Source organism: Strix uralensis, chromosome 3 (genome assembly GCF_047716275.1).
Source record: "Strix uralensis isolate ZFMK-TIS-50842 chromosome 3, bStrUra1, whole genome shotgun sequence".
Lineage (NCBI taxonomy): Eukaryota > Metazoa > Chordata > Aves > Strigiformes > Strigidae > Strix > Strix uralensis.
In genome coordinates this window covers 29,751,222-29,895,400 of record NC_133974.1, presented here as the reverse complement: position 1 = coordinate 29,895,400, position 144,179 = coordinate 29,751,222, and the positions used below count along the sequence as shown (strand labels likewise).

Here is a 144,179-nt window from a genome sequence, read left to right as displayed (position 1 = left end):
AAAATTCCTTTTTGATATACTTGAGGACTAGGTAAACTTGTACTCTCATCTAATTACAGAACAAAATCAATGATGTTGCTGTCTGGTAATTGCAAGTAAATTATACAAATTTACAAATATTGATATTCACAGAGAACTGGGTTTATTCCAATACATATTAAAGAAATATTTTTAGTTGTTAATATTGCTAACATTTAATGAATAGGGGAAAAGACTAGATTAATTAGCTAACTTTCTTATTGAGATTTTTTTAATTACTGTGGTTGTACTAAAAGAAACAGCTATCTATGTGTGTAAAAATGCCTTGTTGGCACTAACCATCTTTCTTCTTTGGTAAAGGGAAATCTGGTCTATTATTTAACATCCTGAAACTACAAACAGAGAAAGTATTCTAACAGCTCAGCAATATTTTCATGTATTTATGCTGTTTACATGCTTATATGCTAATGTAGGTCAGTGATCTGTAGCAAAGACCTCCTAAACCTTTGTTAGTTGCTGGAAAAGCCTAGAATCCAAATATACCTGCTCTTTGGACCCGGTGTCCATAATCAAGTGCAAGTCTTCCTACCAGCCTTTAGGGGCACTGAAGTGAAGTACTGACAGCTTAATGAACTCATTACCCAAGTTAGCTTAAAGTTAGCTTTCACGTATCAGTGCTTGTACATGTGTTGTATTCCTTTTCCTTACTACTATATAAGGTCTTCATGTCTCTGGATAAGACCAAGGAAGAACCATTTGTATGCTGAGGGAAAAAAATTGCCATATTTTAAGACCAGTATAATTTTAAATTGTTGAGTAACTGAAGGAGTAGACTATGCATGCTAGGCCCCTGAGTTAATTTTGAAGAATCAAAGGAGACTTTGTGCAGATAATCCAGTGAAGATTTTCTCTTGAGGTCCGAGTTTCATGAGATAAGACCTTAGAATTTCAGTCAGTAAGATGTAGACAGACAATGATTATAAAAAAAAAAAAGAGAAGAATGGTGTAGGAATATCTTAGGGAATCTGTTTCAGAACTTTGTAGTTTAGAAGCACATCCTACAAGTATACATTACCCCATGAGCTGAGTTGGTCCAGTGCTCTTTACAATCATTCTCACTTATGTACTTTGCTGTTAGTTCTGTACTATGTTTAGATACCTTAGCGTTAATCAAAGTCATAAGATATGTGCGTTGTTACTAAAACTCTTGCTTTTCTATGTTGTTGCTGTCTTCTGATCTCATTGGCTAAATCAATAATTTATGATCGAAAAATAAATGCTACCCTGCTCAATGATCATACCTCGGATTTTCAAAGGGTTCAAAAGGAGCCCACTCCTTCAATTTTTTCAGTCATCTTTGAATATATATTTTTTTTTATAACTGAATCACTGTTTTTAAGAAGTCAAATCCTACCAGATTTAAACCTTATAGTAATCTCTAGTTTGCTATTGACTTGATCCATATCTCTTGATAATTTATTAATTTTAATCATGTGTTTTGAAAATGGCAGGATTTAAGGATAATTTTGATACAGAACAACTTATGTAGATAAATGGATATGTATACAAACTCAAATGATCTTTTACATAAACAAAAACCTAAATTAAATATACAGTATTCTTAGTGAAGGATTAGTGAGAGCATGAATACTCCTTCTTTTCCATTTTTCAAGTCCAAGTCACTCTTTGTGAGAGGAAAATTGTGTCAGTGCTTCAAAAGTCTTAGTCCAAAGACTTTCATATATGCAGACAGAATAAATAAATACTAATACATATATATATGCGTACATAACTGGCACTAGTTCCTTTAGTACCAATCAGTTTGAATAATCTCAGTGAAACTCATCATCAATTTATAAACAGTTTCGTATTGTCATTATGTAAATCAGGAGAAGTTAGGAAAGCATGTGGCAAATTCCATTCTCACCATCCTTTGAAAATTGCAGAGGTGATGCAGAAGTTCTCTAAAACTTGCGTTTAGAGCTTGACCTTTCAGAATTCTTTATGCCCATCCTGTCTACTTAGCTTTTTTGGTATTTTGCAAAACTTACGGCAGCTGTTTGGAGTTGCAAATATTATTACAATTACTCGAAGGAATCACAATCATTATCTGATTCAGATATTGAATATAAAAAGGAGTAACAGTTTTTGGATAATACTGTGACAAAATGAAACGGTTTGGATCTGTGGAGGAAGGTTTGGAAAAGTACAGGCAGATTAGAAATAGGATCAAGTCAGGCTTTCAACAGCACATCTAGCATTTACATATAGAGAACAATGCTGACTGCATGGTCCTGCTATCTTTCAATGTATTTTAAAAGCTCCTGTAATTTTTATCATTTGGGAATTCTGATGAAGCATTTAGAATGAGACAAGGTAAAACATTTTTCTTATGGTGCTTGAACTGTTAGATGCAAACTCTCTTCTGACTGTAATGTAAATTGATCTCTATGTATTTTGTAGGAAAGCTTAAAACATATTGCCATTATTGATATAATGGGAACCACAATGCAGTGCACAATTAACTGAATTTTAACTTTGATTGAGTCTAGGCTGTAAAGTTCAAAAGCTGCTCTTTTATGCAATGTTGTATTTGGTCCCTAGCAGCTTGCTATGTCTAATTAATGCCTATACATGTATTTGAATGCTCCCAACACTCATAATTTGTAGGACCTTTGCTATGGATAAACTTGCAGCAGTGCAACAAATCTATTAAAAAAACCCCATTATTTTTATCTTGTGAAAGCTCTAGTGAATAAAACAAGTTAATTCTGTATCTTGCTCATACTCCATTGCTTAGAATGGTGATCATGATTTCATGGTTTTTGTACACAGGATTCTGTTTCTGACTGAGGTTTTGGGATGTTTCTAACATACATATTGTATTTGGTACACCAAATTATCATGATCTCAGGATTCATCAAAAGTTTTATGTTCTCTTTACATTTGTGATTTTTAAACTTACTAAAATATGGGTGGTATTCCAGACTTAACTTTGATATATTATGGCAAAGGTTGATGTTATGCTTTTGTATGATTTTCTCCCATATGCTTTTAGTTTGTCTCTAGTTTATCACTGAGATAAAGGACTTTTACTTTGTAAAATTGATTTGCTATGGTGAATTTTTCCTGCTGCTATTTTAATCTTTGTTGATCTGGATTTATAGTGACCGCTCTTAGAGAAATTGTTCTGTATAACCTGTTTTTTTCCCTTAGGATTTAAATGATTGTTTCAGCTAGATCCATGAGGTTTTTGTTTAGTTTTCATATTCAGGTTTATTTCTGTTTTACATTGGTTGGTTTGCTGTTTTCTTGGTGACCTACTTGGCTGTCACAATGTCCAAACTCAGTCTTTTTGACTATGCTCTTTTTTAAAAGGCTGTTTCTAGAAATCTGCTTGTTTGAACAGCATACAAATAAAACAATAGTTCAAGTCTTCTTCCTGACCACGTGCAAAATTTGCCACAGCATCTGTTACCTTTGGTGGTTTTCCATGTTATTGGAGTGAATGTATAGGCATGTTGTCTTTTCTATCACATCTAAGCTATTGGATACTACAACTTCCACTTTATTCAAATTCTAGTTAAAATGTCAAGCTGTGACTTTCCTTGGACAGTATTTACGTAAGTATGGCACTTTCTTACCAAGTAAATATTTTCCTTTATTAATTGAGAGCCACACCTGAAAAACTAAGCCAGTGACAAAGCAAAGTAGAAAATATATTCCTGCTAACCCCCTTCACATCTCTAGATTTAACATTAAGGACTTATCTATATGGCTAATTTTAGCTGGCAACAGTTAAAAACGTTATTAAGTGTATTGACATGTAGCATAGACTGAAATTTCTAACATTCCTCAAAATCAAGTGATGCTAAAACAAACTGGCCAGTAAAAATGTCCCTTAAAGGTGAAACAGGGCAAGAAGTGGTAAACTGTTATCTGTTCTGTTGTTCATTTATCTGATTTCATAGCCTGTAGGCAAAAATCGGGGAGTGAATCCTTTCTCTGTTAGTGTATTGGTAATTTATTTTTCATTATGGTCAGCAACTGAAAGATTAAAGTGTTTAAAGAGAGCTCTGTGCTCAGGTAGCACAACTACACAGCAGTGAGCGTGTTGCAAAGCAATGGGGAACAGTGTCTTTGAAGTGACTCTTCAGTTCTCATGAGTTGCAAACATGCAAGGCAGGACATACAGTGAGAAAACACTGTAAAAGCAAAATACAGTCAGTAATAATTAATAACAATTACAAGGAGAAATAATCATGACAGTCATAAATAAGTCCTTTTCTGTTCAGAAGCTGTAGAATTTGCCATTACCTCCAGATTTAAAGTGCTGCTGCAGCAAAATTCACTGTTTTAAAGACTATATGCATATACACAAATCTAAAAATGTGAGTAAGGTTGAGAAACCAAGCACTAAAAAGTTTGTAAGTGCCAGAATGAAAAATGCCTCTGCAATCTTAATTTGGCATCCAAGTGTCTATGTATTATGATATAGAAGCACATATTTAAAATATTGCCTAATTCATTACAGCTGCCAGTGCACACTATTTAAATCCTTCTCTGAATCATTACCTTTCTCATAGATTTTTCTATTAAATGTATCACTTGCATCTGAAATCACCACAAAAATTCATTAATTTGTTGTCTTAATGCCCTTGTGAAATAATGGAATATTTTATCCCTATTTGATTTGTAGGAAGCTGAAGTATGGAGAGGTTAAGGTCAAAGGGTTCCATTAATTTCTTGTGTCTAACTGAGAAGGCTGAGGCCTCATTTTTCAAATAAGGTAGTATTTTTAGCAATTCATACGTCTAGAGCAGAGGTCCCTCTGACAACTGTTACAGTCTGAGTGCTTAATACTTAAAAAATCAGACTATGTGGTTGCAGTTTTCACTTCTTGTACAGAAGCAGCAGAGCATACAGAGCAGCTGGGGACAGCCAAGAAAGGGAAAATTTCCAAAACTCCATGTATGAGCTCAGTCATTCACTTTATGGAGATTGTGTAGGAATAAGCTACTCATCACTACAAGCCTTGTAAAGCTTTAATGTGTTCAATGAGTACAGAATTTCTAAAGATTTTGACTAAAGATTTTTAGGTCTCTATGGGTATGTGTGAGTGGCACTTTAAAGCTTTATAATGTGGCCATTTAAGATGGTATTTCACAGGGACAGTGACAGGTCCATCCTTGAAATGTCCATATCTTGCTCAAGTTCAAAACTGTGGCCCAAAAAATGAAGGAGGGGGAGACAGGGGGAGAGTGAGATGGGGCTAAAATATTGGCAAGAAAGATCTCAGGTTTTTTTAATATGTAGAAAACAATGTGGTTTTTCTTACTCTCTTCTCACAAATACGTTTTCTAAAAGCTTCTAGGCTCAGCTTAGTATCGAAAATGTCAGCTTAAACAACTATTGTTGGGCAAGTTTAAAATAACTCATCCAACTTCTTCTACTGGAAAGTATTGGCTATGGTTATCTCAGCCACCTGCCCTTCCAGTAACTCTAAGGGCCTCATTCTGTTCTAAATTGCACTAGTACAAGCCCCAAATAATTTAATTTTTGTAAAAGAAATAACATCAGTGCAACAGTGATATCAAATAATCAAAATAATGTCAAATAAAAAAAATATTTTAAATAATTGGTTAAGATACACACAGTGCCTAATATAAATGTAAAGAATATTGAACAGCTAAAAATGAGATAATGAAGTATGGGATTTTTGCCTTATTAAGTATTTATCAAGTATTTCTAGGTCCAGTTGCTTTTCCAGACACACTCTGGCAGTTTTTCTAGGAGAAAGCGTAGTTTGTTTTCCAACTTGCCTTCAGTTATCTGCATCCTGACAATCAGAAATCCTAGATAAACAATTTAATTTACATCAAATTTTTTTATTTTCTAAAACCAGATCAATCCCTCAGCTAAAGCATGCGAAGAAGTGAATATACATAATTTAGAATGAAATCCACTGATGTTCATAAAAGAACAATCCCATGCCAAAAGATCACAGATCTCTTGCATGTTTATTGTGTAAATCAGGAGTTATTTCAGTGCCATAGAAGAAAATACATGACTTGAAAACCGGGGCAAATGAGAGAAGTGAACTAATTTTAGTGAAGTTACATGGAATTAACACTGTTAGGACAGTTTCTATTCTATTTTCAACTGTAAGTCAGATAAGAAGATAATACTTAAACTTATGTCAAGAAAGAGGAGGACAGAACAGTCATGAGTTTGAACTGAAAAAATGTACAAATTATGATAAATTAAGCATATTTTCCCTCTTTTTTGCAAACTAAAGTAAGAAGTTAAATATCTATTAGTGTCTTGTCTCTCTAGGGAAGTTCTGTTGTCCAGACAATCAATTTTGCAGAAGAATTATTGTCAGGACTGTGTCTTTTGCCTTACTTCTGCTGTAGCAAACACAACAGTATCTTAGCAAGACTAGGATGACTCTTATCCTGTTTATGTTGCCTTTATTTTCTTCCTAATCTGGAAATTGAAAGTATCAGCTATCATGTTGGACTTTGTATGTATCTGAAGCTAAGTCAAATCTTTCATGCGCATGCATTACAGAGGCTTTTTGTCGTACCAGCAGCTGTCTTACTTTCCCTATATCCTTTCTTTGAATTGTGACATTAGTTTCTCACAGAAAAATCCAGTCTCTCTTTGCTGATAATCTTATTAGTCCACTTCAAGTCTCATGCAAACACTAATTTATTTTAAAATCACATTAATAATAGGAAAAGTGCACAGAAAATATATTACATTCCTGTGAAATCAGTCATTTCAGGAACTAATAAAAATATTAGACATATTGTGAAATCTTGGCATGATAAGCATTACAGGCTTCTATCTTCTATGAACTTTAAGGAGAGTTGTGTGGAGCTAACTTCTTTTTCTGAAGGAACATACAAGGATAAGAAGCCTTAACTCCCTTACTGCTTCACCCATATTCTTCTGAAAACAGTTAATTCTTTGAAATAACATAGTCATTTCAGGAAATAATATTGGTATTGAGAAGTGATATATGTTACTGTATAGCTTTAAAAATAAATATGTAAAACCGCACAATTTTATAATAACAGATAATAATAATAGCAACAATTTTATATAACAGATTAACCTTCTTTTGAAGGTATCAATGCCAAATAATCAGGAATTATGTACTACAGATAATGCTTACCTACTACTTACAATCATTTATTGCAGTTGTTGAAAATTTTGTTTGTTTTGCCAAATGTGAGTTTGTATGACCATAACGTGTTTAAATACCTGAAATATTTCCTCACACTTGTACAAGTTCACAGAATTCACAGAATCATGGAATCACAGAATCATCTAGGTTGGAAAAGACCTTGAAGATCATCCAGTCCAACCATTAACCTAGCACTGACCGTTCTCAACTACACCATATCACTAAGCGCTATGTCGACCTTACTCTTAAACACCTCCAGGGATGGGGACTCCACCACTGCCCTGGGCAGCCCATTCCAACACCTAACAACCCGTTCTGTAAAGAAATACTTCCTAATATCTAGTCTAAACCTTCCCTGGTGCAACTTGAGGCCATTACCTCTTGTCCTATTGCTTGTTACTTCATTAAAGAGACTCATCCCCAGCTCTATGCCACCTCCTTTCAGGTAGTTGTAGAGGGCGATGAGGTCTCCCCTCAGCCTCCTCTTCTCCAGACTAAACAACCCCAGTTCCCTCAGCCGCTCCTCATACGACATGTGCTCCAGACCCTTCACCAGCTTCGTTGCCCTTCTCTGGAGGCGCTTGAGTAATTCAATGTCCTTTTTGTAGTGAGGGGCCCAAAACTGAACACAGTAATCAAGGTGCGGCCTCACCAGTGCCGAGTACAGGGGCAGGATCACTTCCCTGTCCCTGCTGGCCACGCTATTTCTGATACAAGCCAGGATGCCATTGACCTTCTTGGCCACCTGGGCACACTGCTGGCTCATGTTCAGCCGGCTGTCAATCAACACACCCAGGTCCCTCTCTGACTGGCAGCTCTCCAACCACTCCTCCCCAAGCCTGTAGCGCTGCTGGGGGTTGTTGTGGCCCAAGTGCAGCACCCGGCCTTTGGCCTTATTGAAGCTCATACAGTTGGCCTTAGCCCATCGCTCCAGCCTGTCCAGATCTCTCTGCAGAGCCTCTCTACCCTGGAGCAGAGCAACACTCCCACCCAACTTGGTGTCGTCTGCAAACTTACTGAGGGTGCACTTGATCCCCTCATCCAGATCATCAATAAAGATGTTAAACAGGAGTGGCCCCAAAACCGAGCCCTGGGGGACACCACTCGTGACCGGCCACCAACCAGATTTAACTCCATTCACCACAACTCTTTGGGCTCGGCCATCCAGACAGTTTTTTTACCCAGCAAAGCGTGTGCCCATCCAAGCCCATCCGCCAGTTTCACCAGGAGAATGCTGTGGGAAACGGTGTCAAAGGTCTTACTAAAGTCAAGTTAGACAACATCCACAGCCTTTCCCTCATCCAATAAGCAGGTCGCCCTGTCGTAGAAGGAGATCAGGTTTATCAAGCAGGACCTGCCTTTCATAAACCCATGCTGACTGGGCCTGATCATCTGGTTGTCCCGCGTGTGTTGTGTGATGGTACTCAGGATAAGCTGCTCCATCAGCTTCCCGGGCACCGAAGTCAAACTGACAGGCCTGTAATTTCCTGGATCATCCTTCCGACCCTTCTTATAGATGGGCGTCACATTGGCCAATTTCTGATCTGTCGGGACCTTCCCGGTCAGCCAGGAGTGCTGGTAAATGATGGAAAGTGGCTTGGCGAGCACCCCAGCCAGCTCCTTCAGCACCCTCAGGTGTATCCCATCCGGTCCCATAGACTTGTGTGTGTTTATGTGAGGCAGTAGGTCACTGAGTATCTCCTGGATTGCTGGGGGTTCTTTCTCTGTCTTCTGGCTGAGGAGGCTGGATTCCCTCAAGACAACTAGTCTTGCTATTAAAGACTGAGGCAAAGAAGGCATTAAGCACCTCATCCTTTTCCTCATCACTTGTTACCATGTTTCCTCCTGCATCTAGCAGGGGATTGAGGCTCTCCCTGGTCTTTCTTTTGCTACTGACATGCTTATAGAAACATTTCTTGTTGTCCTTGATTGCTCAAGCCAGATTAATTTCCAGCTGGGCTTTAGACCTCCTGATTTCTGCCCTGCATAGCCTCACAGCATCTTTGTAATCACTGTGAGTGGCTAGCCCCTTCTTCCAAAGGCCGTAAACTCTCCTCTTCTCCCTGAGTTGCAGCCAAAGCTCCCTGTTTAGCCAGGGTGGTCTTCTCTGGCACAGCTTCTCTTATAGCACCTGGGGACCACCTGCTCCTGAGTCATTAAGACTTTCTTCTTAAAGAGCACCCAGCCTTCCTGGACCCCTATACCCTTTAGGATCGTCTCCCAAGGGATTCTGTCAAGCAGATGCCTAAACCAGTCAAAGTCAGCCCTTTGGAAGTCCAGGATGTCAGGTCTGCTGCCCCCTCTCCTGGCCTCTCTAAGAATAGAGAACTCTTTTATTTCATGATCGCTGTGCCCTAGTCGGCCTCCAACCACCACATCATCCACCAGTCTTTCTCTGTTCACAAAGAGGAGATCCAGCAGGGCACCTTGTCTGGTCAGTTCACTCACCAGCTGTGTCAGAAAGTTATCTCCCACACATTCCAGGAATCTCTGGATTCTGTGAAGTTATTCACATATGATTTATTGTGATACATTTTGAAGAAAATAATAACCTTAATTTCAAGGAAGCATTATCTGAATAGAAATACAGAAAGTTTTTCATAGAAAAACTGTCTTCCCTCCCACTGATTTCAAGACGTTCTTGCCAGACTCTAGTCAAAGACGTCTTAATTTCTTATATATAATCTTAATAATGATCTTCTAAAATAATAAAAGATTTTTGTACTATTATTTTTCAACACACATCTAAATGGAAAAAAACAAAATGCTTTAGAACTTTTTATTTTTTTCAAGAAAGAAACATAAATACCTAAACAACATTTATAACACAATTCAAATAGATAATTTGTTTATAGCTACTGTAGAAAAATATTTGCAAATATTAAAATTATTTTTAAATGTACTTTCGGTATTAGTTCTAAGTGATGTATATTGTCTCTGCTAGCCATCAATTCAATCTCTGGGAATGACCTAAACATGTTGTCTTTTGCTAAATTCTTCACCCCTACCATCAGACCTTATATCCTTGTGTTTAAGGGTTAGAAATGTGTTGCAGAAGAGTCAATACAAAGTGACCATGTCTCCTGAGTTGACCTCAAGTGTCCCAGAATGCAGGCACATCCTGACAAAAAGTAAAAAAAGCAAAATTTTCTTTAATTTCCTTTCTGAAGCTGGTGAACTGGATCAAGCAAATAACTGGGTTAAAGTAGTGATCTTTTTTTTCCTGGGTTTATTTTTAACATGTGTCAGCTTCTCAATCTGGTTCATCCATGGCCACACAAATAAATGAACCAACAGAACAATGGGGGCAGCACACAAGCAGAAATGAATAGCTGGGATGGAGAGAAATGGGTTATTTAAATTCAAACTATCATGGGAAGAAATGGTTGTGAAACTATCTTTAAATGGGTTACATATGCCATCCAGGGAGTGTTTCTCTTTTCCTATCGAGTAAAGAATGACACCTTGACTTGAGTGGTCAGCCTGGTTAGCCTTAGAAAGTGTTCCTGGTATAGTTTTAGCAGTAAACTGGTAGAATAGCTCCATCCATGCTAAGGTTTCTTTCACTAGAGATATATCTCAAACAAATTCTCTTTGCCTAATATACAGGCAAAACTGTTAGTGCTCTTTTATTTCCCACTTCTGTGAGGTTTTCTTTACTTACCTATATTTTGGGACTTTCTACAGAACAATATTGCAGTTCACCTTCCTAATTTGATCCAATAGTAAGTTTAAAAAGTGTATATTTCTATTGACTTCAGTCAGTGTTGGGTTGGGTTCTTGGTGAATGGTCCTTAAAAGAGGAGAAACATTTAGAAGTGCATTAGTTCACATGTTCTATTTCTACCAGCTGTAACATCATTTAACCTAATATCTTCTTTCTAGAAATGGGAGTAGCCATTTCTATCTTTGCAAAGAGAGTGATAAAAGAAATAAAAGAATTACATTTTAAATGAAGCTCTATTTGAAAGCATAAATATAAATAATTCTCAAAAAGATGAAAGCCAGAAGAGAATCCAGTCTATCAGGGAATCCAGCACACTTGACTGGCAGAAGTCAAATATTTCTCATGGGTAAGAAGTATAATTGCCCCAGATTATGAAACTTAATTAATTCAAAATAACTAAATCTCTTGGAACCAGCTGGCCAGTGGCTACTTTATGCAAATTTTAATCAACAACACTTTATATTAAATATTCTGTTTTTAAAAAAACTAACCAACATGAGAACATCAAGTCAAGATTATGCAGCAACAGAAAACCTCCTAGAAAGTGTGATTAATTTGGAGTTCCTCCTGATGTAGAAGAATGAAAGTTGCCTTGCCTTCCACAGCATGGCTGCATGAACTCTGGTTTTGCTTTTCGTGCTGCATTTAGTAAAATAAAGAGGGGCAGTGGTGGGGAGAAGAAAAGAGTGAGACCTAACTGCTTCCTACCGGACACTGGCAGCATTAGATTATGTACTTCTCAGTGTGATCATGTTTAGCCAGAGTGGTCATGTCCTTCCTTTCCCTGTTTTATCCCAACAAATTAAAATATATTCTACTGGATAATTTTTAAAACGCTAATTTATTTAATCCTATTGGCAGTCTCATATATCAAGGTTGCTTCTTCAGAGTAGTTTTAAGAGCACAAAAGGAGAAACTATGCCTTTTGAAACTTACCCCTCATTGAAGTAAATATGCATTTTGAATACAAGAGATCTAAATTAAACTGTGAAGAATGATTATCACAAAATACCTCTGTTTTCCATTGCATTTGTTTCCTATCCATTTTAACCAATTTCCTTTAGAAGGGGCAAAATAAGACTCATGTTACTAAGTTGGTTGCACTGTTGTAAGAGAAGAGTGGTAGCATTCATGTTAGTTTTCTACACAATTATATGAACTACTTCACTAAAATGGAAAGATGTTGAAATATCCAGATTTGTGATGTCTGGAATATTTCTTAGATGTGTACATTTTCATGGAGTTTCAGCAGAATTTAATATTATGATGGAACTCTGGCAGGGTTGTCTGATTACTTCTAGTGATCACACAACTTGAGTTCTTGAAATGTAACGAGTTGTTTCAACAGAATTTCATTTGTGAAAAAACTCTTTTTTTCTTTTCACTCCACATCAAAATTAAAGTAATCTCAAAAGCTATTGGCAAATTGAATTGTTTTCCATATAATCTGGTTAACTTTCATTCCAGTAGAGTTAATAGGTATGGTAGCTACATCAGTTCATCTTTATTAATGGAGACATGGCTGGCAAATCCACTTCTGGTACACTTCTGAGATATAGTTTAATAACCAGTGTATGTCAGATGTCAGCTCTGCTGTTCCTCCTGGGATTCCTCCATTAGGAGAACACATATTCTGTCTGTGCTATACAGGCATTTTCTAAAACCATCCTCCAACTTGCTTGCCGAAGACCCACAGAGGACTCAGAAAAACAAGTAATTTTTTCTAACAACTGCATGAGTAGTTTTAAATATACAATGCTTTCATCATCATAAGTCATTGAAAGACGAAAATGCCATTTCAACCAACTGTTCCATTAGAGTATCTTACTGCCCAGAAAAAGGAGTACTGCTGTTGTGTGGCAATCATGAATGAGGAAAGCTTGGTGCAGATGAGTCACTTTCTTCTCTAGGTTTCCAAACTCAGCGGTATTCTGAGTTACACATTGTTGATTGTTCATCCTCCTTTAAAGAACTTTTTGACACATAGTTATTCTAAACATGCTGACAAGGGCTTTAAAATAGACAACATAACATTTAGAAAATTTAGTTATTTCCACACAACGATATGATTACCTGTCTCCAAATATACTTTGGGAATTAATTTCAAGGCTCATATGTTCATAATGGATGCTTTTGCATAATAAATTAAATGTCCTTCAAATATGCTATAATTTAAGAAATGTCATGGGTTTCATTAGATGGCTTTATGTATGACTGGAATATACTCTGTCTGTCATGATGAGACACTGGAAACACTGGGACTGAATCCACAGCTCTCCAGGAGAACTTCTATTGAGAATACATGAAATTTACCCTCAGCAACTGCAAAGCTGATCCAAATTTAGTAAAATATTGACATCTTCTTCATATTCATAACTTTATCTTCTTTTCAAAAGGAAAGAATATACTGACATATGACCTGCACAGAAGAAAAAGCCTTAAAGGCATTCATTTATGGGTAGAAATGAATAACCACTCTGTTTTATTTCAGTAGATGCAGGAATTAATCATAAACCAGCTGCTTTTTTGAAAGTAAAAATTCAGACATTTGGGGGCTTTATGTGTTTCTGTGACAGATTTCCAGTTTATATTTCTAATCTTGTTTTTGAAATGATGGTATATATCCACACACATGCATACACCTGCCCATCCTTCCACACATATGTTATATGTACAGTATATGTATAACCAAATTTTTATATGTATTCTGAAGTGCATAACATTGTTTTGTGAACTACAAAAACTAAGATAGTGAAATATTGTATCATTCTTTGTCATCAATTTCTAAAAATGTGTGACTATTCAACTAGAAGAGTCATTCCTTGTACCATCAGAGTGCTTTATTTCTTAAATATAAATTAAAACTGAAGAAATAGTGTAAGTTAATCTGATCTTATAGAAGTAAAAAAGAGATAAGGTTGGGAAGACATCATTGGTGAAAGACGATGGGAAGAGGAAAAGAAGAGAAATGAGAAATTTTAATCTTATAAGGTGTCAATTTAAAAAAAAAATCTGAGCTGGGCTATAAAAAGAAAAAATTAGAGGAGGTTGAAATCATCTGTCCTGAACTGATTCTGTCAGTCAGAGATAGGAAATACCACCTTCAGAAATCTGAATACAGTTGATCCATTGACATGTCAAACACAGGAGGATTTCAGTACACTGATTCCAAAGCCTGATTTAAAGCACTGTAGGAGTTAGTGAGTGAGAAATAGGGAAATAGTAGGCTTGATTGGGAATACAATTTCTGAAGGAGGTTAAATGAGATAAAAATATGGAATGAGCAAAATGGAAAATATAAACTAAAGAAAGGGAAAGAAGAGGAAAAAGGAAGAGAAAGAGAATCTGTAATGTCTTTTGCTTGTTTTCACACAGACTATTATTGCTATTTTTCTGGGACAAATTTTTGTCCAAATTAATCAGCTGATGCCCATGTGTAACAAGTGCTTGATGCTCTAATGCTTCCTTAGGTAATGAAGAGCGATTGTGATACCTGGGAGTCTGGCTCTATGAGCAGCTATCATGTGTGAATATTTCACAGTATGACTTGCTTGACCCACCTTACTCCTGGTTTGGAGCATTATAGTGAGCAACAGATGACCATTTTTAAGCTTGAATGCTCACTTAAGTCCTAAAACTAGAATTAAACCTGAAATAAATAACCAGGGGCAGTCTGTGTTGGTGGAGCCAACACTTCTGAGCAGCTTCTTTCAGACAAGATGCTTCTTCCACCATGTGCACAGCTTCTGAGGATTTATACTTGAAAATGTTGGCTTCATTCCTCAGAATATTTCTGTGCCATCTGTAAATTTTCCACCTCACTATTTCACATTGTCCATCTGTTTAGACTAAGCATTTTCTCATAGGTTCTGAACACAGTGTGTTATCCTAGAAAGCTATGTGAAAAACTATTTATCTGTTGGTCTCAGAGCCTTGCAATTTTTAAGCCATTTATTTCCCCACAATACCAACAAAGTGGGGAGATAACAGTTCTCTCCATTATCTGAGGCAGAGGTCTTATACCAAATGATGCTTAATGCAAAAGTCTTTCACTCAGGTAGTGCCAACTTCCTCGATTTATAATCCTGCCTTCCTCGACACATAATCCTGCAATTCATGTACTGTGTGAATTTCTGCCACTGAGGTACTTCTGCCACCTTACACTGGATGTCACTGCATTGCTTGGGGACCTACACTGAAAATCTCCTGACAGGATTGCCAAACCAGACATCTTCCCAGCTACCCTCTCTTAGGGGATCAATTTAGAGGATGCTCTCATGCTATTTCCGATGAGTGATGAAGAGGTTTGCAGTCTGTGTGGTAGTGGATATACACATTCCCTCCAAAATGTAATAGCCAGTAAAAAACATATATTCAGTTTTTCATTTTAATATATCAGGATCTGGAAGAGTCTTCACCTTTTATGTGAGAACACTTTAATCAACAGAATATAGGGGAGTGAAAAAAACCACACTGAAACAGTTTCATTTTTATGATGTAATTATTCATTGGTACAGAGAGAAAGGACAACAGAGTAGTTTTAAACTGACATATAGGAGAGTCAGGCTTAGATTTCTGTTTCAGTACATTTTATATTTTGCAGCAATTTTGAAAAGTAAGACTTTCAGTTGTAGTGTTGGGCAAAATGGAACAAGCCACTAAACTTGATTTATATAAGTAGAGGATAAAATCTACAAATTTTTAAAAAATCACATATTTCAAAAATCACAGTAGGCGGATATTAAACATTAACAGATACTAATGTATAAAACCAGAAAAAGAATCACTTCAGCCTTTAGGCTGATGACAACCTATCTTGAGGAGAAATTACATAGTGACTTTTGGCATTTTTGGCAGAATTAAAAGGCAACAGGATATCCCCAATCTGTTGCTGCAAGCAAGAAAGAAAAGAGTTTCATGTTCTGCCACCCATCTTACATTTTCCATAGCTATTTTTTACATCATATGACTCCTGACAGACATGAAAAATTAATGATGGGACTATAAAATTTATCTGTGTACTACACCACAGCCAGGATATATGTGGGCTAGTGAAAGGCTATTCATATCACTGCTAGAGCTCATTTCCCTTGCACTTTTGGATGTAAACTGAAAGAAATAAGACACTGCTAAGAACATGCAGGAGTATCCAAGACTATAGTGCTACTATCAGCAAAGAAGGCATAGAATCATAGAAGAGTTTGGGTTGGAAGGGGCCTTTAAAGTTCATCTAATTCAACCCCCCTGCAAGGAGCAGGAACATCTTCAACTAGATTTGGTTGTTCATGGCCCTGTTCGTGTTCAGCTCTGTCAAAGGTGTGTGGGTGGAAGGATGCTAAGCCCTCTGTAAAACTCCTCAGGTTACAGATCCAGTGAAGGGGATGGAGAAGGGGTGCCCTTCTGGGAGGAGGTCATCCCATGGGGCTGCTTCTCCTGAACTGCCTGTCCAGCTTCTTTCCTCAGCTTCACTCTGTAACCACTGGGAAGGAGTAAAGCAAATGTTTCTTCCTGGAGCTCTTTAAAGTGACCCAAATGAGGGCAAACATAAACACAATCAAAATGAAGTTTTGAAGGGTGTTTGTGTGTAACAGCAGGAAGAATAATCGTTCAAAAATCAACACCTTAGTGACGTTTAAGATGAGTAAACTAGATTTGAAAAGCAACATTGTGACAACTACAATACTTGTTAAGGTTTGTTTTCATGCTGAATTATGTGAGATTCTGGACTATGCCATGAGCACCATACACAAATTAAAATAGAAATAAAAGTTAAGGGACTGCACAGGTCTGAACAATAAGCAAAGAACTGCTAATAAAACCCCAAAGTCTTGCTTTCTACTTGTACTCTAACACAGGACAGTCATAGAGAGCTTACAAGCAAGAAGAGCATGAAAAAAGGGCAGATTTAATCTCAGTCTTTGGAAACTCGGAGTATTTTATTCAGCACTGAAACTATTGGCAGCCAAATGTGGGGGAAATTTACTTTATCGTTAGACATGAATGTTGCTATGTGACTAAGCAAGAGATTTCAGATATCATTGTTGTCAGGACTTCCAAGAACAAGAGTTTACTCTCACTATAAAAAGAAAAATGCAATCTGATCTGTTACAATAGCAATATCTGAACATTCTTCTATGGCAGGTTATCTGTGAATAATGGAAAACTTATGGGAGCTAAACTATAAGTAATTGCTCCAGATATACTGAATTTCATGTCACATAGTCTCTCCATTGTTAAATTTTCAGGAAACATTAACCTAGAGTATGGTACCCTGTTACACTAAGCATAGCTACCACCAAACAACTAGAGCAGTTACAAATATGTAAATTTTTAACTGTGTGAAACAGTTGTACTACACAAAATGAAACTTTAATTCAAGAAATATTGAATTTAAGCATGAATTACCCATATTTAGTGCTGTTATTTGAACAAAGTGAAAAAAATTACAAATTAGTCATAGTAAAAATGTCAATCATGAAAAGGAGGGACATTCATAAACTGTTGCAGAAATGTGATCTAGAGGCACATACAAAGAAAGACTAATGGCATCTAGAGCAAGACTTATGCATGATTGATACTTGGCTAGACATTAAGACCCTTAAATTTAGATTTTCATATTTAGATGCATACAGACGTGCCTATGGCCCCATTATAGCCAATGTAAATCTAATCAACACAGTTGGAGTCTAAAGAGCAGTTCAGTTCACCTTAGAGCAGACATTAAGGCTATAACCTTACTAGCAAATAGAACAGTTCCACAGCTGACATAGCTATAACACTTAAATTTAGGTGTCTTAATCTCATACGCAGTGCAGTCATACATCAAAAACCTTCACGTGGTGGCTGTAAGTGCTTCATTTCAGCAAGTCATCCTGACTGTTTCCTTGATGCTCAGAGTTATTGTTTCTGCACTGTCCCAGTTTAAGCATCTCAGTGCTTGGCTTCCACCTTTGCCATAGTAGGATCCAAAAACTACCCAAAACAGCTGTTAAGACTTCAGAGGAATCCAATCTGAAAATCTTGCTCCAAATATGCCTAACTACACATAAAGATTTGAGATCCTTCAAATTCAATCAGAGCTCTAGCTCTACTTTCTAAAACATAGCTAATAGAAGAGATAATAATGATCATTCTCTTATCAAGAAATAATTTAGTCAGCACTACAACTCTATTACCTCATGGTCAAGGCCCTGTGATCTTGACAAAATCACATTCCTCAGCTTTTGCCAGTTTGATTGCTGTCAGTTTTGTACTTTGCCATCAACACAGGCTCTTCTTTTAGCTCTTACTCTATTGTTTCTTCTAGAATCATAGAATCATAGAATAGTTTGTGTTGGAAAGGACCTTTAAAGGTCATCTAGTCTAACCCCTCTGTCATGGGCAGAGACATCTTCAACTAGATCAGGTTGCTCAGGGCCCCATCCAGTCTGACCTTGAATGTTTCTAGTCATGGGACATCTACCACCTCTCTGGGCAACCTGTTCCATGGTTACATCACCCTCATGGTAAAAAATTTCTTCCTTACATTTAGTTTGAATCTACCCTCTTTTGGTTTAAAATCATTACCCCTTGTCCTATCACAACAGGCCCTGCTAAAAAGTTTTTCCCTATCTTTCTTATAAGCCTCCTTGAAGTACTGAAAGGCTGCAATCGGGTCTCCTCAGAGCCTTCTCTTCTCCAGGCTGAACAACCCCAACTCTCTCACCCTGTTTTCATAAGGGAGGTGGTCCAGCTCCCTGATCATTCTCGTGTCCTCCTCTGGACCTGCTTGAGCAGGTCCATGTCCTTCTTATGCTGGGGGACCCCCAGAGCTGAACACAGTACTCCAGGCGGACTGTCATGAGAGTGGAGTAAAGAGGGAGAATCATCTCCCTAGACCTGCTGGCCACACTTCTCTTGATGCAGCCCAGGATATGGTTGGCTTTCTGGGCTACAAGTGCACATTGTTGGCTCATGTCCAGCTTTTCATCCACTAGTACCCCTTCTTGTGGTGTTTTTGCACACAAACTTTTCTGTATGTAATTCAGCCCATGCCAATCTTAATATTTCTGTTACAACTCTCTACTGTTGGAGCAATCATGAAGATAAAGAAAATTAAGCTTTCTTTCACTTCACATATATAGTCAAGCAATTTTAATTGCAGAATAAGTTGATTTATTAACTTGTCAGTCTCTTACCACCAGCTTAGCCTCACTTAGCTGAAAGGGACTTTGGGATAGCATTTACAGTTAGTAGAAAGGATCTAGTAAACACAAGTCTGAAAAATCTGAAAAATTGTAGTAAATGCATTTCTCATTAGATAAATGAGAGTCTTTCTGACTTTTTCTTTCTACTGGGATTTAGGCTGGTAGAATTCTATGTCATTGTAACCAATACCATCCAAGTCCTTTTTTTATTCAATGCTATTGGTTTTGATAAGAAATGTTGTTCAGTGTCTCAAATCGTCAAATTGGGCAAAAACCAAGGTACTGAACTTTGTTATAACAAAGCATAAACAAAAGGAAAAAAAATTGTACTCTGTCTTGAAGATTTTTAAATTTAATGTTTTAATTCCAACCTTAGCACTGAAACAATTTTATTCTTTTTTAATGGGGACCAAGGCATATCCATCACTGAAAGCTTTTAATTATGGAACAGACAAACTTCATCAACTGTGACAAAGCTGATCCTGCACTCCAGCAGACAGAAAAACTAAATGACCTCCCAAGATCCTTTCCAGGCCTGTTTCCTATTGTTTTGTTAGTATTGTGTATAAGTCACGATTATAGGATGCTGAAATTCCCAAAACATCAGGAGGTTACCATATATACATACATATATAGAGAGAGTAGTGTGTGCATGTATAATTCTATCTATATGTACACACAGTTTGTTAGTCAATGAAAAAGCTCTCAAGTTGGTGTTTTAAAGATACAAAAGCAAAAGCAAGCTCTTTGTCATGTTATACTTTTCCATAAGTCTTAACAAAAATGAATCTAGAGTGTTGTATTAAAAAAAAGACGGTCTTTAGTTTGTATCTGGTAGAATTTTAATATGAATTTATAAAACCTGCAGGTTTGAGAACATAAGGTGTATCTGATTTTAGACGTAGTTGTGAAGTCTAATGATAAAAGCAGTTATACTATATCTGCGCAGAGCCAAATTATCTGGTAGAGCAGAGTAGGGCCAATTCAACATGTACATGCAAGGTCAGGTCATGAATGGTCACTACCTGCATTGGAAAAATCATATATTATGCTTTTGTGTCAGTTTTCCTTGTGTATTTTATGTGATCTTTTGGGTTGTCTTGTGTCTAACTTTCCCTTTACTTTCCACAAATCTGCCATATCCAGGCTTTTTCTATCTGCTTTTTGCTTCAGAGCTCAGCTCCTGCCCCAGGAGGCAGCTGCACTGGAAGCTGACTCTTCCAGATGTAGCCACTGCTTCTATCTAACTTCTCACCTGGGCTGGAGTGAGAGCATAAACACTGCACTGGAAGGACTTTTGCAGGTGATGATATTTCTGTTTCAGGCATGTGAGTACTGACGTGTCCCCAGCCACTGAATCACTGCTGAGCTCAGTGAGACACTTACAGCACTTACAGAAATTGTGCAGTCCAGACTGACTGGCTGGCTGGGACCTGCTAACTTCATCACCACCTCTGTTAGGCCCGTCCTCATTCCACTCAATTTCCGAGTTTCTAAAGAGAAAAATTAATGCTAGCAGATAGTTGTGCTGTAAGGATTGTGAATGGATGCAGAAGTTTCAAATGGAGACAGTGACATTCCCATGTATCACATACTAAGGAAGACTGAGTGGCTGTTAGCAATTCTTTACTTGAGCCTGTGTTAGGTCTTGGAGAATTGATTTCATTTCCTGCCGTGCTCTGCTGTGAGCTCAGGAGTGTCTTTCTCCTTGATATTCTGGAACACCTAAGACCATAACGGTCAACCATAGCACAGCAAGGTGGACAATTAGTGTTTCAGGCAAGAATATGAAAATGCCTATTTGCTCAAGCCAAGAGAAGACTGGATGCATATGTCTAGTAATGTTTCAGAACGTGGTACTGCGAGGAAAGACAAGCACCCAGGCAAGAAATACTATCATCCATGAGTCACTGGAAAAGCAAAGTTTTGGAAAGTGTGCATATCATAAGATGACTGGCAATTTATTTTTTTTTTGTCTGCTAGATATCCTTCTCCAAGGAGGGGGTTATTGTTCCTTCCCTGGAGATTAACTGATTTTGCTGGGGGAGAAAAACTTCCAGAAGTGATAGGATAGGTCAAGTGGAAGAGAGTGAAGAGTTGTAGTAAAAAGCTTGGTGCCTGCATGTGAAGGAAAGACTGTGTTCAGTTTGTGAAATCAGTGGCCGTAATGTGACAGGGATGTTGATAGATGTGGACTTTGCACAGACAGGCCACAGCTCCAGAGATTAAATGAAGCCTGGGGGAGGATTCTGTGCTGGACTTCATAGCTATAACTTCATAACTGTATCTCTAGAAGGAGAATGGGTGTAAGTCCAACCTGCAAGATGTTCCTGTTTGCAGAATACCCAGAGCCTGGTTGTGTGCCCATAAAATGGAAAACAGAAGCCAAAGCATTGAGACACACATACATGCTCATAAAAGAGGACCAACAGTACTGGTCACCTGGGCTAGCTGTAGATCTCCCTATGGACACTGAAGCTAATTTTCCTTGTTTTCCGCTGTAGCAAATAGCCTTACATTAGGAGATGCTTGTGTGCTATTCAGAAAAGCCATTAACCGATCCAGAAACAAGGTCTTCATCCCCAGGAAGGATAAAGCCATCTTCTCATAATTTGGAAGATCTGATAGGGTTTCCCACAGACCTTTTAAATATCCTTCCTTTCTTGAGGTCCCTCAGGTGTCCATGGTGGTCCTTCAGAGAAGTAGTGAGGCAAGCAGCTAAAGTCAGTAACAGCTTCAAACATTAATTTAATCCTCCTCTGCACTCAGGGCATAAGACTTGAGAGCACTGGATGACTATTCTGAATATGGCTTTAATATCTCACAGGGGGCACAGAAAACAGGCATCAGCAGAAGTATTCCATTGGACCAGCCCTATATCTCAGAATCTGTGCTATTCAGCGTATGATACTTTCAGGGAACTGTGTGGTTTGTCTGATCCAGTTGTGCCTAGGCAAAGAACTAGTTTAGAAATAAGGTGTTCTGGATGAGGTATCAACATCTGAAAGACATCAACATGCAGCTATATTTTACTGTATTTACCAGCTACTCAGAATATATGGTTACATTTATCAAAATGCACTCATTAGCAGTTTATCAAAATGTACAGTGTAGACCTGTCTTGGCAGTGAGGTATTTCATTTTTCATAAATTCTAACAAGATGTGTTGCCACAGATTGTGATTGCAAACACCTCAGTGCTAATAACCTAACAGATTAAAAATGGCAGGAAAGGTGGTTGCATTACCCTTTTGCTTTAGGGCTGGAAAAGAAACATGGTTTCGAAGAGTTTGAATAAGAAAGTATCACACACAAAGATAATAAAACGTAGCAAAAGAACAAGTAGAGACACTTCCATGGTATTTAAAGGATTAAAAGGTTTATTTGTGTGCCTCTGAAGGTATAGAAGGCACAGCAGGATTGTAATATTAGACTGACAAACTGTTTTATCTCAGAACCATGGGGAAGGTTTAAGGTAGGAGCATGATAAAAAGTGATGTGTTCGTACCCTTAGAAAGAGAATGAGAAATAGGATATAAACAAATTATTTCCTATTTCATAGCTGTATGAGCCTCCCAAAAATTTGCAGAGCAAAACTGATCCTTTTTGCAGATACACTTTGGTTCTAAGTCACAAGTATGACCAAAACCAGAAAAAGAAGTGAATTAAGCAAATATGATCAAAATGTTTAGAGGTATGCTGGTTTTGCCACTTAGTGCTAAGTTAGCAGTTATTTCATGAGAGGGCAGAAATAGACAGCTGGAGTGAAAACCTTTTACAAGATTCCAGCTAAATCAGTCCTTTTCACTATGGGTGCAGTATTGTTAGGTGGCATTTGAGTGAATCCAGATCTCAGCAATCCATCAATGTGTAAACACTGCAAATGATGAACTTAGCTTTGAAAGAGCAAATTAAAACATTATTTTGTCTCATTTATTTGTTTGCTTTTGTAGTGAGAAAGCTGTAATTTAAAAGTAATTAATTTATGGTCTGTCTGATTGTGTAGCAGGTGTATTGAATTTAAATATCATTAGGTTAGAATTTGCCCCGCTGAACTGGTAAATACAGTAATTTACAGACAATTAGCTGCTTGCTGATGGCTTTCAGATGCTGATCACCGAGAAACATAACCCCAGTGCCATATCTGCACAAGCAGTTTGTGCCATCCTCCCACTGCTGCCTATTCATCTGGACCTGAGATCTCATAGGCTCATTTCAGCAGTAAGTAAAAAATTGACATTGTTGGCAAATTTACAGCTATGACTCTGTGCGGTAATGTGACTAAAGCAAACTGGCAGGAAGCATGTAGTCATGTCTTAGATCGTCTAGAATTTTGCAGCTATCAAGAGATTGTCTATTCCCACCACATTTAGCAACTAAACCCTATTAAACTATTAGAAAACAGCCTTGTTTGTTCTGTTCTCATGGAACCTCATAGTTATGGATTTATCAGTGTTGTAACCATTTGAACTTGATTTACATCTTTCCTTGTCAGGGATCTAAAATCTGTTGCTTGTCTGTATCTGGTTTATCATCTGTGCTATCTGAACTGCTAGTGATTGTTTTTACAGAGCACAATATGCCTCAGAGCCCACATGTCCAGTAATCCGCCTGGCTTCTGAGCAACATTATTTAATAGTACTGATGGAAAACAAGTATATTCCACAAAATAATGATTACAGTATTTCAATTCCTCACAGTAGTCAAGGAGGAAGTACACTCATGCAAAACATGCAGAAAAATGAAAAAGAGATACACAGCTTAAAAAAATTAACAGTTTATTATCAGCATGAAACCTCAGTAGTGTTGTCTTTTCTGAACTAATTATTATTTTTCAATGGTTTCTAAATCCTCCACTATGTCCAGGGGGCATCGTACAAACCAAAGCATTAGTAATACAAATGTGAAAGGATCTCTGCTTCTGTTTTTTTTCTTTTTCTGACTACCCCATCACCTTCCCTGGACTAGTCAACAGCACAGTGCCTCCTTATCTGTTAAGAAAACACATATTAAATGAATAGGCAAAACTCCAGTTCAGTCTCATCTCTGAAAGTAATGAAGTCCAATAACACGGGCTCTATTGATACTCTCTACATTAACCCCTGTCTTGTCACTTGCTATTGTCTAGATTGAAGCTCTTCCATGGACTCTGAAAGGAGAAATTATCTGAAATTTTAAATCCCTAACCACTTAAAATTAGACAAGAACCCCAGTCCTGAAAACTGGTAGGTGCAGGGAATAAGCCTGGATAGTGTCAATAATTTTCAGAAAATTACTCTCCAATTACATTACTGAGGGTTTACAGAAGCACATCCTAAGACCTTGCACACAACAAATGATTGTCAGTGAAAGTGTTGTGATGTACCCCAGTCAATGTGCCTTTGCTAATGAAGAGGGCTGCAGTATATTGAACCAAGGTCCTTTTGATTTGGAGTTTTAGTTGTGAATATGGCTTTAGGATGCAATCATCTCATCTCTGGGAATCAGACTGACCACATCAATTCTACCATCAAATGACAAGAGCTTCCACTCATTGCCAGAGTTGGGACAGCATCAAACAAGTAATTTCATCACTAATTTGCAACCATTATCCAATCACTGATAAACAGTCCAACCATGACTTTTGTTTTATAATATGCTCACTTGAGAATAGGAGTGAAGTTCACCAGGAGTGGATCCTTCTCAAAAAAAATGCTAGAGCACATAGAAAATAAGGAGGTGATTGGTGACAGCCAACATGGCTTCACTAAGGGCAAATCACAGCTGACAAATTTGGTGGACATCTACGTCAGGGTTGCAGCATTGGTGGATAAGGGAAGAGCAACTGACATCATCTACCTGTACATGTGCAAAGCATCTGACACTGTCCCGCATGACATCCTTATCTCTAAATTGGAGAGACATGGTCCTGACGGATGGGCCACTTGGTGCATCAAGTGCATCTATACCAATGCACACAGTATGAGCGACAAACAGGGGGAGCTTGAAGCCATGATGCAGCACGAGAACTATGACATAGTAGCTATAACAGAAACGTGGTGGGATGCCTCACATGACTGGAGTGCTGCAATCGATGGCTAAAAGCTCTTCAGGAGGGATAGACAGGGAAGGAGAGGTGGTGGAGTGGCCCTGTATGTTAGAGAATGCTATGAGAGCTCAGAAATCAAGTATAGTGATAACGGGGTGAGAGTGTTTGGATTAGGTTAAGGGCCAACAAAGCAGATCTTGCTGTGGGAGTCTGCTATAGACCTCCCAACCAAAGCAGTGAGGTGGATGAAGCTTTCTATAGACAGTTGAGAGAAATCTCACAGTCACTTGCTGTTGTTCTTGTGGGGGACTTTAACCTCCCGAGTATCTGCTGGGATCACAACACAGCAGAGAGGGAACAATCTAGGAGGTTCCTGGAATGTGTGGAGGATAACTTCCTCACACAGCTGGTGAGTGAGCCGACCAGGGAAGGTGCCCTCCTGGACCTGCTTCTTGTGAACAGGGAAGAGCTGGTGGGGGAAGTAAAGGTTGGAGGCTGTCTAGGGTGCAGTGATCATGAGATGATTGAATTTTCGATCCTTGGAGAAACAAAGAGAGGGGTTAGTAAAACTGCCACCTTAGACTTCTGGAGGGCAAACTTTGACCTGTTCAAAAGACTGATTAACAAAATCCCTTGGGAGGCTGCCTTGAAGGATATGGGAGTCCAGGAAGGCTGGACATACTTCAAGAGAGGAGTCTTCAATGCACAGGAGCAGGCTGTTCCTGTGTGCCGAAAAACAAGCAGGCAGGGAAGGAGACCGGTCTGGCTAAGACCTTTGGCTGGATCTCAAGAACAAAAGGAGAATCTATTGCCTTTGGAAGAGAGGCCAGGTCTCTCACGAAGACTATAAAGATGTAGTGAAGTTATGCAGGGAGAACGTTAGGAGAGCCAAAGTGCAGCTAGAGCTCAACTTGGCTACAGCTGTTAAGGATGATAAAAAATGTTTCTATAAATTTGTTAACAGCAGGAGGAGGATTAGGGAAAATCTCCCTCCTTTATTGGATGCAGAGGGAAACATGGTAACTAAGGATGACGAAAAGACTGAGGTGCTCAACGCCTACTTTGCCTCAGTCTTTAGCAGTGGAACTGGCTGTTCCCTGGACACCCAGCCTCATGAGCTGGGAGATGGGGAGGGGAGGCAGAATAAGGTCAGCACAATTAAAGAGGAAGTGGTCAGAGACCTGCTTCACCACTTGGATGCACACAAATCTGTGGGACTGGATGGGTTACACCCAAGGGTGCTGAAAGAGTTGACAGATGTGCTCACCAAGCTGCTTTCCATGATTTACCTGAAATCGTGGCTAACTGAGGAGGTCCCATTGGACTGGAGGGTGGCACATGTGACACCCATCTACAAGAGAGGCAGAAAGGACAATCAAGGAAACTATAGACCTGTCAGTCTGACCTCGATGCCAGAGAGGTCATGGAGCAGGTCATCTCGAGTGTCATTAAAAGTCATATAATGGACAACCAGGGGATCAGGCCTAGTCAGCATGGGTTTAGGAAAGGCAGGTCCTGCCTGACAAACCTCATCTCCTTCTATGACAAGATGACCCAACTGTTGGACAAGGGAAAAGCTGTGGATATTATCTACCTGGATTTTCAAAAAGCATTCGGCACAGTTCCCCATAGGATTCTCACAGAAAAACTGGCTGCCCATGGCCTGGATGAGCAAACAGTCTGCTGGGTCAAGCACTGGCCAGATGGACGGTCCCAGAGAGTGGTGGTCAATGGAACTAAATCCAGCTGGCGGAGGGTCACAAGTGGTGTTCCTCAGGGCTCGGTGTTGGGACCATTTCTGTTCAACATCTTTATTGATGATCTTGATAAGGACATAGAGTGTATCATCAGTAAATTTGCAGATGACACCAAGTTAAGCAGGAGTGTCGATCTGCATGAAGATAGGGAGGCACTACAGAGGGACTTGGATCGATTGGATCAGTGGGCCACCATTAACGGGATGAGCTTCAACAAGGCCAAGTGCCAGGTCCTGCACTTGGGCCACAACAACCCCATGCATCACTACAGGCTTGGGGAGGTGTGGCTGGAGAGCTGTGTGGAAGAGAAGGATCTGGAGGTTCTAATTGACAAGCAGCTGAACATGAGCCGGCAGTGTGCCCAGGTGGCCAAGAAAGCCAACGGCATCCTGGCTTGTATTAGAAATAGTGTGACCAGCAGAAGTAGGGAGGTGATAGTCCCCCTGTACTCGGCACTGGTGAGGCCACACCAGTTTTGGGCACCTCAATACGAGAGAGATATCGAGGTGCTGGAGTGAGTGCAGAGGAGGGCAACGAAGCTGGTGAAGGGCCTGGAGAACAAATCCTATGAGGAGCGACTGAAGGAGCTGGGACTGTTCAGTTTGAGGAAGAGAAGGCTGAGGGGAGACCTCATCACTCTCTACAGCTACCTGAAAGGACATTGTAGAGAGGTTGGTGCTGGTCTCTTCTCACAGGTGATTAGTGACAGAACAAGAGGGAATGGCTTTAAACTGCAACAGGGGAGTTTTAGACTGGACATTAGGAAAAAATTTTTCACAGAAAGAGTGGTCAGACAGTGGAATAGGCTGCCCAGGGAGGTGGTGGAGTCACCATCCCTGGATGTGTTTAAGGGTCATTTAGATGAGATGCTGGGGGATATGGTGTAGGGGAGAACTTTGTAGAGTAGGGCTGATGTTTGGACTCGATGATCCCAACGGTCTTTTCCAACCTGAATGATTCTATGATTCTATGATTCGGAATTGGCTGGATGGTTGGAAAGAGTTGCAGTCAATGGCTCAATGTCCAAGGGAAAAGAGGTGAAGAGTGGTATTCCTCAGGGATCAGTACTGGTACCAGTGCTGTTTAACATCTTTGTCAGTGACATGGACAGTGGGATTGAGTGCACCCTCAGTGACTTTGCTGATGACACCAAGCTGTGTGGTGCAGTCGACACGCTGGAGGGAAGGGGTGTCATCCAGAGGGACCTTGACAGGCTTGAGAGGTGGGTCTGTGCAAACCTCATGAAGTTCAACAAGGCCAAGTGCCAAGTCCTGCACGTGGGTTGAGGCAATCCCAAGCACAAATACAGGCTGGGTGATGAGTGGATTGAGAGCAGCCCTGCGGAGAAGGACTTGAGGGTAGTAGTGGATGGAAAACTGACTATGAGCCAGCAATGTGCGTCGCAGCCCAGAAAGCTGTGGTGGTGCAATACTGGATCCAAATACTTTGTGTGTTTGTATGTTTTGTATTTGTGAATACACATGTATATATGTAGATGTAAGGTACCATGTAGTAAGTTAGTATGAATCTTGTCATCTTCGAATCTGTAGACAAGTTGCTATTTTAACCGAATTATTTTGTAAATCTTAAATTGGTTAATGATTAAGTGTTTCTAGTCATTAATAAATCTTGATTTGCTGCTAAATCATTACCATGTTAATACTTTCATCCATGACAAACGCCAACCTTATCCTGGGCTGCATCAAGAGAAGTGTGGCCAGCAGGTCGAGGGAGGTGATTCTCTGCCTCTACTCTGCTCTCGTGAGACCCCACCTGTAGTACTGTGTCCAGCTCTGGGGCCCCCAACATATGAAGGACATGGACCTGCTTGAGCAGGTCCAGAGGAGCCACAAAGATGATGAGCACCTCCCCTGTGAGGACAGGCTGAGAGAGTTGGGGTTGTTCAACCTAGAGAAGAGAAGGCTCCGGGGAGACCTTATAGGGGCCTTCCAGTACTTAAAGGGGGCCTACAGGAAAGATAGGGAGTGACTTTTTATCAGGGAATGTAGCAACAGGATGAGGGGTAACAGTTTTAAACTGAAAGAGGGTAGATTTACATTAGCTATAAGGACGTAATTCTTTACTGTGAGACACTGGAACAGGTTTCCCAGAGAAGTTGTGGATGCCCCCTCCCTGGAAGTGTTCAAGGCCAGGTTGGACGGGGCTTTGAGCAACCTGGTCTAGTGGAAGGTGTCCCTGCCCATGGCAGGGGGGTTGGAAGTAGATGATCTTTAAGGTCTCTTACAACCCAAACCATTCTATGATTCTATTATTCATACTTCCAATGAAAAAAAAGTTGAATTCTTGTGTCAAATTACAAGAACAACTTTGTTAGATCAGGACAAACATCTGTCTAGCTCACTGATCTGTCTCTGTCAATGGTTACTAGTAGATACTTTGGGAAAGACAATAAATGAGGACAAGCACAGAATGATTTTTCCTGTGGTTATACCCTTATAAATTTCAGCAATCTGAGACTTGGGGATTTTCAGAATGGAGGTTTTCCATTCACTCTTCCATTAATTTTGTCTAATTGCTTTTTGAGCCCTTTTATACTTTTGGCATTGACAACATCCTGTGGCAATGAGTGCTTCAGTTTAATTATATGTCACATGAAAAATACTTCCTTTTATTTGTTCTAAACCAGTTGCCTGGTAAATTCATTTTGTTCCACCTTGTCTTTGTGTTATGGGAAACAGTGAATAGTTATTCCCTGTTCAACCTCTCTATGCCTTTCACAGTTTCTACATACTTCTCTTCAATTTTCCCATATTTATTTATTTTCCATACTGAAGAATCTTAATTTGTTTAATCTCCCCCCATGTGAAAATATTCTAAATCCCCAATTATATTTATTTTCCAATTTTACTGTGTTCTTTTGGAGTAGAATCACAGTACCTTATTTCCATTTGATTCTTTACTGTTTTCAGAATGGTTCTTGCTATTCTATTTTCTGTTTTGATAATTTCTGAACATTGAAAAGATATTTTCAAAGAATTTTCCATAAGATCTACTTTCAGGATCACTTTTGAAATCCAGTATTATGCTTGTCAACTTACAGTTTGTTTCCCTTCACGATGATAGGCATGAATTTGCATTCATGAAGAATGAATTTTGTTTGCCCCTCTCTCATTCAGATATTCTGTACCGTAAGACCATTCTACAGTTTCTTCTTGTCAGTTCCAGTGCTGACTCTTGTAATTCATTTTCACAGAATCACACAATCACAGAATCATCTAGGTTGGAAAAGACCTTGAAGATCATCCAGTCCAACCATTAACCTAACATTGACAGTTTCCAACTACACCATATTCCTGAGCGCTATGTCAACCCGACTCTTAAATACCTCCAGGGATGGGGACGCCACCACTGCCCTGGGCAGCCCATTCCAATGCCTACACAACCTGTTCTGTAAAGAAATACTTCCTAATATCTAGTCTAAACCTTTCCTGGTACGACTTGAGGCCATTACCTCTTGTCCTATTGCTTGTTACTTCATTAAAGAGACTCATCCCCAGCTCTCTGCAACCTCCTTTCAGGTAGTTGTAGAGGGCGATGAGGTCTCCCCTCAGCCTCCTCTTCTCCAGACTAAACAACCCCAGTTCCCTCAGCCGCTCCTCGTATGACATGTGCTCCAGACCCTTCACCAGCTTCGTTGCCCTTCTCTGGACACGCTCAAGTAATTCAATGTCCTTTTTGTAGTGAGGGGCCCAAAACTGAACACAGTAATCGAGGTGCGGCCTCACCAGTGCTGAGTACAGGGGCAGGATCACTTCCCTGTCCCTGCTGGCCACGCTATTTCTGATACAAGCCAGGATGCCATTGACCTTCTTGGCCACCTGGGCCCACTGCTGGCTCATGTTCAGCCGGCTGTCATCAACACCCCCAGGTCCCTCTCTGACTGGCAGCTCTCCAGCCACTCCTCCCCAAGCCTGTTGCGCTGCTGGGGGTTGTTGTGGCCCAAGTGCAGCACCCGGCCTTTGGCCTTATTGAAACTCATACAGCTGGCCTTAGCCCATCACTCCAGCCTGTCCAGATCTCTCTGCAGAGCCTCCCTACCCTCGAGTAGATCAACACTCCCACCCAACTTGGTGTCGTCTGCAAACTTACTGAGGGTGCACTTGATCCCCTCATCTAGATCATCAGTACCGATGTTAAACAGGAGTGACCCCAAAACCAAGCCCTGGGGGACACCACTCGTGACCGGCCACCAACCAGATTTAACTCCATTCACCACAACTCTTTGGGCCCGGCCATCCAGACAGTTTTTTACCTAGCGCAGCGTGTGCCCATCCAAGCCCATCCGCCAGTTTCACCAGGAGAATGCTGTGAGAAATGGTGTCAAAGGCCTTACTAAAGTCAAGTTAGACAACATCCACAGCCTTTCCCTCATCCAATAAGCAGGTTGCCCTGTCGTAGAAGAAGATCAGGTTTATCAAGCAGGACCTGCCTTTCATAAACCCATGCTGACTGGGCCTGATCATCTGGTTGTCCCGCATGTGTTGTGTGATGGTACTCAGGATGAACTGCTCCATCAGCTTCCCGGGCACCAAAGTCAAGTTGACAGGCCTGTAATTTCCTGGATCATCCTTCCGACCCTTCTTATATATGGGCATCACATTGGCCAATTTTGTGCCATTTGGAGATTTCTTGCCTCATTCTTTAACTCTTAACCAGATTGTTTAAGAATAATATTAATACCACTGTACCAGGTCTGGCTGAGCCAGAAGTGGTTTTCCCCTGTAGCAGCCCTCATGGTGCTGTTTTATGTTGGGAGCTGGCAGGGTGTTGATAGCACACTGGTGTTGTGGCTACTGCTGAGTAGTGCTTACACAGCACCAAGACTCTTTCCGACAATTTTCCCCGCCCACAGTGGGACGGGGTGGACAAGATCTTGGGAGGGGACACAACCAGGACAGCTGACCCGAACTGACCAAAGGAATATTCCATACCATATGACGTCTGCTCAGTATAAAGCTGGGAGAAAGGAGGAAGGGGGTGGGGTCACCCTTGGTCCTCCGAGGCAACCACTACACATATTGGAGCCCTGCTTTCTGAGAAGGCCCGACATCGCCTGTTAATGGGAAGTAGAGAATAAATCTGTTTTCTTTTTTTTGCTTCCGTGCGCGGACCTTTGCTTCGCTTTGCTTATATTAAAACTGCTTTTGTTTTACCCACAAGGGTTGGTTATTTTCTTTCCCCTCTTTGCCCTGTTGAGAGAAAAGGAGAAGGGAGAGGAAGTGATAGAGTGACTTGGTGGGTACCTGGCATTTAGCCAAGGTCAAACTACCACAACCACATGTCTAAACACAGATACATAAGGGATTCTGCTGGTACCTTCCTTCTCTGGGAAAAATCTACTGCAGGGGTTCTCAGCCTTTCCTTCATCATGGACACCTTTAAATACCTTTTGTGGCCATGGGCCACCAAGACTTAATTCAAGATTTATAGCATTAGACTGCATCAAGTATTTATTTCAATTTTCTCATGAAGGGTCTTCAGATTTGGAGAGAAGGGGAAATAAATTAATCTGTTAATGGGAAAAGGCGGCGCAGTGCTTGCTATGGGCCAGAACAAATATTTCCAGACTGGACATTCCCCACCCCTGCTTTAAGCCTTTGTGGACCCCCTGTGATAACATTGCAGCCCCCCCAGGATTCCACAGACCACAGGTTGAGAACCACTGTTCTACTGTATATTCCTAATCCTTATTGGTTGTTCTTTGACCAGTTACTAATCCATTAGAGGACTTTCCTTCTTCATCCCTTGACATTGAACTCTTGATAGAGCCTTTGTCAAAGAATATTTTCAAAAGCTTCTTGAAAATCTAAATTCATTGTAGAGCTTCGATATTAATTCCTTAAGATGATTATTGTTCATGATAATAAAAATAATTTATAGTTCTTAATCAGGGGTTAGGATTCAGCCATGTTTATGATGCTGAAAAGTCCAGACCTGACACCTGTCAGTGTCTAATCTGTCATGAAGAAAAGCTCAGGGAAGTAACAGGAAGTTGATATTTGAGTCTCTCCGGGCAATGTTTTCAGCTGACCACCTTTCTGTGGTTCCAGTGGTGGACAGTGGACTAAGCAATACATCACACTCCATTTTGGTGGTTGACATGGGAGGATGAAAGCTAGAAACTATACTTTTAAAAATCAGATTCAAGTAGCTAGTATCTAAGAGATCTACAGTAGCTACAAATTTAGAGGACCTGGATATCACTGTAACCAGAGATAAAAGTCAGTATGCATTTCACTGCAAATCTTCACTAACATGTCTTGATTGTGAAGACAGAAGTAGTTTCCTAAGGTTGAATATCTTCACGGAAAGGTACCTCATAAAAGGGCTCAGCAAACTTATGGAAAGCTAGGCAAGAATGAGATTTTGATGAATAACTTCCCATTTTCTTGGACACCAAGACTACAGCTTCCATATTTTATAGTCTCAGCTCTGCAAGATACTGTGTTTCTCCAACAGAGACATTTTTTCTCCTGTAGCCCTCTTTTGACATCTTTTTTGCTCCTTAACCTTGTAAGCTAGACATACTAGTTTATATTGATAACAGTTATACATTTGGGACTGTGAGATAACAGAGAAGCAGAGTTGTCATGAAATGTAAATGTATGTAGTCTTAACTGCAGGAAATAGGAACCAAAGTGTATCTCAGCTTCACTGTGTGAAACTTGACAAGTGAAGGAATACCTAAATTTAATCAAAGAGGCAAGATTGCATCTGCCTTCTAGTATTTTTCTTTGCAATTTTACTCTCTGATAGCCATTCTTAATTGGAAATAAAACAGAATTTAATCTCTGAGCAATAGACAAATTTTACTATGACCCATCTTTAGAGTTATTGTGGAGACTGAATTTTCTTTGTCTGGAAAAAGATGTCAGAATATTGGTGTATGTCAAATATCAGCTGGTTATGAGTAGAAATTTTTATGCTTGGGTAAAAATTACCAAGATCAGCGAAAGTTTAGATGGGTAATGGGAACTGGAGATTACTTCATAAGAGATGACATCTTAGAATAACAAAGCAGTTTTAAGTATCTGTAACTGGCATGTTCTTAAAGATGTAGTTTGCTAAAATACCCATGAATAAAAAATGATGGTTTCAAGGGGCTGAAATTTGATATGATTTGTAGAAGAAAAAACATCCAAATAGAAATATGTAGTAAATCTGCACTGCTTCTTAATCTACCATCCAACATAAAAGAAACATAAACAAGTCTAGGTATTTGTTCTTCATTAACTCTTTTGAACCTCTGGAGCCTCATTATGGTTGTGTTTTGCCTATTGGATTTCAGTTATGCACCTAAACTTGGACATATTTGTTATACACATATGATTCAAAGTCTTGTTATACAAGATAGAAATTCATTACAGGAACACAGTAGAATTGTTGACTTCAAGTCAACACTGAATATTGAGATTAGAATATTAAAATAAAAATTCCTGATGCACATTCATTATCTTTTTCCACAGATAAGGACTTGCTGACAGAGTAACATCCTTGTTAAATAAGCTCTCTGACAAATGTAGTCTGCTTCTGTTACCAGAGTAATCCTAATTTATCCAAACATATTTAATGTTCAGATATTTCAGAAATAATGGCAACAAATAATTTGTAAGCTAAAGTACTTTCTTTGATGAGGTATCCAGTATTTTTCTAGGTACTGTGTTTGGCAACCAGAAAATTAACATTTGGATTTCCTACCAGTTTGCTGTTCAACCAGCATTTGGGGCACTTCCCAATTCCGCCCATTCCTTATTCCCTAAACAGTCCTGGCCAATATGCACAGAATCTTCTTCTTCATATCAGTGTAGATGAGTGTGTAGGTGTTATAGTCATGAGGTATTGTTTCAGCTGCCTGGTTGGAAGACAAACTTATGAAGAGTACAGGGAAGGGAAGACTAAATTTTATGCATTCATTAAAACCTTAATTGAATCAAAATTCACACTAAAATATATTAAACCTCCAGAATTCAGACTTTTGATTTACCAACCTGTCATCCTTTGCATATGTGTGAAGAGCAATACAGACTCATGAAAAACTAAAGAATCACTGCATATACATATGGCTCTTCCTGAAATGAGAGTAAAGAAAGAAGGGGGAAAAAAGGAAGTAAGATGATAAAGAAACACTAGGAAGGAACATAATTTGCTGAAAGCTTTGTGGTATCTCAGATGCAGATTCCTGAGCTCGTATATAAAATACCATATTTAGAAAACCAGCTGAGTTTCCTATTAGAAGTAATTATCATATCTTGCAGCTACCCCTTGTATTATTATTTGCACGAAGATTATAAGGGTTATTTCTTTGTGAAAATCTAGACCAAAGTACAACAACTCAGTTTCATTTCTTGACTTTCAGTGTGGTTTCTGAAAGGGTTAGCTGATATAAAAGAACTCAGCCATGGTATGTTCTTCCCTTGAGACAACCTATGTTCATTTAAGAAAGGCTTAAGTCCCCAGCCATGCACGTGGAGTCTTGTTTGCCTCTCATTTAGCACAGGCTGCCAGGCTGCCTTGAACAGCCTTTGGAGAGGCAGAAAATAGGTATGTATACTGCATTCAGAAGCAAAACAGAAAAAAAAAAAAAATCTTGATTCATACCAGGGAACAATTTTGGAGATCTGTAAGTATTCACACATTTTTTCCCTCAGAAAAGCATACAGAATTCCCAAAGTTTATACAGAGGAATATTTTCTAACCCAATTACATGCTCAAACATCTCAGCAGTTCACTGTCTGCAGTAATTTGAATCTAAAACTGAATAACTTTTGCCCTTGTTCTGGTTACTGGTATTTTTGGAGGCTACAAGCTGACTTTAGGGATTCCTAGTCTCCTTAAAGTCATCTGACATCCATGATTGTGCTGGCCTGAACTCTGGAGCTAGTTCTTTGACCTGCCTGTATTTATTTGTGGGACCAATGTCCAGCCCCAAGTTTTAAACTGTACTTGATCCTTCTCCTGCAAAAAGTAACTATAATGGAGCCTAAGGTATTAAGGGTCCAAAAGCCTTGCTTTTGGCTGGGGTTTGCCTCCTGCTGTGAGGAGCAGTGCAGTAAATTCCCTACCCTTTAGTCAGGTACAGATGCTATGGGTAGATCACACCCACTTAGCATGTGGATGATGTGTGGCAATAAGGCCGACACATACAGGAACACAAGACCATAAAGTAAGTAGAGGTCACAATAAAAATAGTCAGAATTACTTTATTTCAGATTCTGGGGCATTTATTATTATTAATATTATCTTATAAGTTGTTACAGGGTTGATGCTGTTTAGATTATGTCGAAAAGATGTGCAAATCCCAGAAAAGGATAATTCCTATATATTCTGCTGCAGCCTGCCTTCAGACAAGTGTGGACAGTGCTGTGAGTGACGAGTCATTCTGCTCATGCTCTTTGTGGAAATAAAGTGTTTGGAGAAGGAAAGCAGACCATTTCCCTGGGCTGTGAAGACAGAGCACAGGAGATCTTGACCCTGTAGAGTAGTAATTAGGGCGTGCACTGGAAGGACAGTGACCTGGATTTTGAAATATTTTTGTGATGAATGTTGATGTTAGAGCATCATAGGTAGATATGTAAAACACTTCTGGATAAGGATTAGTGCTTAGAGCTCTGTTTACTCTCTTGTTCATCCAAAAGAGTGTTTTTGCCTACTTTGTCATGTCCTCTCCTGCATTTGTGCTGTGTGGCCAGATGACTTTTTTGTTGTTCTGTGTACAGTGACAGTACCAGCAAAAACGATGGCAAGTACCATTTTTATCCAGTTAGTCCCTTGTCTGGTGCTTAAGGTACAAACCAGTTATTTGGGCTTAAATTTCTGCAAGCAGGGGAGAGTGCTGAGGTTGCATATCCACCTCGTTAAAGCTGATGAGACATCAAACGGATTCATGCATAAAATTTAAAGGGCAGCTTTGTGTCCTCAGCCTTTGTTTTCATTTTAAATATAGTCCTCACTGTTGAATTCTTCAAAATGTGGCTTTAAAAATAAACCCTCTACAGATAAGTCTGAGTTTTTGATCTCTGGGTATAGGTAAACTTAACGGCAGTTTTAAGAGAGGCACTAAATCTCCAAACGAGATACCAGCCTCTTTTTTTTTTTTTTTTAAAGTGATTCTTTTTTGCTGACTTTAGAAAACTTCCTTTTAACGCGTACACTGGAGGGGATGATTCCAGTATCTATATTCCTACCTCTTTCTATAGGCTATTTACAAAATCAGGATATCTAACAGAAGGTTATGTGGTGACCAGATACTTAGGCTAACCATTTTTGTGTTTATTTTATTAAATAATTTCCATACATGTTAAAGCTTTGTGACAAATATACATTTCATGCCCAAAATTCACAGGTCTGTAGAATTTAAAGATACTATCTCAGAGATATCTGTGTTCTCAACTTGTCTCAGAAGAGCAGAATATCTGCTCTACATCTCACATTCCTTGGCTGCTTCTCTTCAGAAATAGTAGATACAGATTTCCCATTATTACAAGGCACTGCCTTAGCCAGTAAACAGAGGGGACATTGGGTAATGCTAGGTCAGATCCTAGGGCAATTAAGAAAAACATTTTTGTTTTAAATTCAGTGTCAGGAATCCTTATTACTAGAAAATGTTTGATGGGAAAGAAATAAAACAATAATTATGTGGATTGAATTTTACACTGAACTGAAGCAGTATTCCAGAAATATTGCTGGACATAAACAGCCAAAGGGGATTTCTGATAATTTGGTGTGATTTCCATCTGAAGAATTAAATGAAAAAGATGGAGATGCATTTTCCTGACATTTGTTAACACACGGCCTGACTTCTTGTGTCTTTTTTCCACTACTTATTTATTGTAGTGCCTTGAGCTAAGCTTACTATGGGCAGAAACTAACTTTTGCTGGGATAGAAACTGGTTTTCTAATTTATACTTGTACAGCACCCACAACATAAAACTTAACTGAAACACCTACAAGGGATAAATAATAATAGTTTAATACATGGCAAGATAAGAAATGATGTTGGAATATATCTAGTACTAAGACATATAGTAGTCTTTTAGAAGGCTTTCAAGATAGATAGAAGAAATGTAACATCAGATAAAACTTTCTACTGTCAGACTTGTAAAAAATGTTTTTGATACCACTGATACTGGTATAACCCTTGGACTGAACATTTTTTTCCTGTAGAGAAGTTGCAATAAAGAAGGACCTGTAATATGCATTACAGCTGATTCACGGTGAGACATATCAGGGCCCTGAGAACACCAGTTGAGCTTAATGGCCTTGACCAGCCTCACCTGGGACTCCCACCCTCTGCCCCAGGGCTCCTTGTCTTTCATTTCTGTCCTGAAGCTTCAGCTGTGGTGTAGGTATGCCTATATCCTGGATGGACCTCAGACTTATGCTTGTATGTGGCTAGTCTCTTGGATGGACCTCTCAGATGTAGGTTTGGGAATGTCTCTAGCCCCATCTCCCTTGCTCCTGACTGAGCTCCCTGGATGAACCCTGGATCTGATTCCTCTTTCGTTGTGTCTGTGGCTATTGAGGGGCCCTGTTACCAGCTCCTGTGGGACAGTGCCCTGCTGATGCGGTGCTACCTATACTGTGGTCACCCTTAGCTCCCGGTTCACCTTCACATGGTGGTTGCCTCTCACTGTGCCTGAGCATGGGTTTCATCTCTGTTTGTAGCTAGAACTGGTAATTTCAAGGGGAAATTTTTGCCAAAATTGCAAAATAAAGAAGCAAGCAACTTTGTAGAGAGATAGTAGTCTTCTGCTGGTTAGAAAAAAAGGAAAAAAGAGGGACTTAGCAAAAAAAAAAAAAAAAAGAGGCATTTCTTACTCACAGAATGCTTAAGTGCAACTTCTTATTAGCTAATTGTTTGCTTTGCATAACTTAATACTGTCGTGTTGAAATATTAGATAAAAAAAACTATGTTTCCAGCTGAAAGGATAATAGAAATAGTAATAAAATGAGCTAAGAGTACTCTGCTACAGTGGTCAGTATATGCTGTCCAAGGTGTGGCTATAACTGAAGCATTTATGAACAATTCAGTATTCAGGTCTGGATGATAAGGAAAGCTGCTCTAATGTAATTTCTTTGACCTCCAGAATCAGTGGTGTTTCTTTAGCATTGTTTTGCTTTTCGCTAATCAGTTTCTGCATCAATAACGCTGATTGCTTTGTTCTACTGGTTTGTTCTGGATGTGGGTATGTGTGTGTAGGTGACTTACTTAGAAAATGATACCTCAGCTTTGCACCAGTTTAATTCCTGGAAGGGAAGCTCCTTCTACCATGCCCTGTCACAGCCCATGAATATGATCGTGTGTGCTCCTATTTGCCTTAATAAAATAAGAAAAAAACTTTAGAAGGCTTACATCAAAGAGAGATGATTGTTTAGCAAAAAATATTTTCTTTACTGACCTCAGAAAGGTACTCAAAACACATTCCAATACAAATCTTTTGCCTGCAGAAAACTCAGGCTCTTTGGATGAGGAATGTAAATTAAATAAAAGGCATCAGTCAGGCTATGGCCAAACATTCCTTCTGAGTCTACCTGTCTCAGCTGAAGCTGTTAAGGGCCCCAAATGTACCACCTACTTGTTTATGACTTGGCTGCCAAAAGGTTTGTGCATTTGTTTTCTAATCTACTTTCAGGCAAGATCATTGAGATGGTGAAAGTAGTGATACAAGACTGCTTACCAGTCCAAACACCTTTACCCGAAGTAAATTGGGGATTGTTCACCAGATTCCTCCAACAGCAGGGTTGTGGGGTCAGCAACCTCCAACAGACAGGAACAACCAGCCTGGGACTGTCAATGTTTTCAGCCACATAAATGAAAGTTCAGTTGCCTAATTTGTTAGCTTTCTAATGCTACCTTTTCACTGTCGTGTACTTTGTGACCTGAGCTACATTATGTTTGTTGCAGATGTGGTGCAAATATAGTGGAATACAAATGTACTTGATTGTGGCATTAGCAAATTAGGTGGTGATGAGTAATCTGTGCTTTCAGGTTCTCACTGAGAACAGTTCTGAAACACTTAGAGCTTAACAGATGTGTCAAGCAGAAAATAAGCTATATCAAAGTGGAATATCCAACAATAATTATCTTGCAATTTGATTAAAATAAATTTCAACTGCCAATTTCTCCTCTTCCAGATTTCCCAATATCATCTCTGAGGTGAAATCTGTGAGCCTGTCTTCTAATTTAAGAGGGCTACATTGGGAGAACTGGCATTTTTTTACCTCCTTTTTCCTTATGTGTATCTGAATATTTGATATGTATATATACATATCAGATACACACTTTTGTATACAAAATGGACTATTTGCTTGTCTCTCTTGCTACTCATGTTTATAAAAAATGAAATATCAAGACAGATATCGAATCTTCCATACATTTCACTGAAATACCAATGAAAATTTAGTGTGATTTATCATCTCTTAAAAATTCTTCCTTCAGTTAATTTGCATTAACACTTTCTGTTCACAGAAGATATCATGCAGCAATTTAGTGTGTGATTCTACAGATGTCAAAGATGGCGTGTGCTGCCATGGATAGACAGTATTTGTGATGATGCAGTTGTATTATTTTTAGTGGCTTTAGAAGCTCCAAGAGAATTACACAGAGAAAAAGAATTTCAGAATGTTAGCTAAATGCAGTGAACTAGCAAAAATATCAAGTGTAAGGTTCTATCTTTGACTCAGTTATTGGTTTTGCTTGACATTTCACATAGAAAGAAAAGATCACATCGGAGCTAAGTAAGTCAGATGACACTCTTACAAGATGCCATACACATTCTTGCCAAGGTTAGCAGCCTACACAAATTAAGCCCCCCAAAACAAGCTACAAAAATCTAATCAATGTCAAATAAGCCTAACAAAGCAGACAAATTTTTTGTAAGGTTTTTTTTCTGTAGTCTAATTGAGGATTGATTTGTGTTAAAGAGTATTTTCCAATGGACAGAAAAAAATACTCTATTGATTTGTTACCACATCTTACTCTTTCTAAATATCTTAGATGGGTGGTTGTTACTTTGCCAATATAGAAGGCCTGTCACTGAGGAGACAATCTCTGGCAATTTTCCATTGTGTTATGTGAGCCAGAGTTGCTTTTGACCTCTGAAGAAAAGGTAGAGGTTTCCAAATATTTGGAAAAGTATTTTCAGCAAGGTGGACACTGGGCACATCCTGGTCACCAACTCTACACTTTGTTCAATGGCTGAAACTCTAGCATGGAGGGACTCACAGCAAAGTACCTCCCTTGGGGTTTCCCAGTCCTGAGTTCCCTTTGAAGGAATACCTACCTTTGCTCAGCAGCCTGGAAATCAGAAACCTCGCCAATGAAATGCGAGACCTTGGCCATCACCCTTGTTCTGGGAGATGTTGAAACCACACCTTCCTTGTCTCAGAGTCTGGGGAGGACCTGGCTGCTGGATAATTGACAGTGAGGATGAAGCTGTATCATTGTGCAGAAAAGACTGCAAAAAGATCATAGAGTCAGAAGGAGAAAAACTCATGGGGAATGGGGAAATCTCTATTCCAAATAATGTTTGCGCTTTTTATCCCATGTCTCTTAACTGGATATTACACAGGCAGAGCTCAGATCAGGAACCAGAATGAGACACACTGTCTCAGAAAGGCTGTAGACATATGTGCCCTCTTGTTTGCCCTCTCAGGCTAGTGCACACTGTAAGGCACCAAATGTGGACAAATTGGGTATAGACAAGGGCCTGAGGGTTCAGTTCCAGCACAGCAGCTGTAACAGTGGTTGCAGGTGAGGGAATCTCAGCAGCATGAGAAGTCACTTCTGGTCCAGGCACATTCAGCCCCAAAATCCAGACTGTAGGTAGGTGTGATGGATTTCGACCACAGTGACTCTAGTCCACTTGAATTAGTCCATGAACTGTCGTATTTCACAAACTATGTGTAATATTGTTGGACTTCATTGAAACCCCTGGGGAAAATGTTGTGAAAACAGATGTTAAAAATGCAGTTTATTACAGATATGGGCCTATTAAATTGAAGGACATTAAGTGGTGAAATGTACTTTAAAGAAAAATCAAAACTAACAGACAATTGCAGGCATTGTCTTGGGGAGAGATCTATTTTCTGCTCAGCCACAAGCTCAGTAATGGTGAGGTATGATCCATTTAATGCAGTCTGAAATGTAAAAGCACTTGTTCTAGATCATATTGTAGGAACTGTATGCTCTAACACTGCATTCAAAATTAAATATTCCAGTGTTGTACAAGAATCACATACACGAACTTTTCCCCTCTGGGAAAGTTCAGCACCCCTTTGTATAAAGAACCGATTTTATCACCTCAGAAAATTCTTCTAAAGCTAGTCACAGTTGTTAGGATTTTGCAAAAATACTTATGCTGTGTTTGTCCTCATTAGCAAGCTAAGAGGTGCTCCTCCTTAGCATTCAGAACCAACTCCAACACTTCAGTGAATAGATTAATAATGAAGAGAAAATGGGAGAAAGAAGCTTTCCGTCCTTTAAGAGACTGTTTAGATATGAAGAGCTTAATAGCAGTCACGGGGATCTGAACCAAGAATCTGTCTTCAAAAACTTCCCAGGTGATAATGGCACAAAAAAGTCAAAGACAAAGTTAAATAAAAATGTTGTAGAGTCCTATGGCAGTTACAGGTCCTAAGATCCAAGAACCCTCACATTTTAAATTGAGATCTGAATCTTTTACAGTGCAAACCCAGGCTAACATAGCAACCTCCAGTTTAATGCAGTCAAACCAATCTTGGAATCCAAGATTTAATTTTTTTTTTTTTTAGTTGGGTGTTTGTGGTTTTCTTTTTTTGTCAAACAGAAATGAGGTTTACACAATTGTATGTGCTGAGGTTACTCTGAATATATGGTGATTTTCTGAATCCTCCCTAATAAATGGAAAGTCCTGTCTGATTTCTATTACATTTGGCAAAATGGTAGAGATCTCAAAAATAATTAAGCTCCCAGTTTTATGCAAATAAATGAACAGTTAGAGGAGAAGAAGTCTGTTAATTAAAGCCTGCAGTAGAAATTTATATTCTGTTAGAATGTGCATGAAAAAGAAGCCTGGAGACTGGAATGAAAAACTTCATTTGGACAGCACAGTTTGTGAAAAGCAGTGCTTCAAGTGCTCACATCTGGCCAAAGTCAATCAAGTACAAGGCACAAATTTATAGGAAATCAGGCTTTATTGGAGATTTGTTTTACATAGTAAATAATTTATTTCTTCATTTTTTGCAATCTGATGTGCCTCTGCTTTTGGCTGGGTTTGGAAGCAGAAATGCAGTAACACTGTGATAAAGGCCAAGGCATTTCTGAGCCAGTCTAAAGCAGAAAGTCTGGGCAGTCATGTGAAAATAAATTTGTTATGAGATTTGCAGAGTCTAAATCAAACAGGTTTTGATAATAAGCATCCATTATAGTGTGTCTTGTTCCAGTATTTCTTTGGGTTGTTTCTAGATGGCTGTCCCCTTAGTATAAGATATATTAATTCTAATTATCTAGTCTAAGACTTTTCTCTTTCCATGATACATCATTTATAAAGAACCGCTCATTGTTAAGGCTTAAACCACTTTGTGCCTTCTTCACATCTCTGATTGAGAAAAAGCGTTTTCCTGATTGCTATACCAGAATCTCTGCTTACTGTGCAACTATGTGTGACAGTGTCTGCAAGGAAACCATACAGATGTGCATATACATTTAGGCTTCATGAAGCAAAACCTATGAAATTATGGAACTCTTTCCAAATGCTTATATCCAAAGAAGCCAACATCACTGAAGCCCCACCACAAGACTGATCAGAGTGTAGTTTATGACTGTGTCAGTATTGCAAATGCACAAGTGAGTCACAGAAATTTTTTTCTCCTTTCTCCTGTGTTTCTCTGCAATGCACAGTAAATCAACTTTAATGTTTCTAGCATGCAAATGGTACCCTTAGTAGCTACCGTTTAAGCTTAAGAATATTTGCAGTGGGATTTCCTAAAAGGCTTCGTAGAAAAAAAGGCTCATTGTTTGAAACCCAATTCATCTTTTGGTTAAGACTGATCAAAATAGTTTATACAGATTTTCATAAGCTTTTTGCTCACACTGTATTATTTGGCTTAGTGATCACAGCTGAAAAGCATGATTTTAATAAAGAAGTTGAATAAGTAGATTAAAGTAAATTGCAGGAGCTGCCTCATTCCCATGGTAAACAAAATAAACTAGTTTAGTCAAGGCAAGATAAGTTATATATAACGTGTATTATCATTACTTCATTTGCTTATTGCTTTACGTTTGTATTTAAAGTAGCCATCATATCACAGATTATAAGAAAGATTATTTCTAAATTACCAGCTGACCTCCTTGGTATGTTTTTATAATTTCTTCTGATGAAGTAAGGAGAGCTGTTGCTGTAAAATCTAATTCTAATTAGTATACGCCAAACACTCAAGAATCAATAATTTGTTTACAAGCCGCTATAAGGAATGACTGAGCTAATCACTTTGAGTATACCCTTTGTGCAAGGACAAATCCATGCCTATGCTAACTACAGATTGATTTTATTGACTCCAGCTATTTAACATCAGGTGAAAGAAGTGATAGGAAAGAGACTGGCAAAACTAGTATCTCAGGTGATGCGTGCAATGAGACATATAAGTGCAGGGCTGAAGGGGTTCCCAGGCCTGGAATTGGGAGGGAATTTTGCTCAGGGGTGTAGTGGCCACGGACTGCTGAGGATTTTGGAGGTTTTCTGGCTTTGTTAAAATCATGTGGGTGTATTCCACACAATCGCATTCCTGCAAGTGCTAGAGGGAAGGTGCTTGTGACCCTGGCTGCTCTCTGTCCCTGCTGCTGTGGCTTGATTCAGGCCTCCGGGATGCTGTGCTCCCTGAGCCGCCTTTGCTTTTTGGAAATCGCCAGCGCATAAGATGACAAGTGTGAGAGCATTAGTGTGGGCACATGATTATTTGCAACCTTGATTTTAATCAACAAACAATTATATGTACCAGCTGAACACCAATGCCATCTTTCTGGGGAAGGAACAGTCAATCTCACTGGGCAATTTATATGCAAAGGAACTCTACTGCTTTTCCTGTAACATTTAAAGCTTCTCCAGGGTATTTGTCTAATGAAGAGTGTAAAAGCATTTGACCCCTGGCCAAGGGTCTGGCTGTGTCACTAACTCTGCAGCCCACAGTGTTTGAAAACAAGCGACCTAGAGCTCTCTGAGTTTGAGGCAGAGCAAAAAGGTCCCAGTCAAGTAAGATCTATTTAATTGCATCTCATCATTATAACAATATTTATGCAGAGACAGTGTTGTATTGTGATACATAAGTTTTTATTTTTTTAAAAAGTGTTTTTCCAGATGAATGACTAATCTCGGAAATCCACCGGTCGCTTGGGATGCAGGTAACCATGGTTACTTTTGTTGCCAAGCGACACCTGCCTTATGCTGCTGAGCATGCTCCTGCTCATGCCACTTCTGCGCAGCACAGACTCATTCGGCTGCCACCACAGACCAGCTCCCTTGACATAGGACAAGTTGTTTTGGGTTTATCCTGCAGTTCAGGAGATTAGAATTGGAGTTGGTGTGTTTATCTGAAAAAAAGAAAGAAGGAAGGAGCCAAACTATATTGAGTTGCCAATATAGAAACATAAACCCAGTTGCAGTTTAAGACAGGATCTGACTCAGAGTGTTGATGTCAATCCTCTTGTGCTGTAAAACACAAGTTTGCATAAAAGTTCATTTGGGGCAGGATTTAAGGGTATTGATTAGTTTCTCAGCCCAAACACAAAACAAGTTTTAACAAACTAGAGTCTGTCTCCTTTACTGGGTGAAATGCAGCATTACTTCATTTAGAAACAAGTAATGCTCATTTATGTCATTTCAGAAACAGAAAATGCATTTGTTTTATAAATAAGATTTTAAAATACACTTGTAAACAAACTACAAGTCAGATTCAATTATATCACTTTAATCTGTGTTATTTGTTTATTAATTCTTAATAAAACAACTGTTCTTAATTAAGAACAATACATTTTACTTGACTTGGTTATGAAGGGCTTCTCAAAGACTGCTGGTTTATGCATGCCACGACTCACCAGCATCCAGTCTTAGTATGCAGAGGTCTGTGGTTGATGTCACAGCCTTGGGCTCTGTGTTTCAGAACATTTTCTCAGAACAATGACTTGCAACCACTTTCACCTGAGCACTCAGGAAGGTATCTGTGGTTTAGCTGGATTGCTTACACAAACAGGTGGACAAATTTCTTATGTAAATCAGGCACATTTGGTGCAATCTTGTCTGTCTGTATATAGGGATGCCCTTGTCTTCCTCTTCAGACTTCCCCTCTGCAGCACTCAGCAAACCCATTGCCTTGCAGTAGGAACAGAAAAAAGAAAAGTTTCTACACTTACAATCCTGAGTTTGCCCTTCCAAGCAGTGTTCTGCTGAACAACAGCTCTTTTAGGAGCTTCCTTTCTGGAGTATCGATCTGTTTTCTACCTGTGGTACATACAGACGTGCAGTCCAATTAATGTGCTTTTGCAGTAAGTTCTTGAAAGTACCATTGTTCTCCTTTGGTTAATTCTTGCTCACAACCTCCTTGAAGTTACTGCCACATGTGGTGTCTCTTACGCTAAATCTTCTGGAGAATTATACTCAGCCATCTGTAGTGCTAGATTATTAACCTGGTCACTGGTTCAGGCTGGATCAGCTCAGACTCCTCGCAGCAGTTCTTGGGCACTACGCAGGAGTTAGTACAGAACAGAGGCTATTCCCTCTAGGCCGCTTGAAAGCAGCTACTGTGCTTTGGAGAGAAAGCATGGTCAGTAGTGCAGACATAGGACATTCTGGTCTGGCCAGTTTCAGTGTCAGAGAGAAGTTCTGGGTGTGTTTAACCTTTTGGAAAGTATGGTAGTGTTTTAACTGCTTTATTCCATCAAGTCGCTTGCTACCTCTTGAGCAGGTTCAGCCTGATCACTTTTTGCAGAGATACAGACAGGTGTGGGACTCTCTTTCTGCTACGTTTCCTGAGATCTGTTCAGAAGATCAGAAACTTGCAAAAACTATGTCAGCAGTTACGGTGCAGATGTTAACAGTTAGGGTGCAGATGTTCTTCAACTGATGTCTCTTATAGTGAACAATAATGTTTCAGGGTGCTTTCCTGTTTCTATGGGGATACTAGACTAAAGGACCATCTTGATCCATTGAGTGATCTTCATCTGCATTTATCTGTTAATTCTTGTGTTGTAATTAGATTGTTAGCAGTAGGGGGCTTGTAAAGTGCATAGCAAATAGAGCTATGATTCAAGACTGCAAATAAGCTCTACAGTTCAGTAAGTAAAGAAATAGCAATGGCCTTAGCCAATCAAGGGGCCCGTGTTGCCCAGTGTGGTGCTGGTCTCCTTGAGAAAAGAAGGGACTTCTTGTTCACTTGGAATCTTGTCCAGAATCTTTGTAAGAAGTGCATTTCTCCTTTATTTCTGTGCCTTTTCTAGAGCCTATTGAAACTTTTCATTGTTTTTCCTTTTCTCCTTATTTTACACTTAATTGCATGTCAGGACTACTCTCAAATTACACCCTTACTCTGTCTGTATATCCTATGCTTAGCATTAGAATTATATTTTTTTATTTCTACATGCTGTTCCTTGTAAAAGGCTTCCTGGTTAAATATAATTTGTTTTTCTGTGTTAATTTAGGATAATAGTTCCTCTTGCCCCATTTGCAGCCCACATACTGATGCAACTTCCCCTTGTTTTGTTCCCAGATAAGTATTGCCACAGTACTTTAATAAAATGATGTAGGACTCTGTTTACAAAAGAGTGCTTCTGTAGTATCTTACTGCTTTCACAGGAAGCTTAACAGCTTGCAGAACAGTAAGTGGCAAATGTTTGGTGCAACATTATGCCAACTTGAGGACAAACTGTTCCTCCCAGGAATGTTTTCAGGCTTAAATGAGAGGAAAATCCCCCGTGCAGAATGTGAATTCTTGGAGGGGGCAGGGAGTGACTGCCACTTCTTTGCCTTGCCAGCAGCTCCAGTTCTCAAGCACCTTCCAAGGCTTTTTTAGATCAGCTGTAGCATAAGCTCAGCAGCTAGGAGTGATAAAGCTGTGACTGGCTTTTCCAGAGGGAGAATTCCTCTTGTGTGGATGAGGCAGTAAATCTTCCAGCCTTCCTCAGATCACAAACGCTGGCTTGTGCCCGCAGATGCTGGGAGGGTACTGGGGAGGGAGGCATGAGGCCATGGCAAAGCTATTAATGTGAGTAAGCAAAGACTAGCAGCATAGCTGAAAACAGTGTGAGATAGAACAGTTCAGAACTTAAACAGTGATGAGTCAGACTGAAATACGTGTCACTTCAGCCATGGGAGTCACCCATCAAGAAGATAAGTGGATATTAATGTATTAATGATTAGTTTGACTAAACAGTGAAAGGGGTTGAATTTAATACCATTATTTCTGTTAATCCTCCTAAGCAGTAAAAAATGTTTGGCAAGTGGGCTCTGCCCATTAACAGTATTCTTCGTCTCTGGACCTCAACCTCAGGTTAAAATATTCTACTGGCTCTCTGTGGCTGTTGGGTCCTGGATTCATTAAAGGGCAACTGCATGGCCGTTATCTGTAAGTGGATCCAGGACTTCCAGATGGGTGGCTGACCTATACAGTGTGCTGGAGCCTGGAAGGCACAAGAAAATGTGTTGTGTGCTTTCTATCTTATATCCAGTCTTTGGGGCAAGGCAGCACTCGGGTGTTCTAAAACTGACAGGATGCTCAGCTGAGGCTGTGAATTTACCATAGGAAAAGTACAGTGAGCTGCAACTCATGGCTCTCAAAGTCCCAACAGTGCCTGAAGACTTTGTAAAAAGTCTGGATGAGTTTCAGACCTGGATACCCCAGTCTTCCACCTCAGGAATATGGTCTAAAAAGAGGGGAGGAAGAGGAATAAAATGAAAAACTCATCAGATGGAACCTGTGATCTGACAAAGAAATACAATTCTTCATTCTAGTAAGGGATATCTCCAGTAAACCATGGGAAATCTGGTCTGGCCAGGAAGCGTCACAAAGGGTATAACAGCTTCTAGATTACAAGGCTCCTGAAGCCATAGTTAGAGTTCAGTATGTAGCAAAGAACACTTTCATGTTCATGATAAAGTGAATTGTCATGTTTTCATTAAAAAATAATTTTTCTGTGGAACATCCGGATTTTGCAGAAACTGTGTTTGCCATGGAAAGCCATTTTAACAAAATTGCTCCTTTATATGTAAGAATAGGCTTCAGCTACATCTGGTCAAGGGGCAGGAACTTTCCCTGGGAGTACCCACAGCCCAGTTTGGGACACTGCTGGTGTGCAGAGGGACCGTGTGCTGGCCCAGGCACCCAGGTTGCCTTCATGTGGAGGCTGGGGGAAGCTGAGGCATTCCCAGGTTTCAGCTGGGTAAGGATTTAGATAGGGCCAGCATGTGGTTTCAGACCTGCTTGCTGGAAAGTGTCCCACAGCTTAAACAGCCAGAAAGCACCACTTGGTGACTTGGCCATGAATTGCAAACTTGGTAGGCAAATCACCTTTGCAAACCAGCAACAGCAGAAGATTTTCTAGAGAAGGTACACTGGCCAGAAATAGGCCGAGAAGATTAATTTACATAACAACAAAAAGGTTCATTTCAATGCTCCATTTACCTTCATGTAAAACTAAATATGTTTTTCTTTTTCAGGGAAAAAGTACCATTTTTTCTGCATTTATATTATATGCTTCAAAACTGACAAGCAAAATTGTTAGGTAGATGAATTTCAGAGGACCAGTACATGAAGAAGTAGTAACTTTATACAGAAAGGATTTTAGTTTTTCAAGTACACAGAAGAATTTTGGGGAAGGAAGAACTAACTAGAAGATCCCCCTTGATACCTCTGGAACTTGACTGTGGACATGGAGTTTGGCAAGCTTTTGAGGGATTATTTGAAATGATCAAAAGACCCTTTAAACCATGTGGAAATCCTCTTCAAATGGAAATTCTGCCTTAGTAAAGAAAAAGAAAAGAGCATGGATGATGAAATGTTTGCTTTATATGTAAGAGGATGTACTAAGAAATATAACGAAAGCATTACATTATGACTTATGATCCATTTTTCATGTGGATTTCCAGCACCAATAACTCTTTAAAGGTTTGCATTTTGGGGTTTTTGGGTTCTTTTGGGGTTTTGTTTTTGTTTTTTTTTGTTTGGTTTTTGTTTGTTTGTTTGTTTTGTTTTGTTTTTTCCAGGTAATAAAATTATTCCTGTGTTGAGTGATAGGAAACTTCATAATGAGGACATATGATAGAGCCTGTATTTCCCCCTTACGTCCTTGGCAGCAGTTAATCTGTATTCATAAAAAGACTGGACTTGAAAACTGAAAACTGTGTGCAAGGCTTTCATTATGAGAAAGTGAAGATTAAAAGTACAGTAGCTTTGATTACAGTATTATGCTTCTGTAAATGAATGTTAAGTGTCTGAAGCTTCATTAGTCACAAAGATGGAGGCATTTTCACAGTGTTATTTTGCTCACTAAAAAAAGACAATATGTTTTATTCTCATAGAAAATTAATTTCTAATAATGCTTCTTTCTTTGTGGGTTTTGCAATGGTTGCACCAACTCATGGAACAAAATGAGAACAAGTATGCTAGTATAATAAAATATATCGGTTTGGGTTTTTTTCTTTAGTATCTTCTACAAGCAGTATCCATATTCCTGCATCCTAGATTCGCTTACACATGACATTAAGTCTCCAAAGCAGGACTGCAGGAAGCAACAGTAGCCTGAAAGCAGCAAAGGTCAGTAATTTTTTGTGCTGTGCTCTTTTTTCCTCATTTTTATTGGAAACAGTTGTGTGAAAATTCTATTCCTGGCGCTCATTTATCTCCCATGTAAAATTATCATAAACATGTGTATGAAAATAGTATTTTTCATGACAGTCTACTGCAATGTCACATATACCTTTATGATGTTCATGGAAAAAGCATTCATTTATGCTGTAGTATTATGGTAGATAGTAACTAGTTAGTAGTAACTAGTTGTTTTATTGCTCTTCAGAGATGAAAATCATTAAATGTATGCCAAAAAGTGGTGGCATTATGAATAATTCTCAAAGAATAAAAATCCTGTTTTCATGCAAATGTTTATTTGCATAATAATAAAAATGAGAGCTGTAACAAAAAGACACCCTTGTACCCCATAAAAAAAGTATGCTTTTCTCAAGAAATGTTTCCACAAAGCAACATAGGTTCTCTGAAAGAGCTATATTCAGCGCACAGAAGTGGATTTGATTCAGATAAGCAAAGACACCAGTTGTCATTTCTTGAAAAGTTTAGTTAGAGGTGCCTCTTCTGTTCAGTGGGTTCCCTGTTCCATAAATTAATACAGCAATGAGATTGTAGGCAATCTGCATCAAGCCACTTCTGATAGAACTGATTTTAGTGGGGTAAAGGCATTTCAGCTGCATGAAGGGTTTTTGGAAAGGAAGACTCCCATAGGAATCCACAGTATTGCCTTTTAAATTTTGATATTGCAGCTATTTATTAGCTTCAGGCACAGGATGTCTGGTGCAAGCCATAACAAAGTCTCAGGCCTGTACAGTGAAAAATCTGTTTTCCTAAATATTTATAAAAGAATGTAATACAAAAGCTCATGAGTCAGAAGTTTGTATCATAATATAACTTTGTAAGTCTCAAATATTTCTCGTGTTGCATGATAGCATCAAATCTCCTTGAATGATTAAATAGGCTCACAGGTTAACGAACTCTAAGAAAGCTTTGTTTTTCATCACGTTCCTGGAGTATTTGGCTTCTTTTATGTTCTCACTTTAGACTTAGTTATGAGTCTGAAAAAAAGAGCTGAAATGAAGAACATTTGCCTGAAGGCAGCCAAGCACAAACTGCGGGCAAACCCAGAAAACCAGGCTGAAGTTATGGACAGACCGGAATAGAAGTAGCCATGACAGATGAGTCACCTAGTTCAATAAAGAGCAAACCTGAGATCAAGGCCATATTAGCTATCCACAGATTAAACCAGAACAAATAAACCCCTTCAAAACAATGCAAAAAGCTTTTGGTCAGTGGCGTGTTGGAAAAGGTGCTTTTAAACAGGCATAAAACATAAACAGCAAATATCAAAGCTTCTTAAATTGCCAAAAAGAAGACATAATGGTGTGTTTTCAATCCTTGGAGCAATTGACTAGCAGGGACAGAAACACAGTGTTCTTCGAAGCGGTTCATCCTGCCCCTAGAACTTCATTATAACTATAAACAAAAGAGCTGAAACAGGCCAAGTAAACGAAACAGTTTCTTCTCTTAAAATCCAAATGCAAGTTAAAGGACATTGAGGAAAGAATTTTGTTTCATTTGTTCTCTGCAGTCCTGTCATTGCCTGGTAACATTTTCAAACAGTGCTGGCTACCACTTGGAATCAGAATTAGGAGGACTGACTTTCTCCCCTCAAATAAATTATTGGCTTTTTGGTGAAAAAAATGCTGAAGGTCTGAGCCTGACCTCATAAATTTTCAACCTCAAACTTTTATGCTTAAAACTATGGGGTTTTTTATGTGGAATACTACTTCCATGCCTTGTGGGAACCGCAGCTCAATTGTTCATATCCCATTTTCTTTCATGATTTTCAGTGAAAATGCAACATCTCACATGAAAAATGATCACATTTTAGCATTTAGTAGAAGCAGTTTTCTTCTGGAAACAAACCAAACAAACCCTGAAAACTTCTCACAAGGCAATGCATGTTGGAGTTCAAGTTTGTGAGGCATGAAAAGCAAAGACTGCCTCTGCTAGCCACTTGCAAAGCTGTGGTAAAGGACACTCAAAATTCACTTGGCTGTGTCAAAAATATGTTTTAAGATAAAGGGTCAAGCTGCACAGAAGCTAGGGATGACTACACATACAGTTGCCCCTGAAACCTTAATTTAGCTACCATTGGAATCCATTTTCAGCATTAAATGTAAGGGACAAAAAGGGGGAAGATGTGATTAAATAATTAAAGACTGTATTAAAGTCTATTTGCACAAGGGAACAGAGTAAAGGTTGCCAGGAAATAATGCATCTGATGTTTTCTAACTTCCAGTGTCAGACCTCAGTTCCTCAGCCTGCATTCCCTGCCAGATGGTCACACACACCAGCTGTGGTCCCACAGTTGTATGGCTGTGTTAAGGTAGTGTGGTGCCAAGCTAACATATTCAAGCACTCATCTGTGCTTTTTCAGTCAAGCAGACTAAAGCAACTAAAATGGCTGCTGGAGTGACTGCTAAAGCGACTCTCCAGCACCTGGATTGAAGCTGGCCAATATCTATGTTGCTAACAGTACAAGCAGAGTTTGCTTAGGAGCAGCAGCACCTAAAAATGTAAATGACAGCAAAAGAACTTGCAACCCAAGTAATATTCTTTTTATATATTAGTTTTGAAGTTAATTCCTTATCTGTTTGTTTAAAAAGATGGCTGAAAAAACTTCTGTTACATGACAGTGTAAGAATCTCCATCATCAGATTTGAACCCTCAGTTGTTTTCCACATCACTGATGTCAAAACTTGACAGATCTGACTTTTGGACAATAGGAATCTGTTATTCGTTGTGGGAATATAAATCCATGTGCTAGTGCTTAGATGCCTTCATGAAGGAGAAAGAGAAACACAGTGATTCTTCTGTGGAATTAATTTGTGCTCTATGTGGGACTTCTTGATTGAGGATAGGTAGCTGTGGCCTCCTTTCAAAGCATGGGTGAAGGGATTTTGCTCATTTTAGCGTTTGTTTTCCATTCCTACTACTCACTCAGGATTAGAGGTCCTTGAGCTTGCTGTGTGGTTGTGCTAGGAAGCGTGGGGTTGGTCGGGGGCTGAATGAAGGCTGTTCACTGGGTGGACTGTGTTCTGCTTCTCTTTCTTAGTCATGAAAAATGCCCAAGCCTGTAAGATGTGGCTCAGTTCCTTTTCAGCAGAATTCAGTGATGACTCCTACCTTACAATATTTGTGTGTTTAGTTATCTGAGTATTGCCAAATATAAAAAATTTGGTGGAAAATATGGTGTGATAAGAACTTTTCAGAGGAGGAGATGCAATACTGTTTTGTAAGACTTGTGGAGCCACAACAAGCCCCATGCAGCAGTATCTCATTGTTGAAACAATCACAGGAAGGTTACTACAATAACTTAAAAAGTTATAAAATAAAGGAGACCTTGAAAACTGTTGTTATTTCTCCTAAATTCTTTTAAAGATGCTCTAGTGCATCTGTGCAAAGGACTCCTCGGCTCTCCATATGGATGTTGAGTCATTCTGATGTCAAATGCGAAGCCTGCAGGAAACTGCAGGTTTGTTGTTGCTGAGTCATAGTGGCATGGACATCTTGTTAACTTCAGCTCACATACAGGAAGGACTGATATGCATTTTGCTCCTTGTCATGCCTCTTTGACTCTAACAGGTTGGGAGGACTGAGGCCTGCTTTGGAGATATCCTAGAGAATAATGCTGGAATACCCTCTGATGATGTTTATTTCCTGGCTGCTTCTCGAGCTCTTAATTAAAATGGAATGCTAGGTGGAGAATAAGTGAATATTACATAGAATGGGTCATTAATGACCTTTTAAACTATTCTGGCATTTCTATTAAAAGATCCTTTTCCCTTCTGCAATAATGGAAAGAGAAGAAATGGGTTCAGAGCTCTCTGTGTCTGTTACATATGGTGTGAGCAGCATCGCTTATTATGCACCACTGAAGGCACCAGTGAAGACAGCCTCCATTCCCATTTTGCAATACTGGTTTTAGTTGTTTATACCTTTTTGAAGCACTGAGTTTAAGCCAAAACTTTTCATACCCTGCCTGTGCCCCTGGATGAATTCCATAATATTTCAGCCAAATAATTCAGCTCCTTCAGTGAATGAGCCTAGGAACAAAGTGCCACTTTGCTCATGTTAATACTTCAAGGTCTTTTCTGTAAAATTCTCCAGCAACAACCTGCTTTGAAGCAGGGATTTTAGGTTTGGCAGAGGAATAGCTCTCATGTCAAAAATAAGCCTTCCATCACTCCTGTGAAAATACTCCCAAATTTTTTCAAAGTCGTAATAATTATGTCAATTGCAATTCATACAGGATCAGGAAAGTTGTGAGAAAGCTGTTACTTCAGGCTTTTAGATATCTTCTACAGAAACTAAAGATCATTGCAAATGTCATTGTTACTTTAAGCTGTTACTTTACCCTTAGCTGACCAGATGTGTTATGTGTACTTTCCCCACAGAGTAAATATGCTTCAATCAATGACTTTGGGGGAATTCAGAAAAACTTTTCATGTTTGGAGCTGCTTCTGACCCTATGCTGGCTTTCTGTACGTAGAAGGGGAAGTAACATAGAATAGTGCTCAGCTGCAAAAAGAAAGAATTGCAGAAAGAAGAGATTGGTGAGATGGGGTCTGTGGGGAAAAAAGAGAAGAATAATGCACAGCTGCATAACAGAGCCTAAAGATTTCCTGGAGACTGACTGTGGAAAGGGTGGGATCCTATGTTTTAGGGCCAGAAATGAGCCTGGGAGAACAGGGATGACTGGGTAAAGAGACTAGAACAAACATGCTGGGAATATAGGCTGGGACTAGGAGAACAAGGAAAGGACTGTAGTACCTTGAATTATGGAAGGAGAGACATATGATGGAAGTAAAAGCATGGAGTAAAATCAGAGGAATTCTTAAAGAAGAAATAGCAGAAAAGTTGTCAGACATATTTGTCTCTGGAGGTTGGAACTCAAGATGCTGAAGATTGTCCCTTCTCTGGGGACAAACAGATACCTGTGGAAACCTAAAGGGAAAAGTTGGGATGTTTATTGAATTAAGACATTGAATTAAGTCTACATAGAAAACTTTCATTCTGGTGTTATTTAACTTTATTTATTTATTTAAGGGATTTGGCACATCTTCTTGTTCATGTAAGCAGATAGGGAGTCTTTCCCCATACCCTCTCTAGGTCCTATTTGGAAAGACAGTAAGATACTTGCTGAAGATGCAAGCAGGTGTCTACAAAGAGTATTCATTCATTATTAAAAGTAGCAGAGGGAGCTATTTGTAAGTGGGAGTTTGAGCCTCTGGACTGAATATAGGAAAGAAGAGCTTGCCTATGATACAGTAACTAATCAGCTTGGACAAGGCAGAAGCATGGTAGGTGTGAACTGGCCTGATAAGACAGAGAGGAAGATCAGTCAGAAATTACATCTACACAATTCCTTTATTTACCAGTCTATGTCAATGTTATTCAGCTTATTAAAAAAAGTTTACAGAGGCTCAAGATTTGCTAAGTAATGACCTCTGGACTATGGCACAGGGGGCCGAGTCCCTCACCATCATTAGAGTTGCAGGAAACAATCTGGCAACTGAATTATTTCAAAGGCTCATGACACAGATCATAGGCATTTCATAGCCTAGAGTATGAAGAGTCATTTATAGTTGAACATTTTACAGTTTCCTATGTGCTATCGCATCTCCACCTCCTTTTCCCCCGTCAGCCTAAATGTAAACTAGTATACGAACATGATCAAGAGCATCTCATGGATCCTGAAGTTACCTGGAACTGCACGACTCATGCCCTTATGTCTAATCTCTTGTGCCTTTCAAAAATGGGTTTGGCATATCTAAGTCACTTATTAGGAATGGTCCCTGCCCTGTGCTAAACACTGAACTGTGACAAGACATTGCTCAGTGGAACGCCACCTGGCATGTACTAAACCCATGTCAGGCTCACTGGTGAAGACAAGTGTTGTAATAGGCCAATATTGGCAAGAAAGAGTGATGGGCCACATGTATGCTGTTAGAGGGCCTCCCAAACTGATTTCATTATATGCCTTGAGTCCATTTATCTGTTGTGTGCATGGATGTTTCCATACCATTGTCTGGAGGTCTATCAGGGTATGAATCATCCTCACAGGCCTGATTAAAAGAACAATAATGATAATATATAAATCTGTTTGTGTAGCCTTGACCCAGTGGTATTTCAGTGGATAGGGTAGAAAAGCAAAATACATGTATTATAAAGCATCAGAGACAGCACACTTAACTTCACTCTGTCCAGTTCCTTTGTTATTATAGATAATGAGTGTTTAATTCACTGTTTCAACCTCAGGGATGTTTGCTTCAAGTATGGCAAATGATAAATTACATTTGTGGAATCTCCTAATATTAGCCATCTCAAGTAAATGTGCAGAATTGCAGCACGATGATAAACATTCACTATGTTCTCTGCTGCAGTATGTGCTGCTGTACAGATCAAATACTTTTAAATCATATGGTTGTTTTTTATAGCCAAGCCTCTTTTTCGCAGTTGTAGGTGCGGTCCCAGTAACAGTACACTACAGAAAAAGCCTCTGATTCTTTCCTTCTCCTTCTAGGTACAGACAGTACTGTTACCTCAGTAAGTGTGTAAGATATGCACAGGTGTATGGGAGTAATTCTGTTTTCCAGGACTACTGTGGTTTGCTTTGTTGAAAGCTTATCCAGATTACTTGTAACTTTTATAAATGCTGTATAGTAGGCAGCTACATGTTTCCATTCTCCAACTGACCTATTAATTGCTGAAAAACCTGTTACATCTGCTCCGTAGAGACCCTTACAGAAGATAGGAAGGAAGTCAGAAAGGCACTTTAGAGTGTCCTGGTAACCCTCGATGTCTAAAAGTATTTTCAGCAAAGTTTAGCTGCAGTTCTTTGAAAGCTCTTTAATGTTGATACCAATGAAGTTTCCTTGAGAGCAATAGAAAAAGTATACTTGGTTCCTTTGACATATCTTCTAACTTTTGTTGCTGTTATTTGAGACAAGTTTTTTTAAATAAATAGATCAGTCTTCCTTGATTCGGCTCTGAAGTAGCAAAGAAAACAGAGTGAGTGTGTCTTGTAATCAGTCCAGTCTTACCTGGGACTGAAAACCTTTGACACATTTAATAATAATTGCATGACCATTGCATGATGACATCCCAAGACAAAATTAAGGCTAGGTATTTATGGTCTTCCATACCTTAACATGTTTTTTGCCAAAAGCACCTACCCTGAATCATAACTTCAAATTATCACAGCTTTTTTTTCTGGTTATAAACAGAGTGGAAGGACATTTAACATTACTGGATCAAATCTTAAAGCTTATGAAAAGCCCTTCCACTAGCAACAGTTGTAATAGGATTCAGAGGCTGGTTTTACCTGATATCTAAAATTGCATATTGGGTCCTCAGGAGATTTTAAAAAAAAACTTTGTTATTTAACTTCCATTTAAGTCACAGGCTGTTTGGGTCACCTGTCTCTGTGAGCATTGATAAATTACATGAACTTTCTCTGAAGTGAAATTTGATATCGGAAGATCATCAGCAATAAGAGCAATAAGATGTGTGAAAATTTCAAATAACATTTACTTGAGTTTATGAATTTGACGCTAACTCCTTAGGTCATGAAAGAGAAGTTACTTAAACTGATTGCATAAGCTCCTAGGGTATTAAACTAGAGATGGAGCAATGAACTAGAAAGTCATATCTCTTCTGATTTCCTGAAATACTTAGGCAGTTCCCATTCTGTTTCTATCTGTTTAGCTGTATTTATTTTTCAAATTTTGGCAAAACTAAACCCCGAGCTTTCAAGTACAGCTCTTCCAAGAGTTCTCCTTGAGGCCAGGAACACTGGTGTCATAAGTCTTGTAAGATTTTCTTTCTAATGAGATTTTCAACTCTGATGGCAGACTAATGGCATGGAAATAGGACTACAGCCAGCTGGAACACTGTTCCCAAAGTACTGAAGTACATCAGAGTGAAAACATTTTGCAGAAGTGTTTAAAAATATACAAAGTTTTCTTTTCTTCAGAGGCAGGGAACCTTCTTACATATAACCATTGGTTTTGGTGTTCCACCTGGAGATACTGGATGTCCATGCCTAAGTTCATGCCTTGTTAATGTGTAGGTGATTTAAGAAGAGGCTGATCTTAAATGTTACAAAATGGAATTGGCAACCTCAGCCAACTTTTTTGACATTCCTCCATTAATAACTGAAGAATATAAGGATCCTGGAAAATTATCATAACCCAGCTAAATCTGAATCATAAGTGGGTTTTAGATATTATTTTTCTGGGAACAGAACCTGTTTAGAGATAGAGAGTGCATTGTAGGTTTAATACTAAGCCTATTACAGAGCAAGGTTTACTAGTAAATCCCTTGGTATTTCTACTTTCCTCCTAGCTATTCCTTGTAGCTTTTCTTCAGTAATAGAGATATCTTTTATGCTGAAACCTATTACTCTTTCTTGTCTAAATAGTGTAAGATGTTCCTATTGGTTGCAAATTAAGTACCTACTGTATCAAGGTATTTCACACTCGATTTCAGAATGAATGTTTTACAGCTTTTTGACGTAAACCATAAATCTGTGAGGATGGTGCCACCTAATGTAGATAGAGAACATGACAACTATTTTCCATTTATTTGACTGTTACCAGCTGAGATTGAAAAGTTAGGAATTTGGTATTCTTTTATCACTTCTGCCTAATTACATGGAAGGCTATTCTGCCAGAGACTTCCATGGAATGACTGAAAAGGTCTAATTTCTACAAGGTTCATTTTTATTCTAGTCTTTTTTCATCAATATATTTTGAACTATTTCAAGTTTTTAAAACATACAAAATACAGAAAATGTTTGACAAATAATCTCTTAGGTTTAGCTGCATGCAGGTCTCCTGGCTTCAGTCGGATTCATCAATCACCTGATAACATTTTCAAACACTGCTGGAGGAGGAGGCAGTAGAATTTAGTAGATACTTTGCCTGCAGAGAAGAAACAAGGGAAAACCACACAGAAAAAGCCTAATAGAGTAGCAGCGCCCTTGTGTCCTCATTAACTATGCTTTTTCTATCTGCATTGCTGCAGACTTAGCCATGATCATGCCCAGTCAGTGGTGTACATACATGTTTGTGTGTGCTTAGTGCTGCCATCACTAAGGGGCCACAATGGAGTCGACTCAGATTTTGAGAGTCTGTATTGTGGTTTGGAGCAATTCACCTCTTCTGTATTGAGTCAGTGCTGGCTGAGCATGGTCAGAAATGTGTTTTAAAGAATCTTTTCTATAAGAGGAAAAGTGATTTTAAAGTTGTATAAAGGCAAGAAGAGTTTAGGTACCTACCTTGAAAAAAAGACATTATGGAGACCTACTTTCAGATGCTCTATTTCTTAGGCCATTTTTGGATAACCGGTATGGAAACTGTACCTGATATAGGATGAGCTGTTTGATACAGTGCTTTACAAGGCATAGTGCCCTTGTCATTTAACTTGTGTAAATGGGCTGTATAATTCTTCACCTTTTTACATGTAATCAAGCAAGCTCATTCAGTCATAGTGGTTTGGGTGAGGTTGAGTGTCTATATGACTTAGGGTGTTTTTTGGCACTTGTTTCTAAAATTACGGTAAGAACTCCTGATTGCAAAACATCCCAAGCATAGCTATTCATAAGAAAAGGATAAACATTGTGACTGTGGATGCACATTTTAATTAACTAGAAAGTCACATTTTCTTTTCACTAATCCTTTTCACCACTCTCACAAAAACTGTTTCCTCTGGTACTGGCTTGTTTTCAAGGCTTCCTTGAAAACAAGGCTTCCTTGAAAACATGAGATAGAAATATATTTTTAAATGAAAGCTCCAAGAAAATGCAAAATCTATTGTGACACTTGTCATAATATTCTTGAGTGCTGTTAATAATATCTCTTTACACTACTGCTTGTGGGAATTCAGAAAAACATGACATTTGTTTGATACCATTGATTTTCTATAAGCGAATCAGAATCATATTCTGCTTTCAGTGAGCCTTAGAAAAAACTAGATTTTTGAGGTTAATTTTGGTTAAACTAATGTAACTAGGCTTACAGCTGTGATCAGTTTTTCCCTGCATTCTTATGATTGGTTTCGTTTTCTTGTCCTAATTAGAAAAACATTTGAAGACTATACATGTCCAAGTATGACTAAACATAGAATGACTTTTTGCTTTGCCCTTGCTTCTCTCAGACTAAGCCTTATGGAAACTAGAAGAGAAAGGCCCTTGGTGCATGTTTTTCATACATTTAAAATACTGAACTGTTTGGTTTAGAGTGTAGTTACTAAAGTCATCCCAATCATTTCAGTGAAATCTTACAGATATCTCTGGTTTCCCGCTGGTGTGACAGATCAAACTGTAATCCCCTTGGATTGAAAGAATATCATCCAAAGGGAAGGGACCCCACACTATCTATTCTATCCTAATAGAGTTCAAAACCTGTCTGGCAGAAAAGCTAGATAGAAAACAGCTTCAACATAAAATACATAATTTTTACCAAGGCAGAGATTAAACTTGGTGCTTTCTCTGTCTAGAAGAGTGTCTCATTAGTGATATATAGAATTAATCTATATTTCTTCTTTATATCTGATCCAATAATTTTGTAATCAGTTTACCTCAAGTGGAACAATTTTAACAAAATTAAGCACCTTTGTCATGTATTCCTTTAGCAGAAGCAGCTGTTGGCCTGATTTAGACTAGCCTAGACTAGAATGAAATAGTTGGAAGAGGCCTACAATGATCATCTAGTCCAACTGCCTGACCACTTCAGGACTGACCAAAAGCTAAAGCATGTCATTAAGGGCATTGCCCAAATGTCTCTTAAACACTGACAGGCTTGGGGCATTGACTGCCTCTCTAGGAAGCCTCTTCCAGTGTTTGATCACCCTCTCAGTAAAGAAATGCTTCCTAATGTCCTGTCTAAACCTCCCCTGATGCAACTTTGAACCACTGGAACATGATTGTTAAGGGAATAGGTATGGAGGGTAGAATTGCATATTTAAATCCATTCAGGCACAAGTTGAATTGAAACCGTATCTACTGTATCCTAGATGAGTATACTTTATTGAACAAATGAAAAGTGCATGCTCCGTTCAGTCTGAACAGCACAAATAATCTACTAGGTAAAATGGAGTAAGTACATATGAATACAACAAGTAAAGCAGAGTGTTCTGTGCATGCACATAGTGTAAAAGAGAATTTATTTTTGTAGTGAACAGATTTACCGAGGAGATAAAAAATAAGTACTGGAGTTCTGGTGCAATGACACAAACACATCAAAAGATCTAGGTAATTAGGCTGATAAAGCTGGGGTCAAGTTTAAATCAGCAGAACCACAAAAGTTTAAATTAAGTATAATCACTCAATACAGAATTCCATTTATAGAATGCTAAAAATTGTTCCAGAATAAATCTTAAAGATAATTTCCCTTAGGTTTGTTTTAAGATTCCAGATGTTACCTGAGAAAGACCCTAAAGACAGCAGTTACAAGTACATAACGTAGGCAAATAAATAGGTTTTTTGTTTGATTTCTTTGACTTTTGTCATTTTATAAGTACAAATTAAAGTAGCAGACATAATTAATTTCTCCTTAATGATCATGTATATATGTACTTTTTGGACAGGCAATGAGAAAATTCAGAACTGGAGAATGACTTGCATGAATATTGTTAATAGTCTCAGATTACAAACTAAATTTCCTATTTTTCCAATGGTATACATCATTCAGTGATTTGCATAATTACATACTATGAAACTGCTGCTAGTTCCTCAGCAAAAATACTTCACAGGCTACCTACCAGGCAGGCTGAAATATTTGCACACCGCAAGGAGATTGGATCAGTCTGTTCTTGTTGTATTTGAAGGATGTTTCTTCTTTTATCACTGTATTGCCATGAGAACCTCTCATTGTAGTGTTAATGAATTTCAATGGCAGCTTGCAGTCTGCTATTTGGTTTACCAAGGACTTGGAAGCTGTGTTGGAGGCACATGTAAACTCCCTTCCTAAGTCTAAGTGGAAGGCCAAGGGTGTTAAGCATCATTTTAATCCTCTTTCTCCAGCAGGCAGGGGTAACCCCGGAAAAAATTAAATTATTGAAGCATCTTAGGCATCTTGCTGTGTTTACCTGGAGAACATGGAAGACGTGAACAAAGGCAAGGGCCAGAAAAGGTTGGAGGCCATAGAAGCCGTAAGAGGACAATGAGTTTTCCCATTCTTCTGCTAGACTGGGCTTGGTAGACAAAATGTGAAAAGGCTTTTGAAGACTGACTGGATATGGAAAAGAAAAAGCTGTGGAGGGTGGTGGCAAGTAACAAGAGGTAACAAGAATCAAATCATGATGCACTGGTCATGGTCCACGCTGACAACCAATAGTAACCATCTAACCTTCTTCTAGCATGGGTTCATGGCCTCCCAAATTAACATGGTTCTGGAATGAATTATCAAGACTTTATGCAGGCTGAAAAGATCTGTAGTTACAGCACATCAGCTTGTGACACTGCTGTGTTGATGTCTCAGGTAAGATCTGTTACATCTTCCAGGAATTTGTATGGTAAATTAATGTGGAAAATCCCAGATGTGGCAGAAGATGGTGTTGGTGTTTCTGTTGTGCATTTTCTGTTGTGCAGCTTCTGCCGGTTCACCTGAGACTGTGTCATAGCTAGACAGCTTTACAGGGATAGCTGTAAAACTGGAATACTTGTACTAATGCTCACATGATGTATTTTGCAGGATTAGCAATTCAAGCATTACTTGGATTTAATTTAATCCAGATTAATTGCTAATGATAGTCTGCAGGGCCAGGTGCAGCCATAAGGTTCACTGGGAGGAGTGTCTTGTGCCTTGCTTGCTGGTCTCCCTCCCTAGACGTCATCACAGGTTACGCCTCAACATGGGATAGCAGTGATGAGCTGCATGCAGGATCACGCTGTGAGGCAGCCTTCCCACTTGGTGCCATGCTGGAAGAAGCATAGGAAACCATGGACACAAATTTCTAGCGCTGCACACCCACTGCAGCATCGGCCTTGTGGCAGTGTGTGACTGCCAGGGGAGTGAGCGTTTATTGTCACCGTGGTGGCAAAGGAGGAGGAGGAGGACAGTGTTTTGGGCAGAGCTAGGGCACAGGAATTCTTGTTCTAGATATGGTCTTATTTTGGTTCCAATTTAATATTCTTCATTGCCTGTCTAAAACCCTTTACATTATTCTGTAACTTGTTTTTATAGAGTCTATTGCAGTGACAGCTGTATGCAGGAGCAAGGAAAGTAGCATATGCCTTGCAAGTAAAAGCTGGCCTATGAGGAAAGACTTTTGGCACAAGGCTCTATTTAATATATGAAGAGTAGACTATCTTCCAGACTGGAAGAGAAATTCTAGTTTTGGCAGAGAATGAAAGCAAAAAATAAAGCGATAGACAGAAGAAACAGAATAATTTCCAGTCACTTAATAAAACAGAGGAAGCAATGGAAAGGATGAAAAAATATTTGATTCCTCTTATTAGGAATGATACAAACCCACAAGGGCTTGGTTGTTTGTGTAGAAGTATCACTTTGACTCATAGAATGACAGACTCTTCATGATCTCCTAATCAGTGGTTCTTTATAATTTGAAAAGTAATTTTAAACTTCCAGTACAGAAAATGAATTAAATGTGTTGTCAAGAGTAAAATAAATGAAAGATCCCTGCATTTTGTTTGCACATTTGATATATAAAAGACTGGGAAAGATGTAATAATGTCTGTTATTTCATTTTAATTCTGAAATTATGAAGAGCATATGTTAAGGCTACGTCTGAAGCACAAATAGTGCTACAGTTTCCAATAATCAACCTTTCTGACAACTGTAGTTCTTATGTGTATAAAATAGTTGCTTATTTCCCATTGATAAGATTTCTTATACATGCCATTGATGTAAAAGTCAACTTCATTAACTTCTAATACATCTTAGGCCAATTTTTCAGTCCTATCCTTGTCTGTAAGTACCATTTTGCCTACCTTTTGGCACCTGCAAATAGAGGAGTGAGCAACACTTCGTTGTGGCATGACTAGCTACTTAACTGGAGTGTAAATCAAGAAAGAAGCATTGTGCAACAAAGGGGGGATACCAGGTAAATGCAGTCACGCATAGTGAAAGCACACTTACAAGAATGTGGGAAAATTGTGTGATGAAATTGTAGAAGATGAACTAGCAGAAACATAGCTACAATAATTGAGTAAGGATCAGTACAACTCCAAGCTCTAATAATTTTTCTATTTTTATATTTTCCTAGGTAGCAATATAAACTGAAATTTAACTAGATGAAGTCTCTTGCAAATCTTGATGCTGAATACTATTTTATGCCAGCTGTGAAGAAATGGCAAAGAAAAAGACACTTTGTGCAAGACAGTGTTGTTTAATAATGATGGTGAGGCGCAGGGTTAGAGGTAAAACCAGAAGTATATCCTGTTGGTAAAGGAACATATTAGGTTAGATTTTTCTGAAGGGATTTTGATCTTCAAATTTCTCCTTTGGCTTTGTAATGTCAGCCTTTAGGTACTAGTACAGAATTTTATAGATTTATGGTGGTGAGGTAGAGACTTAGTGAATATCTCCTTTTGCTGGCCATGTAATTGCCAGCCTTGGAACTGGGGAGCTCAAGGGTCTTTGTTCTCAAAAGCTCCTGAGATAGATAGATCCGTGCAAAATCTGTCTTAGGTTGTATATCTGCACAGTACTGTGTAGCATGGATGTTAGTTGTCACTAGCCAGTTGGCACCAGTTTGGAAATCTCCATATGTTGTAAGAATACTATGAGTCTTTAAAAGGCCTTTTATTTTTAAGGCTTCTGGAAGTGGAGGAAATAATTTTTCATTTGAACTGTTTTCCTTGTTAACCTTTAGTTCCCTACTTCAGATTCTTTAAGGAAAGGGCTACTTTTGAAGCCAGTCAGGGTGGATAGGTGTGCCTGACAGGACTAGAAATGGGAGTGGCCACATCCCAGAAAATTTAGGTGATTATAAAGTGTGATAAAATTCTTCTGAGAAATTTTTCAGCCCCATGAGCAGATTACAGGATGTAGTTCTTCCTTCCTCCAACCTGAGAAGCATTAGGCACTATCAAAGGCCTATCCCAGATACAAAATCTGTGTCCTCTAAAGTCTAAGGAACCCACTGAAATTAACAGCTGACGGTAACCTACACTAGTGAGAAGAAAAAAAGTTTCCTGGTGGATGCTCAGAGGCCGGATTCTTTGATACTTAAAATGATGTTAATTCAGAGGATATAGACATTTCCCCTTCTGGAAAACCAATCTGAATGGGAGGAGAGTAAAAGCAGTGATCATTTTAACCTCCTTTTTTGAAAATACATGAAAAAATCCCTGACTCGAATCAGAAGTACTTCTAAGCCATGATGGTGGTGAAGTCATATGTATGGAGGCGGCTGGCACCTCTCCAGCAGTCGTCTGCTGCAGTGTCTGTCATCAGAGAAACTGTATCTGTTCTTTAGATGGTGAAGAGCGACTAATGAGATAATGAGCAGTTTGCACTTTCTCATTACCACTTATTCATCATAGACAGTGCATATAAAGTATCTGTAGTTAAAGTAATAAGTGATCATTTTTGTGATGTTTGGTCTGTGTTACATTTCGAAAGTGTCTAGGGTTTTAGATTAGTATTTGATAAACTGTGGTTGAAGCCTAGTATATTTAAATTAAATAATTATGCAAACTCACGATATCAGTTCTACCTTCTAAAAGAAAAAGATCATTTTGTGTAAATCTCTGCTTCTCCAGATAACACCCTTATGGACTGTTCTTTTGAGGCTCCCTTTCCAGTGATGCTACAAAGAACATATACCTATCAAAATATTAGACTGTATGATATGCACTGTTGAGGAACTGGGTTTACAAATAACGATGTTAAATATGACTTCGTAGCCAGTACAAGCCGTAAAAAACCAGGGGAGGCAAGATGGGACAAGGAGCTGAAAGAGGAAGAGCCTGAGAGGCAGGTTTGCTCCAGCCCATTCATCTGCCAGGAACTGAGGTCAGGGGGATCGGGGTGGTGCGGATGTTTGTCGCAGGTGCCTCCCTGATCAAGCAGTAGTCATTACTCCATCCTCTTTGACCCTTTCTTTGGTGGCCAACACCAAAATCTTCTGCCCACCTTAATTTTCTAGGCCTATTAATTTGCATCTTGATGCTGGAAGCTGTTGCTTCATTTAACAGTGGTCATTTGCTATGGACAGAGGTAAGTAAAGTTATAAAAGACTTCTGTACAATTATAAACTATTTTGTACTTTAAAACACACTTACATTTCACAGAAATGCCTCTCACACAGAATTATGTAACATAAACATGGTCCCATTCATTTTATCTTCCCTTCTCTCTATCGGATACTAATAGAATTCTCCTTCTTAGAAAGTCTTCCTCTCTAGAGCTTTTTTGGGGAAAAGACCATAGAGAGATTTGGTTTTATGAAGTGATACTCCCACACCTATGTGAAAGCAGGTTTTTACAAAAACTTATTGACAGAAAATATTTTTCTGAATCCATATATAAAAGCCAGTTTCTTTACAAAACCTTGAATATTGCTCATGCAGATACAGTAGATTTGGCCTGATTTATCTCATTTGCCAAAGGTGGGAAGATGATGAGTATTACTGAACACACGGTGCTCTTTGCAGTAAACTGTGTGTTGTGGTAGATGTGAAATGGGCTTCCACCAGTTTCTGGATCAGATTCTCAGCTTCTCTGATCAGCACAGTTATACTGAAACCAGCAGTCTCTCGCAGGCACGTGTTGGCAGAGAACCCTCTCCCTCCTCTATTTCACTTTGTCCAGAAAACAAAACAAAACAACACTGTTTTTAGGAGGATCTAATTGGCACTTGAGATAGAAATAGCTGATCCTTCCAGTGCTAATGAAAACATTATTCATTACTAATGGTGTTTGCCAGGCTAGTGCCTCAGAAACTACACACAAGTTGTTCTTTCTTGTCTTAATGTTCTGTTCAGCAAAACAAAGTAGAACAGAATACAAAGTATGGTGGAGATGTTTTGTACTTGCAAAAATGTAATGAAGTTAATTAAAAAGATATATAAAGGAGTCAGAATAATTTAGGCTGAATAGCATGTGTGGTAGTCATCAGGTTTGATCTGCCATTTAAATCAGGGCCAACTCTGAAGTTGTATCAGGTTACTCAGGGCCTTGTACAATCAAGTTTTGAATATCTCCAAGGATGGAGATCCCACAGCCTCTCTGGGCAACCTATGCCAGACTTTGACCACCCTTCTTGTGAAGAATTCTTTTCTTGCTCTGAAGAATGAGATTTTTAACCTGAAGTGTATTTTTTTTTTTTTTCAAAATATGAGCTGAAGTTGTTCAGTCTTGCATTCAAAATGGAGAGCCAGAAGACCTGTTTCTGTCTGGTCTCTGCTTCTCAGACTATTTGGTCTGAGTAGTTCTGCTCAGAAGTGTTCTCCTCTTGGCACAGCCCATCACAACGTAGACTGACAAGCAACTTTGCCATGGCAAGATATAGGTCTTCCGTATGTTGCCTAAAAAGGGGATCTGTGAAATTGTGTTAACTCCTGTGTGATAACAGTCTGAAGGTAACGCTTTTAGAAAAAGTATTCTACAAGCAAAATGCTGACTTCCATCCTATAGGTCTTGCAGGAGCCCAGTCCTATAGAGTGTGCAGGGTATTGATTTTTTTTAATGTCTGCTTGACAAAATGTCAAGTCTTGTAAGTAGGCCTATTTCTTGAATACTAATAAACTACCAGTTGTTACCTGCTCTGCTCTGTGACAAGTGGGGCAGTTCAGAACAGGGACAGTTACAGAAATCAGAGTTGTGGTGAACGGAGTTAAATCCAGTTGGTGGCCGGTCACAAGTGGTGTCCCCCGGGGGTGGGGGGGCACTCCTGTTTAACATCTTTATTGATGATCTAGACGAGGGGATCGAATGCACCGTCAGTAATTTTGCAGACGACACCAAGTTGGGTGGGAGTGTTGATCTGCTTGAGGTAGGGAGGCTCTGCAGAGAGACCTGAACAGGCTGGAGCAATGGGCTAAGGCCAACTGTATGAGCTTCAATAAGGCCAAGTGCCGGGTGCTGCACTTGGGCCACAACAACCCCCAGCAGCGCAACAGGCTTGGGGAGGAGTGGCTGGAGAGCTGCCAGTCAGAGAGGGACCTGGGGGTGTTGATTGACAGCCGGCTGAACATGAGCCAGCAGTGTGCCCAGGTGGCCAAGAAGGCCAATGGCATCCTGGCTTGTATCAGAAATAGCATGGCCAGCAGGGACAGGGAAGTGATGTTACCCCTGTACTCGGCACTGGTGAGGCCGCACCTCGATTACTGTGTTCAGTTTTGGGCCCCTCACTACAAAAAGGACATTGAATTACTCGAGCGTGTCCAGAGAAGGGCAACGAAGCTGGTGAAGGGTCTGGAGCACATGTCGTACAAGGAGCGGCTGAGGGAACTGGGGTTGTTTAGTTTGGAGAAGAGGAGGCTGAGGGGAGACCTCATTGCCCTCTACAACTACCTGAAAGGAGGTTGCAGAGAGCTGGGGATGAGTCTCTTTAACCAAGTAATAAGTGATAGAACAAGAGGGAATGGCCTCAAGTTGCTCCAGGGAAGGTTTAGACTAGATATTAGGAAGCATTTCTTTACAGAACGGGTTGTTAGGCATTGGAATGGGCTGCCCAGGGAGGTGGTGGAGTCCCCATCCCTGGAGGTGTTTAAGAGTAGGGTCGACATAGCGCTCAGGAATATGGTGTAGTTGGGAACTGTCAGTGCTATGTTAACGGTTGGACTAGATGATCTTCAAGGTCCTTTCCAACCTAGATGATTCTGTGATTCCATGATTCTGTGAAATCGAGCAGACGGAGCCACAAAGTTAGGAGCTATTGGCCTTTCAGTGGCTCCAAGATGAGGAAAGAGTTTCAGAATCACAGTTTGGAACTTGGGCACCTGTATTTATGCATTTCACTGAAGATGCCTAAGATTGTTGTGAACTATACCTCTTAACCCATAGTCATTATTTTGATGAGATAATTTTAACAAAATCAATTTTTTAATTTTTTATTTTTTGAAAGTATATAAAAAAGCCAAACTCACATTTTCACAGGTTTAAATGCCAATCCTAACATCATGCTTTCTTGTGTTTATTGAGTGGTCAGTTGTCAGGAAGGGTTGCTGTAAACACACTCAATATGGTCATCCTGTAACGTTATGTCAGCTAAAGGAACTTACATGAATGAGATGTCAGTTAAACACAGCCCTTCGAATTCATGTTAAACCTGATAAATAAAAAAGCATAAGAAAGACAAGCTTAACTGTATAATCTGAAATATTTTTGGAGATCTGATGTAAAAAAAGACCCCTCTCCCCAATTCTAATATAACCACATCCACCAATATTAATTAACAACATACAAGCACCTAGAATAACAGACTAGTATTGCCTGTTGTTCTTGCAGTGTGCTGTGCCTTTCAAATCCCTGTCCATGTGCCTCAATAACATACTGTTGTTATAATGCCCAATATAGGCTTTACCTCTAAGGAGCCTAACAATAGCTTCTATTCCAGAACAGAAATAGCTTGTTACAGGACAAAAGCCTTTTGTGAGGAAGTTGAGCAAAACAGTTTTATATTCAGTTGTCTTTGTTTCCAGGCAGGCAGGCAGCTAATAATGTGTATTTGTCAGTTTACTACTTTAACACTGTTCCAGAAAGTGGTGCTCTTGGCCATGACATGTTGGGGTTGCTCTTTATGGTTCATCATCTGCACGGCCTTCTGGGAAAAGAACTTTACAGCAATTCTGTTTTAACTAACCTTTATTGTATCTATGCCTATAAATACGGGATGTCTTTCTACTAGATTTTTACTAGGCCATTTCTAATGGTGACCTGAACTAGAATGAAGTGGACATGAACAAAAAGGAAGATCTTACTCAGCAGGTAAGAGACTGACTGTGAATGATTTTTGAGCAGATACATTGATATAAAATACTTTTCTCATCCACTTCGAGATTTCAAGTAAGTAAATCTTTCATTGCGGATTGTGTGAAAGGCTATTCATGTGCATATGTTGAGCATGGTCTAATTCTGAAGCAAATGCAGGTCAAAGAAAGGCTTCTTGTTTAACCCCCCCAAAAATGCATTTGCTTTAGGAAGCCAAACTAACACATTTCAACTTCCTATGTCTTTCATTTGTAAGTCTATCAAAAGTAACAGGAATAGAGGTCTAAAATCTGATCCCATTAATATTTGTGGGAAAACAGACTGACTTCATTAATGCAAATGAAAGCACTACAATTTGTGGACCAGAGGCTGACCTGAGTGAGAAAGTGACACTCTTGAGTCAGGCTACCAATCTAAGTGGAGCTGCTCAGTTTCTATATAAGTGCATTTTAAAACAGTTTCTGGTCTTGACGTTGTAACAAATACTTTCAATAAAGTAAAAAAAAAAAAAAAAAGTAAATAAATGTAGTGTTCAGAAGATGTCATTGTGAAAACATGAAATTAAAATGTTTCATTAAAAATATTGAGGAAGATGTAATGTGTCTTGGAAGTGATGGTTCAGGCAGACTTCCTGAGGTACTAGACATTTTTATCAAGGTGAAAAAACGGATACTTTATATGCCAGAGTTGTACCTACTCTGAGTCGCTGACTGCCTCCTAGGCCATCTTTGTATATGAAATGAGTCATAGAAGTTAGACATAAAAGTCTTGTACATCATTAAGTCCATTCCCTCACAAATGTCTTCCTGAGGATTAGTCAACCGTTAAATGGAGCCTGCTTTTAGATCTCATTTTGCTGCTGCTGCAAATTGAAGATGACACCACCAGTGTACTTTTGTGGTCCCAAATCACTGTGAAAGCAGGATCACTGTCTGAATTTAGAGACTCTGTCTTTAGGGATTCTTTTTACATGGCGCAGGTGTCATAGTCCAAGAGAAAGTATTTGCAAATAACCTTGCCACAAGGACAACTCTGTTGCTTTTAGGCAGCAAGAGAATCAATGACCTTGAGGAGCTCATCTAATAATTGCATATGTAGTATGAAGGCTTTGGATGGGAGTAGCAGCTAAAGACAAATGTCAGATGTGAAAATAAGTGACATGATATTGTGAGCTAAACTCATTCCATTCATTTTCACATGAAGGCATTAATAATCCTGAGTATATTTAAAAGTTTCAAAAAAGGAAGGAGACTTTGCTTCTGCTCCTAACATTGCCACACATCTTCCTGTGACGTATGGCAAGTTTGTGCTTTAGCTTCTCTAACTGCAAAATAATCACATGTACCTAATATTTATGCCACTTGCAGGTCCTTCACTAGGAGGTTTTTGTAGCAGTAAATCACTCTTCAAGAGCCACTTCATCAAACAAACTCACTGAGGGAGAAATTAGTCACAGCAACATCTTGACAATATGCTGTGATCTTCATGTCTCTAGCTTACAAGTCACCGGTGTCTGTTTATTGTAGCACACATTATTTTAGCACTGCAAACAAGAGCCAAAACCCCTCTCTGTGCCTGGAAATGTCTATGTTGTCCTCCATACAACTCCATGGCCAAATTCCCTGCTGGTACAAATCGGTGTAGCTCCAGTGACTCCAGTGAAGCTGCATTAATTCCCAGCAGTAGATAATTTGTTCCTGCATCCTCTGCTCCTTTGCTGCCTGGTTACTGGTGGAGCAGCTGGGCAATGCTTTCCATCTGTCAGGGGAAGGGTCAGGGAAAGCAGTTGGACATGGGCATACTTGCTTTATGGGTACTGTTTGTGTAAGGTCTTAAGTAGCATCTCCTCTTGACTTGAGTTTTAGCTTTTAAAATTTTTTACTACACAACAAGATTAATTAAACTTGACTGTACCAACCTGGGGGAGCTGTAAAGGGTAACCTGGTAACAACCAGAGTGGATCAGAAAAAGTTCCTCAGCATTTATGGTTTCATAGCAATTGAAATACTTTGTAAAACTATGTTACTTTGGAAATAAAACTGGAAAAAAGTCAAACAATGTGAATAATGTCACATGTCCGCATCACTTGAACAATATTTTAAATTTTTTTAGATTGAAAACATTTTGTTTCAGTTTTGCAACATTGTTTTATATGATAGGAAAAAAAGTCAAACTTAGGTGAAGCAGTTTAACTTTTCATAAATAAATTCAGCCAAGCAAGCCTTATGTATTTTTGTCTTTTAGTTTCCCGTGTTTTTCTAATTCTTAGTTATACCGGATTTTGACATTTTGATGTTCTTTCCAAAATTAATCTTTTGTTCTTGAAAAATCTTTAGCAACAACTCAGGAGGATCATCACAATTTGACCTCTTAACAATCAATTAAAATAATGGCTAAAATTGGTTAATGGTCTGGAACAAAAGAGAAAATGAGAATGTGACTGAGACCCCAGTGTATTTTGCTGAGTGTTTGAGTCACTTTTTTGGGTAGCCAGTAGCAGGAACACTGGGTTATCTTGATTAGATATACAAAAGCTCCTGATAGAGTTGCACCTTGCCTCTTTCACCTTTTTCTGTGATAGAAATCCTTCTGCAGCTATTAATCTAAAGTTATTCAAAGAATCTTTTAAATAACTCCCTTTCTCCCTTGTTTCCCTTTCAAATACTATAGTGTAAGTTTCTTTTTCTCATTTCCCTGTCTGTTTTTGTCAATATGTTTTTGAGAGGTTTAAAAACCCCAACAGTGTTTGCAGCCTTGCCTGAGGTCATGACACAAACAAAAAGTAGGAGAAAAATTAGAAGGTCCCCTCCGCAGCCTCTGAAGTTGCCTCACAGGACATTAGAGAAATATTTTTCAGTCACCTATAAAATCCTTTTAAGGCAAAAATTCAAGAATTACCTTGGATTTTCACCTGTGCTTCACACACCAGAAATCTCAGCACTTATTATTCCTCCCAAAGGCAACACTTCACATTTCCAAATACTCTCATCTTGTGGATTGGAGGGTTTACAGATGAATTACCTTTTGGCAGTGCTGTATTTCATGATATACTTAATGTTCCACTTCAGAGCTTGTACAAAGCCTAAAAGTGAACACAAACTGATTGAGAAGAACTGCTTTAGATGTATGTTTTCTGTGTATCTACCAGCTGTAGAAGCCTGATGGCATGCCAAAAGTGACATGTAATTGTGTTAAGTAGAGCAAGCAATTTCACCTGCACAGTGCTGAAATGTTTGCTTGGTGATACTGTTCTCTATTCTCTCCTCTTCCTACCTGCATGGTGCCCTAATAACACTGCTGTAGTGCACAAGTGTAGCTCTTATGCTTGTTGATAGTCACAGACTCTTGTGTACTTGAAGTGACACAGTACGTATCTAGTGAAGACGGGCACAGCTGTTATTTGTATGAGCTGAGATTATTCACAATGGGAAATGAAGTCTGATCCACCCCTACTCTTCCTGCCTATTGTAGGACTTGTACTGGTTCACCTCTACCGAAAAGCCCAGTGCAAAGGGGATTGGTGTTCTAGCGTGAGTTGAAGCACTGGGGCAAGAAGTCTTGATGAAAATCAGAACTTGGGGAAGTACCAATACATATCAATGACAAGTAACATCAGATACATCTTTAGAAAGAAAAATCTAAATCTCAGATTTGTTGTATAATGTGGCCCGCACTATTTATATTTTGGACCTAATCCTTCTGGCAGGAATATTTGAATCACCACACGAGTGTTTACTTGCTAAGAAAGAGAAGCAAATTTTTAAACTTCAAGACCTCTGACTTAGAGTGACAGTAAATATTTGAAAACAAGCAAACAAAAATTGAATGATGCTGAAACAAATGTTGGCTAAAAGAACTTTCAAGTATCTTTAGTATCCTCTGTTACTGTTGCCACACAACAACAAAAACCTAGGAACATTCAACAATGATATAAAAAAATAATCAGAACTTTTGTCATAATGATGTAAAAAAATAATCAGAACTTTTGCCATATTAATGCCATGACTGTTTTTTTTTTTTCCTTTCAGCACAGCAGGACACACAGTTCCATGAAATTAATTCATGATCTGTATCCATCTCACTTGCACTGTAACTCTTTCAAGCTGATATTTTACTTAATCATCCCTGTCTTCTGTAGGAAATACTTGTAGAAATAAAAAATTAAACAGATAATTTGTAAGTCCTGTTTCCTGAGTGCCCAGGTACTAGGCCTTTTCTGATGGTAGACACCACATAAACTACAAGACAAGTAGGGCTGGGTCATAACTCATGCATATGACTGTCTTTAATATGAAGAGATGCTGTATTTGTACCTTGCAAAAAAATCTAGCCCTGTTTAATTCACTGCAGAAAATACAGTGAATGATTTGTAAAAGAAAGTCCATAAATGTCTGAGTTTATTCAGAAATGAAGAGTCATTCTCCTGCACAAAGTCACAGTGTGCCTTGTGCTGAGGATCTTTAGTAATGCATAGGTTGTTCTCTCTATGAATGTAAGTTTTGTTTACTTGGAGGTAAAAATGATCACTGTTTTTGTTTAAGAGCAATGGGTGCAGTATCTCTTTCAGGTCTATGACCAAAATGCAGTACCATAATCTCAAATTCTTAATGGAAAATAATCCCTTTGCAGACTACTGCAGATGCATTATTAGAGTTTTATTGCAAATGAGTATTTTCATTGACAAATTTACAATGATCAGTCCTTATCCTGCTCATCTTTATTCAGAAGGAATTTGTTTTGGTAAGGATTGTAATGTGGAGATGGCATTGTGTTCATGAAACCATTTAGAATGGCTAATTATGTGAACAAGCAGTTTTCTGACTTATTGCTTTTGATACATGAACTAGTCTTTGACATCAAGTATACAGGTGTTCTAAAAAAGGATGTGTTCATCTTTCCTTGTCATTTTACTGAACATTTTTCAGAGATCTACAATAGGGACAACAAGTAAAATCTTAGTTTAACATTAAAATTTTCAATGGCTATCTTTGAGCACAGAGAGGGGGAGTACGTTATAAAGCAGAAATTCAGGTCATGTTATGATTATATAACTGGTTTCAAGATATTAAAAAGAAACAAGAGAATTCTGAAAACTTCATAAAGTGGAGATCAGGATATTTTAATGATGGCAACCTCTTCTTTCTCTCAAAAAATAATTTTATACATCTAGAAATTCAATTTGAATCCTATGTTATTTAAAAATTATTTGTTTTTTCCATTTGGCAGATACCGGTTCCTCCACCACCTTCATTCACTTGCATATTACTAGTGGAGGTGTCAAAATTGTCCATTATAATTCTCCATTATGAGCAGTTTTTGTCTGCTTCATTATTCAGGAAAGTTCCTTCATTATATTTGTATCCATAATGATGCAGAGCTGTAGGAATTAGCGCTATTCTACATGGGTGAATGTGTAGAGGTATCAGCAACACACCCAGATTTATTTTATGGGGTACTATAGGGTGTATTATGGGAATAAATCAATGCCTTCAGATGAAGAAATGGGTTCATTAAAAACTGAGTGCTAAAGCTGGGGTAAGCAAGGATTTCTGTTGTGAATGAGCCAGTAACAGTGTTTGATTGTGAGTGGGCATCACAAGCACATCCCTGTCAAGATATGTGCATGGGAGTTTCAGGCACAGAGTGGCTTATTCTCCCTGTAGAGCTGGTGGCCAGCTGCCTTCCACACTCACCGCAATGCCCCAGCAATCTTCCAGAGTAGCTGTAAATACAGCATGTCACAGAAATTTAGAGCAAGGGGGAGAGGGGAAGGGAATATTTCTGTGAGCTCTGTGTTAGGAGAGAAGTCATAAGTCTTTTTTGACTAGATAGTGATGGAAAATAGCGTAATGAGAAAATGGGGAAAATAGGGAGGAATAATATAGAAAAAGGGAGGTGTTAATAACCTCTATGTAGGCCGTGTAACTGTTTCCTTCCACATGCACATCAGACGCTGCTGTCTTTTCTTCTACATGCTTTTATCTGCCAACAGGAATATCTTTTGCCTTATCCCGACTGGCATTCACTTTGCTTTTGTGCAGATTCCTACTTCTGGAAATTCAGAAATTGGAGAGAGTGCAGATTATTCCTTTGTGGAAAAGGTAAAGAATGGTTTTGTTCAGAGGATATCTCTTGATTTCCCAGTGTTTTTACAGGTGTTAATTCCAGCCCAACTCAAGCAAACCAAGGACTGTTGGTTAAACTATGAGTCTTAAATACATGCTCATAAGCAACATAACAGTTTGTGATTGGCTATGGAATGATTTATGTTTTGGTGAAACCATATTACGGAACCTTTTTTAAGACATTGTGAGATGGAGAATTCAATCCATACCTTGATAGTTTGTGAAATAATTAATCACCCACAATATTAAAATCTCTGTAATTTTTAAAATTTGAATGTATCTGGTTTTGATTTCCTGTCCTTTTCCCTGTCACCATCAGATTAATCACAATTGTGGTAGGATCAGGATACTTAGGAGGGACAATGATCCAGACACTTCTTGATATTCTTTGGGATAATGCAAACAGATTAATTTTTGTATCTCCTATATGCACCTTCTCCACATGTTTACATCCATTTTAAAATCTGCTCCCAGCACTACAATGTAAACCATATCAATGCCACATACAAAAGTAAACATAATCTTCTGTTTCTTTCCTGTTTACACATTCAAATATGGGTTTGTCCTTTTGACCACTGCCCTGGAAGTTCAGTTATTTAGCCAAATTAGATCCTAAAATTCATTTAAAGCTGTTTATTTTCAGGTTTCACTCCCCATACTTATAAGGATTGCCAGTGTTCTGTTTCAGGGTAATACATTTCCTTTATAAATACAAATGCTTTTAATATAAGAAAGAATATACTTAAATATAACTATTATAATACTTTTTTTTCACATTTAAAGGGCGCATGTTTGACAAATGATGTCACACAGTGTACAATGTCTTATATGTTAATCTACTAAATCTCTTAAAAAACTATATTATGAAGGCACTTTCACCAATTTTATTCTAAAACATAAGAAAAATAATTTAGTGAGAATTTTAAAAATCAAAATAGCAGAATTTGAGGGTCAGTAAGTGTCCACAGAGACCTCCATCATCAAGAAGTAATGGAAATGCTACAAGGTAAATGCAGCTGGTGGTAGTACTCCATTGCCATGTTCTGTTTCATTCATGCATGTTATTTGGTTGTATATTTTATTGCTGGTTACAGAACACATCTGAAAGTGACAATGATGAAGTTGATGGCAACAATATATGTGGTTTCAGAAAGAAAAAGGGAGTCAAAGGTCCTACAAAGTACATTCCTCCTTTAGAAAATGAGAAGATGGAGCTGTCCCACACCTCAAAAATCCCAGATCCTTGTCCCCTTCAAGGAACCACTGGTTACTCACAACCACCATCAAACCAATCTCTTCAAAACCTGACTAGCTTTCCTCCAGTACAAAAAGACAGAGGGAGTCGTGACAGTTCCCGTACTGGCAGTGACATGAAAGAAGACATGTCTGGAGAAACACAAGCAATCCAGGAAAATTCTGACACTGGGAAAAGAATTATAGGAAAAATGCAAGAAGAAATAGATACAGCAGCTAAAACAGAGCAGCCCATGGGTGTGCAGCCCACGAGGAGCATCAGGAAAGCTGGGTGCACAGAGGCAGCACGCAGAGGAGAGGGAAGTGAGAAGGAAGAGAGTAAGCCAAAAGAACAGGGTAGGATGGAAGATGTCAAGTTTCATGTGACAAAGACGGGCTCCCTAGGCAGTGCTGTAACCACACAAGGAAGTGGTACTGCAGAGTCCTTCACAGGGGCACCTGACATTTCTAAACGAAGTCTGAGAGAGTTGAAAAACCTGCTGAGTGAAGGCCCGCTACCTGCTCATGGGCCCAGCTACAGTGGCAAGGCAGGTGGCACTTTCTCTCAGAAAAATTCAAAGCCCCGGGAGAAAACAGCTGACAAGCAGGGCCGACCCTTCGAGACTTTTAGTCCCCATTTTGGAGAGGAGAATCGAAAGTACCACAGCTTCCACAAGGAGGGAGTGGGGCAGCAGAGCAAGCCTCTCCTGGTTCTCAGTGCTGCCGGGTCTGATCAGCAGCAACCAGAGGGAAGCGACATGGATCAACTTATCCTGGGACTACCAGCAGCTTCTACACATGCAGAAAGCACACCTCCTGAGATTCAGTTTGACTCCTCTGCAGGCCACGCCGGTAAGGATATTTAAACATCACTCGCTGTCCTGTTAAAGAGAATGCTCCTGTTGTTTTGTGGGCTTTTGTTAAGCTGCAAACTCTAGTCAGAGCTAGTGCATGAGAGAGTTGACACCTGTGGTTTCTGTATGGTCAGGATGGATCAGAAGTTGTGCTCTACATCAATACTGGGGTTTTTTTAAAGGCATTTATGAAGCCCAGCTGCCTGCCAAAAACTGCCACGCACAAGTGGTCATGTCTTTTTCACTAAAACTGAAATATTTCCTCATTTAAACTGAGCTCAGGCATCATTTCCCAAAGGTCTGCTAAACACTGCAAAGCTCTGATGGCATCTGGGCTTCTTAAAATTTCCTTTTTGTTAACATTTCCAGCAGTGGAAATTGCTCCCATGTAGGGAAGATGTTTTCAATTATCTGTCCTGTGAGAGGACTGGAATGCAAAAACATCTCGTATAAACTATAAGGGAAGAAAAGCAAATGAGGCAGAAAACTTCCACTTCATGCTGTTCAATAAGTCTATTTTGGAAGTGTTTATAGAGCCAATTAATTGCTACTAATAGGCTGTGATTTCTTTGAAACTGTAAAACCTATGCTTCTGGGCTAGCTGGATCAGCAAACTGAAAGCTACTATTAGCTATGTAATGTAACAGGCTTGAGCAGTTCATTGTTTTGTGCCTATTCCAGGAAGCACACAAACAACATTTTGACAGCTGAATAGATATCAGATTAATAAATTTCCAGAAGCAACAGATTCAGATCATATTATCAGCTTTTCAGGATAGATATCTTACCCTCTGACTTATCTCGCTGATACAAGAAATATGAAGCTCTTCACTGACAAAATACTTTGTCTATCATTAATTATGCAATAAAACATAATAACAGCAATTACATTTTTACAACAATATTAAGTTATTCTGCTCTTTTTAAAGTGTCCTTTCAGATGGGTAGAAATATTGCTATACATACTCTGAAAACAGACAATTTGAATTTATCAAATGTTGTTAGCTACAGCAGGATTTCTCAATAGACATATTGTGTTACCCAGTTTGAACAAGTCTAAAAAAGACATCCATGAACATTGCCAGTGATAACTCAGAGCACTGCATGAGAAATATAAAGCTTTGAAAAGATACTTTGTGCTCAAACCACTTTCTATTCATGTCTATTAGAATAAAGAGGTTAGAGGATTATTTCTCAGCCTACACTTGATGCTGTTCATTTTCCAGATTACATTGTTTTTCATATTGCTGAAAGGCTAGCAAAATGCATTGTAAAATTTAGATTACTACTGTTTTCTCACTGTCTGCAAAACCAGCAAATAGATTTTAAAATATAAGAATAATTATTCTTTGTCATAACACCATTTACAAGCTACAGGGAACTGATGAAATTAATTGTACACTCCACAGGGAGATTTCAACCCAATTTTAGGCACTTAAAGTGTAGTGGCTAATCCAAGTTTATTACCTAGTCAGTAGAGAATTTTATCATCAAAGAGGTATTAAGGGTTGATGAGAAATTGACCTCTGGATGTGGGCATCTCTTTCCACTCAATGGGAAGAGGTCCCATGATGGTTAGTTTAGATTATTTGCCTAACTCTGAAATCCCTAAAGCTACCTGGGGTTAATCCTGTCTGTATCACTGGAAATAACAATTATTGTAAGAGAACTATAGATGAGAACTAACTATGAAGGGAGGTGGGGGAAAACTGTTTTGTCTCATCATCCAGAAGTTCTGGAATCTCATGAGCTTTGCACTCCATTTGGCTTTGACCAAACAAATTGTAGGGGTCCATTTGTGTTTCCACTGGTAAATGGAATGCACAGAAATAGTTTCTGCTTAATTAGAAATGTATGTGTTTGTTTGAAATTTAATTTTCATTGAATACATTCAGTAGCTTAACTGAAGAGAAGAAAGTTTTGCATAAAATTCTGCACTCTTTAATGAGATTTTGCATAAACAGCATTTGATTGCTGCAGGTGATAATTTCTTAAGATTGATAAGATGAAATCCTAAATATTTTAGTTTTATGACTAAAATATTACCTTAAATATTTTAGTTACCAGAGTGCCTGAAGTCTCGTATCTAAACATATCATGATACTGAGTAGATCTGAAATTCAAGCTCTTGTATTTTTCAAGTTTTCGAATATTTGACCTTGGTCAAATCAGAAATCTTGATCCAAAATGTTTGAAAAAATTACAAGAGGTTGTATTTCAGATCTACTCAGTGTCAAGATATGACCAAAGCAGGAATATACCTTATTGTTCTAAAAGTACACAGTTAAGGGACAATCTCTAGAGGTCAGCAGTAGAAAGGCAAAGACATGTAGCTGAGCTTTAGAGATTCAGTGTGATTCAGAGGATTGAAATACAGTCATGCTAGTTATGTCGTTAACATCTCTCTAAAATGATAAATCCATATATTTTTTCCAAAATTCTGATTGGAAATTGTGGAAATATTACTGCCTGTGCATTTTGTCCACTGCTTGTTAGGTCTTTTGTAAAAGAAATTTTTGGACATGGGAAAAAAAATAATGGAAAAGAGACAGACATGCAAGATATTTGGGTCAGTATGAAAAATATTACTTGGACAGTGTCAGTGAAACTGGAGCTAAAGTTAAAGCTAAAGATATTTTAATCTAATTCATCACCATGGAAAGATAGAAACTAAAACATGCAGCTAATTAGTCAAATGTACTGACTGCAATAACATGAATTTAGTAATTTTATTTGCATAAGTATCTATATATTATAATGATGTGCACTTCTGAATATTGGTATGTAGTCATTGATAATCAGGTCCTTCTTAAGCTGTTCAGAGTCTGCATTCTTGGGAGGGAGTCTTCCAAACAGTACAAATTCAGATGAAATTTCATGTATGTAACATATAACACTTCATAGTATGTACATGCATACATACGAATGCATGCATGTACTATATGTATAGTTTATATAGCATATAACATAAGTGTATATTGACCTCTCTGTACTCAGAGCTTATCACATGCTGTTCTGCACACTACTAAATTGGAGTATTTATACAATGATAGCCAGAGAAGAGGCCAAAGGAAAGAACTTTATTCGAGCAATGTGAAGTTCCCAAGGATCATGATACACCATGCTGTCGGGTTTCTCTTTGTCACAGAGAGATATGAGCTGTCAAAGCCAGGGACTGCAGCTGGTTTCAGCAGCCACCTGCACTGCATATGGTCAGAGGGACCTGCAGAGCCTGGTGCCACCACACAGGTTTAGGAGCAATCCCTCTTCTGAACCTTGTGAGACAAGAGCACTTCCAAGCAGCTGTAGGTGGGCAGCACACTGGAATCAAGCTGTGACCTGAGGCTTCAAATTCCCTTTGTATGTCTTGGCCTGTAGCTGGGATAAAAAAGTTTGTTAAAAGCTATTTGAGTGCAGACTGCAGAGCTGGGCCCCCAGAAAGCTGAGCAGCTCCAGGAGCAGGTCATCTCAACAGAGCTCATCTTCTTGAGTATACATCAAGTGAGGCCATGTAAACATGACCAGCACAGGATCAGGAACTGTTGGAGGGAGAGGGAAATTTCTGAAGAAAGAAAATATGTCTTATCTATAGCTGGAATCAGTAGCTACCTAGTGACTGTTGAAATTTCGAATGCACAGAAAAAGAAGGTTGGAACGCTCCAAGAATCACATGAAATGTTACGCAGGTGCTGACCCCAAAGACTAAGTTCTTTTGCTAAGTTACTGTTTTAAAGAAAAACATATCAAGTAGCTGCTAACAGGCTATATTTCATGTTTAAGAGTTCAACATATTTCATTAGTCCTACAAGCAATTCTCTTTTCTATTATGATGAATAACCTCATGTTGTCACTCTTAACTTGTTTAAAACTCTTATTTTTAGTAATAAGGCAGTCACAAATTATGATACCTACTATTTAGGGGCAGAATTATGAAAAGAAGTCTTCAACAAAACAAACAAACAAACAAACAAACAAGTAGTCTAGGCTTTTTGCTCCATTGAAATTAAAAAGTTTGTCCACACACTTTTAACAAAATTTGAACTCTCCCTGTGGTTTCACTGTGCTCTGTGCTCACTTGGAAGCGGCACATTTGTCCTCACTAATTCTGATCAGGAAGTCAAGTCAGTGGTGAGGAAATAGAAATGGATACTCTTCTGGAGCTGTGAGTGGACAATCAGGAGATATAAGTGGACATAGGAGAGGTACGTAAATTGCTGCTCCAGGTACTTCATATTCACTGCCTTCACAGAATAACCACGTCTGACTGTGAGGATTACTTAAGACTGTGTTTTTCACTTGCTACTCTTCTCTGCTTTGTGTTTTACATAATCTGTGCTGTTCTTGCATCTCTCCTAAAGTGAAAAAACAAAGCCATACTGTTTCTTCATGGTCCTTCCTCATGCCCTACCTGCAGTTCAATAAATTTTTTCTGTTTCTTTTTCTACATTTTGAACTCAAGTTGAACATAGCAGGGCTGAAGCTCAGCTCCTTTCTAAACCTTCTTGATTGCCCTTATTTTCTCTTGAACAAACCATCATGTTTTCTGACTATTTGTTTCCTTTTCCCTCTGAACTGAGCTATATACAACTTGCTATTTTTTTTTTTACCTCAGAAGCTCTAAGTAGCTATTTTTCTTTAAAGCAAACCAAAACTCTTAAATCCTTTATCTTCCATACCAATAGCTGAAATCTTCCTGCTCTGTGACTGTACAGTTTTCCATTTTTCCCGTCAATCTATACAAAACAAAAATGTTCAGACAGCACTTCCAGCCTATCTTTCTAATCTATTTTGACTCCTTTCGGGTGAGATCCAACTCATCTGTCTCTGGTGCCTGTAGTAAGCTAGTTGTCCTGTGACTTTGTGAAAGAAAGACGTGTATTCAAACAGCAATTCTTCCCACCCATTGGAGATGCTTATTTTCCTTCTAGTAATAGTGAAAGGTTGACAAAATATTTAGTTTAGAACTAATCTAAGTGAAATGCATTCTCTGGTTAATTTCTCTGCCAGCCTCTTCTCCTCTACAACATATTCAAGAAGAGTTTAGTCTTTACCTTCAATACTGTGCAAAATCTTCTCTTCCCTAAATAACCTTGCTTCCCATTTAATGTGGCATTCTTACTCATTCTCACTTTGTTGTTTTTTTTTTTGTTTGTTTGTTTGTTTGTTTGTTTTTAATTAGGTCAAACATTTTCAGACCAGAACGGGTTACCTGGTTTACAATAGTGTATACCTCAGTTCATGCAACTTTGTTCAGTGATTTCTTCCTTAAATCCAAACTTTCTGTTTGAGTTTGAAGAAAGACATGTTACTGTTGATCCATCATATTTAGAATTATTAGTTAGGTAGTTCCAGTGGGTGTTATTCACCTTAATTTTTTTTCAGACTCCTGAATACTTTGTTTTCAAATTCTCTTACCTAGGTGGAATATTTTCTAACCTTTCTATAAAACTGTGATATTTTTCTTACTAAATACAAAAGAACTATTTTTATAAAACACCCTGGAAGATAGGAAAATATGGGTGATTTATCTTTCATCTATTGAGAAATAAAATCTTATTTTGTATTCAATTCTTGATGATGTATCTCCTCTGAGAAGCTGTGTCATGTTGTTGTCATACAGTTTGGACGGAATAATTCATGGATGATTGAAGCTGTTCATTAGTCTCTAAATTAGCTATAAATCTCACAAAAAAGAGCTGAGCTTCTCCATGGCCATATCCGTAAAAAAACCTACTTCACACTTAAGATTAAAAAAGAAAGCAGACTATCAAGAGACAAAGAAATGGATGGAAAAAACATTGAAAATATCAATATCAAACAGATCAGGGAAATATTTTTACTGTCTCTCATGCTTTGATAAGTTTCTGGTATGCTTACATATTTATTCCCCTGTTAGGGGTTTTGTGGGGGAGCAAAAATACGAGGTAGGAAACAACTTTTTTATGTACTTTACTGCAGAAATCAAATACTTTACTGATCTATCAGTAAACATTTTTAGCAAAACATTTTTTGGGTGAAAAAGAAATGTAAATTACATAATGTCTTCAACTTAAAATGCTTATGAGCACTATTCACATCAATAGTACTATTGAAATGTAACCCAGTACTCATGTCTATTTACCATGTTAAAAACCAAATGGGAATAGAAAAAAGAGGCTTTAAATACTAGCAATAAGCATGGTGTCTAGCATAGGAAAAGCTGTCATCTGAAGCTTGAGAAACAGAGGCTGTTAATGTTTCAAGACAAGCATGAGAACAGTAAGTAACGTGCTGTACAAACCAAGTAGAGAAATACACAAATGCACAAACCAGGGTCCTGTAAAGAACAGATGTATTTAAATTAGTACTGACAGGAGTTTCCATAGGATTTACAAGAGTGTAGATGTGTGATTGCCCTGTGGCACTCATTGCTAGTGGATATCATCAGCACAAGGTATCTGTTTTTATAAAGGGGATCAATATTCACATAGATTTTCAGACCACCCAGTGTTAGATTTCTAAGAGTAAAGAAGAAATTAAGACAAATTTGGGTATTAACCCTCCTGCTCCTAACCACAAGACCACCTTTTTAGTGAGGAACTGCAAAACCCATTCTCTTTAGATGAATTATTTTGCAAAAAACACCTTGCCTTTCCTGTTAATAGCTGGTGCCAAAGACAGCTCTAGAGTGACGAAACGCTGCCTTGACTGGCATAGCAATTCTTATGCTTGCCAGGGTTTTTATTTCCCTACCTCTCTGAGACAGTAACAGGTGTCACAATGTGCCACAGAGCACAGGGACATGTGCGTGTGACTCAGGCATGCCCAGACCCCATCTGATGGGGCAGGAGGAGGGTGCACGCCAGCTGCGTGGCTACAGCAGGCTGTATCAGGAGGGAGCACATCTGACACAGTTGGTGCTGCTGGAGAGGCAGTGGGAGGAAGACACTGGGAGAGGACTGATGGAAACGTTTCCTTCTCTGGTGCATGATTTGTATCTGGAGACTACCTGCTGGTGTCTGCTCTTATTGCCTTACGTTACATTGGTGGTTGTGTTTCTCAGTGAAGAGTTTCCAATATTACTACATTTGTTATGTCAGCCTGTTCCTGTCATTTTCAAGTCCTCTGGAAACATGTAGCATGTTCTTTTTGTTTCATCAGGTTGACAGTCACCTCTTATAGAGCTGAGAAATTGCTTGCTTTAGATGCAGTGTGATTTAATAAGGGACCACGGGAAAGGATTTCTTTGAACAAGCAGATAATGACAGATTGATCTGGGACATGTGCACTTTCTTCTGTTATGGCACTTTTCTGTTGCTGAGAAGATAAAGCTGATATTAGCTATTTGCCCTAGCCTGATGTCAGCTGCTCTCAGCAATATGAATGATTTCAATATTAATAATCTAAGAATGGCATCATTCTTATGCTAGAAATAATAATATAATTTGTATAATTTGTAGATTTTTTGGGTAATATTTCCATTTTTTTTAATTAATATTTTTAAATATGTGAAGATAATTTGTTTATATTTGTAGATATTTTGGACTAATTACAAAAGAAACATGAGTAATACTAATTGTTTCTCAGTGGTAATTTAAATGGGAAATGCAGATAAAACCATAGAAAACCAAACATTAAGTGCTTTTCTGTGTACTACTGATTTGATATAGATATCTAAGGATTCGCGTGTACTTTATTTGTATGCTTTAAGAAAGACATACAGTCTTTGATTTTTAAAATGAAAATCTGAATAAAAATCTGAGTATCTTGTGAAATTTACATATGTGTTTCCATAAGCAGATTTTCTGAAATGAAAATAGAGATGCCATTATTACTAGAGGCCCAGAGAGCTAGGGAAGCAGTTATACTCAGAAACACAATCCTCCCTCATAAGAATGTAAAACTTGTAGACTATGTATCTAAATTTGCTAGACCTGTCTAATACTTATTTATTAGCTACCTTATCTCCAGTAACTAATGTTCTGGATAATGACTACAAACTGGGAAAAGACAGAGTACTCAGTTCTCTACTATACTTTTCCAAACTTTAGTCATCGTTGGCTTCAGGGACTTAGTTTGCTAGTGATTTATTCAGCGGCTTCGAAGAAAATATATTTTGGGACCTGTGCTGGAGAAAAGTAAGTAGTCTCAGTAGTTATTCACTAAATATTATTTAAAAAACAAATCCCCTTTCATATTTCCAAAATCAGTCAGAGATATTAAGTCATGATGGTATTTTTTAATCTATTATATAATTTACAGAAACTTATTATTTTAATAGGAAAGATAATCTGCAAATGGTATAAAAGATGAACTGCCTCTAAAAAGTACGTGAAAGCTGTGAGAGTGTTTCTATTGATTCTAACAGATTTTGGATAAAGGCTATTGTAAATTAATAAGTATCTGTGTTTTGACTAGTGGACTGTCTAGAGTGGTATATAGCCTAATTTTAGACTAATACTAGACCAATAAATACTAGACTAATATACAAATTTTAGGCTCATAATTTAAAAAGATCTATCATTAATCATAAGTCCAACTGGAGAAGACAAATTCTTGTTTCTTTAGTTAATAATTTTTACTTGCTTAATGTTCTTTAAAACATCATTTTATAGGAATTTTCTGTTAATTTTTATTATTTTGTATAATTTAATTATGTAATTATACATTTATTCAAATAACTTTAGCCTGAAGACAACAGATATATAAAATTTGGAAAATTACCTACCATTGGTAGATGTTTAAATTAAGCATATTTGTAGTTTTACTTTTTTAAATTAATTCATACATCATTAATATAAATGCATATCACATTTGTGTTTTTCTTAGATAATGATTTTATATCATTTATGTCTCTTATGAATAATGACTTAAAGAATTACTTGGGTCAGAGTTAAAGTTGTTTTTCATGAATTATGTTTTTATCTGAAAAATGTTTGTTCAGTAGATGTAAATTTACCAGGCAACATTTCAGGACATTATAAGAAATACTTGCAAAATTTACATCAAAAGTTGACAATATTCTGATGTCAATGGTTGCCAGTCAAACTTTACTCTGAATAATATGAAGACATAAAAATTTCCGTGTGACATTCCTTGTCTACCACCTTTGCACAGGAAATTAAACACGTGTAGAATAAGGGTTTGAGCACTTCTTTTACAAAACCAGGTCCCTGGAGTTGAAGAAAACGCTACTCGCTTTAATCTGTAGGAAGATTTTCAGAATCTTTTAAAATTCTGTTAATCTAATAAATAACTACAGTTTATTAGCTGTTAATAAACTTCTAATTGATGATCAGGTTCATAAAGAGGTCAAATCTGTTAAATGTCAGTAAACATGAATGTTGTAAAACAACGTTACAGGATGACTGAAGTGGTATTCAGATAACTATTACTTGGATGACATACACAAGACAAGACCAGTTTACATATCCTCCCTGCTCTCTGTTTTGTTTTGGCAGCATCTGTAACAGTGTGAGTGTTACACAAAATATTTAAACAGGACTTCCTTTTTAAATGTACATCTTTTAAAGGACATAGTGCCCTAGTGTTTATAGAAGACAGTGGAAAAAAGCTAATTCCATAAGCAGCTTACAGCTGAAGCAGACCAAAGGGAAAGATGTCATAAGAAGTGCATGTGACAAAATTATTTTTTTCTTGCTTCTACCTTTTTGATTTTTACTGTTTTCCTACAGACCTGTATTTACTTAAAATTTTGTCCTGTGCTTTCACCTGTCATTCCTCAGGGAGCACTGTTACTACTTAACCTCTTCTTACTTTATGACCTAAAGTATCCTTGTCACCCCCTTGCCATCTGAAGCTGGAGGATACTCCAGTAATATTCAGAGGCTCCAAGAAGTTTATGACTGTGGATGAGTCTTCTGCCTTCTCAAGGAGTAATCAGACGGCCTTGTGCTGGGCTATCCGGAGAGCCTCCTTACAGTCTCACAGCTGGCAGTCTTACTTGCCCCAAAGGAGAGGTCAAGAAGATGTGTTTTTGCCTGCTGGCTACTGCTAAAGAATATCTACTCTAGTCTGGGTAGTTTGGTACCGGAGAGATTGGGAGGGCTCCCACCAGCCTTCGTAGTGCCTCAGCATGAAGCTTTTAATTTTCACTTGAAGGGTGGTGGTGAATGGTTGCTGTTGGTGATCTTCTACTGTGGATCTGAAAGATCTGCAAAAATTCATCTGATCATATCCTTAGGAAGAATGGAGGACTTTCCTCTCAGAAATGTAGAAACACATTTTTTTACACATTTTTTTCATATCTTAATATCAAATTTTACCCTTGTTGTAGTTAGTTTATTAAATGTAAATTAATACCTCATAAAGTTTAACTTGAATAATAACAATACATAGATACTCAAAACAAAAGCAGGTTGAGAGATGAGAGGTTTGTGAAAGGAAGTTACTGTGCCCAGCTCTCTGCTCCATTACAGAAGTTATACTCAGATGTTACTGCTTTCATGTCAAGAAGCTTATACATCTGCTGTAAGACAGTTAAGAAGACAACTCCATAACAGCAAATGCATAAATGAATAAACTTCTCTTAACAGTCTACTGCCTGTGCTGGAGAAGACTGCAGTCCTTCTTAGTAGGTCTTGAAACAGGTTGAGAAGACAAGTTCCCTTTTTATCATGTTTCTGTATCCATGCACTTTTCAAAGACATTGAGGAAATACAGCATCTGAATTCTATCAGCTTTTAGTGGGAAATAGGTAACCAGCTGCTATTTGTGCACCCAACAAACCAGCTGAGGTATCCCTCAGAAATTCCTGACTGTACTGCATGATTCCCCTGTGTTCTCTTATCAACTTGAAAAAAAAGTTTAAGTTATAGACCATTCAGAAAAAGACAGGATTTTATACAGGTCCTCAGAGAAAAAAAAAGGTTTTGTCATCCATATCTTCTTATTTTTGTTTTTACACTCAATGTCACAGTTTTCCACTATTGCACTTTTAGGAGAACAGCCTGTAATCCAGCATTCATAATTTTGTTTGACATGAACGTTCCTCTTCACTTATAGCATCCAGCAGAGAGCCTGATGTAAACGGCCTCGGAGGTCCAACTCTCCTTCACCTGTTCTCTCATATTGAATTTATTAAGCAGCAGATGGCCAGGGACAACGTACAGTTTGTCAGATTTGAATCAATAGACCTCCATGGTGTGTCAAGATCAAAGAATGTTCCTTCTCGCTTTTTTCACGTAAGTTCTTTGGTTTCTAGCTGTATTTTTATGTGTTTTCATGACCCTGTCCTTAATTTTTTTTTTTCATAGCGCAGACAGAAACTCAAACTTAGAACAAATTTTCTGTTCCCTCTACTTGTTGATGTTCCCAAAGGATCTGAACATTTTTCATCACTGCAATCATCTATTCCTCTGTTCTTTCAAACAGTAATCTAATTTAAAAAGGCCAGTAATTTCAGTTCTTTGAGCTTCTAATAATCTCTTCCCACAGAATTATCTTTTCAGGTTCAATGCATTATAAAGATTTTGTTTTACTGAACATCAGCAAATGGCAAAAAGAAAGGAGTAAACACTGAAGGAAAGAAAATGACTGAATGAAAATCACTTCAGCTATGAGAAATTTTATAGTGATCAATCATATAAGAATATACCATTGGGTTGTATGATTACTTAATAGCAATATTTGCCATATTAACAATTCAGGAAATAAGAACCAAATTAGGAAGCAATCCTTATCGTGTGTATCCTTAACGGATCAGCCTTTCCAGTATATTGCTTCTGTGATACTTAATGTGCATAACTACATTATACTTTCATTCACATATCACTATGAATATTTTAAGCTTTACTGATGATCACAAAAAAAATATATGAACATAAAAAGATGTAGAGCACTTTTGTTTCAAGTTCCTTCTGAAGCCTAAGCATGTTTTTGCTATTTCCCTTTTAAATATTGCTAAACTGAAACTGTATCATCTAGATACAATTTGCTTTCTCTGATGTCATTTGGATTTTATAAAAAATAAACTCTCAGTTTAATTCTTGTGAGGGGCGGTAGGTTAATTGCAACTTCTCTTTCAGTTGCTGTGTCAAATTGCAGATGTCTAGATCAGCTTGTTCAAAGACAGCTTTTGTGTTTACCTTACCATCTGAACAAATTGGAGCTTTGCATGACAGTCCAAATTTCTAGACACTAAAAAAATGTGTATGTGCACGCACACACATACATATGTATACACTGAGAGCAATTTCCTTTTTATTTTTTATTTTTTTGGGTAGTGGGGTTGGAGGAGGGAGAGGTAGTACTATAGAGTAATCACCTTCAACACCTCTCCAGTGTCAAATGGCCAGCTTAGACATCTTGGAGCAGTATTCACCATACTGTGCAGCTGTGGTGGGTTGACCCTGGCTGGACACCATATGCCCACCAAAGCCACTCTATCACTCCCCTCCTCAGCTGGACAGGGGAGAGAAAATATACAAAAGGCTCATGAGATAATGACAGGGAGATATCACTCACCAATTACCGTCATGGGCAAAACAGACTCAACTTGAGAAAAGTAACTTAATTTATTGCCAATAAAATCAGAGTAGGATAATGAGAAATAAAACAAATCTTGAAGTACCTTCCCCCACCCATCCTTTCTTCCTGGGCTTATCTTCACTCCTGAATTCTCTACTTCCTCCCCGCCAGTGGTGCAGGGGGACAGTGGATGGGGGTTGTGGTCCGTTCATCACATGTTGTCTCTGCCGCTCCTTCCTCCTCAGGGGGAGGACTCCTCACACTCTTCCTCTGCTCCAGCATGGGGTACCTCCCATGGGACACAGTCCTTCATGAACTTCTCTAATGTGGGTCCCTTCCACAGGCTGCAGCTCTTCATTAACTGCTCCAGCGTGGGTCCCTCCCACAGGGTGCAGTCCTTCAGGAACAGACTGCTCCAGCGTGGGTCCCCCACAGGGTCACAAGTCCTGCCAGAAAACCTGCTCCATCATGGGCTCCTCTCTCCACGGGGCCACAGGTCCTGCCAGGAGCCTGCTCCAGCGTGGGCTTCCCACGGGGTCACAGACTGCTTTGGGCATCCACCTGCTCCAGCATGGGGTCCTCCCCGGGCTGCAGGTGGAGATCTGCCCCTCTATTAACCTCCATGGGTGCAAGGGTACAGCCTGCCTCACCATGGTCTGCACCACGGGCTGCAGGGGAATCTCTGCTCCGGTGCCTGGAGCACCTCCTCCCCCTCCTTCTTCACTGACCTTGGTGTCTGCAGGGCTGTTTCTCTCAGATACTCTCACTCTTCTCTCTGACTGCAATGGCTCTCCCACATTTATTTTCCCCTTCTTACATGCATTATCACAGTGGCGCTACCACTGTTGCTGATGGGCTCAGCCTTGGTCAGTGGTGGGTCCATCTTGGAGCCGGCTGGCATTGGCTCTGTCAGACATGGGGGAAGCTTCTAGCAGCTTCTCACAGAAGCCACCCCTGTAGTCCCCCTGCTACCAAAACTTTGCCATGCAAACCCAATACAGCAGTCTTGGTTATGGGTGTCACACAGGGAGGATTGTTACCACTGGACTGCCACCTACTTAAGAAAAGGCAGACCTTATATATTTATTTATTTTAAGAGAAGCCACCATAGGCAGTTTGAAGTATTTCAACAATTTTCCAACTGGATAGGCAAAATTTTGTTTTTTCAGCTCTGAGTTTGCCCCTTTATAGGTTTGTTCTGTCTCCTCTGCTCACTCAGATGGTAATACATTCCCTTCAAAGAATAAAGGTAAGATGTAAACATGAGCCAGATATCACTTGATAGAACTTGGCATATTTGCAGTTTTCATCAGCTAAAGGTTTGAACATAAGGTAAGTTGTAAAGGTGGTTGTTTGAAGGTAGATGGTCCTTTCTTGGGGTCCTAGCAACATTTCATTTGTGTAAACTGAAGCTCTCTGTTCAAATGGACAAGAAAGGGTAATAATGTGTTTATCCTGTTGGCTACCTGAAGGGTAATACTGAAACACTAGAATAATTTCTCACTTGGAAGTGCTTCCCTGCATTTTACCCCTAAACTTATTAAGTCCAGAAAGTGAGAATCCTGAGTTAAAATTTGCATCTGAAAAACAGTGAGGTATGTGTTATGGCATTTAAAGCGAAGTCACAGCCTGAATTCGTGTTGTCATGAGTCTTGTGTGGTCACTTGGATCTATGTAAAGGAAATGGTGAGAGGATATGGTAGCCTAACAGAGTAACTATAGATAGAAGTTTTGACTTACAAAGTTTGCACCTAATTGGTGATGCCCATAGTTGTATAAAGACCATGCAAGATAAGTGTTCGACATTTTTTTATTTCTTTATGGAAACTTAAAAAATGGTCATTGGGATACTTGATGCCAGGGTTTTCATACCAATCTTGTAGAAAGTTGTTCTTCTTCACAATGACACAGTAACTGGCTTTTGCCCTCCACTTTAGCAATCACTGCATTTTAGTGTTCTTTTAGGAAAAATACTATTGTTCTTACTGAGAATCTGAGTTTCATATATTTTACATACATAAAAATACTGTTGAGTTCTTTTCTCCTTTGGTAATCTGTCATTCTGCTCTGTGTTTAGGAGAAAGCAATTAATGGTGTTGCCATGCCCAGAAGTTACCTTGAGCTGACACTGAATCCTAAAGATAATGAATTAGATTACATAAATGCAACCAATTTTAATTGTGACATAATCCTGAACCCTGATTTATCAACATTTCGAATACTACCCTGGACTGAGCAGACTGCAAGAGTGATATGTGATTCCTTCACCGTGCTGGGCAACCCGCTAATGACCTCACCGAGGCACATTGCCAAGAAACAGCTGAGCCAGCTTCAGGACAATGGCTTTTCTCTGCACTCTGCCTTCACTTATGAATTTTGTATTTATGGCATTACTGAAGTTGTAAATTCGAAGACAATATCCTTTCCTGCAGCCACGATACTAAATAACCATGACCAGACTTTCATTCAGGAGCTCATTGAAGGAATGTATTATGCTGGTGCCAACATTGAAAGCTTTTCTTCTTCCAGTGGGCCTGGGCAAATGGAGATCACTTTTCATCCAGCATTTGGCATAGATGCTGCTGACAGTGCCTTCACATTTAGAACAGGCATTAAAGAGGTGGCTAAGAAGTATAACTATGTGGCTAGCTTTTTCTCAGAATCAGGATTCTACAATTCAGGGCCTCTGTCACACAGCCTGTGGGATTTGAATGGCCAGAAGAATTTGTTTTCTGTTGGTTATGGAGTTGAGGAGCTCTCAGATATTGGGAAAAATTGGTTATCAGGTCTCTTGGCGCACACAGCAGCTATCAGCTGCTTGATGGCTCCTACCACCAGCTGCCGTAAGCCTTATTCTAAATACAGTAAAGAATCAAAAGAGACTGTAAATGCAAAATGGGCATATAATGATAACAGCTGTGCCTTTAATGTCAAATGTCATGGTGGGAAAGGCACTCACATAGAGAATAAATTAAGTTCTGCTACAGCAAACCCCTACCTGGTGCTTGCTGCTACTATTGCTGCAGGTCTAGATGGAGTAAAGAGAGGACTTAGGTATGATGATATGCTCCAAGAAGAAAATCACATTGCTGATCTGAAACATTCGACAGTGCCTCTGAAACTAGAAGATGCTCTTGTAGCACTTGAGAAAGATTCATGTATTAAGGAAGCATTAGGTGAAACTTTTATCCGATACTTTGTTGCCATGAAACATTACGAGTTAGAAACTGAAGAAATGGATAGTGAAAGGAATAAATGCCTGGGGTATTTTATTTAGAAGGAACACTCTTCTGTAGTGATGCTGTGTAAATGCATACAGTGAATGGCTAAGAATCTTGAAATTAGTAAATATATTTTAAAATGTTTTTAATGCTTTGGGATTTTTTTTTCCTCCTTTGTATAGTACATGGTGATTACATTTTATTGTCAGTGTGCATTCAGGATGGTGCAAAGCTGATATTAATGAAATAATGTTAACAAGCTTTAAAAAACAGTAGTTTTTTCAATTTAAGTGAACAGACCTGTTGGTGAAAAGAAGAAAAGAGAAGACAAAATGGAGAAGAGCAACTTGTGCAACTGTAATAGGACTGTATAATGTGCAGAAAAGTAGGAATGGGGGAGGAGCAGGAGAACTGAGGAAGAAGAAAAAGTTTTTGTTCAGCCTGGCTATGGGATTTCTCCCAGCCTATTCAGTAGCTGAAGGGTTGCTAAACCAGAAGAATCTTGAGTCTGATTTAAAACTTAGGATAGACTGATGAACACTGTATGGCAAAGGACTGAAGCTGTAAAATCTGAGAGTCAGGAATCAGTATCTTAATGTTCATAAATAAAAAGACAGGAGGGATTATAAAATAATCTATACATCAGGAATTCTGCTCCTGAATGAAGTTTGCAAGAATTACAGTGGATAAAGAAATCAAATGGTGGCTTGAAGATGGAATGATTAATAGAAAACCAGGAGTGTCAGGCCACAGTGCAGTAAAAAGGAGCTGGTATATCTGTTTTGATAGTTAATGGGTTGATTCAGAGTTGAATGGCAAATGAGGAAAAAAAGACCAAAGAAACCAGAGAATTAAGAGCTTAAACTGGACTTTGTTGGGAAATCTGATGTTAACAAGGATGAGGAAGATGACCATGAAGAGAGGAACAGAAAGAGTAGGTTAAAACCAGAAAGAATGAGAATTCATAGACTGACAAATAATGTTTAAAACAGAGGAAGAGAAGACCCATCCTAAAATGAGAAATGGCAGTGGATGTAAAAAAAATAGCTCGTGGAATGGCAGAAGATGGATTTTAGATTTGCTCTCTGTTTTTGTTACTGTTGCTGCTGTCACCCTTTATTATTAAAGATAACCCTTGTTTCATACCCCACCCCCACATTATCAGTGATTCCTGATGTTTTTATTTTGTCACAATATTTTGATCTATGTGTAGGAATTTGAGTGAAAGTGTTTCGTCATCAGTGGAGTGAAAACAAGATTCAGTCGATGTCTCTGTCAACTTGCAGAACTAGAAGGTGTGAACAGAAATGTGCTAGTTGCCTACTGATGGATCTTCCACTCTTCCCCTACAGAGTATTGTACTTGAAATGTAGCACCTCGTGTGCTAGAACTTTTTGTGGGATTCCAAAGAAGAATTTACTTTATACTCAGGTAGCAAGAGGAAATAAATAATCTAAGGAAATATGATAAATGCATTCCCTTGTTTCAGTCTGTGGTTGGTGCGTGGGTTTGCTTCTCTCCCTCACTTACACATTTTTTTGTGTGACCCAGATCATGGGACTATTTTTCTTTGTTCCAGGCTGATTTGCATTGGCCAGGTCTAGCCTTGCATTTAAGCAGACCTTCCCATTCTGAAAAAATCCTTCTCTTTTGCTGCCCTAATATTTCTTCAGGGGTTCTGGAAATCCATCTGTCTTCTGACTTGCCTTCTGTCTTCTCTTTCTAGTTATTTCTCATTCTTATCTTTGCAAGCTTTTGGCAGAAGACACCCATAAAAATTCTTTCCTTGCTCAGACAGTTTACTTACTGTACTCATTATTTAGTCCCAACAGTCACATAAGTTAATAGCTATTCCTTCGTTCTTCATCTGGTGAGGATGTACTAAAACACAGCACTGCAAGTATGATGTGTGTTAATCTGATAGGATCTTTCTATGGTAGTAAATACACTGGCTCAGCAAAGCTGTACCAGAAACGGCTGTGGAACATTACATAGAATGTAATGCTTCTGCAGGCATAATGATATTAAAGTTTATGTAGAAGTTGATCTTGAAATAGAAACACATTCCCACACCACAGTTTTCAAAATCCAATTTCAGATCTGTATCTGTTTTTCACAAATTATTCTTTAAAAATAAAACTTACTAAACAAAACACAAGTGAACTCAGCCTTCTCAATGAAATACCTTATCAAATTGAGTTACCTTGCTCTTTCAGTTCTTTTGGGGCCTGGAAAGTGGCATAACACTGACCACATTTTAAAGTTCAAATCTCAGAAGATATTTAGGTTCACTTTCTACATTTTACTTCTGGACCTGGTTATAAGAATGGCAAAAAAGAATGAAAGAATCAGATAAAAATGTGTATTTTTCTCTTCATTTTATATGTATATTGGTAGGATGTCATGCTACTTACTATGCTCATTTTCAAACAATTTTTTATGGGGATTTATAAGACACTGTGGTTTGTCTTGGATTTATAATTATCTGTCACTATATACAGTCCCTTTTTAAGAGATAATATATAATGAACTTCTATAACTGATTTTAGTGAACATGAAGATCATTACATATATATATTATCCATACTGTTTTCTTATCACAGCACTGAAAAAATAACATCAGCCCTGAACTTTTTGCCATATATGTTCAACTATCTGATTAAATTCAGTTATAGAAAGCCGTTATTTAGAAACAAAAACCAACCAACTAGAATTCATGTTCTACAGGTTATCTTATAGCAACATAAATTGGTAAATCCACAAGAATTTTCTAAGAAGTCCTCAATGACATAGGCTCTGAAAAGACAGTGACTATATGATTAAATAAAAACATTTCACGTTTCTGGCAAAATAATGCTTTTTTTTTTTTTTTTTTTTTTTTTAAAATAGAAAGTTCACAAATACAGCTTGAAGCTAGTTTGTCCCAAACTTTGGCCAATATTTTGTTCAATACTTTCCTAAATACGTTCTATATAATAAAAATAAAATAAGTACAACTCTGTGGGAAAACATAAAACATGCTTATTTCAAAACAAGCAGTTATGAATTTTTAAAGTTGTCCTCATCCCCAACCAAATTTCTTTAGAAAGACAAGAATAAGATAATTACTTCATACTGCTCAATTGAAATTAATTACTATTGACTGTTGTATTGCTAACATTTTATCTTGAAGTGTTGTCTGAAAATACTCTTGAAAATGCTAGGCCTTGATTCCATTACATACAGAAGAATTACAAGGAGCATTGCTGTAAAATCCTAAGCTTTTAACATGCCAGAAGGTGGCTTTTGCAATGTCAGCAAGGTAAAGGCAATTCAGCATATGCAGGTAAATAAACAGTTGATAGGCTAGCTAAGCTTTTTGGTCAATACCATCAATAATGATTAGAAAAATCAAAATAGGGAATTTTTTTTTTTTTTTACCAGAAAAGTTAGAAAACCTTTTTATAATTAACAGCTAGGGTATATAGACTTTTAGGGAAGAATATTCCATATTGCATAAGTTGTATAACCTATTCAGCATTTGCGTCATCACTATGCGTCAACAAATCTTTTCACTGAAAAGCAAACTTACAGTCTTGTAATGCGAAGTGGGAGTTTTTTTCCCCACAGAAAGTGTATCCTAGAGAGAGATATTGTAAATTTAGGTGATATTTTCCAAAACTCATCTGTTAATAAGAACAACAGTTTATCTGAAACTAGTAGCAAACATTATGAGAATTCAGTGTATAATTTCAGTGGAACAGCAAATGAACTAAATTTTACAGAAAAATCTAAAATGACAAATGGATAATTATGAAAGGTTTACCTGTCAAAATGGAAGGAAAATGGAAGAATGTATAGAATAGGATTCGACAGGGATCTGTCCTGGAGTCCAGTGTTCATTGTTTTCTCTAATCACCTGGCTAATGAAACAAAGAACAGGCTTACTGTCTTCAAAACCACCAAACTTGGTTTTTTTCCTCACTTGTGTCAGAGAACAAGATAAAAAGAAGAAAAATGGTGTTAACAAGTTGGAGAAATGTTCTGGAAAAACAAGTTGTACTTGAACAAGGGTTAAGTGCAAGATACTACATTGAGACAAGGATGTGAACTGCCTAAGTACATGTTTGTTCAGAGAGGAGTCCAAGTTGTGTTCATTTCACTAGCTCAGTGATTTCAAAAAATAGGCAGATCAGGAAATATAAACAAAGGTATAGCTTGCAATAACCAGAAACTGATCCTTTTGCTCAATTAAATTCTTCTCAGGATTTGATAATAAGGTGACACACTTTAAACACATGTAGATTAATTGGAGAAAATCCAGAGGCAACCAAAGCAAGCTATCATAAGTCTGGGTAGGACATATTTAGCAGGAAGAACTGAATGACTGTGTTTAACTTCAAAAGAAGAGATAGGGTATAGGTGTTAATAATCATTTTCAGGCATGTAAAAGATGTAGTTAAGCAGCAGAATATTATCTTTTCTTGCTGTCCATTGCAGTTAGAACAGAATAACAAACTTGTATCAAGGAAGATTTAGACTAGACAGTCTGGAAAACTTCATAGTGTTAAGCAGTATGACAGATACTATGTAGATGTCTGTGGAAAGTGGCAGGGTTTTGATAAGAGATACCAAAGTGTAATTTGTGATGTACCAAGACACTACATCCTTAAGGTGCATAATGTTGACAGGTACAATAAACTGGCTTATTTTCCTTATTTGCTGGGGTTTCATGTTGATCCGTGATTGTGGAACAGACTCCTAGAGTGTACTCATGGCTGAGTTTATAGGAAAGGAAAATATTTTATCTATTTTAGAACATACAAATAATAACTAAATCACATTATTGTTTAATGAAGGGAATTCTCTTAATAGTGTGTGTATGCAGGGAAGAAGGTAGACCAGAAGATATACACTAGCAAAGCAGTCAGAAAAACTGGCTTACAGCTACAGTTAGATGCACCATGTAATGAAATGCTAGGAGCACAGTAAAAATGTATTGAAACACTATGTTATCATTGCTCAGGTAAATTTTACGTTGTGCAATGAACAATGAAGGTACCTCACACCGCTTGTTACATGTCATGCCTCGATCTATTTTGTGATATAGTATCAGAAAATGACACAAAATCTACAGAACCCTCCATACAGTAGCTTATTTTAAATTTGGCAATGACATGCTTCTAACTAGGCTTCAAGTTTTGTGGGATATGAAAAGAGAATTTGATTTATTAACTAACATTTCTCCAGCATGTCAAGCTGCTGATGCTGTGCACACAGGTGAATATTCAGACTTTCTTTTTTCGGGCTCCAGCCAGAGGGCAGCAGTGTACTGTGCAACTTTCCTCTGTGATCTCAAGCTCTCGTGCTGTGCTGAAAATTGCCCCATTAAAATATACCCATATATTTTATATATGTACTTATAATATTTTAAAAAACGTAGTATGGCAGCTGAAAATTAATGCATATATTTGCCATTTGTTTAGTTAAGCTTAGTTAACTGTTGAATTTATATAGCCTTTTCAGTAAAGGATGCACTATAAGACTCAAAATATTATTTCAATTCTTGATAACACTGTATAAATCTTAAGCTAGTAAAAGGTGTGTGTCTATATTTGTGTGTGTGTGTATATGTGTATCATCTTTATGTATTCTTTAACAACCTCACAACAAAAGTACAAATCTTTTAATGGCAGTATTCATATCTGTAATTTAATGTAGGCCCTCACTGTAAGTTCTTTCAGACTTTCATCTTATTAAAATACTTTGGGAAGCCCACTTGTTTATAGGGACTGCCATTTTACCTATACTGATTCCCCTCTTTTCCAAATATTTTTTTCGTGTTTGCTGAAGAAAAACCATAAATATGTAGGGAATAAATGTACCCTAGACACAGGTATTCCAAACACCTTTATATTTCTGAGCGGAAAACTAACTCTATTCAGAATTTAAGTTATTGGAATATAGCTACGCATTCTAGATATCAGTCAGTATTTGGATAGACATTTTTAAGCGGTCCTGACTACATATATGTATATGGATTTGCTCTGCAAGTCTGCTTCCACAACTCACCTTTTTCACATATTAAATCTCCTCACAAAGTTGCAGTAGAGACTTAACTATCCCTTTCCTCCAACCTTTTCTTTGCAACATTTTTTTTTTTAAAGTAAAGAGCACAACTATGTCCAAAATTCTTCAAATGCTTAAAATAAAAATTGATCCTGCAAGGTTGTTGCAGAGCATTAAATTAGCTGCTCTGAAACTCTGCTGGTTTAAAGCATTTTAATGTGCAATCTGTGGAAAACAGGCAAATGTGGTCCCAGGGTATGACAATGAAGGAAGTAAAAAGGACAGGAACTATTTACAAGCAATTGAACTAAATAGGTGTGTTAGACTTGAGCAGGGGGAGAAAGATGTGAAGAGGGATGAGCAGGTGAGAGTGCTTTGTGCAAGCTCTAATTCATCACCTGAGTAAAACCCAGAAAGGCAGTGGTCAGAAGATCAGCTCAGGGATGAAGAATGATCAGTTGAAGGTGAGAAACCACTTGGATGAGTTTGCAACTACAGAGCAATTTTCTTTGATTGAAGGTATACAACAACAATTGTTCAATTTAACCTGTAATTTAAGAGTGCTTTTTTATTTCTTTGCTGATACTAAACTCTCATCATAACAACATCCACAGATAGCTCTTTCTACCATCTCACACTGGCTATGATATTCCATCACGGTACATGTTACGTCCTTCATTTTTCACTCCCTTTTTTTGTTTGGATTATAAGGTTACAGTATTACTGAGGTGGACTCTGTCACCACTTACAGAATTGCAGTTAATACATGACATTGTTTTGTGCCTCTTTCATACACACTCTACATGGTCTGCACAGACTCACCCCACCTAATTTTAGTCATTTAACTGGTACCCCTCGGTTAGGATCTTAGCTCCCACAGGATGCCTGACTGCTCAGTGGCAAGAGATAGACATCTCCAAAGGGCAACTAAAATATTATATTCTTTTCTATGCTATATTGTTTAAGTTCTGTTGCAGTAGCATTAAGTTAAGGCTAAGGACAACTTACTGAAACCTGCTTTCTTAAACATCATTCAACAGTGTACCAGGTCTGGCTGGGATGGAGTTAATTTTCTTCATAGCAGCCCATACTGTGCTGTGTTTTCGATTTGTGACTAAAACAGTGTTGGTAACACACCAGTGTTTTAGCTACTGTTGAACAGTGCTTACACAGCATCAAGGTTTTCTCTCTCACTCTGCCTCACCAGATAGTAAGCTGGGGTGGACAGGAAGTTGGGAGGGGACAGAGCTGGGACAGCTGACCCCAAATGACCAAAGGGATATCACGTGCAATATGATACTGTACTCAGGAATAAATCTGGGAAGTAGTCTTTCCAAAGTAGCCATTGCTTGGAAACTAGCTGTGCATTGATCTGCTTGAGGAAGATGGTGATTGCCTTTACATCTGTAGTGCTAAGGCCTGAATAATAGGCCCTGAAACAAAGTTGAACTCTAGATGAACCTCAAAACCAAATGTTATCCATTATTGGTATCTGTTAATTAGTAAAATCCGTATTACCATTAGTGTTAATTATTAGTATCTGATCATTAACGAAATATGTGTGCTCACTAGTGAAAGATGTAGCTTAGACAGAATATAATCAGTAGTGAGGATGAAATGTCATGAGAATGTATCCAACTTCTCTTGTTTAGCCTTGTTCAAGGCTGAGAACCCAAGTGTTTGGCTTTGTTAGAAACTCTCTTGGTTCTCCCCCCTGAGCCCTGGCCGGGCTTTGGGTGGAATCCAACAGGAGGACGAAACCAGATGTTTCTGCTCAAAACAAAAGTGCAAGTCATTCTGGCTTGCTGATTTTGGGTATATAAGGCTGGACCCACTTGCAGCGACTTTGGATGCCTCACCTACGGATGGACATATCGCATAGGATTTCCCACTTGCCGGGACAGGCTCTCCAAATCCTCGCTGTAACCGGGGCTCCCCAGCGCCTGCGGATCTGGATGATGGTAACGTATGCAAGTGGTGATGGATCTTTCTTAATCACTATTCTTACCATTGTGTAGTAATGATTAGGTGCATTACCTTGCTTATTCTTATTTTCTATAATTGACTGTATGGAGTAATAATTAAGTGTACTATTCTGTGTTTTTCTTACTGCTTATTTTCTGTAGTACTTAGTTATATCCTTTGATTATTAACAGTAAAATCAGCCTACTCTTTTCACTCTGGTGTCTGAGTTTAACTGGCATCCCCGATCAGCAAAACAACATCACTTGGGTTTTTTTCCTCTTCACTTGTGAAACTGTCTTTATCTTGACTCATGACTTTTTCTCATGTTTGCTCTTCAAATTCTCTACCCCATCCTGATGGAAGGGTAGGTAAGTGAGCAACTGGGTGGCTGCTTAGTTGCTGGCCACAGAAAACCTGCCACAAACAGTTATTTGAATACTTGTGCCCCTGGCCCAAGACAACCCCAAGTGAAAGACAGTGCATTAGTTAAAAATCTTTGAGGTTTTGGAGGGGAATAATGATGTGTAACATTAGTAATACTAGGATTTTTGTGTAAAAGGTAGAAAAGTCTGAGGCTTTTGAAAACTGGGAGGTATGAGGCACACATAGTATACTCTCTACGCCTGGGCGTTAGATGTCTTGGAGAAAATTATCTTTTCTGTGTGACACTGTATTAGTGGACAGATTAGCAGCAAATATGTTTTAATCCAGATTCTCTGCTCTGGAGGCTGCTTTTTATATTTAGATCTTTCATTGGCTGCAGATGTTCTTTGCCACATAGCAGCATCAGTGTGTTGTTAAAGTCCAGCCTATCCTCCAGCAGGACTCAGTGAGGACATCATTAGAGGGCCACAACAGAGCTGTACAGTGAAGTCTGCTGTGCCCCCTAGTAAATCAGAGTATTTCACACTGAAGTTACAGTTACAGCTGCATGATACTAGAAGTGAGTAAGAAGAGTCTCACAATGAAGCTACACCATAGCGTTCTGTATATTGTACAGCAAATCAATACAAATTTACAACAGAATTACATGCTAAGCTTCTCTGTATTATACGTTAAATCACGGAGATTCACAGCAGGGTTCACCTTTAAGCTTTCATGTAATATATGATAAATCACTAAGTTACAACAAGAACCTTGTTTTATTTGGGCTATTATTATTATTGCTGTAGTGATATGGGAGCATCTGTCATTGACAAGTAAAGTTAAGGAAAATGGCAAATCACTTTGACTTTGAGGTTGTACATGGAATGTGGCCACTTTTCACTGATTCAAATCTGTGCTTCCTTTGTGATGCTCACAATGCTGCTTGGAAACACAGTAGCTTTGCAACACACAGGGACATATTAACAAAAGAATTTTAAACATCTAAGGACAGTGAGATGGTCTCTTTAGCATAGGTATTCTGCACATTGCTTCATCACTGTTGACTTTCTGACCTCACTTGACAAGTGAGGATGAACTAATCCTGGGGCTCTGTAGGTTGCCTTAGCAGCATATGCATTCATTAAGTAACTTTCAGTTCTCTTTTGGGGATACTTTGCTATTCAGTGAAGTCTTCACTAGACACTGGAAAAACAGTATTTTCAAGAAAATCTGTGAAAACATCAGTTTAAAACTTACTGTAGTTTTATTTTGATGAGTAGCTTCAGATCACAGTGATTAGAATCTTCTTTTCCTAATATTTTCACTGAAAACTTAGGGGAGTACTCTTAAGGATATGTGCTTACAGAAATGTTTGCACTGTAAGTCTGTTGTGCTGGGGGTTGGAAAGGGAAAGGGAAAATTCATGCAAATGAACAGGCATCAATAAAACCAGCAGAACAAGAAAGTAAAGCTGAAGTTGATCATGGGAAAGCAAAAGAAAAGAGAGATCATAGGGCTGCTTCAGGCAAAAGAGTTCATCCTTCATCCAACTGAATACCTGGTACACAACTAACCAACAAAGAAGACCATGAGAGGGATGCATCTAGAGGCAGTTTCCAAGTGGAAGCTATTTTGGAGATGGCCTACAAAGCTTTGAGAAGTTCAGTATGTTGATGGAGCTTGCACTGAAGCATCAAATATTAATTACAGAAGCCACATAGAGACCAATGGTTACTCGGTCTAATCATTGGCTTCTCTGGAGTTCCCTTAAGCATAAATGATGAATTAATCTGTCATTTTAAAAAGGGTCTGACTCTAAGCCCTGGAAGAGACATTGCATGCTATAGGACCAGTGTGTGATCTATCCTAACTCAAACAAGACAATAAAGGCAGGCACTACAATGGCATTAGCAGATAGCAGTTATCTCTCTGCTCAGCTGCTGCTTCAGCTGAATCCTGATGGATCCGAGAAGCCCAAAGCTTGCTGCTCTGTCTGCCAGGTGTTGCCTTGCAGCTGAAATGTTGCTTTCATCCCCTTGCCTCTGTGCTTGACGCCAGGAATGACAGTGTAGCCTGTCATCAGGATCAGGGCCCAGCCAAAGTCACTTGCAATATCAACTGAGCTATACATTGTTTAGTTTATTTCTTTCTTATGTAGGAGGAAAAGGGATTAATGTATTTTTAAAATCTGGAAGCCATACAGGCCATTTCTTGGAGCCTATGGGTAGCCTTCAGTATGCCAAGCATTTTGGATGCCAGTAACATCTCTGTGTTGTCATTTTTCTTGTACTACTGTGGTGGTGCAATCCTCTCCCCTCCTGGGCTGCTCAGTACTTGGTGCAATTCCCACCCTCCTGGGCCACACCAACCCAGGATGGATTGTGAAAGGCAGCAGACCAGAGCACTAAGACACCCCTTAACGTACTTGGCTCCTGCTTCCCCTATTGCTTGGGAATGATAATGACAATCAATCACCTCCTGACAGCCTAGTGCCTCTGTACCTGGGTCATGGCCCAAAGGGGGGTGATACCAGAACCTCAAAATCTAGCAAGTCCTGGGCCTGCACAACTGGTGGAAAGTACCAGAGTATTTCCTCATCTGAGCTGAGCTGAAATGCAAAAATTGCCCGACAAAAGTCAGTTATCTCAGATCTTATAAATAGCAATTCTAAGCAAGGCCCTTTGAGCTCTCCTGGATTGCAGCAGGATGTGACCAGCATCTCCCCCTGAGCTGGGATGCCTCTCAGACTCAGACTTCTTGAAGTTTGAAGATTGTCTGCCCACAAAGCCAATGGAAGGCCAGGGTGAAGTCAGACTTCTTGAATCTCAGTTATCACTCATTGAGAAATACTGCTGCATTGTGAGTATTTGCTTCAAACTGTAGAAGAGGGAAATTTTAAATATAGCCTAGCCTCTTCCATCCATCTCTTTACCTATACATGTGTTTAACTATGCACATTTACCTTTATGAGTGTGGATGTTTATATATATTTCACTGGATATCCAAATATTTCTGAGCTCTTTGTGTGTGTGTGTGTGTGTGTGTGTGTCTGTCTTGTGTTTTACATGTATACGTATATATATATACTTTGATTCAGAATACCTTGTAGTAAGTTAATGTGAATCTTGTAATCTCTAATCTATAATCAAGTCACTCTTTTAATCATACCATTTTACCAAATAACGTTGTTAATCTTAAAATCAATCAACCATTAAGTGCTGCTAAAATTTAACCTTTGATTTACCTCACACCATTAATAAACCTTAAATTGTTATTAAATCATAACCGTCTGAGATACCTTCATTCACAACAACCACTCAAACTAAATGCTCAGTGCTGATTTTAGAAGCAGCTGTATGGAATGACCAAGGAAATGCCAATGTCATCTTGAACGATTTTCATTAAGTCTTGAGATGCCACAAACTATCAGTAGATTATTTTTGTGGATCTGAGTTACTTGCCTAGAGGGAAGTATATGGTTGAAAAGTCTGCACTACCCACCTTGCTGCTTTAATGAACAGAAATGGATGTTACCACCATCAGCTTCTGATAGCAGGGGAACAGGTCTTTCCATTGATCCTGTCAGAACAAACCATGCAGCTCATACTTCTGGTATGAGATATGCTGTCCATTTATGTCCTGCCTTGTGCATCTTCAAAAATGGCAGTATGCAAAGCAAAGTCTGTTTTGTTTTGTGGAAACCTGTTGAATTATCACACAATATCTGCCTTATGTTTTACCTGCTGTTTGAAGTCACAAATCTTGGGAAAAGATAGAGGTCAACAATTGTTCTGTGATAGCTGAGGGTACTGTGTTTCTCTGGGTGCACTGTGTGAGCTGGAAACGTGTTGCTTCATAAAATCATGAAGCTGTGGCAATTACATTGAAAGAGGTATTGATATGTTGGTTTGTTTGTCCCAGGACTGCGGATGGCAGACTCATGGCAGAGGTTTATTTAACTTATATCTAAAAAGTTCTGGGAACAAAGGTAATCACAAAGGCAAGCCCTTCTAAGACTTTCTGTCCTTCCACATATCCTCAGCGTGGCACTTCCTGAGGCTGATCAACTACTAGACACAAAATTAGTTTTTGTGAGCACCAGCACCTCTATGTTAGGTGATAAAAGCTTGTCTGCACACCCACAAAGGAACACAAAGAATCAATGACACATGGAGGGGACCCCAAATAATATCCAGCTCTGGGTTCTCTGCAGACCATCCCAGGAGCCATCGGTTTACCATGAGCTCATCTCCACAATCCCAGAGGAGCACAGAGCCCAAAGCAGAGCCAGAGCAGGTGGGAACCCAAATTAAGGATTCAAAGGAAGGGACACCCTGTCTGGGCACCTCTCAGGGGTGTCCCAGGAGACTATATGTGTTGTATATGTGTGCTCTGTGTGCATATGCCTACCGGGTATATGTGCTCAGCCCCGCTATTAGTGGACCTGTGGCATGGAGCTGTGGCAGCCTCAGCTCTGTGGGGCTGATGGTTCCAGCACAATATAGTTTCCCCATACTTCATACACATAATTTGTTTTAAAAATTAGGTTAGATTCTTCTTACAGAGCCATGTACAGGATAAGTAAATGCCCATAAACTCAGAACAAAATAAATAGAAGGAAAGACCATACAGTTTGCTCCTGTCACATCATATCTTATTTTAAGGACAAGAAATATTTAGAAAATTCAATTTAAGTTTAACCAGGAAACTCCCTCCACACAGCACACATCCATGTTGACAGTCAAACGTTGTCACCATCTTAATTTTGTCTCATTCAGCAGATGACTATCCCAGCAGTTCTGTGCAAACTGCCACCATGTGAAGATGCTCGTCCAGCAAATTTCTGTGTACAGCATTCAATTTCTGCAGCAACAAAATGTTTCCCAAAAAGCTCCCACAAGATTTATTTCTTAGGTGTGAGATCTAATAGAATGATGATACAGTTTGGTATATTGCTGGTTTTACTGGCCTGATTTCAGAGATTAAGGGAGAAGGCTCGCACATTTGATGGTTTTCACATTTGTATCCAGTTTAGTTTATCTGGTGGCTACAAGTGTACTTCCAAGAGTCTTGAAAACAGAAGAGGCTTTTATTTTAAAGATTTTTGGGTAATAGAAGAAATTAGTCTGAGATTTAACCTTGCAGTGTTTCTGACTTGAAAAACTTAAAGTACGACTAATATCTATATAGCTTTTTTTTAGTAAGGCCAAATTATTCAAGTGAGCCTGTTTGGAACAGAACTAGAAAAATATTTTTTCCTACAGCAATGTTACAAGTGGAGATGGGAACATAAAGAAATGGATGCTTAAGCAGCATAGTACCAAGCCTAAAAAAGTCATAATATGTAATTACTATCTACTAAGACAGAAAAGAATTTCAAGATTGTTTTTATTCTCAGTGATTTCCTTCTGTTTTGCTGGATCCTGGTCTTGGAAAGAAGAAAAATAAAAATAGTAATTTTAGTCTCTGTCTGTGGATCACTGTGTCTTAAGCATGAGTTTTTTTCCCATGCAAGAATATTACTTTTTAATATTTATGTATTCTCTTAAACCAATCAAAACCAGAACTATTATTTATCATTAATTATACTGTTTAAAACTTATGTAAAATTAAGAGTTTTTAAAATATCTTATTTTCATCATACTTGCTTGCTATTTCTTCTTTTAAGAGCTGTTCTGCCAACTGAGTGCATAACTGACTACATTTTTTATCTTTGTTCAGGATTGAGTTACTGCCTAGCCATTTCTCTCTACAGCATGCAGGCAGAGATATCTTATAGTTCTGTCTGACACAAATACTCGGGTTTTCTGTTTAAAATATTTCCTTCACCTGTTATAGTGTAGACACCAACTACGTGTACTTGTCTAAAACCAGTTTGAACAGACACTATGATTAAGAATTTAAAAGTGGAGACTTCAGAAAAAAAAAAGATTCTTACAGAAAGCAAATCTCACCTCCAGTGAGATATACTGAATATTCATTATTTTAGTGCAATGACCCCAAATAATCAGAGCATTCAGTTCCTTGATATCTTTTAACCTGTTTAAACTCTAGGCCATTGCCTTGTAAGATTTTACATTTTGAAAGATAGAAGTGGAAAAAGAAAAAAGCCCATTCTGTTTTTTCAAAATCAATACATCATTTTGCTGAGTAAATAATAACAATGAAAGCAATTATTAGCTTTAATAAGATTTATTCTAGTTCATCTGATGCTTTAAACATGATTCCTGACATAGTAGGCTATGATCTCAGCTTTTTGGGTATCAGACCTTATACTCTGAAAATCCTGATCTGATCTGTGTAACGGTACTCTTTTTTCAGACCCTTTAATTTCAACATCCTCTCCTTAATGCCTTCATTTTACATAATACTACCCAACAGTGGGAAGCCTCCTTAGTATTTGGAGACTTGCCCCTTGTTTTACTTATCCTCATTTTATGTCAGTTTAAACCCACCTACTTGAGTAGACCTGGTCTGTACTTACACCATGGTGATAACAGAATTTCATCCAACAGTTCAGCCCTTAATTTCATCTTCATGGATGGTCAACTCTCTTGTTTCTTTCTACACAGCAAACTGAAGATACTCAATCAGATCTTCAGATGAGTTTACTGAAAGGGACAGCTCTCAGAAAGGACAGGGTTTGTTATACTCACCCTTTATGGTGCTGACTCTTGTCTTTTGCGCTGTTGCACCGTTGAGGGGTAGCTCTGGGTCTCCAGAAGCAACACTGAACAAATACTTGCTGTAGTCTTACAAAGTCTTACTGATGCAATGATGTTGCCAGAGGTATGATGAGTGATTTTTGTGCTTACTGATAGAGGAGATTACATTTTCCCTGTTAAAAGGTAAGTGAATACAAGTCATAACTCTTATATAAATGTTTGTGTTTACAAGAATTAACAGGATAAGAGTCCTTGTTCCCTGATCATCCAGAATGGGGAAAGGTTAAAACATGCTTTGGTCCCTTTCTGGCAGGGGATGCCCAGGTTTCCACCCCACAGAAACTGAGATGAAGAAGGATGAGAGGAACTTAGTATACATCAACATACAACCCAGTAAAGGATAACACAGATGTGACTGAGGCACAAGTACCTGGAAGATCTTTTGCAATTAGCAGTTTAGACATAGTCCTGAACACCATGTCTATGACTGGGGCACATTGCTAGCTGTTCCTTCACTAGCATAACCATCTGTTTTACAGAGAGGGTGGATTCCAATGTGTTAGTTTTTATGTATGAATTGCAACTCAGAACTGTGCCAATACGATATAACGTCTTTCACATGTATACTGAGCCTTAAAAAGAGCGTCGTCTTCCTTTTTTCTCCCTTCTCACTGTTGGGCTGTTTCATGATCAATGCAAGGAGTGCTTTCCCTACCATGCTCTGGCTCCCCTCTTTCAGCATATTTGAGAGACAGGGACCCATTGTCTGATCATGCTTTAGCAGACTGTTCTTGCTGATTCATTGTTACTGCCCTCTTGGGGTAACCTGGGCTCCCACTGTGAGTTGCATCTTCCCCAGCTGCAGACTGACTAGGTGAGAGAGAAAGGGCTTATATCTTCTGCTATACCTTAAATATATGGCCACTGTCTAAAGTCTACATATTGCCTCACTGACTGCAGCACTCCTGAGCATGTAACTTATTTTACCTGTTTGCCTAGGCACTTTATATCGCTCTGCATGACTCATTATTTGTATTGCGGGACTGTCTACAGCAGTAGTCTGCAAATCAGGAATTACAACTGGAAGCAGAGTGATAGTAGGAGATATAAGGGAGTGTTATAAGAAATGCAGTAGTTTTTTACTGTATTTGCAGTTGTGTGTCTGGAGGTGAGCAAGAAGAGAAGCTGCAATCATAAAGAATTTGGGAATGAAGCCCATGGTCTCTAGTAATGACTAAATCCTAATAGGATTTAGGTACAATAGAGATAGCACATGGAGACAGAAATATATGGCTTACAATCTATATAGCTATTTATACAGTTTTAAAAGGTGGGGGTGAAGTGGAATCCCTTCACCAATATAATGAATAGTCATATAAAGGTCTGAGAAATAAATGTCAAAAATGTTTTGGCTGAAGACCAGAAGCATTTCACTTCTCTGGGAGGTTTTTATAATGGTGAAGATAACATTTGTCTGTATGGACGCATTGTAGTTTGAGCCTCCATTCAGGAGGTTAATGGATTGCAAAACATTAAGTAGCAATGTTTCAGTAAATCAAATAAATGTCTAATCAGTACCTATGCATTATGCACAGCTACTTCATGTTGTCAACAAAAGGATTCAGGATTTATAGAGACTTTTACACTCTTTTTTTTTTTTCCTTAATCAAGAAAAAATAATCTGACAGGTTCATTCCTCATTTTCAAAGGGTCCTCAAGGTGTAGCACAACTATGCTAGTTACAATTTAATTAAGTGTCAGTCTATGCAGAATAAATTACTGTTATCTACTTATATTTACAGTTTTCAAATTATCTGTAAAATCTCACCAAAGGACAAAAAAGTCTTAGGAATTTTGAAATTGTTCATCAAAGTAGATTTCTAATGTTTCCAGATTTACAATCCTTCCCCATGTTGTAGAGTTTTGACTGTGAAATCATTGAATTGCAAAACTGTGATAATATTCCTGTTTTCATTCCAACTTTTAATATTAATTAGTTTCTTATAAAATCTCAAGTATGTGAATATGTATGTATTTTTTGGCTTAGGAAATAAGCTAAATCAACAAGATCTGAATGCATGTACAATATTAACAGGAAAGATCAATATTAGTATTATTTATTAACAACATCGACATGTGTTAGAATTTATATGATTCTGATGGACTGCCTTGCAGCAAACAGAACAGAGATGTTCCCATGTCCAGCATAGTAGCATCTTCATTGTAGTCAATATTTTCTGAGCATCTCCTCACAAGACAACGCATAGCTCTCACCAGACTTCCTCTAACATTCTCTTCAGCTTCAGGCAAAACCAATAATTAATGATAATACTTGAGTGGTGTACAGCTAAGTACTAAACCAGGCTGCCTCTTCTCATCTCTGCCATTTACTTGCTCTCTGATCTTCAGCAATTCTTCAGACTGATTGTAGGTAAAATTGTATGTTATGAAAACTCTGATGTGTATACCTACAGTTTCAAAATAGATTAATTCAAATCTGTGGTTCCATGGGACTCTCAATATCTTTTGTCTAAATAAAGGTCTACTAAAGTTAATTAAGGACATTAAGGTAAAATTTGCTCTACAGGAACTATTATCTCTACTGGAAAACCTTTCAAAGTGTCTATACTTTGAAAAATGTTAGGGAAAAAAAAAGTTTAAAAAATACTAATTTAAATCTAGGTCCATGCAAGAGTGTTTTTATGATATGATGATACTAGTTGCAGATATTAGGGTAGTGGCTGTGAGGGTACAAAGTCCGAGAGGAGGAGGAGTGTCTTTTTTAGATAAACTTTAAAACTAAAAATAAAGTTTGCCTATTTTTTGTTGGTCTGAAAAATTACTGTATCACCTAAAAAAATCACAGTACTTAGCAGTACCATTGTCCACAATATTTGTAGTTGTAAATCTTAATGTAAACACAACTATACAGGGGAAAAAATGGTTTTGCTAGTGCATTTTACTTTGTTGGAGTGAAGTTGGATATGTTACCCTGCCAAAAGATGTATCTAACTTAGAAACATCTCTTCTTACAGCTGTACAATAAATCTTTTTCTAATGCTAGCTAAGCCTATGATCTTTCATTTCCCTTCACTTCTCTTTTCCTTTCCCGAGATTGTCCTGGTTTATTTGTATTTGAGCGGTTCTCATTGTAGTTACACTTCCAAGAATTTTACAGCACTAGTCCTTTATCACAATGCATCAAGGATTTGATGGCTTCCCAAACAAACTTTTTCTAGATTGAAAACCTTTCTATGGGAAAGTTAAAGAAAGTTAGTTAAAATGTTTCAGCGGATCAGTGCTGTGTCAGTGCACAAAGTTTCAACTATAGAGGGATTTACAGATCAAAACAAAAAGCCAAACATTATGCAGAGTTAAACAGGAGCCCTCAGAATAGAAAGACTTATTTCTCACTCCACTAAACAAGTTGGAAGCTACATTCAGCACAAGTATAAATGTCTTGCAGGCCTTCAAAAATAGCTCATGTGCCAAACATCTCATTAGTTCATTTGGGAGACCCCAAACATGCATGAACTTGTGCAGTGCATGACAGTAACAAAGAAATGGTACAACTCCAACAATACATCCTTTAGTTTGACAAATATCTTGTTAAGAAAGGAGTGAGTATACTTGCCCAGGAGGGTATAGAGGGACCTCACATGAAATCTCATTGAACTCTTCTTGCTCTTGTGAGGGGACATGGCAATTAGTTTCAACTGCTTTCTCAAATTTCATGAGAAAGGTGATTTTTTCCTTCAGGGCATTAAGAGATCTCTTACCTTCACCAAAATCTTCCCCCCTCACCCCATGCCAGGCCTTTGGCCATCTCTTGAGCCAACAGGCTGCACTGCACTGCCCCATCTTGCTGTGCTACTTGGGACCACACATGCAGGTCTTCCTCCTTGCACAAGGTTTTGCAGGAACAAGTGGAAGCCTGGGCTGGATTTACAACAAAGTTTCAAGAGAGAACACTGTTAGCAGCTAATAGACACATCTAAACATTTTCCTCTCTTATTATTTTTATTTTGTCTATGTAGGTATAATATATCAAAATGATGAAAAAGGATGCTATATTAAATTGGCTTAAGAAAAGTAAAAAAAGGAAAAAAAGTTTATTATATTTGTATTATTGGCATAGTCATAATATTTGTGTGAGACTGTGTATGGGGGAGACAAGCAGTACCTTTGTAAACAAAAGAATCATGACCATATATTACTAATGCAAGAAAAGAGAGGAAAAAAGAGGAAAATTGTACTTTTGGGGTGAAGAATTAGTTTGGTCCAAAGCATAAACAAGTCTGATTTATCTCCAGAGAAGAATTTGTGTGACTAAAAAAGTCCTATTTTTGTCCAATAATGTCATTTGCTTAATAAAATACTATTTCTTTCTACAAACCCACGTCACCATTATTTGTTAAGCCCTATCTTTTGCACTGAACAAGAAGAGGAACAGAGAAATATTCTAAAATAGTACGGCTAATTGTGCTATTGCTTGAAACCACTTATAGACAGTATATCTACATTCAAAATGAAAAGAGAAGGTCTTTATATTACATTCAAATATACAAGAAAAAGCAGTAAGTAGCTCTTAACGTAAAGTAGTATGTTTCTTTCCTTCCACTAGATAGAGCTAGGGGACTTTATGTATCAGTGAAAAGTTCTCAGAGTGCCATGCCTGCCGGGAGACCTGGTCCTCCTCTGTACTGGTCTGGAAATAAAACAAACACATTTGCAGAACTGTGTAGCTTTCTGTGTTTGAAAGCTCATTTTATATCATATGTTGAATCTCTTGTTGGGGACAGTGAAATAAAAAATAGTATATTTGCTTTTTAATTTTAATATTTGTAGGATATGGCCTTGAATCCTCTCATTATGCATTTATTATTATGCGTTACCTTTCTTCATATTAATAGGGGCATTTCAGCTTCAAATCTTATGTCAGACATGCCTTTTTGCCTTACCTGACAAAATGACAAAGAAAACATGTAATTTAATCATTGAGAAACATATTTTTTAAAATTTAACGTCTCTCATTATTAGATTTTATTGCCTTGGCAGTGACCCAATTTTTTACAAAAATATGAAACTGAACATTATGTTCTGAGATTTTATATTTTTGTAAAATGTGAATTTTGGCACTTATAACAGTCTTGGTTTTTTTCCCTTGTTGTCTATTTTCTTGTTTTCCTTAAGGAGGAATACTGTAAGATTGAACTGGGATCAAGTTAATAAAGTCCCATAGATATGAATCCAAAAAGTATAGCTTTTCTAATGATACAACTGAGCTAGGGAAATAGATTTTTATTGATTTTTTTATATTGTCTTATGAATTTTTTTTAAAAAATACCATTTGCCATTACATTTTATTGAATTAAATAGAATGCTTCAAACAGCTCTATTTTGAAATTGTAATTGTCTCTTATATTCGACAGCGCTTTCCTGAAAGTTACTGCACTTGCAAAGAAAAAGGCTGGCACAATATACTTGTGATTAAGCACCCCAGCTCTCTGAGGGAGGGCTGAGCTTGCAGGAGGCAGATGGAGGTGAGGCTCTGCCTGCAGCCAGCTGGCCTGCTCTTTGGCTCTTACTTACAAAGCTTGCAACAAAGCCATGAGAGCAGCTAGGGACTGACAGAATAAAATGTAGACATTTGAGGGAAAATGATCAGTAAAATGCTTGGGAATATTCCCATTTTCCTATATTTGCTTCTTTTTCCCCCGCCTTTAAATTTATTGCTTGTGTTTTATAGAAGAATTTTATTCAGTTGCCTGAGTGGGGGAGTATGGAAAGGGTAGAAAGGGAAGGCAAGGGGGTTAAACCCTTTTTCTGTGGGTAAGAACAGGGGTGAAAAAAGGAAGAGATGAGAAACTTTTCCCCTGAGAAACAACACCTCATGATTAAGGAATCCAAGTTCACCCTGCAGAGTCCCATTATTCTATATTTGAGATTTTTCTCTTCCCTGACTTACAAACTGGTTAGCTCTGGTTATCTTGCTTGCTCGAGGGATGATGCTTCTGTGAACAATCTTGACAGGCTTTAAAGCAAGAGTTACAGCACACAGAGTGTAAAATGTTGAGGAAGACAAAAGCAGATTCTAAATTAGAATGGATTTCCATCTCTTTCCAATCTCTGCAGCGAAGAGGGGGAATGAACATTTCATGTTTCCCATGGTAGGTTCTGCACATTGTACACTATTTCTGATGATCATAAAAGAAAAGTTATATGTGGCTGCTGTGTAGTAGGAGTGTGGTCTCTTACTGATAAAAAGAGAGAGCTTAATTCTGTTGTTCCATGAAAATACAGATGTTTTCAAAATGTGTTCAAGTACAGTCTCACTCCTTTCATGTGATAAGCTGGGAGATAGAGCAAAGATAACAAGAAACAGCCACTCAGGTTTGTATTCAGGTCAGCGTCTCTCATTTAAATATTTGCAAGAATCAGACTAATGAGTTTGTCGGAAAAGTTGAATCTCAAATATGGTTCTATTCCTGGTGACATCACATTATTCCTTCAACCCAGGGACTACACGTACCACCTTATCAGTGACTTTATTCACTAAAACACACCTAGGAACCCCAAGGCAGGAATACAACAAATTGCAATTCATGTTAGAGTTATACAAATGCTCTTTTCCCATTCCTCCAGAGGGTTTGCCAGAGAAAAATTCCTTTACATCTTTCTTAGCAAAACCCTTTGCTTGAAAGAACCTTGTGTACAAACTTGCACACACACACACACACACACACACACACACACACATATAAACTTCTGACATATAACAGAAATTGCTTGAACCAAAAAGCATAGTATTTAGCATACTGCTAAGTATTTCAGCCACTAACCTTCAGACTCGGCAGGTAGAATAGCGATTCAGGGTTTCTGCCTAAGGAAATTTACATCAAGTCTTCTCTATCCTGCTAACACATATCTTTCTCATATGAGATGAGCAACAGTTTCCTGTGTCAATTTACTGATAAAACATAACCTTCTAGGAGCCAATGTGTATTTATCTGTGTTTTGGTTCTTAATGATATTTCATGAATGTCCTAACTGCAGACTGAATTGCTACTGTCAAGATTAGACATTCATCCCCCTGCTTAGTGACTGAGATGGAGATGATCTTTTCAGTAAATTAGTTCAGTATTTGTTTTTATCATTCGCATGCAGCTTTCCACAGACTTAGCCCAAAACCTGATGCTACCAGTCCTAGCAAGCCTCAGTGAGTCTACTGAACACACAAACTCTTTCTCTTGGTCCGGATTTCTCCATGTCTGACCAGACATAAAAGACAACTTTGATGGTTAGTTTTGAATGAGAAAAGTGGTGCTGATGTCCTGTCAGGCTTACCATTACATAAACTGACTGGAGACTTGACTTTCATTTATATTCTTTCATAAAAGTTCAAATATGCCCTCAAATATTTTCCCATGTTTTTCCAATTTTCTGACTTGGGTATGTCGTGGTTTGAACTTGGCTGGCAGCCAAACACCACACAGCCAGTCACTCACCATCCCCCAGCCTGGTAAATGGGGTCGAGACTGAATGGACACAAGGAAATTCATAGGTTGAGATAAAAAACCCAGTTTAGTGATTGTAATAAAACAAAACAATAACAGTAATAGAAAGTAGAAACAGATAATGCACAATGTGATTGCTCACCACCCACTAAACGATACCCAGCCCACTCTCGGACAGCGATCCAGAGAGAACAAAGATCCTATCATCGCAAACCTGGAAGTGAGAGAGAACCCGCCTCCTTTATATACTGAGCATAATGTCACATGATATGAAATGCTTCAATGGCCAATCCAAGTCCAGCACTCCGGCTGTGCCCCCTCCCAGCCCAAGAGAAAATTAACTCTGTCCCAGATGAAACCAGGACAGGGGATCAGTATAAAGACCGAGTTTATTAAACTGTGTAACTCAGAGGACATTCTTATGTATCTGTGGAAGAAAGCAGCAGTGAAAAGAGCATTAATTGAACATATGGCATACTTTATTTTGCAAAGCTCTTTTGTCAAGCTGAGGAGTATATTTTCATCTCTTTATCTCTTCTCTTCTTCAGTTCTACTTTCCTTTAGATCTAAATTAATTTTGAATTCTCATAAAAAAACCCCACAGTATGGGAATTAATAGCTCCCAGAATTCAGCTGGAGCTGTTTTGTGTAATTTCTTTTCTCCATTGAACTAATTCTGCTGGGCATCAGCTTCTGTGAAATTGAGGCATGTGGCTGGACTATCTCAGTCTTGGTCCTTCCTGTGTGAAGTGGACATCAGTCATCTCATCTTACCTTAGATGTACACAGTGTGGGTGTCTACCCATAACCTGGTTGCCCTGGGTCCTAGCCCTTCTTGATTTTGATGCATCTGACCTGTTATAGACTTGAGGTTCAGGATTAGATTAATTGTACTCTAGTGTACTTATTTTTTCTCCATTCACTATAAAGAAAACCCACAAGGTCTAGCTTGAATTCAGACATTCGTATTATAGGCATCTTCATTTGGACAGATTAATCCTGTGCATCTAATCTACCTGTATATTTTATGTGGATGTGATAAGAATAATGATTTTACACTCAATTGCTGAAAGCAATATGTAAAAATTCTGCCAGTACTGTTTCAGCTCCAGCAAACTCTATTTAACACTAGTTCATTACTGAATTATCCAGTACACATGTAAGATACCATAACTTTCCTTATAAAGCCAAATGTATTCAGACTGCAGACCTGATATTTGGATCAATAATGGCAATCCAAATAAAAAGTGTGTTTCTTTTTAAATTATACATGTCCTGTTAAATTATACTCTTCTGTGCATTGTTGAAAAAATGTTAGACAAGATGTTAACAAGACAATAAGTCCCCAAACCATCCTATTTTCCAGATACTCAAGTTTTCTTCTGGGAAAGGCACTCCAGGGCACTTTTTTTCATTAGACTATGACCAAGAAATTATCCTTAATATTTATAATGATTTGCAGCAGCATACAACTGATTGATCTTCAGCAAAGAGTGTTTTGGTTTGCTTATGTGTATCTTTTCTGTGCTAGTTCATGAAAGATAAATATGTCTAGGCTTCTGCGGAAAGTGAAAATATTAATGTGTAGAAAAGTGCTAGAAAAAGGTATTTTTACCTTCTACCACATCTTCTTTCATTTTTTTTTAATACTTTACACACTGATAAACACAGATTTAAAGATCTGTATTTATGTTAAATATCTAGAACATGAAACAACTTGCCAAAATCTAATGTGGAATTTAACCTTTTTTTCTTTAAAACAAAAACTGATGCAGGTATCCAAATAGTTATGCAATATGCAAGTTGCTATTAGCACTTTCCTAATTAAAGTCACGGTGTTCATAACAACACCGTAGCATAAGTATTGAATTCCCTATTAAAATTATCACAATTGGTACTCACTGTGTTTCAGCTCTGTTTTCTTATGTGCTTGGGAAAAAAATAGTCCAGTTACCTCTGTCCAGAATGCTTGAGTATGGCTCAATGAATCATTATAAATATGCAATATTTCACCCATGAAGCGTGAGTATAATGTTTCTCTCACAAGTATGAAAGACGCATTACAGGTTTTGAAGGTCTGTTTTTTAAGGTGACTGAAATGTACGCTTCATAGAGATGACCTGTTTTATTTGTTCTGTCAGGATGAATCCACTGAAGTGCAACTTTTTAATTCAAACAAGTGAACTTTCAGAGCTTGGCATTCTGTTGTGCATGGGTGAAGTAAAGATGAGATGGGTAGATGATGCAGAGAATGTGCTGAGGGGAAGCTGTGTTAGGATTTATGCTTTTCAAGTGTTTGAACATCATTATCATAAAACATACAGAAAATTTACTGTCCACATTTATTAAGACAAAGTTTTTGAAAATGACATCTTCCAAAGGTGCAATGTTCTGATCCTGAATATGCGAATACAGACCAGCTGAGGACTGTGGAATTCAAATAGAAATCCTTCTGTGGCCTGTGCATAAGATGAAAGTAAGTAAAACATATTCTTTTAAAATTCCACAGAAATATTTTTTCTTTTCACTTTCCCTGTTTTTTGTTCCAAGAAGTTGCAAAGTGAGACATGAACTGTACCGTGTTGTGGGTGAGCCAACAATAGCCAGTGCTATGAATAATGAATAAAAAGTCTTAGAAGAACTCACTTTAGTAGCTGGCTTGGATGCAAACAGAAGAGAGACATGTAGGATCCAGGAAGATTAATGTCAGCTTTTTCTTCTGACCAAGACTATTTCTCATTCAATGCATATATTTTATATCTTCTATTCTTGAGTAATTCTAAGACACCAGTTCCAAATACACACTGTACAGAGTAGCAAGGAGTATTGCACACAAATGTAAAGATATGTCATAGTAGTATATATTAAAATAACATTTGCTTTGTAATTAATTTCTGTTATATTAAAATTATTCTAATACTTACATTTTTGGTAATTATTTCTTTCTTGTTGTATGTATCTTTTACTTGTAACCTTGCTAATTCCAGGATGGAGTTGACTTTTGTATAGCTCAGGTTTTTTTCCAACTTTTTCTACTTGCTGGTCATTAAGGGCTTTGTAGTAGAATTACAGGTAACTTCAAATACTTTGCATGCATATGGTGATGTCTAGCATATAAGAATTTCCTTCCTTTCCTTTTCCTTTTTTGTGCTGGGTTTGCATGGCAAGGTTTTAGTAGCAACAGGGGACTACAGAGGTGGCTTCCATCAGAAGCTGCTAGACGCTTCCTCCCTGTCCGACAGAGCCAATGCCAGCCAGCTCCAAGATGGACCCACCACTGGCCAAGGCCGAGCCCATCAGCAATGGTGGTAGTGCCTTTGGGATAACATATTTAAGAAGGGGGAATGTTTCTGTGCAATGGCAATTGCAGCTGGAGAAAGGACTGAGAATATGTGAGAGAAACAACTCTGCAGACACCAAGGTCAGTGAAGAAGGAGGGAGAGGAGGTGCTCCAGGCACCGGAGCAGAGATTCCCCTGCAGCCCGTGGTGCAGACCATGGTGAGGCAGCTGTGCCCCTGCACCCATGGAGGTTAATGGAGGAGCAGATCTCCACCTGCAGCCTGAGGAGAAACCCACACTGGAGCAGGCTCCTGGCAGGACCTGTGGCTCCCTGGAGAGAGGAGCCCACGCTGGAGCAGGTTTGCTGTCAGGACTTGTGAACCCATGGGGGACCCATGCTGGAGCAGTCTGTTCCTGAAGGACTGCACCCTGTGGGAGGGACCCACGCTGGAGCAGTTTGTGAAGAGCTGCAGCCTGTGGGAAGGACCCATGTTGGAGAAGCTCATGGAGGACTGTGTCCCATGGGAGGGACCCCATGCTGGAGCAGAGGAAGAGTGTGAGGAGTCCTCCCCCTTAGGAGGAAGGAGCAGCAGAGACAACGTGTGATAAACTGACACAACCCCATTCCCTGTCTCCCTGCACTGCTGGCGGGAAGGAGGTAGAGAAAATTGGGAATGAAGTTGAGCCCAGGAAGAAGGTAGAGGTTGGGGGGAAGGTGTTTTAAATATTCAGTTTTATTTATCATTATCCTATTCTGATTTGATTGGTAATAAATTAAATTAACTTTTCCCAAATTTGAGTCTGTTTTGCCCATGACGGTAATTGGTGAGGGATCTCTCCCTGTCCTTACCTCGACCCATGAGACTTTCATTATATTTTCTCTCCTCTGTCCAGCTAAGGAGGGTGAGTGATACAGAGGCTTTGGTGGGCACCTGGTGTCCAGGCAGGGTCAATCTACCACAATATTTTTGTGTGGGTTTTAGAAGCAGTTTAAAAGTTTCAGAGAAGAAATAGATACATTCAATTTAAATAATTGATTAAATTACAAAATAGATTAAATTATTTAAAATTATATACTACTATTTCTATTGATATGGAAATATATTCAGTGAAAGGATAATCAATTTTGATTAAGCCATATTTCCTGCTGTCTTAGAGAAAAGGCACTTGCACAGTTCTTTTCTGATATTGATGTGCACATCTTGATTGTGAAAGTGAAGAAAGAAAAATATTTCTTTGAAGAATGCTTCTAAAACTCTCATTTGCAAAACCTTTTTTGAACATCCTGGTGATATCCCAATGTGATATTCTTACTTGATGGGACAGTAAAGTCAGTATGCATTATGAGCTTTCATGAATTACAGTTTGATTTTCAGGCATGATTCTATCTTTATATCTTACCTGTCTTTACCTTAAACTGCCTCTTCATGGTTTTGGTAGGTGAGCTGGGAAGACATGAGAAGGGAGTAGTGCTGTTAATGTCTACCCGTGAAAGGTTAATTATTTTCATCAGTATCTAAATAAACTGCTCAGGTGATGACAATGCATTCCTGGTAAAGGCAGTTTCTTGTAAAACATTAGCATTTAGGGAGAGGTAAATCCCCAGAAGATCAAACAAACTCAGTAGAGTTGCTATGTATTGAAAAATCTCTGAGGTTGAAAAATTCTGGAAAAACTTGAAGGAACTGAGAGAGAAATGTAGCTTGCAGAATAAAGAGAAACACAGAACCATTTTTAACTACTGAACCTGTAGAGAAGAAGACTGGCAGCATGAGAGAGATCTGTCTGTAATTTGAAGAAGAAAACTGGAGGATTCCTTGGTCTGGTGTTTAAAAATAATACTCGAGAGCTGTGTGGTATTTTGTCTATTACTAGTCAACACTGAAAGCTGGATTAAAACTCTTTTTATAGGAGTAGTGGGTACAAGAAGCCTAACAGAATTTTGGATAAATTTGAGCTTGATAAACTCTGAGAGTGATCATATAGCATGGTTTTGCAATGGCAAAGACCTGAATCAGAGAATTAAGGAGATGTTTTTCCATCTTGTGCTCCTTAATAAGCAGATGCATGTGTCAGTGACTCTAGAAAAATAAAAATATAAACTTTCAACCTGTTGCAAAGTTTCTTTCTTAACAAGGTCAGTCTTAATCTAAGTTGTGTTGGAATCCTCTTCGACAACTATTTCCAAAAGCAACTCTTCTTACAACACAAAGAAAATCTCTGCCTTCCCAGACCTAATTTTATATTGCACACACTGTTCTGTTCTTAAGCAGATCATGACAGACCATAATAAATTTATCCATGTTATTTATCACAATATCATAGGAGCTATGTAATATGGATGATGTGATGACCTACACAGTTCAGAAAAGAGTGGATTTAAAGAGCAGAGTTGGCTCTAGTTGATCTCAAGAAGGGATTTCCCCGGGGGCTTTTTTCAGCCTGCTGTCCATGGTGTGGTCCTGCTGTGCACTTCTGCCAGGATCACTTGTGTGGCTTTGCAGCCAGTCAAGTCAGAAAGTGCATTCTGCTAAAAACTAATGCAGAAAAAAAGTGTTTTGCAGTAGGACCTGTAGAATGTAACTATGTGCCTGATCACATAAGCACTTGTGCTGACACAAAAAAAGATTGGGAACTTGTAGCCAAGAGCAAACTGAGATTCAGTTGGCTTAAACTAGTTTAAGCTTTCTGTAGAACAGCCAACCAACCTTAAAGGGACAAATTTTATAAACAAAGTGTTTTATTATTATTATAATAATTTATTTTCACCTTTCTCTTGCTAAAAAGGGACTGAATCAGATTGTGGCATTTTTGTACTGAATTTACCAGAGTGCCTGCTAATATGTTACAGAGGATATTGCCGATAGCATTAATAAAAATGGCAATTATTCACATTTCCTTCAATGGGAGCTATGTTTGGATTTATCAATAGTTGTGATATATTTAAATAATAATAAAAAACTTGGCCTTGAAATGCCATTTCCTCTTTTTACTTTTTTTCCACTTTAATCTGGATACAAATCCCACATGGAGGGCTAGAGGGGGGAAACTATGAATATATCTCATATGCATGAATATGTTAACAATTCTACAATTCTTACTCTGTAGGATATAGTATTGTAGAATATGTCAGAGGTCAAAATCCAACAAAACTGGTTATTTAGCTCAGTCATTAGTCAAAAATATTAAAATTGTATGCAGAAGACCCTTTACAGGAGATTTTTTTGATCCAGTTCTGCATTTTTCAGTTGTTTGGATTTTTAAGTTAAGATACAATTAAAGACCCAAATCTTTTCTCATCTGAATGTAACCAGAATGCTAAATCTTTTGATCTCTATCACTAATTAATTAACTATAATATTTAAGACTGTAAGGAAGAATGGCATTTATAACTGTGTTTTTCAGCACATCAGGCAATGAATAGGTCTTTTATCTAGGGATGAAGAGCAACAGAACTACACTGGCAAGAAAAAAAATCTTTATTATAGATACAGTTTTTTCCTGTGATTGACTGTTAAAACTGTGTCCAAAATAAAAGCAAATATTTTTATTAAATATTTGGTAGAAAGGTTGTATGTTAATGTTTTGAAAAATTCTGAAGTTGAATATTTCTATTCCATTTATTAAACATCAACTTTATGAAGTTAAATTATTTCTAAATTAAAATTCCTTATAGTCGTGTATGTCAAATAGTCATATGTAGAATACTCTAGTTGCAGTTACCAACAGATACATAGAGAAGCAGAAAAACTAATTAATCTTTGTTTCTGGTCTCTCTAGATTTAAAATATTACCTGAGTTGCAGAGACGGTCTCATTTCTGGTTTTGTTTTTTTGTATACCAAAGTAATTACCGAAAATGTTTTGTTCTTCCTTCAAGCTTTCCTCTTAAAGACTGCTGCAAAACAGAAAGATGTTTTGAGAGATGAGGTCTAATTATCTATTAACTACCAAATTTCCCCACAATCTCTATTTAGGCTCTGGAACATCACTTGGGATCTCTGTTTCCGTGTTTTGGAAGCACTGGGAAATTTTGTCTGTTCACATGAGACTTTGTTTTATTAGGAATGATTCAGTGCAGAAGTTTTCGGTATGATTTCTGATCCTTTTTAGTATTTAATTTTCTAAAATTCCATTATGTTTCTTGGCTTTTTCATCCTTCTACCTGATAAATATTCAGACAATTTTTCATATATATTTGATTTCTGAGTGAGAAGCGTAGTTCAGATTTTCTTTCTAATTAATGTCTCTGTTGGTCTGACTCTGTGCCCTGCTGTAGGAGTGGTTTGTCCTTCAAGTAAACTGAAGATTTTGCTGTAATACCCTCTCTACAGTTTAACCTGTCTATTCCACATGGTGGTTACTGTTGCATAACATTGTTGTATTTGATAACCAAACTTGTCCGTGAGTGTTTGAAATCATATTTAACAACAAAGCAACAACATTCAAAACTAACAACTGAAATGCATCCTGTCCTTATGGAAGCCAAAATAGTCATAAACTTTTTATCTTCTTTATAAATTGACAGTGAATAACAGGTAGAAAATGTGGTATTTCAATAAATTGAAAAAATAGTAACTAGCAAGCATATGGAGTCTTGTTTGCAAAACGCGCTGTATAATTTTCTCAAATTTCTCTCTTCTAGCAGTGGTGTTATAATGAGAAGTTCTGTTTTCTAGAGTTTTATACCCTCCGTATTTCACTATTTTTAACCTTGCCACTGCTGAACCATTTGAGTTAAGAACCTTTATTTATTTATGGAGGTAAGTGTGGTCCTGTATCCCCCTCTGTGGGACTCAGGCCTCTGAGTCAATGTAGCAATAGATCATATGTGTCACAGGGAAAAAATGCTCAACTCATGTGGTTTAAATCAAACCAGGATCAAAGTGGTTTATTGATTTATTAATGACACAGTTAACTGGTAATCAGTGAATTACACATTCAGGATCAATACTGGCAGTACAACAGATAAACCACAATCCCAGATGCTTGGAAAATGTTAATATAGCCCTACAGACTTCCAAAAGCCCTTCTGTAACTAATGTGCTCCCCCATACTTACATGCACCCTTGCACCCTCTGGCAGGTCAGGTACCTCTCCCTCCCTTCTGTGTGGGTGCAGGTCGGACAGGTGCCCCACATGGTTCTATGTGCAAACTGAGGAGGGGTACCCCCACACTGCCCCTGTGCGGTGGGTCACTGACCGGGTACAGAGTTCTCCTGCATCCCACGGAGAGCTGCTGGGTCTGACACAGGCAGGGATGGGGATGCCACAGGGTGATGTCTGGGAGTGCCCACCAGGGTCACTAATCTTTGTCCAGCTACAAGGCCTCTCTGTCCCGATCCAATATCGGGGAGGGTTCTTAAACGATCCCAATAGTGAGATTAAGACACAAACGAGGTCAGATGCCGTACAACCTTGTAAGCTTTATTTCCTGTAGCAACTCATAATAGCGATAGGACAGAGAGAAGAAGAAAGAAAAAGTCAGAATACCTAAGCAAGGAAATGGAAGAGATGCAGCAAGATTAGTTACCACCATGATGAATCCAGCAGTGTCCCATTGGTTCGGTCTCAGTGCAGGTGATGGGGGGTCTCTGCAGGTGATGGGGAATCCCCCGAGAGAAGAGTACGCAGTCCTTTTATAATCCCAGTCCCCACAATAAGTCCTCCCATTTTCACAGAGCTCATTATCATATTTGCCGCCCCGTGTTCCTCCATGCGCACATGCACAAGTGTCCACAGTGGTCGTACTGGAGGAGGGGTCGGCCAGCGACGCCTTCAGCCTCTGCACGTCCTCCTCATCCCCTGGCCCTGCGTGCACGCACAGCTTGGTAGATGTTAAGAAAGAGGTAGTTGGTCCACTGTGGGTTTTTCAGGGATATTTTTGTCCTCTTCAGGGTGTACTTCTTCATGGAAAAAGGATGTTGAAGCCTAGTTTAGGAAGTGGTGCAGTGCCGAAACAGACAGTTGACATGGTCCGACAGTCTTACACCAGCCTGCGGCTCAGGAGGTGGTAATAGCGCACCAGCGGTGCCGAGACAAAACATCTGACATAGTCCCTTACACTCTCCCAAAAACTTCTACAAATTTCTGTTTATTTTACACTGCTTTTCAGGCAGTCTTAACAGTCTCTTTCTAATTTCATGGTTATTGTTTAATCCGATTAATGGTTTTCTTGGAGTTCCTCCTTAGCATTATCAGTTTGGGGTAAAGGCTCTCTCAAACAGGTTTGTCCCACCACACACACTGTTACACACTCACGTACTGTTTTGGGTGTAGCTGTCAAGGTGTTGGTATCAGGGGGGCTGGTTAGTGATCTCCCTATCTTTACCTCCCCCATGAGGTTTTTCATCTTACTTCCTCTCCCTGTCCTATTGAGGAGAGGGAGTGTATTGGTCATATGTATTTATTTCTGACTTGCGTGGCCATTTATACCTTCTCCAAGTTTTTTGGCTATTTGAAAACATTAAATCTTTTGTACTTTGAAAAACAAATACATCTGCAGTTCACATTGTGGGGCAAAATACTCTGCTGGTATCTACTTCCCTTGACTATGACCATAATAATTGGCTTGTCATTCATAAAGACTGAAGAAATTATATGACACAATATGAAGGTATCATACATGTACATCACACACACCCACACCCACCATATTTTTAAACAGGTGTTTTACAAAATTTTGCATTTAAGAGGTAAGGCCTGAATACTCTTCCTTTGTGCCTTTACATTTGAGTCTGTAACTTGATATATATATTTTTTTTTTTTATTTCAACTTGTGTATGCAGTGTGTTTTGTAGATACTTGTTCTGAGAAGCAATTAATAGACATGATTCTCCTATGAAAAATAAAGGTATTAAGATGCAAGGTAAACTAAAAAAAGCATATAGTTGGTCTTGAATGAATACTTAGCTAGTCTGAGAAAGAGCAGGGAGATTAGCTGCTGATCTGTTTGTGTGTTTGCGGAGACAAGTATAGAAGAAAAAGGATAAACACAGATCTTCATGTTCTGCAAGTCCAGCTTTGTTACCAGCTGGACATAAGACACTTCATTTTCTCTCCATTTTAAACAAATTACCTTTCCCTATTATCCACTGCTACAACTACCAAAGTTGCTTGTGTTAGTTGGAAGTGAGACACATCTATCAAACACTAGGGTATGAATCTGAACACATGCTGCATGTGGTTTGTCTGTGAAATGGAAATCAGGTGACTCTGTGTCCTGTTATGTACAATTTTCAAACAATATAAAAACTTCTGATAGAATATTTCCATTTGAAGAACTGGAGGAAATGTTGGAAAGACAATAGGTTATATAATTTCATTGAGAGTTTCCCTCTTAATTTCTAAATAGATTCAGAAGAATCATGCTGAAAGAGAAATCTTTGTTATTAATTCAGTCTTGAAAAAAAATCACCTAAATTTAACTAATGGTTAGTTAACTAATAGTTAACTAATGGTTAAATTTACATGTGTTTTGTGCAAACAGTGTTAAAAAAAAAATCACATACATGATTCTTCTGACTCTAATTTACATTTTACACTTTATTAGATTATAATTAATATTTCTCAGAATTTTGTAGAGGGCTAAGATGTGATTTAAAAAGTCTTTTGATTAATGTAGTAAAATTGCCTGATTTGAGAAAAAGACACAACACTAAGGAAAAGCTTCTCGTTAGTTATTAGCAATCTAAAGGGGAGGAAATTTGAGCATGGTTTTCTTAGACATTTACTTCCAGTAGTTGCAACAAATGTAAGGGTTTTCCCTGGATCAAGGGCTCATTCCCAGATAATCCAGGGCTGACAAAGTTTCTGCTAGTGATCAGAATTGCTAAGTCTTCTCAAACCTAGACAGACTTATCCTTGCTCTTTGGTTTAAGCTATGACCTTACCTACTTCTCAGTCTTTTCCAAATCCCTGTTGAGTCCTGCTGTGTCCCTTAACCACTGGATCACTCATTTCAGAAGTCTGGGAAAGCCTGGAGTGCCAGTGTGAAAATAACAAGCTTCTTTTTCTTAGCTGATAGCAGAAGACGTCAAAAAATCCTTGTAGTCCAGGGAAATAAATTAAGGAACTTTGCCTGGAAACCAGAACTTTTATTTAGCCCCAGCACTTAGCACATTTTATCTCTTTTTTTTACCTTAACTCCTTTTTAAAACACATATTCTATTTAATTTAAAAAGGTAGATTGTCATTACTAGCCAGAACATTTGTCATTGCAGACTTTCTTTGAGTTCACTGAGAAAAAGTGTTTGTGTGCAAAATATAATTTTGTTTCACACATCACATTGTGGCATCATTTTCCAACTAATGGTAAAAGTCATATGGTCCTATTAACATCAGTAAATAAAAAAGTGGCCCTATATTCCTGTAAAGACGTACTTTGCTGCCATAGAAGTGCTGTAATGGAAACAAGTAGTTTTCCACCAGTTGAAGAAAGATGTTACAAGAAATAAAATGGCCAGAGACATTACATTCTGAGGTCATAAAAACAGGTGCAACTTATCAAAGCCAACCATCTAATTGCACCATCTGTGTTACTGCGACATTCTCAATGCAAATATAAGAGCAAATATTTCATGGAACCATTGATATGGGAACAGACATGTTTAGTAATCTGTGGTGCCATTTTGACTTTGCAGACAGTGGGCACAGCTCCAGTATTGTAAAGCCAGGAAAACTCCCACTGAAATCCTCTCTAATCAGAACTGCAGAGCTAGGACAATATTGACGTTTCTAGCCCAGCAGACGAATGAAGTCAATGTTATTTGTCTGACTGTATCCCATAAAACTCACTACAGAGCCATCTGAAGGAACTCCAGGGTTTTATTTCAACAGTGTCTTTAAAACTGATTCAGAATCTGTTCTTACATATGATGTATTTTCAGACCTCATTTTTGTGTAGAATAATAATTATTCAGAGCCATGTTAATCGTGTTTCCTCATCCAGAAACATTCTGGAGTCAGAGAAAAAGGGTTCTTCCTTTTTAGGCAGACAGTGTAAAGTTTTCTTAAAGTGCCTTGCAAGTTGCATCTTCTCTTTTCTCCCAGAAATGCAGTGCTCACAAGGAGGTATTTGGAGGACACTAATAAAGTCACTCCTTTCTAGCATTACAAAACCATCTTGTGCCCATGAAGTGGAACTGTAGAAGTTACTCTGCCTGTGCTGGGACATTCAAGAACACTTTTTGTCTGTTCAGCCCCTTTCTTACTCTGCTTTTGCCTAACATGGTATTTAATTTTTATTAACAATGTATTTTAAAAAACTGTTGTGCAAAGTAACTACTTGATTATTATACTAGTGTTATTATAAAAATGCTTTTCTCCTAAGGACAGGTAAAGCCCAAACCCTATATTTAAGTTTAGAAATCTCCAGATTTCAAGTTGAAATACAGAAATGTGTTTATGCATTGTGTTTACCAAGGACAGGTTCAGAGTGGCCAAACTAATTTTATTTTGTCTCTATTAACAAAACCTGATGAACAACAGTACCAAAGAAGAGCTTTTAAAACTATAAGTCTAAAGAAGGAATGTATTAGGAAAAGGATATAAAAAATATTTCATTTAGGAGCAGGTTTATAAACAGATGATTAGACTAAAATATGAAAATATAAATTGGAGAATAAGATAAATTGAAGAACAGGATGGATTCCAGCATATAACTTAGCACAGGCTGTATACAGCTGTGAGGTCCATGAAGATCCAGCAATGCTTCCAAGTCTGACACCTTAGCAACTCTCAAATAAGGTGCTTTTGCCTATGCAGCAACCATCAGGTGAGACCTGGAGTTATTATTTTCCTTTTCCTTCTTTATTCCAGTCAATCAAATAAAAGCAGATTGAGCTCTGCACAATATTGGAGTGAGCAGGGATGTACTAACTGCTAGAAAATTGCACTGCTTGTGTAAAAACTTATTCCTGTTGTAAATGAAATAGTTCCAATGGAATTACAATAGGACTAAATGTGTCCCTGGCTATTTAGATCTGTCATAGTGCAAGGTTTTAAACTTTTAAAAAATACCACTTTGTAGGGTCTGACAGTCAGGCAGGGCTACACAGGATCAATTTATAACAAGAATTATGGCAGGTATATGATGAAATTGGTGTGAAATAGAACACAGAGACAAAAGAGGAAATGGCTGTCTTTCCCTAATGATAGCATTGGATTTTGAAATTAAACACAGCAGGTAGAGAGAAATCCCACACATATTTCAAAAGAGGATGCATGTCCTGGTACTAACACACACTTCAAAGTGCCATGGGGTTGAAAAATCACTATATTTAAAAATAGTTTAACTTAGACAAAGCTATCAGGCAGCATAGCTATTAATGCCAAGCTGTTATGCAGTGTTTAACAAACCTGAAGCATACAAACATCAGTAATCATACCTCTGTATTTTCATCTAGTTGTTGTCAGTAGAAAGGGTCCTCCATTTTGCTGATACACATCCACGAGAGCAGGGTTCTCACTTAAATAAAAAATGAGGACTCATTTAAATTATCTTTTTAAATTAGAAGAAGCTATTTTCTGACTTAAATTTTAAAGAAAAATGAGAAACAAGACCAAACAAACTCTTCTAGAGTTAACGAGGAAATGTTAGACCTTCCAGGTTGCAGCTGTTGCTTAACTGAAGATCAGTTTTGCCCCTAACAAAAGAATAGCAGCAAGACAGTCCATCATCATGCCTTTGCCCTTATTTTTCACTGGAAAAGTTACATCTTCCTGCATGCCCAAATCCTCTTTTAAAATAGTATGACAAATTGAATTCTGCTTAGTCTTATATATGAAAATTTTACCGAAGCAGGCAGTTTTCTAGCAAGCCAGAGCAGTTTAGGGTGATGGACAAGGGTAATGAAAAAGAAGATTATGCACATAAATCATTGTTGTTAGGGGTTAAATAGGATGTGAAATGACCTGTGCAGGTATTAGAAATGCTAGTTGATGCTGTGTGTGTCAACCTGGTTGATCCTTGCTGACACAAATACTCAAGTTTAGAACAATGTTAATTATCACTAAAGATTTAAGGCACAGAAATTCTAATGGAAGTTTAAAAGGTAAATTTGTGTAAACTAGAATTAAATCTTAAAAACACACTTTAAGAATTTGTCAGAAGAAGATGAAGATGTATGAACTGCAAAAAGGGCTTCTTTGAGTTTGTTTTACCAAAAGTGAAAGGCTCAGAGGAATGCCAGGAGAAACTGGATTGGTATTTATTCATGAAGCTTTTTTGTTGTTTGTGGAAAACACTTGAGAGAAAGTAAGGAGATGAAAGTATTTACAGTAAGCAGGAGGAAAGAAAAAAACATAAGCAATATGTTGATGTTTCAGATTAGATAGAGGACAGCAGTGCAGTCAGCCTATGAAGAAAAACCTTTTTGCTAATGATGTTGCCACAGCATTATTGACATCTTTTCCTCCTTCAGTGCCTGAGCTTGTTCAACAGTCCTCTAAGCAGGCCAATGGGAAAGTTGCCAGTTTTCTGAAAAAAAGGATTTGTTCCTGAAGTAATTTGAAAAGCTGACAGGCTGTGAACAATTGAAGCTACATTTTTTTTCCTTTGCAAAACAGCATTTAAGTAATGTCAGCAAAGGTCAGTTGCTGGAATTAAGTCAGTTAAATGCTTTAAATGTTTTTTAATCTTCTACTCATAATGCTATGTGCTGGCATGATAATGCTATAAAATGTCAGTGTGGGTATTGTTAAATATATTGTAGAGAACAAAATCTGCCACCCATTCACATATAGTCTGGAATCAACTATCCACTCTCCCTGTCAGTCAATCTATAGGAAATATGAATTTTGCAGATGGTGTGTGATTTTACATTATGTTCATAGAAACATTCTGGAATTTAAAGGTATTTGAAATCTGGGACAACTTGCTTTTATATTTTTTCTGGCTCTACTTTCCATAGATCAGGTTGGCAGAATAATTTGTTTGCATTTACAGATAAATGAATCATTTTCTGTATACAAATATATCTTCAAAGACAAGTATTCAGTTTGCTTGCTAGGCTAAGTAGAAGGAGAATGCTAGAATATCCTTTTTATTGTGACTAAAAAATGGGCTAGTATTCAGTAAATTTAAATAGATTTTATTATAAAGAGTAAAATTCTCTCCTTGTGAAGAGTGGCATAAGGAGTCTCTTTATGACAGTGTTATTAGGGAATCAAAATACTCATAAAAATACCCTTAAAGGTATGCCCTATTCTTCTCAGAGCCAGCTTTGATTTATGAAGAATTATGAATATTTAGCAGTACTTAGGATACTTACTCTTTAATCAGTGCTTTGAACGAGTTTATCAAGAAACACTGAGCTCATATTGTTATTATCCACTTCGAACAAAGGCACAAGTTGGATGGTGTACGTGTACATTCATCTCTGTGCATCAGACATTCACTGTACTGATTGTCCCCAGGAAGCATAAAGCAACTGCTGTTCTGTTTGTGCACGGGAAGAATCACAATTTTATAAAGAGTTCTTGGACTCTACATGGACAGCATGACTGCCCAGGAGAGGCGGGTCCTGCTGTTGCTCTGCCAGCCTCACCACTTCAGTGCTTCTGGGAGAAACACCTCAAGCACCATGCAAGTATGGCAGTGCAGCACTGAGGACCTCTTCTTACCATTTCAGCCTCTGTTTCAGCATTGTGTATAAGCCCCGTCTGCCTCAATGTAACGTCCCACTGTTTCTTCTTGTAGCCTTAAATATACACTGAGAGGATGAACTGTATTTTCACGTATCTCTACTATGCCTAATATTGTGATGGTCTTATCTCATGTGCTCCAAATAATTATAATATTTTGATTCTGTAGATCTGGTATCCTGTGCAGATGCACGTGAATGCTGCTGCAGTTTTGTTCTTCAGCGTAGAAGCTGTGTGCGTTTACGCTTTGTGCGTACCACCTGCAAGCCAGGATCTGCAGTATAGGGACAGGGTGCTTAACTGGGGTAATGTCCTGCATTTCAAATATATAGACCTCAAACACTCAATATTTAAACATGTGAAGTTAATTTCAACTCAGAAAAACCTGGATCACCAACATGAAAAATATATTTGACTTGACCAGTAGGTTAGTTTTATTTCCTCTTTTTCTTACCTATATGTCATCTTCTTAACAGGATATTCCTAAACCATAGACTGAGTCTTCTTTCCTTTTCTTATTTATTTGTCTACACATTTGAGATTACACACATGCTTTACATATGAATGGTTATATGTATCCATCAAAACCTTAAATTCAAGAATAGTGTGGTAGATGGAAATGATCTCACCTACTTTAAACATTTAATTATAATTTTTTTTTTAAAAAAAAGAAATATGGATCTCAAAGGAGTTATTCATTTGTCCTAAGATAGTGAATTTAGAATGAGACATACTGTCCTGAAGAAGTGACTGTTTCTTTCCAGTGCTTATAGGGAGAGCCTAGGAGAGTAGCCCAAACTTCACATGCCTAGTGTTGGGACAAATGCTATTTGGGTGGACAAAATAGATGAACACTTACTTGCATTAAGTTATTTAATAATGACTAACATCTTGGTTTCACAGCACAAAGGGTCTTCCTTGGTCTCACATTTATATTAAGTTACCCTCTTGGTGTGCCTCTGGTCCAGGATCTGGTGGGCAGTATGACCTTACAAACAACTTTCTGGCACGGTAAAGGGAGTAGGTGAGAATGACTGAGAGGTGGGAAGAAGTGTCAGGAGACAAAGGGAGACTGAAATATTTTAAGCTAGCGCTTTCTCTGAATAATTCGTATCATGAAACTATAGCCCAGGGCCAGACAATTAACATGAAACAGCTTTCATTATCATCAGTATTATCAAATGCTTCTGAGATTTACTTCGAGCAATGCAAGGGGAAACACTGAGTTTAATTGTAACAAAAAGTTACTGAAAAAATATACATTCTCACAATGTTTCTTTTTTCATATTTGATGAAAGAATTCTGAAAATGTATGTTTCTAAAGATCATGGGATAATTTTATTTCTCATATTTTCAAATTTCCGTTTTCTACACTCTTCCCACTAGAAATCCTGGGAAACTTGTAAATCTAGGGAGAAAAAGAGATTTCACTTACATTTCTTCTTTCTTTTTCTGTGAAAAAGTTTTAAACAATGTAAAATGAGTTTAAGTAATTGTCATATTCTTCCTAACTTTCATTCTATACTTTTTGAGTAAAAGTAGTTCAAAAAGGGAGACAATGTACAAAATCAAACATTTAAAATTACATGTTCCAAAACAAATGAAATATGGAATTGTCTAAATTGATTTTTCTCTTGAGTAATTAAAAGGTGTAACATTTAAAATAATTAAATTAAGACTTCTGATTTTCCTCTACAGTTCTTTATCTCTCATTTTCTGACAAATTACATTATTTAGGATTTCACCATGTTAACAGCAAGCAGAGTTGAACTTAGTGCAGACTTGCACAAGGTCACATTATGTTAGTCCATAAGTATGATTTAGAAAAAACCAGTCACTAATCCCAAGAGACTGTAGCCTAAACAGAAAAAACCAGAAGGAGAATGAGAAAGTCCTATTCAGATGCCCTGTTGTGACATTAGGAAGGTCATTTTAACCTCTCCATAGCTCAATTCCTTACTTGCTTTATATGAAGAAACTACTTCCATTTTTCACTGAGATGTACAGAGGATAAATATATTACAGTTCTGATTTTTTTTGAGACTATAGTGATGACAGCCTAATAAGGATTTATCATGTAAACAGGTAGGTCAGTATCTGAACCATGGCTCTTGAAACTTTCTATCCATTGACTATTTTATTTCTTGTTAATTTATGTCTTTATTAAAGCTTCTTTTTTATATGAAGCTTAATTTAAAGTATGTCTTTTTCCAGGGAAAACACATTTACTCTCATCATGCTCAGTTAGAGAATGAAATAACAATAATGTAAAAAAAAATCTCCAGATGCCTTCCACTTTAAGGCTAACTTCTTTTACCTTTGCATCTTTCAAAGGGAGACTAACAATTATATTTGCCTTGTCCTGCAAAGCTCTCCACACAGCCATCTAGTTTCTCAAATATTCAAATTAGTTTCAAACCTTGCAATTACATTTTCCCCTGAAGTAATGGCATTTTTATCTTAATTTTACTTTCCCATGTATAAAAGTAGCATTACTTCGTGCTGTACCCTTCACATTAGACTTTGGGATGTGAGAAAATTATATAAGTCCAAAGTTATCATTGAGGAAATGTACTTTGCTGCATCACACAGTTCAATTTAGATTAGGAGAATGAAAATAGCATTTGGCAGAAATGAAGAGAGGAATCTAGTTTTAAGAGTTAACACACTAAATTAAAATCGTATGCAGTATGGATGAACAAATCTGAAACATCTGTAAAGGTGTTTTAAATATAATCACCAATTCCCACATCTTCTGTTTGCATATTGGGAATATATTATCAGATCTTTAGCTCAACTCCTGACTTGTAGCTGGACTCACAGAAAATGGTAGTGTCAGAAGTGCCAAGTTTTCAGCAGCCATGTTGGTTTCAGTGGGAACTGCTGAATGGTCAATCTTTTGAAAAGCAAATCAGTGAGACTCCCGTTCTGTGTATGGTGTGCTTGGAAACTGTGCCTGAGTTCAATAACTCTTCATGGGATTTAGGACTTAGGACAGAGATCTAGACCTTTACTTCAACATATAAATTTTTCAGAACTGTACATCTGTAACCCTTCTTTGAAAACTTTGACCTATGGAATTGTTCAGCTTCTAAAGGAGTGAGATGGATAAGTCATAATGAATTCTATATTCAGTCACATCTCATTATCTGATGTGATTTCTGGAGTTATTATTTCATGACTGGTAAAATCGGTGTCCTTCTCCCACGACAAAATGTCAAGGGGGTACTATTTCCCCAATATTTTTTTTTAATATTGAGCTCTTTCCTCACCTATTCCTGACAATTTGTATATTATATCTTTACAGGGAAAAAAAATCAATAGCTAAAAATATGTCAAACATTGCAACAACAACAGTAATAACTGTAGCAGAACCAATAATGCTAGAAGCCCTGTAAAGTTCCTTTGAAAGTCTACATCTGTAGACCTCTCTACCTCAGATTTTTTTCCAGTGTCTCTATTTTAATTACATTTTGATGAAACTTTTATACCTAATTCTATAATACACAGAAATGTAAATAAATATGGTAGTCTCTATTTTTAAAAAATGTTTACTGGATTAGGCTCTTACACTCCCAGAAAAATTTGTCAGCTGAGACAGAAGAAAATTCTCTTGTAAAAGTAGCACAGAAGAAGTAAAGAGAAAGAATAACATTGGCTCATCATACTCACATGCAATGAGACAATAGAACTGATCTAATCAGCTGTCTGAAGAATCCCATGAAACAAAGAGATATATATGAAAGCTGACCAGAAAAATTTAGGATAGACAGTTAATAGTGGTGAATAACAGCTCTTCCAGCACATACTCTTTTAGAGGTTTTCAAGAAATATCACTTTATCTCAACCAATAACACCAAAACTGGCCCAAGGCTTAAAAGATGCAAAGTAACTCCACAGTAACAGAAGTTGCAATCATCTTATTTCAGTTTTAAAGACAAACTTTCATTGGTATTCATTATTTTGATTCTAAATTCCCAGACCTGTAAGTGTGGCTATAATGTATCAAATATATTTGAAATAACTTGCAATTCACCACCAGAGCCTGGAATGAAGCTTCCTCTCAAGCATCCTGCTAAATATATTTTGTCCTCATGTGCTGACTTCATCCAGAAACAAACAAGAATAACTATGAGAACAAATAGCAAAGGGTGATGTGAGAGCATATTGTTAGGAAGTGACTTGGAAAAGCACTGGTTTAGTGACTTTTCCATCCTAATGTGTCATATCACCTTGGGTAAAGTAAGTCTGGACAGGTCTAAGAGAAGATGTTGCATTGTAATGATCTATAAAACAGGATGTAAACTGAGGGAAGAAAGTTTACTGGTGATTTGGAATTATTCAGGTTAACAAGACAAGGGCAGGTTGTGAAAAATTGCAGTTATGAAATATTATGATTAGGCAGTCAAATAAGAGATGGAATTCAATTTTATGTAAAATAATGCATTTGGTCAAAATGCATTTGAGATGGCTGTTATCACTTAGGAGGGAGATCTGAGGTTTTGTCCTGTGGCTCCCTGAAAGCAACAGCTCAGTGCTTAGCAGTCGTCTAGCCAAATCCAGAGCTAAGAATTGAAGGGAGAAGAACAGAATACAAACCAGAAAATATCTTTATGCCACTGGAATAAATTTTTTAGTTCTCCCACACCCTGCTCATGGTGTGCAGTTTTGATCCCCTCATTTTAATAAAGGACATATTAGAACTAAAAAGGATTCAGGGAAAGGCGATGGGAATGATCAGAAGTAGGAAACAGTTTCTATGTGAGGCAGGACTGACTTGATGACTCTGCTGCAGCCCAGACAGAGCTGATGTAAGGGGAATGTGACAGAGATCTACAGAATGATAGGAGACATGGAAAACACAGTTCATTACCTCTGTCAGTTGGAGAACAAGGGCATTGCAGCAGGTATTACTGCCATGGAAATACTTTCCAAAGGATTTTGTGGAAGTAAAAATTTTACATGGATTCAGAGGTTACTGGTCAAGTTCTTGGAAGAGAGATCAGATGAAGAGAACTAAACAACAATCCACATCAGTCTCAGGAACCCTCCTGAACATAAAACAGGCAAAGGGTGAATGTTCTGATGGGAGATGTCATAAATACTTGACCTGTTTTTGCTTTTCTTTAGACTTGTGTTCATGGTCACTGCTGGGAATAGGATAATGACAGGCCATTTTTCTCATCCAGTATAGCCATTTGTAGGTGACCAGAATTTGATGTCATGCTGTAAATCTTATTCTGCAAGCACTATTTCTAATCACAGCTGCACAAAAGAGAAGTGGTATGTGAATGTGGCCAGGTTTTCTTTATTCTCTGAGACTATTAGTGTCCTTATTTACATTTCACAGACAGATTACTTTTTGAAGAAATTCCACTCAAACAGAAAAAGAAATGAATTATTTAAGGTGCTGCTCAAGCACCTGAAAAGTAAAGCATTTTAAGTGGAAGTGAGTTTTCACATCTTTGAATACCAAAATACACAGATGTTTCCAAAATGTGCACTGAAAAAAATTTTGGACCTGTAAACCACCACTCCAGACCAAATAACAATATCATAAATATTTGTGCAAAGTGCTTTTATTTCCTTGCCTCTGATTTTAACTCAGCTCTGGCTATTTCTGATGCGTAAATAAATGCATGTATGTGTACATCATATATTGCTGCATATAAAGATATTTTTACTACTTATAGTACAAGTAAACAAAAATGAAGTGAGATCCTGCAGTTGCAAAATATTTAATTCATGAAGCTCATTGCATTATTTTAAACAAGAGGTGTGTTCTATTAAAATATGTAAAATGACTTCTATCAGTAAACTACTTAAAGTCCTACATTTGACATCTGTGGTATTACTTTTGGGGCATAAAAATACAAAGAAAAACATAAAGTCAGATACTTGAAGTATATTCCTTTAATTTCTTGTTGCCTGGAACATCTGTCTTCTACCACAAGCTGAGTTATATACCCTCTGTTTATATAGCACATCATTTAAATGTGAGTCAGAGAAAGAACACTACATGGAAACTTTAAACATAACTTTGCCATATGCTGTCCGATTACAGCACCTTCTTTGTTATTCTCAGCTCAGCGGATTCACTGAGAAAGAGTTTATTGGCAAGCTACCAGATCACTAGCAATTTCATTTGTTTAGAGATATTTATAATTTTAATTATTTACATGTACTACACTTCAACTGCCAGAGGTATTTAGACTTCTAAATGGTGCCCAGAAGGTTCATTTTGATAACACTCAGATGATTAGCTGAACAAAGGCCCTTTTTCCCTTAATTGGTTGCAGGCGCAGAGTGTGATAAAGTCCCTTTACAAGCTTGTCACTGAATTGGGTACAAATGATGTAGCAATATTACACAAATTAGCTGGGAAAAAATCCCCACCCTATACAAGAGTTTTCTTTTTCTTTCTCTTCTAAACTGAAGGTCTGAGTAACATACTCTACCTAAGCATAGAACCAAAGACCATTTAAAAACAAACACTGCTTAGGAAGCTGGCACACCACAGAGTGAATCTAGTAGGTGACAGCTCCATACTTATGTTGTCTCCTGGTTTTACTTCACATTTGTTTAATTATTTGCTTTATATAAAATCTCTGGTGAAATTAGCATTGCACATATTTGAGAATAAGCCTTCCTTGGTGGTTTGCCAAAGCAGCTATGAATGATTAATGTGCTCTAGGTGACAAATCTGAGTGACATACAAGCATGTCCTATGTCTTTGCGTCCATGGCCAGAGTAACTGTTCACCAATAGAACTGAATGAAATATTTGGGCCAAAATTTATTTTCCTTTGAAAGATGCAGATTCAGTGACATTGACTGAAGTGTTTTCCAAATGTGTTAGTTAATTTAGTCTCTTCCGTCTCCTTCACAATTAGGAAAACTGGCATAACTTTACTCCTCTGCAAAGGGATCAGAATATGGTTTTGTCAACAGCCTCCTAGACAAACCAGCAAGCAGAGTCTTGCTGGTATGGTCTCCCCTCCTGTGCAGATTTTGTATGATTGCAGTCTTCAAATTTTCTGATTAGGTTTATAGCTGGTTTGACATGAGCCTTTTTCCTTCCTTATAATAATTTCATTGTTACCTCAGGACTCTCCCACCTTCTTCATATCCATTTCTGATTTTGTACTTAGGTGGCAAGATCTTTCTAGTAAATAGACATTGAAAAAAATACACAGTGCCTAACAGAAAGGGGCCCCAATTGCTGCAGAACAGACAAAACACAATTAACAGAAAGCAGTGACTGGGATGTCAAAGCAGGTGAATAAAAATAGCTTTTGAGTGAAGCATAGAACAGCCAGCTGCTGTTGACTAATGTGAGTGTGGTAATTAAAGACACTTAACAAACTAAAGAATATGATCAAGTTTTCTTTACGTGAGTGTTAATTTCTGCCTAAAGTTCATGTGCTTAGAGGTAAAGTCCCCATGAAAGTGCAGAAAAATCCCATACAGCCAGTGCAGAAACTACGTGCAGCTGGAGGTCTCCAGAAGGAGAACCTGTCTGTCCAAGTGAGGGGGACAGAGATGTCTCCTGCAGCCCTGCAGGGGTACCTGCCCCCTCCCCAACTTTAATATGCAGGTCCTAAAGCAGAGTCAAGGATTTACCTCCATGTGTATATCAGGTGGAAAAGTAGCCCTGAATGCCACTGACCCTCATAGCCTGTCTGCTACCTGATGCAAAAACCTGCTGACTGTGTACTGGTGGGTGTTAATGGCAGTGAGTTAGTCTAGTGTTATTGTATGGAGCATATGCTGAAGAAATGGTCATCATGGAAGCAAATTCACTTTAACTATCAGAAGGAATTTGAGAAAAAAGCAGATTTTCAGATTAAATCATGAATTGAACCATCTCCCAGCAGAGACTGGCTTAAAAGAATGTAATGCACAAATATACTTAAATTTGTCTCTTAAAATAAATTATTTTTATTTTAATTTTCAGTCTCAGATTTGTTGCATACTGTTTTAAATACGCTAGAGGGTCCAAGCGAAAGTAATAAAATCAGTGAGATTTTATTCAAGGGTACAAAGAAAGTGTTCCTGGAAACTTGTTTATTTTTTTAACATGCAGTCAGAATAATCATCTATACTCATCTGATGTGATATGCTATGAAGTAGGAATGGTGTACCTAATGATACTTGTGAGGTTTATACAGCAAAGTTGATCATCACAATATTCCTAATGTTTTCATGCAACCAGGACACATTTCCTTCGCTCTTTTCAGCATGCATAATTCAAACATTATTTTTCTCTTTTTTATGCAATTCTCTTGCCAAGACTGATAGACTGTAGTCTTTTCAAATTCAATATCAAAATCCTCTATTGGATTTATTTCCCATTTGCTCTTGTTCATTAAGGATATGCTTGATCTTGTTGAAGATTGAAAGAAATGCCATTTTAGCCACAGCCTCATGAATAATGCTCTGGGTTTACACAACAGTAATTCAGTTAGCTCTTTGAAAAGCAGAGATTGATAATCATGAGAACCTGAAAGTTTTCTGTGAGTTAATTGGTACTTTAACAGTGCATAATGCAATAATACAAATAAATGGAAAGAAAGGAGAAATAGCTCAGTAGCTTTGCTAATGTCTTCAGAAACAATGTTTTCCTTTCATCTTCAGACTGAAACCCAGCCAAAAGTTGTACAAAACCACAACATAATGATGCTGTAACGGTGCAGTGTTTTTTATTTAACAACTAGAAAAAATTTCGGGGTTCTTTTTGAATAAATAACAGTGCTGTTGTACTTTGAAAAATGATAACTCTTGAGGTGCCTATTGGAACTTGACCCTGGCCCATCATCATTTGGAGCTAACAAATATTTCAATGATGTGAACCACAGGAAGAAACACATCCTCAGATGTTTCCTCACAACACCTTGCAGGATTGGGAGTGCAGTAGGAGGTGGCCACCACAAACTGCTCCTTAGTAGTGTGTCAGGGGTTCTCAATGTGTTCATGGTCCCTGCACATATTAGCTGTTGTGGGGGCAGCACAGGGAAAAGACAAGGTGCCCAGCTCCCTAGATGGTCAGGCCTCTGAGAGGTTGCAAACAAGAAGTCAATGTCTTATTGGTGTTGTATCTACCTCACAGAAAAGTGCTGGTGTCAGTCCATTGTGCCACAGGGCTGCCACTTGGACTACGTGGGCAGCTACCTGTCATTTTAGATGCCCAGCCCCACACTAATGTCACAAACCCCTCATCTATCCAGGACACTTTCTATATAGGGAAATTTCAATCAGTGAAGATTGTTAGATGCTGGTACCTATTTGCTGAGCTGTGTGAAAGCACCCGGGTCTTGATGGTTAAGTTACCTGTCACCTATTTTAGATTTAAGCTTCATGGGAAACACAAGGTAAGTATTCTTCTCCCTGTCATATTTGCTTTATTGTTTGTGCTATGAATGTACTGAATTCAATGAGGTAAAGAATGATAATAAAGCACTCATTCCTTCCCAACAAAGGCATCATTTTATTGGCTGGAGATCTGGATTCAGAACTTCTCACCCTGGTTAAATTTTAAAACACAGGTCTCCCATTTCCATGAGAGTGTTCAAGCTGCCAGGACATAGGATGTTTTGAAATAAGACCTTCTATTTTATCTGTTGAAGCTGTGTAATTTTAAACAAATATTTAAATATATAAAACTTGCCCAGTGGAAGGTGTCCGCTAAGCTTGTGCTTAGCGTGCTCTTGTATGAGACCTGGAGGCAAAGCCAGTAGGCACCACGTGGTCTTGGTTTCCTGTTCCTCACGTGACCCCTGTGTCTCTGAAAAGCTACAGGGAAAGGAAACAGAGTAGGTGCTCCCCAGACTCACCTTTGTCACCTAAAGCCAGGAGATTACTTAGAATTGTGAAGTTTCCTAGTTAGAAAGATTCTTTTGTTGCTGATAATAATTGAAGTGAACTTAGACTCTTTCCTGAGGATCATAGCCATGCTCTGTCAAGAGGCAACGGGGACGTAACATGCTTGTTGGTAATGATGAGGCTGAAGTAGAAGAGCAATATTAATGGATTAAAATGGTGGTTTGGGTGGGCTCAAAATTCCAGCTTCTGTTTCCTGAGGTTCATTAGATCAGTGAGTACAGTGAATTATGTTCTAATATAAACCCAAGTTCTCAAAATGGTGATTTTCAAATCTTGTGCTGATAAAAATATTTCATGTTTGTAAACTCAAAATTTTAGCAAGATTTCAGAGTTTTTACCCAAAGATAACTCCACTTTAATTGCCACTTGATCAGAAAAAAAGAAAAACATTCTTATTAAAATGGAAACTTTCTTTAAAAAATAATTTTGATACAAAACCAGGCTCCTTTAAAATAGTCCAAAGAAAACATCATGAAATATCTACATACCTAATATTTCATCTACACAATCTAATCTTTAGATTATATATTCAACACTCATTTCTATTCACCAAGTCAAATATGAGTAACTTAATATTAATTTAGGTGAGCCAAGTAGTTTGCAAGTACATTAATGCTGTCTTTGCCCTTGAGTACATGACCCGTGTTGCAATTTGGTGGAGGAAATACAAACCTGTGTGATTTTTATGGTTTTTATATTTGCTTGCTCATCCTTCTAATAAAACTAAACAAACACATTATCAATATGATATACTACAGTTTCAGAGAGCTAATTAAAAGTGCCACAGGATGATGATCATAATTGTGACAATCAAAGTCACAATTAAAATTGAATCAATAAATCAACACATTCAAATGATCAAAACACCAATTAATACAGCAGGCAATCAATTCAAATTATTCTGTGTTACTCTTGCATTAGAAATTTGAAGGAGAAGTAACTTAACACTCATTTTAACAATTAATCAGTGCAATTAGTTGACCCAGTCAGAGAGGAATAAAGATGTTAATTTTATATTTGTATGTTTGCTTTAAGGATAGACATGCATCAGTGTCTCGGTTCATATTAAGAAAGAGCACTCACTGGACTGGTTCCCTTTATGGCCTCAACTTCACAGTTCCTTGTACCTAGCTACTGGCGCAAGTTCTTTTTTCCCCTATTCCCAATATAATGTAGATTCGTCATTAGAAGTCTGGAATTTGGAAAGCATGCAATATCATTCAAATTGATAGCAGTTTTACATGGCTTTTTCATCTTGTGTTCTTTTAGGTTACCTGGTAG

The 144,179-nt window shown here is 38.2% G+C and overlaps 1 protein-coding gene across 3 annotated transcripts; it reads left to right on the top strand.

Moving 5' to 3' along the window:
- Positions 1–23,193: 23,193 nt before the first annotated feature.
- On the top strand, positions 23,194–94,588 carry LGSN (lengsin, lens protein with glutamine synthetase domain). Of its 3 annotated transcripts, none has more exons than XM_074861797.1 (4): positions 23,194–23,307; positions 77,851–78,841; positions 89,848–90,026; positions 93,389–94,588. In XM_074861797.1, the coding sequence occupies exons 1-4, from the start codon at positions 23,194–23,196 to the stop codon at positions 94,586–94,588; spliced, it is 2,484 nt and encodes an 827-aa protein (XP_074717898.1). The 3 variants fall into 3 exon arrangements, with proteins under 3 accessions (XP_074717898.1, XP_074717900.1, XP_074717899.1); XM_074861799.1 differs by lacking the exon at positions 23,194–23,307 and adding an exon at positions 70,599–70,628; XM_074861798.1 differs by lacking the exon at positions 23,194–23,307 and having other exon boundaries at positions 77,767–78,841.
- Positions 94,589–144,179: the final 49,591 nt, after the last annotated feature.

Excerpts from the sequence above, each read along its gene's own strand:
- LGSN (XM_074861797.1), top strand. The coding sequence starts at position 23,194 with ATGCTGATCACCGAGAAACATAACCCCAGTGCCATATCTGCACAAGCA. Across the intron at positions 23,308-77,850 it reads CTCATAGGCTCATTTCAGCA|AACACATCTGAAAGTGACAA; the intron begins GTAAGTAAAAAA and ends TGCTGGTTACAG. Across the intron at positions 90,027-93,388 it reads TTCCTTCTCGCTTTTTTCAC|GAGAAAGCAATTAATGGTGT; the intron begins GTAAGTTCTTTG and ends CTCTGTGTTTAG.